At 37.9% G+C, this 144,179-nt stretch overlaps 4 protein-coding genes, 7 long non-coding RNA genes and 1 pseudogene across 22 annotated transcripts; 5 read left to right on the top strand and 7 right to left on the bottom strand.

The window, feature by feature from the left end:
- The first annotated feature begins 3,371 nt into the window (after positions 1–3,371).
- Positions 3,372–4,257, top strand: LOC131301339 (uncharacterized). The gene is made up of 2 exons (XR_009191264.1): positions 3,372–3,655; positions 4,068–4,257. It is a non-coding gene; the product is annotated as an uncharacterized LOC131301339 (long non-coding RNA).
- Positions 4,258–7,255: 2,998 nt separating this feature from the next.
- LOC131301441 (D-galacturonate reductase-like) lies at positions 7,256–15,684 on the top strand. The gene is made up of 4 exons (XM_058327743.1): positions 7,256–7,775; positions 11,145–11,388; positions 11,916–12,095; positions 15,253–15,684. The coding sequence occupies exons 1-4, from the start codon at positions 7,465–7,467 to the stop codon at positions 15,463–15,465; spliced, it is 948 nt and encodes a 315-aa protein (XP_058183726.1). The 5' UTR covers positions 7,256–7,464; the 3' UTR covers positions 15,466–15,684.
- Positions 15,685–48,867: 33,183 nt separating this feature from the next.
- LOC131301272 (uncharacterized) lies at positions 48,868–55,691 on the bottom strand. Its single transcript, XR_009191224.1, has 4 exons — positions 55,195–55,691; positions 54,663–54,799; positions 53,870–54,141; positions 48,868–49,435 (listed from the first exon to the last, which is right to left on the bottom strand). It is a non-coding gene; the product is annotated as an uncharacterized LOC131301272 (long non-coding RNA).
- On the top strand, positions 49,144–52,790 carry LOC131301271 (D-galacturonate reductase-like). Its single transcript, XM_058327458.1, has 4 exons — positions 49,144–49,457; positions 49,955–50,198; positions 50,319–50,498; positions 52,349–52,790. The coding sequence occupies exons 1-4, from the start codon at positions 49,144–49,146 to the stop codon at positions 52,577–52,579; spliced, it is 969 nt and encodes a 322-aa protein (XP_058183441.1). The 3' UTR covers positions 52,580–52,790.
- A 12,610-nt stretch (positions 55,692–68,301) lies between the features above and the next one.
- On the bottom strand, positions 68,302–70,609 carry LOC131301677 (uncharacterized). The gene is made up of 2 exons (XR_009191387.1): positions 70,206–70,609; positions 68,302–68,493 (listed from the first exon to the last, which is right to left on the bottom strand). It is a non-coding gene; the product is annotated as an uncharacterized LOC131301677 (long non-coding RNA).
- A 1,597-nt stretch (positions 70,610–72,206) lies between these two features.
- On the bottom strand, positions 72,207–79,641 carry LOC131301676 (uncharacterized). Of its 7 annotated transcripts, none has more exons than XR_009191384.1 (11): positions 78,456–79,641; positions 78,256–78,342; positions 77,892–78,007; positions 77,676–77,773; positions 76,748–76,921; positions 76,078–76,163; positions 75,575–75,654; positions 73,938–73,973; positions 73,673–73,793; positions 72,907–73,213; positions 72,207–72,522 (listed from the first exon to the last, which is right to left on the bottom strand). It is a non-coding gene; the product is annotated as an uncharacterized LOC131301676 (long non-coding RNA). The 7 variants fall into 7 exon arrangements; XR_009191385.1 differs by having other exon boundaries at positions 76,748–76,895; positions 78,456–79,640; XR_009191386.1 differs by lacking the exon at positions 76,748–76,921 and having other exon boundaries at positions 72,907–72,984; positions 73,112–73,213; positions 73,646–73,793; positions 78,456–79,637.
- Positions 79,642–84,688: 5,047 nt separating this feature from the next.
- Positions 84,689–85,356, bottom strand: LOC131301399 (uncharacterized). The gene is made up of 2 exons (XR_009191272.1): positions 85,062–85,356; positions 84,689–84,854 (listed from the first exon to the last, which is right to left on the bottom strand). It is a non-coding gene; the product is annotated as an uncharacterized LOC131301399 (long non-coding RNA).
- Positions 85,357–85,803: 447 nt separating this feature from the next.
- On the bottom strand, positions 85,804–92,345 carry LOC131301605 (uncharacterized). Of its 2 annotated transcripts, XR_009191351.1 has the most exons (6): positions 92,182–92,345; positions 90,173–91,586; positions 89,227–89,757; positions 87,040–89,117; positions 86,622–86,706; positions 85,804–86,042 (listed from the first exon to the last, which is right to left on the bottom strand). It is a non-coding gene; the product is annotated as an uncharacterized LOC131301605 (long non-coding RNA). The 2 variants fall into 2 exon arrangements; XR_009191350.1 differs by having other exon boundaries at positions 89,227–91,586.
- Positions 92,346–102,482: 10,137 nt separating this feature from the next.
- On the top strand, positions 102,483–103,156 carry LOC131299713 (uncharacterized). Its single transcript, XM_058325292.1, has 2 exons — positions 102,483–102,496; positions 102,532–103,156. Exons 1-2 carry the CDS (start codon positions 102,483–102,485, stop codon positions 103,154–103,156), a joined length of 639 nt encoding a protein of 212 aa, XP_058181275.1.
- Positions 103,157–104,307: 1,151 nt separating this feature from the next.
- On the top strand, positions 104,308–104,983 carry LOC131301678 (uncharacterized). Its single transcript, XR_009191388.1, has 2 exons — positions 104,308–104,402; positions 104,567–104,983. It is a non-coding gene; the product is annotated as an uncharacterized LOC131301678 (long non-coding RNA).
- Positions 104,984–116,484: 11,501 nt separating this feature from the next.
- Positions 116,485–122,608, bottom strand: LOC131301675 (transmembrane 9 superfamily member 3-like; annotated as a pseudogene).
- A 1,071-nt stretch (positions 122,609–123,679) lies between these two features.
- LOC131300891 (transmembrane 9 superfamily member 2-like) lies at positions 123,680–130,571 on the bottom strand. 5 transcript variants are annotated; one of them, XM_058326904.1, is made up of 9 exons: positions 130,430–130,543; positions 128,955–128,996; positions 128,593–128,751; positions 128,050–128,090; positions 127,361–127,946; positions 127,121–127,258; positions 126,853–127,009; positions 126,262–126,746; positions 123,680–124,386 (listed from the first exon to the last, which is right to left on the bottom strand). In XM_058326904.1, exons 3-9 carry the CDS (start codon positions 128,739–128,741, stop codon positions 124,167–124,169), a joined length of 1,776 nt encoding a protein of 591 aa, XP_058182887.1. In that variant the 5' UTR covers positions 128,742–128,751; positions 128,955–128,996; positions 130,430–130,543; the 3' UTR covers positions 123,680–124,166. The 5 variants fall into 5 exon arrangements, with proteins under 5 accessions (XP_058182887.1, XP_058182888.1, XP_058182891.1 ...); XM_058326905.1 differs by lacking the exon at positions 128,955–128,996 and having other exon boundaries at positions 130,430–130,571; XM_058326908.1 differs by lacking the exon at positions 128,050–128,090 and having other exon boundaries at positions 130,430–130,510.
- Between the last annotated feature and the right edge of the window lie 13,608 nt (positions 130,572–144,179).

Here is a 144,179-nt window from a genome sequence, read left to right as displayed (position 1 = left end):
AAAAAAAAGCTAAACATTTTAACCTTAAAAATTAATCAAGTTAACCAAAACAATCGGCATTGTGTACGACTCGGCAATAGTGGATTTCTCGTTTACTAGACTTTCAAATTTCCAAAGCTGACACTGTGCAGTAGTGGACTTCCAATCCGAAAAATTAAAAAATTATTTATCGTTTTGACGTTTTGTGTGGATTACCCAAATATATTTATTTTTTTATTTTTAGAAAATCATTTAGAATCGATGACTATTCATATTGTAATGCATCTTTTTATTTTTTTTAGTATACAATTCGCCACTGCTAAAATAAAATCCTGGCTCCGTCCCTGAATGGGAAGGAGAGAGCTAGAGAGAGAAGTTCCAGACCAATGTTTTGAAAATCGGACCGGTGAGCGAACCGGAAAAGGAGCCAAGCGAATGGGTCACCGCGGTTGAACCGGAATTGACCTGTGATGTCATAAATATGTTAAAAATATATTAAATATATTTAAAATATATTTAAAATGTAAACTAAACTAGAATGTACATGTTTTCCTCGTTATCCAGAAGTGAAAGCGGAAGAACTAGGCTTAACAAGGGAAATCTGTGTTTGCTTTAGTCCCACATCGGGGAGAAGAAGCTTCAGGCACACTTCAACAGCTATAAAAATGTAACAAGGGCCAACTTAAGTAGTGACGTAGACAACTGTCCTCACACAGTAAATAGTCCCAACCAACTAGCTTAGCTTTTGCAGTAAAAGAAAGCAGCGGGTCAATGAGTACATATGTTCATGTATATACATTATGTACAGTCTTTTGGGTCTCATATAAATGATCGAAATTGTTTTTGTTTAAAATACTTTACTAACGGTTCTTTAAAAAAATAAGCTTAATCTAGTAATGATCGAAATTGTTTTTGTTTAAAATACTTTACTAACGGTTCTTTAAAAAAATAAGTTTAATCTAGTATTGATAAGAACGTTTCCTAAACTTTTAATTTTGCTTTAGATTTCAAGCTTTAATTATAGGACAAAGTTTGATGTTTCGTACACATTCTAATTGATATCGGATTGAGCTTATTTTTTATAGGGTCCATAAAAAATATATTTTAAACAAAATGAGCGGCTCCGATCATTTTTTTGGGACCCGAAACGGGCCTAAAAGGGGTATGTACTCACTGGTACAGATTCCTCTCAAAAGAAAGCATTAACCCGTTCCAGAAACCTTATTAAAAAATAAGTAGCTTATTTCACATTTTCAAACTCAAAAATAAAGTAAATGAAAAATAATTTTTTAATTTTTTTTGTATCGTATAAAAGATCTCATCGAGATCTTCCAAACAAGATCCATATTGCATATTTTTAAATTTCAATAAACTCATAATTTTTGAGCTTGAAATTGTCTTCTTAAAAAATAAAGACTTATTTTTTGTTCCGGAACGTAATGGTCTAAAATTTTTGCCAACGGTTCGGACGACCCATGTTCAGGTTCACCGGTTTAACTGCTTTGGCCCAGTGGTTTTCACAAAGGAAGCCGGTTATTCTATCAGTTCGGACCGGTACATAGGCCGGTTGACGGTTCAACTGGTAGAACCGACCGGTCCAATCTGGTTTTAAAACACTGCTCCAGACTTTAACAAACCCTAAATGTATAGTGTGTACTTAGAGCATCAGCTGTGGAATAAGCAAATGTGAATAATCAAAATATGTCACATAAGATTTTGATTATTCATTTAGAAATTGCTAAAGTTAACAATGTCAAATCCCACATTGGTTATTTTTTGTCCATAATCAAAACTAATGGGCCCTCTAAACTGTTTTCCTTCATTTCACGCATATTTTATGAAAAAAGGTTTTTGAAGGGAAAAAAAAACTGTTTGTTAGAAACAGTTCAAAATAAAAGTTTTTCAAAACAAAAAATAATTTTTCAAAAAACACACTTTGTTCACTTAAAAACTATAAATACAATTTTAAGAAATTTTGAAAGAATTGTATTTACACAAATAATTTTGAAATTTTAAAAACTATAAATACAGTTTTTTAAAAACAAATTTTATGTAGAAAACAGTTTTCTATAAAAGAGTTTTGAAATTTCAAAAAACAGTTTTTTGAAAAACACATTTTATTTACTTATAGTTTTTTAAAAATTTTGAAAAAATTGTTTTTTGTAAAAAAAAAAGTTTCTGAAAAAAAAAACAGAAAAAAATCTGAAAGTTACAGTTTTTTAAAATTATTTTTTGAAAACATTGTTGAGAGAGAGAGAGAGAGAAAGAGAGAGAATGTTTTTGTGTAATGTTGGTGTACTTGATTGAGAGATAAAATTTGGTTATTAACAAAATATTGCTAGTTTTGATTATTAAAGAGCCAAAATTTGGTGAGTTATTAAGAGGTTGCTAGGTTTGGTTATTCCAATGTGAGCACTTTTTTTATTCAACATTGCTAACTTTAACAATTTTTTGTTTTGTTTATTCCACTGTGGATGCTCTTATGATGATACAAGCTCTTATGATGATACAAGTATGCATATTTAGTGTGTGTGTGTATATACACAGTCAGTCTCAAATTAGGTGGTCCGCATTTTAATTAAAATGCGGACCTTTTCATTTCTCCCATTTTCCGATCGAATTTCGATGATCCGAGCTGCTCAATGTATTTAGAACGTTATTTTAAGGGGTTTTGTGAGAAATCAGCAAAAAAAATGACCGGGAAGGGCTTCATCTGAACAATTTTTGTTTGAACCTTTCGATAAAAAATAAAAAAAATGCTCGGATGAAGCCATTTTCGGTCATTTTTTTTGCTGATTTCTCTTGGGTACCCTTAAAATCACGTTCTGAACACATTGAGTGGCTTGGATCATTGAAATTCAATCGAGAAAGGGAGGTCCGCATTTTATTAAAATGAGGTAATCCTTATGGGAGACGGACTGATATATCGGGGTGTGGGTGTGTAATGACCCGAATTTTCACGTCAATTTTTTTAAAACATTGTATTATAATTCTTTTACTAAAAATCATTTATCAAAGTGATTATATTATTATTTAACTCTAGGAGCTAGCCATTAAAAATTCTTTGACATCATAGAATTTTTTTCATATCTTGAACCTTGATATCCTTGTATCCAACTATTATGGAACCCTAACCTTAGGTTCAAGATCCAAAAAATCAAGGATAAGATTAGATTGAATTGGATAAGATTAGGATAAGATTTGAATGGATTTTATTAGATACTATATAGATTTTGTTGAGATATGATAAGATTATATAAGATTTTGTTGAGATATGATAAGATTATATAAGATTATGTTTAGATATGATAAGATTATAATCTAGTTTTGATATGACCTAGATTCTAAGTTCACTAGTATAAATAAGCCCCTCCTCTCCACCTACACCACACACCACACGCCACACACCACCAAGTAAAATAGAGAAAGAAAGGAGAGAATAGAAGGAGAGAGAGAAATTGCGCAGGTGTAGTAGATAGAAATTAAGAGAGGGTAAATGGATTTAGTTGTCTCAATTAGCTTTTCCTTTATAAATTGTATTTGGCATCACATACATAGAATGGGGTCAATAGTCATAGCACTCGGGCAAAAGAAAAACAGTGGCCTTTTGGCCAAGATATATGGATCTTGATAGCAAGAGGTGATCATGAAGTTCAACGGTGGCGATTTATTTGAGGTAATCCGGGGAGTATACGATATGCTTCCTACTTCCGGAATCCTTTCTTCACTCCCATCTTTGTACTCCTTTTGATTATCTCATGATATTTGTTCAATCCTGTGGATATTATTGAAAAGTGGAATAATTGGTATCGAATATGATATTGTTGGCTGAATACTATAGAATTGTTTAGTACAAGGATCGAGTGAACTCATATACCAATAGCCTATCCAATAGCCAGAATGGGTCGAGAATGACTCGGTGAGGAAGGTATTGGGGGAGTGTCACTGGTCATGTACTGAGGAGAACATGGTATGAGGTCCCTTGTTATTGTTGCTTCGACTTGGTGGTCAATTATCGTTTATTGATTCCACTTATGAGCTTTGTTATTCTGTTGTATCGTATACTTCCCGGATAATTTCTTTTTCAGGTGTGGAGCCGGATTAGTGGAAATTGAATCGGAGCATATAAGGATTAATTTGGAGAGGTCTTGGAAGAATTGATAATTTTGAAGTATCTAGAAGATTATTTAGAAGGCGGCTTAAGTTAATTATTTTGGTGATGTAATTTATTTATAGAGAAAATAGGGACCTAGAAGTGTTTGAAATAAAATGTATTTTAGAGTTCATTTTTAGAAAATAGCGGGGCGTTACAGGGTGTGTGTGTGTGTGTGTGTGTATAAGGTTATTTGGGTAATTATGATGTGGTTCGGTTCAATTTAGTTTTTGGTGCGGCTATCACATGAAACCAAAAAAGGAATCGAACCAACCAGTTTTTCGAAACCAAAAACCAAAGTCATGGTTAAAAAATCAGCTAAAAACTGCACCAATCGGTTCGATCGGTACAAGGTTTGGGTGAGATTTTCATCAATCCCTAATAGCCAACCGTGTCACAGATGAAAAACCCAGGCTGGGTTGGGCGCGCTTGGCGTGCTTATCCATGGGCAAGAAGAAACTCTTGCTTTTTATTTTAATTCATAACTCAATTGATGAATGACGCAGAGGTGATTATTCTTTATCTCTCCGAGCTTATGAACTTTATTTGGGTTTTTTTACTTAATTCATTGCATTGCGGAGCACTATTCCATAAACGGACAGAAATATTGTCGTTATGCATTTGGAAACAGTCGTCAGTCAGCCGCGCGCCAACATGTTGAGCGGTCTAGAATAGATGGTCTAAGATTTTAACTTGACTGAAGAAATTGTCAAGTTCCCACTCTCATTTTTCAAAGCTTTCATATTAATGCAGGCCATTTTCATTTCATCACCATCAAAGTCAACCGTCTAGATTTTTACATCCTCTGGCTTGTTGTGATTATCTACGTTCCCATATCAAAACCAAAAAAAAAGGATCCGGGCCATTGAAATTTGGTGGCAAAATTAAAAGAGTTTCGCTTAGACGTACTGTCCAAACCCGCTAACACAAAGCCCAAAAAAAATACTAGTACTTTTGTCACTAGTAATTAAAAGTTGCAAAAACGATTATATATAGAAAAATGCCAGACTCTTCCGATCCATTATTACATAAATCTTTACAGCTTTTCTTAATTACCAGTGATGTGTGAATGGATGTTCCATGTAGCACAATTTTTTTCAGAAAGTTTAGCAATGTTAAAAAAAAGTACAGCTACATGTCACTACCATACCTTCTGTAATTTGGGAAGTGCTTTTTTGACCCTTCCATACAAGAAAATTCTTCCAAGAAAGTTCTCTTTATTGGATCCCTTCAGATTGTTTGATTGGCAGGCTCTTTCTTGAAGATAATTTGATGTATATGTAACTAGCTAGTTTGACCTCACTCTTTTACCTCTATCAGCCTGCAATTAGCTTCTTGTTTAACATCACACACAAACAGGATTTTTGTGTATATATAAGTTTTACCAATTTGATTTGTTAAACAAAAAATGAATTGTAAATAGGCTACTTAATTCACTTATCCGTTATTTTAGTCAGCACCACATATATAGTTCTCTTGACCGAAGCTAATTACATAGTTCTCTTGACCAAAGCTAATTACGATCTCACTAGCTAACACTATGGCAGCTAATGGCAGCTAAAAAATAGGTTCCCATCAAGCGGATATATGGAGATTTGAACCCCAACTATATATTGAGGAATGAAATCAAGTACTTAGCCATGGAACCAACCCTTGTATGGTGTTAAAGAATTTGTATTCTACTGGTGATTTTACATCAATGAATGCCTCAAAATTTATTCATTATATTCTTAAACCTCATTAATGCATCGTCTCAATTATGTTTTTTCACAAGTAAAAATTATTATACTAGCTAATTCATTTTACCTTGTTGACTTTTACAGTCATGGCCGAGGTCCCCCCATGAGAAAAGTCTGATTGTGATATCTTACTTGTACGTATTTGAGGCTGGCATGCATTGCACGGCCGCCCTAGTTGTTGATTTTTCTTCTTCGTTCTCTAGTTGTCTATATCTGCATGTATAGAGTTAGGAGTTAGGAGAGAGAGGTGTGTGAGAAACAGAGCAAGAACAGGAGAGAGTGGGGAAGGTTTTTTCATGGCTAGCTTGTCCTCTATTTTGTTTGAATATGAATACAAATCGGAGTTTTTCTTCTCGATCATATATGTTGTGTGACTCCGATGGCCCAACAATTATAATGTCAACTGATTGTTGGCAAACAAAATTGTTTTGGAAAAAATGACCGTGTGTGTCACCTGTTCCATCCACATATAATTTGTGTGGACATCATATCTCATGACCCAATCAATGGATGACTTTCGACAACAACGTTAGACAGCTAAGTTTATATTAAAAATCGTTAGACAACATCAAGTCATAAATAGCTACTCCAGTTGTTATGTCAATTGCGAAACCTATTTTTAAGTACTTATTTTCTGTTTTACGAGACATGTCATTCTCTTACAATATGTCACCTTTAATTTAAAAATTAAGTACTTATTTTCTTTGGCAAAACGGATCAGCAAGCAAAATTTGGTCAATTAATGCATACCGGCCATACATTTACATGCATCTTCACTACATCAAACTTAATTACGTAGATTCAAAGGAGGAGAAACGATAAAATGACTATTAATATGCAGATTAAATGCATATTCATGGTTTGAAAAATTCAGTAGTACTCGTAAAATTCTAACACTGTTAATTACTCGAATTGTTTTTGCAAATTGGTACCCTTAATCGAAAATTTATTTGGTGATCTTGGAACACCACCACATGATGGCTTAACACACTTATCCACCATATGTAGAGACCCCACTAAATTATTATATACTCTCCCTAATCCCAGCTGAGCATCTTGACTTGGTTTTTGTCGGTGCATTTTTCTTTCACCTTTTAATTTGTTTTACTTTGATAACTCAGCATCAGGTCCGAACATTTGGGAGATCAATTTTATCATTCAATAATGGAGGCATAATTTTTTTTGAAAAGGGTAGTTGGTAGATGTGGAGTGATAACCGCCTGTACTCGGAGGGGGGCCCCTTTTCCAACAAAAATTAGTGAAAAACCTGCACATTTAGTGGTGGAGCCCACATCAATGCGTGGTTAAAACTGAAAACGCCTTTAGAACACCGTCATCACCCCGAAGCAATTAAAAACTTATCGTACGTATGTGAATGCATCTGCGCTAGAATTTTTTCCTCCTACAGCGACATGGTAAGATGCCTAGTGCCAACAATATAATAAGACCACCAAAGCTGACTACGTTCAATCTTAGGGCGGCTCCACTAGGATTTGATCAGGGACCAATCTCTCTCTATATATAACCCAGGACCTTAAGTTGTAACACAAACAAATCACATACTCCAGTTCCCAAGAAGTACTACAAAACAACATGGGGTATATGCCTGCGATAACCTTGGGGCAAACTTGTGTTATGCCACTTATCGGCATGGGAACTGCCGCATATCCTCCGTCAGATGTAGAAACTGCGAAAAACGCGATCGTTGAAGCCATCAGAGCTGGATATCGCCACTTCGACACCGCCTTTGCGTACCGCTCGGAGCAGCCACTTGGGGAGGCCATAGCCGAGGCTCTCCGTCTGGGACTCATCAAGTCTCGTGATGAACTCTTCATCACTACCAAGCTCTGGTGCAGCTTCGGTCACCGCGATCAAGTGGTTCCGGCCATCAAATTGAGCCTCCAGTAAGTTTCTCACATCGAAATGTGCATCACCAATTTTACTGTTCGTGTGCCACAAAATAGTAATTAATTTTGATATACATATAAAACGTTATATACGTATGTCACCGTGTCTGAGAAATTATTTAGACTACCGGGAACACGGCCACATACAAGGTTTTAAATAGTGGTAGTGCACTTCGAATCGGTAACAGTAGTAGAATATTACTAACGTGTATTGTGAATCAGGTGTCAGGTCCGTGAATTTTTATAAATCATTTTTGGAGTTATAGCACTTGAAGAGGTTGTAGTAGCGGGCTAAAGATTGAATACAAAGCAATACGTTACGTATTCAGAGTCGACCAACAGCCGATAGATGTAAATTTTGATAACACCGATGAAAAAGTAAAGGTCACTAAGGAAGCAAGGGCAGAACTACATGCAAGGGTGGGTGCCGGCACCCCACTTCGGCAATAAATATATACACACACTACTGTAGTAAGATTTAATTTCCGTTTGATAAAAAAAAAAAAAAAAAAGGTAGTAAGATTTCAGTTGGTTGAACTTTAAGTTTTGCCACCCCTTATAAAAATCCTGGTTATACCACTGCCACGAAGAGAAGAGCTCGAAATCCCTAAAAAAGAGGTCCCCGTATGGTCAGTGAACTTAATTAACTTAAACTTAACTTAAATATAAAAATTGTTCTTATTTGATTATTTTTTTTCGCATTTGTTAGGTTTGCGTCAAATTTTTGTGGGTTATTGATTCATCTCAAAGAAAGGAATCAGAAAAGTAAATTTTTTTAATTCTACCCAAGTATTTTGATAAATAACCATTTTTTTAGCAAAAAAAAAAATCATTTTTTGGCCTAAAAAGTGATTATTTCTCAAATTACTTGGACAGAAGTAAAAAAAATTTACTTTTCCGATTCCTCTCATCGAAACAAATTAATGACTCACAAAAACTTGACGCAAAACTAACAAATGCAAAAAAAAATCAAATGAGGACAAAATTTTAAATTTTAAATTAAGTTTAAATTAAGAAGGAGTTTTTTAACAATTTTTATTTATTTATTATTTATTATGATAGTATATCGACTGCTTCTTTCTCTATTATCAAAGGGTAAGGGTATCGATCTAATTAGTATCGGAAAACTGATACATGGCAACAAATACGTAATCTACAGTCAAAATGGCGTGCCCAACTAATCCTCTGTCCTCCCAACACCATAAACACATGGTTGACCGGTAATTCCGGAAATTCAAATACCAAGAAAGATTTGTAGGGAATCACGCAAGAAAAAAGACATTTGGGCCTATTCCGGATTCCACAAAAATTTAGAAAAATATTCATAAATTTTTGAATATTATTTTATGGGCCCCTGTAAAAATCAGCTCTAACGAACATCGGTAAGTATTACTTTTGAATTCGTAGGGCGAAACTGCTCAGTTCGCCCCTACGAATCCAAAAGTAATACTTACCAATGTCCGTTGGAGCTAATTTTTTACATGGCCCCATAAAATAATATTCAAAAATTTATGGATATTTTTCTAGATTTTTGTGGGACTCGAAATGAACCCAAACGCATTTTTCCTTGCGTAATTCTATGCAAATCTTCCTTGCAAATAGCTAGACTATTTTCCTGAAAGAACAAATATTTCTATTAGCTGTATTTTTAGGGAAAGAGTCACAAGTGCGCTGAACACGTTACTCATTGACTAGTAGGAGTAGTAGTATCTAGCAGCCACATTTACCGCTCGGCCAATCAATGTGCAGATCATCTTGCTAAATTGGGTGCTGAACAAACAGATGAACTTGTGTTTGTTATGGACATACCTGTCGCTATGAGAGAATTTGTCTTGAGAGATAGCCTGAACATCAGGCAAACGCTAGATTAGTTCCTAGGTCCCCTAGTTTCTATAAGACTAACTAATATGTGTGTAACCCTTATGTGGTACTCTGCTCCGTAATCGTTTTATGAACTTCCGTTTGACAAAAAAAAAGTTTGTAGCAGTTAATTGAGAAAATAAAAGGGCAAATTTCACTCAGACCCCTTGAGGTATCTGACAATGACAGAAGGTACCCCTCAGTTTTCAAAAATGATAGAGACCTCCCCTATTTCATAGTTTGGGTTTCATTCCGTTAGTTCCAGACGGAAAATGTATGAAAAATGAAATCTTCAATTTTATTTAGTTCTATGGCTATCTTAGGGCTCTTGTTGAAAGTCTTAGAGCAAAAAATTAATTATGATTCTTTAGAATAAAATGATCAGAAAAATAAGATCTTCGCATCGATTCAAACGGATTGAAAATTGAAGCACTTAAGTATCTTTTCTTCATTTGGTTCTATGACTCTCTCAGGGGCTTTCATTGAAAGCTTGGGATCAAAAATTAACTATGACCATTTAAGATAAAATGATAAAAAAAATAAAAATCTTAGCACTGCTTCAAACGAATTAAAAATTGGAGTACTTAAGTATCTGCTCTTTATTTGGTTCTACAGTTTTCTTAGGGCTCTCATTGAAAGCCCTAAATCAAAAATTAATTATGATCATTTAGGATAAAATAATCAAAAAAATAAGATCTTCGCACTGATTTAAACGGATTGAAAATTTGAGCACTTAAGTAACTCCTTTTCGTTTAGTTCTATGGCTACCTTAGAGCTCTCATTGAAAATCTTAGAACCAAAAAATAATTATGACACTTTAGGATAAAATAATCAGAAAAATAAGATCTTTGCACCGATTCAAATGGATTGAAAATTGGAGCACTTATGTATTTGCTCTTCATTGAAAGCCCTAAAACCAAATGAAGAGCAGAAATTTAAATGCTTCAATTTTTAATCTGTTTGAATCGGTGTGAATATTTTATTTTTTTAATCATTTTATCTTAAATGATCATAATTAATTTTTGGCTCTAGGACGTTCAATGAGAGCCCTAGGAGAGTCATAGAACCAAATAACAGATACTTTTAAGTACTCCAATTTTTAATTCATTTGAATCAGTGCGAAGATCTTACTTTTCTTATCATTTTATCATAAATAATCATAATTAATTTTTTGCTCTAGGACTTTCAATGAGAGCTTTAAGATAACTGTAAAACTAAATAAAATTGAAGATTTCATTTTCCGTGCATTTCCGTACATTTTCCATCCATCTCACTAGAGGAACTAATAGAATGAAACCCAAACTGTGAAATAGGGGAGGTCTCTGTCATTTTGAAAACTGAAGGGTACATTCTGTTATTGTCAGATACCTCAGGGGTCTGAGTGAAATTTGCACAAAATAAAAAGCATCTTTGTCTGTTTGGTGTTGACTGGCAACGACCGAATCAATTACTACTGGTAGTAAATTAAATAAAATTGTTTTTGTTGACTGATTGATTTTGGTGCAGGAATCTTCAACTGGAGTACGTGGATCTGTATCTGATACACTGGCCAATTAGACTGACCCAACATATTAACAGTACCCCAGTCCCAAAAGACCATATTGTTCCCATGGATATTAAGTCAGTGTGGGAAGGCATGGAGGAGTGCCAGAAACTTGGATTCACCAAAGCCATTGGCGTCAGTAATTTCTCTTGCAGAAAGCTTGATGAGCTCCTCTCCGTAGCCCAAATCCCTCCGGCTGTCAATCAAGTATATATACTCCTATATATAACTGATCCAGACTATAAATTCTACCATCTTTGTTTTCTCCTTTCCAAAAAAAGAAAAAGAAAAAGAAAAGACAGATCTTTGTTAATTTTCACTAAAACGTGTGCTTTTTTGTAGGATATGTTTTGCATTAGAGATCCCAACTTCAATCTCAGTGATTGGAGATGTACTATGCGTCAAATTTCTCCTAAATTTTTTTGCTTTAATTTATTTTCTCAACTGCTTCGTTTCCTTTTTATAATATCAATTGTTTCAAGTTTAATTTTCTAAGATTTTCATAAAACAAGCATCGGTGCACAATGTCTCTCGTTCAATTTTTGTTTTTTAATTCTACCAACTATTTGAGTACTCATGCTACAATTCCCTTCCCCACACCTCTTCATCCAATTTCTATTTTCAAGATTTTCCATATATAGCACAAACATGTCGTGTGCACAACTCTAGTTTAATGGACAAATGAGAAAATGTTTGATGGGTTTGATTTTTCTGTTGTTTGCTTATTGGTAAAGGTGGAGATGAACCCTCTTTGGAATCAAAAGCAACTGAGGGAGTTCTGTAAGGAAAAGGGCATTCACGTAACTGCATACTCTCCTTTGGGTGCCAATGGTACTAAATGGGGTGACAATAGAATTGTGGAGTGTGATGTCCTTGACGAGATAGCCAAGGCTAGAGGAAAAACCACTGCCCAGGTAATTACACTTAGTCGACTTTGTTTAATTGTTTATTACTATAAGCAAACGTCCGGACCAGCTTGCGAGCATTACGACTAATTTAGGGGCCCTAAAGCCAACGATCGGGCAAATCTTCTTATGGACCCAATTTAGAGTGTTTGGGCTCCATTGAATTCGAACATTCGACTCATGAAAAACAACCACTTATTTACTTTGTTCATGCTCATTAGCCCATGTTAGTCAACTTTGTTACATGATATTTCAATTACTAAAGGAACTTCGATCAAGGGACGAAAAAAAAATTTATTACTAAATTTTTTTATCACTCTAATTCAATGGCCCATGCGGCAAGAGTTAAAGAGATATTGGAAGTAAGTGAACCCCGAAAGCGAATTTTAATTCTTTGTTTGACTTTTAGGAACCTACTTAATTGGTCAAATGACTTATTTTGTTGACTAATCTCTTAGCGTGTTATGTACTTGTTGAGTTGGTAATTTTGAAAAGTCATGTTCCTCACTTTACAAACTTGAAGAGAGAAATCTAAACCGGAATAGTTCCTGGTTTGAACAAAGAAGATTTTGTTGACTAATCTCCTTTTTTTTTTTTGGTACGGCAAAAGAAGATTTCATTAATTTTTGAACAAAGTGTAACTAAAGAGAACAAAGAGACCGGCATCAAAATCAATGAGGAATATCCCAACTATTTTGGCACCTGAGCACCGGACTATCATATGCCTTCCAAGACCCAAGAGAAGACGGAGTTGGCGAGAAGCCAAGTCACAAAGAACAAAGAAACAAATAATATATTCCCTCCGTCCCAATTTGTTTGTCCAATCTTGAGTTTTTAACTTATTAAGGAAACCAAATCTGATCCATTGATTTGAATATTTACATCATCTTATCCATTGATTTTGAAATTAGACAGTCAATTTGAGATATGCACAAATCAAAAGAGGGACAAATAAATCGGGACGAAATTAAGAAGTACAAACAATAAAACTATGAGTACACTATTTAGCGTACACCAAATGTACACCACGCACGTGGTAAAACTAATAAGTAAACCATTACCATATCAATAGCAGCCTCACTAATAGCTATAAGCCGAAAGTTGGGTTTTTTGACTTTATCGTGGATATTTTTAAAAATATGAGGGTAAAAGTACAAAAAAAAAATCTATTTTTTTGATTCCTCTCGTCGAGACGAATTAATAATCCACAAAAGTTTGGTACAAAACTAATAGACATAATTTTTTTTTGAAATAAGGACAAAAGGCCCAAAAAAAAAAAAAAAAAACTAAGGAGAACAACTGAAAATTGTCCACGAGAGTTTCATTAAGAATTGTTTGAACTAAATTAATTGCCCCTAAAGACAGGAGGTAACTTTGCTACTTTTTATTTTTATTTTTTTTCCACGAAAGTTAGTATTGTTATTAGAATAATTAAATTAACACTTTAAAAGAGTTGAACTCTTGACCTTCTTACATCTAGCACCTTAGTGCACCCCTGATGTCGTTGGGCTAAAAGCCTCTTGGCAGGTATTTTTTTACTATTTACTATATTTTTTTAGGATCTCACCAAAAGAAATTGAATTAATTATTCGTTTTGATGAAAGAAGTCAGAGAAGTACAAAAGTAGACAATAGTTGAAAGAACTTTAGAAAAGACAAATGGAAGTTAGTTTTATTTTACCGTGAAACTAACAAAAAATCAAAAAAATTAAGTACAAAGAAAAAGACACATGGATATGAGTCATATGACCCACCTTTTACATATATACATACACACACTTAGAATCCAATGAGAGATCCCATACGGTCTTACTGTGCGGGACTCCCCTTTTCCGATCGAATTGCGACAATCAGAGCCGCTCAATGTGTTCAGAATGTAATTTTAAGGGTACCCGCTAGAAATCAGCAAAAACAATGATCGGAAAGGGCTTGATCCGAGCAGTTTTTTACTGATCAGCAAAAAAAAAATTATTTTCGGATCAAGCCCTTCCCGATCATTTTTTTTTGCTGATTTCTAGCGAGTACCCTTAAAATCACTTTCTGATCACTTTGAACGGCTCGGATCGTCGCAATTCGATCGGAAAAGGGGAATCCCGCGGTATCCCTCATTGGATCCGGACTCTATATATGTGTGTGTGTATATATATAGACTCTATATATGCATACACATATATAGAGTCCACTAATGCTAACTGCATAGACAATGGAATACATACTCCATGCACATTTTGGAACCCGTTTTAGGTTTCACAAGCATGATCGGAGCCGCTCATTTGGTTCAAAATATTTTGTTTAGGGCCTATGTAAAAAATCATTTCAACCGAATACTGGTAGGGGTCTTTACGAAACAACCAACTTTGTCCTAGAATTCAGGCCAAATTTTGGGACAAAATTGGATGTTTTGTAAAGGCTTTTACTGGTATCTGGTAAAACTTATTTTTTGCAGGGACCTTAAACCAAATATTTTAAGCAAAATGAGCGACTTCGATCATGCTTGTGGGACCCGAAACGGGTCCCAAAATGATCTGTGCATGGAGTATGTACTCCATTGTCTATGCAGCTAGCACAACTCTATAGAGTCTATATATACACACACACACACACACACACACACACACACACACACATATATATATATATATATATATATATATATAGAATCCGGATCCAATGAGGGATCCCGCGCAGCCTTACCGTGCGGGACTCCCCTTTCCCGTTCGAATTGCAACGATCCGAGCCGCTCAAAGTGATCAGAACGTGATTTTAAGGATACTCGCGAGAAATCAGCAAAAAAAATAATCGGGAAGGGCTTGATCCGAATAGTTTTCTATTGAACAGTTCAGTAAAAAACTGCTCAGATCAAGTCCTTCCAGATTATTTTTTTTGCTGATTTCTTGAGGGTACCTTTAAAATCACGTTTTGCACATTTTAAACGGCTCGGATCGTCGCAATTCGATCGGAAAATGAGAGTCCCGCACGGTAAGGCCGTGCGGCATCCCTCATTGGATCCCAAGTGTGTGTGTGTGTGTGTGTGTGTGTATATATATATATATATATATATATATATATATATATATAGAGAGAGAGAGAGAGAGAGAGAGAGAGAGAGAGAGAGAGAGAGAAATTCATTGAGAAACTAATTATCGATCCCTTGTGTTAATTTGCAGGTGTCTCTGAGATGGGTTTATGAACAAGGGGTGAGTATAGTAACAAAGAGCTTCAACAAGCAAAGGATGAGGGAAAACCTTGGGATATTTGATTGGTCACTAACAGAGGAAGAATCAAACAAGATCAATCAGCTTCCTCAGCGTAAAGGAGTCACCATGGCTTCTATTTTGGGACCCCACGATTTGGTGTTGGAGATTGATGCAGAGATCTGAAGTCTATATCTATATCTATATCTATATCTATATGTGTGTGTGTGTAAACATGGATAAAGTTTTGAGATGGTTTTTACACTTTTGTATCACAATTCTTGAGTTCTTGTTGGATACTAGGAATACATATATATTGCCTCTTGTTTTGTAATAAAGCGGAATAATTGTTTACAAATAGTGGGAATAATGTTTATTTATTATAATCAGGATCAATATTCAGTATGTATGATCTTTCACCTTTTTTCTTTTTTCGTTTTTTAAGTTATCAGTCTTTCTGCTAAGGTTTTTATTTTTCAAAAGCTTATTTTCTGTTTTACGAGACAAATTATTCTCTCACAATACATCACCTTTAATTCATAAAAAGAACTTATTTGAGTTATATAGCGAAACAGAGCCTGTGATATGGATTTGGGGTTCCTGTAATGCCTCAAAGCAATACACCTCATAGTGCCTCCGGTTGTGGGTCCTCTGTAATCTATATCGGTTATCTAAATCGTTCATTTTGTTGGAAATGTTGAATGGATCACTCATACAAAAAATCAAATTGATAGGATATTTGTGACAATAAGGTTGGATACCATTCTCTTTACAAAAATAGATGGACAATATGATTAGAGAATAAAATATAAGACAAATGTGTCTCAATCATATTTGTACCAATGACCAATCAATATGATTTTTTGCACACATGTTATGCTCAACATGCCTGAAAAAATGAACAGTCCCAATCAAAAATGTAGACGCCACAATCTGGAATCGAAATAAAGCAAAGGAAAGGTGGGATCTTCATCTCCCAAGAAGGTTATGCGAAGGAAGCTCTCAAGAAATAATTTTTTTTTTTTCGGATTCTCAAGAAATTCAAACATGGCTAATTGCAAACCAATTAGCATACCGGTGGAATGTGGAGTCAAGTTGTTAAGACTTGATCACGGAAAAAAGATGGATCCAACATATTTCAAGAGCTTGGTGGGAAGCTTGCACTACTTGACATGCACATGACCGGATATACTATTCGGAGTTGGAGTACTTTGTGAGTCGATTCATGGAGGAACCAACCATGACGTACTTAAAAATGGCTAAGAGGATTCTTCGCTACATCAAAGGTATACTTCATTTCGACCTATTTTATTCATCATCTAACAACTTTCAACTTGTTGGATTTAGTGACAGCGATTGGGCCGGAGACTTAGATGATCAAAAGAGTACAACCGGCTTCTTATTTTATAATATGGGTAACACAGCTTTCACTTGGAGTTCAAAGAAGCAACCGACAGTCACCCTTTCCACTTGTGAAGCCGAATATGTGGATGTCATGCTATCATAGCATTGCTATGTGCCTAAGGAACTTACTAAATGAGCTTAACTTTGCACAAGAAGAAGCAACGGACATATCGTAGACAATCAATCGGCGATAGCATTAGCCAAGAATCTGGTCTTCCATGATCGTAGCAAGCACATTGATACAAGATATCACTTCATAAGAAAATGCATGGCAAAGAAGGAGGTTCAATTGACATTCGCAAAGTCACAAGATCAAATTGTCAAAATTCTCACCAAGCTACTCAAGCATGAAGTTTTCTTCAAGCTAAGAACCCTCCTTGGAGTTAGTAAATCAAGTTTAAGGGAGGGTGTTTGATTTAGTTCTTGATCCAATATAATATTGTGGAAGCCCAAGTCAAGCCCAAGAGATAAATCCAAATATATATAGAAGATATTTTTGGAGGATTCTTAATATCGAGCTTCTAGAAGAATTCTCTATAAGAGCACATTGTCAAAATATATAGATTTTTTAGAGCACATGTATAAAGAATTCTCTATAAGAAATATCTTGTAAGGAATATCTTTAGCCTAGAATTATCCATAGAGTAGTATAAATAAGGGTGAGTTCTAGTCATTTTGTATCAAGCCAAAATATTTAAGTTGAATTGTAATACAAATAACCCTTCCTCCATCCTTGTCTTAAACACATCTTCCTCTATCAAATACTAAAAATCTCCTCATCTTCCAACAAAAATGAAGGCATATGCTTAATACATGATGCATTAATCTAAAAACACTCTAATTTCCAAGTGTGTTTTCGTTTGCCATCAACTTGGCATTTTTGTCAACTTTTAGAGCCATCATGATGATCCATTTAAAATGATGATTCTTTTTAACTTGAAGATTGTTGTTTTTAATTTTCTTCTTTAAAAACATACTCCTTTTTCTTTGCTTTTCTGACTAATCCAAGTTGGGTACGTGCCTCATTTGATATTGATGGTTGTAACAATCCGAAAATTTTATTATTAATACTATCATTTAATTAGTGTTATTAATAATAAAATTAATTATTTTTCTTGATAAGATAAATACAAAAAAAGAATTATCCAATTTTAATTATTTTCAATTACTTGCACGCATGCATACAATTCCTTCTATCTCTCCCTCTCCTACTCAGTCTCAACCTCCTCTCCCTGATCGTATCTCCACCATTATTTTCGTCCACCTCAAGCCAAGAGTTAGAATTCCATTAAAACTCAATTTTATCAACTTTTATAAAAAAATTCTCTTATATATACCCCATTAATCCGACCCTAGGGCATACCACAAAATTCTCCACGCACCACCAGTCCAGAGAGAGAGAAATCGGAGAAAAATCAAACTCCAATCCATGGAGTTCTAGAGAGAGAAAGAAAGAGAGAGAGAAGTGGGTTTGCATTCCAAAGCCAACCGAAACCCGAATTGATCATTCCAATCACTTCCCTCAACCCCAAGCACCCCCAAGCATCGTTCAATTCGAGCCCAAGGTCCCCCGATCGCCAAAACCGAAGTTGTCTTCTCCAAAAACTCAAGTTTCGTTTTAAAATCAATTCGGCCCGAACCAAGGTATTATAATCCATTCCAAACACTCCTCTAAGTATATTAAGTGTTTTTAAGCCTAACCCTATGCCCTAAATGGACCCATGCATCAAAACTGTGACGAAAAACCAAAAAAACGGAATCTGGACCGTACCTTGCGGCCGCAACCTGCGGACCGCAAGAACCAGTCGCGAGTTTGCGGCTAGGCTCCCCACAGCAAGGTCAAACCAGTCAAACCTTCCGGCAGGTTCTGTTTCGTTTTGAATCGATTTTTCGACCTTCCGAACATCGTTTTTGACCCCCAAACTATTTTTCCTAGACTTTTCACACCTCAAAGATCATAACTTGTAAAGATCATATTTTTTTATTTAATTATCTATTTATTAAATTATTTATTCGTTATCTATCAAAGTTTACAAACGAAAAATCTTTGCGACCTTCCAAACAACATTTTAACACCCAAACTAATTTTTCCTAGACTTCTTGCATCTCAAAGATAATATCTGGTTAAATTAATATTTTTTTATTTAATCTACTATTTATTTTTATTTCTATAGCGTTTCCAATCAAAAATTCTTTACGACCTTATAAACGTTATTATAAATGCCCGAATAATTTTATTTCGATTCTCTATATTCTGAAGATGAAATTTTGTTAACCATAACATATTTTAATTTGTAAATTATTTATTATCTATTTAATTCACTTTCGGCCACTTTAATTAACGTCTTTATTTAAAGTAATCCCGTGACCCTCCGAACTCAACTTTTGACACTCAACTGATTGCATAGGACCCCTAGAACCTTTATTAAGGTCGTGATAAATATTTTAATATTTTTTTATCTAATTAATGTATTTAATTGATTTTTAATTAATCTATTATCTTAGAATTAATTAATAAGAGCTCAGAAAATTTTCCTTTTTAATTCCTTTTAAAACTCTTACTTTATTATTAACATTGTGACCATACAAGATTAAGGGCAACGGCCCGTTCATAATAAGTTGCGTGATTGCATTGTTTATTAATTGTGTTGCGGGATTGCATTGTTTATTAATTGTTTTAATTATTATTATCGATTTGTTATATATTGCATCGATACTTGATTTGAATGCTAGATTGGACCCTAGAGACATGGGATGGTATTGCGAGTAGAACTCATCTAGACGATACTAGATAATATATAAATTGGAAAGTTTTATTTCTAGATTGCCTGCAGGCGTGATGTTGAGATTTGTGATGAGATTGAGACTGGCGAGTGTCCAGTGATGAATTGGTAAACTGGCGTATGTCCAGTGATGATGGTGAAGTGGTATATAAGATAGGCGAACCCTAGTTGTGATTCAGGCATGATAAGCTTTCCCCTTGTTGTAATATTGGGATGCATACTCGGTACATAACTTAGATGCATCTGCGACAACAAAGGAAAGTGATCTCATGGGACAGAGCATGGCTAGCGGTTGGGGAGGAAAGATCCCGCGGAGGAGATCTTAGATTTCACGTCAAGTTAATGGATAGTAATGAACTGATTTATGTGGAATAAACTCTGTATTATTTTTTCGCACTATTATTATCCTGCTGCATGTTAATTGTAAAGTAAGAAGGGTAGTTGGGTTGGATTATACTTCGGGGTGAACTCGTTCACTCAGGTACGGATTGCCTGGCTTCCGTGCCAGATTTTGTAGATAATCAAGAAGAGACATCAAATCCCGAAGGTGAACAGTTTTATGCAGAAGAGAACCCAGAGGTGGGAGCTGAGCCAGAATATGCTTGGGATCCGTATCAAACTTAGAAGATGACTCTGTTATTTTGTTTAGTTTATTACCATAAAGACTATTTTCAGTATTTCTACGATAATTTATAATAGAAGAAACTGTAGGGTGAATTATCCGGTTTGGATTTTGAATTTTAAATTCAATAAATTTTTAGAAATCAATATTTAAAACCTCCGATTTTATTTTCAAAAATCGGGGCGTTACAATGGTGCTTTGTGGTCTTTTTTAAAGGGCCCGACCAATATAATATACTCCCTCCGTCCCCTTTTTAAAGTCCAGTAATTCATTTTGGGCTGTCCCTTAATAAGTGTCCATTTTGTAAAATTAGTGGGTAAAAGTTGATATATTTTTCATGAGTGATGCTATATGTACCGACTGAGGGGGGAGCAAAATCGTACAGACTAGGGGTGTGCAAAAAACCCGACCCTCGGCGGACCCGACCCGACCCGACCCGAAGGGTTTCGGGCGGAGTCGAACATGTGGTTCGGACGGGTACGGGTTCATTTTTTTTAAAAAAAATCAGTTTTCAGTTCGGGGCTCGGGGTGCTGTTTTTCTTACCCGACCCGACCAAAAGACGACCAATTCGTATAGATTACTTTGGTTTTGGTCGGTTTTGGTCCGACCCGACCTGACCAAAAAAATCGGTTACGCGGACGGTTATTCCCCCTCCTTCGGTTCGGGTTCGAGGCCCAAAAATTCGATAACCGACCAGTTGGGTGGGGTTCGGGGCCGAACCCGACCCGTTCGACCCGTGCACACCCCTAGTACCGCCAGCCGCCGGCGGGCCTTCTCTGGCCACCGGACTGCCGATCCGATCCGTCCAAAAATTCTAAAAAAAAAAACCGATGGGGCTTACGCGAGAATCAACGACATCCGATGTGTGTAGGGTGCTTGATCCGAGCACTCCTTTTCGTGTATATACATGAAAAAGGAGTGCTCGGATCAAGCACCCTACACACCTCGGATGCCATTGATTCCCGCTTAGGCCCCATCGATTTTTTTTTTTGGAATTTTTGGACGGCTCGGATTGGCTGTCCGGTGGCCGGAGACAGCCGCCAGCGGCCGTCGGTACGATTTCCCTCCCCCCTCAGTCGGTACTTATATCTTTTTCCATTTTTCATTTTGTCCCTAAAAGTAGATTCCATTTTGAAAAGTTAGTATATAAAAGTGTAATGATGATGTCTCCATAGAGAATAAATTGAGAAAATTGAGGTAAAAGATGATGTAAAAAATGTACTAATGATATTTTTTTAATAAGTTGGAGTTACGAAGCGTAACATTTAAAAAGGGACGGAAAGAGTACAATACCATAAAAGATAAAACATGTAAAAAGGTGGAAAAAACTGCAATTTTAGTTACTTGCTTGCATTTTGTGTGTTGGCAAGCAAACTACACAGTCCCTCTAGAATTTATTAAACTTCTAGCTGTTTTTTATGAGTTTTGCCTAAACCTATTAATTTCAGCTAGACTTTTGCTCTAATGCCAAGGGAGTGAAAATGAAGCATCTTTCCACAGCAATAAAGTGGTAAAGAAACAATACGAGCTCGAGACGGTAAACCAATGGCGATGGCTCCTACACATGCTTATCAATATATGGTGAGGGTTTTAGAAATTAAGCCAATGGAGATGGCTCCTACACATGTTTACTAGGATATGGTGAGAATTAATGAAATTAAGTCTGGCTTTAATTTATTTCTGTTAATGGCTCTTGCTGAAAGTTTTGTATTTTACGTTGTGATCTTTATAGTACCTTGTAATTGTCATTGACGCACCATCTTCAAATAATTTGTAGCCGCACTTTTACTCAAGACTTGTTTTGAACAGATAAGCAACTATAGCTGCCCAAGAAATTGGGCGAAAGTTGATGGAACTTGTTTTAGCATAGATCATATGGTGTTCTCTTATGTGTCATTTCTCTTGCATAAGTTGATGAAATTCCATATGCATCAGCATTAGGGAGTTTGATGTATGCCCAGACTTGCACTAGACCGGATATTAGTTTTGCAGTAGGGATGCTGGGCAGATATCAAAGTAATCCAGGAATGGAACATTGGAAAGCAGTGAATAAGATTATGAGGAACCAAGGACTATATGCTTACTTATAGAAAATCGGATCATTTGACATGATGGGATACTCGGATTTAGATTTTGTTGGTTGTCTCGATAGCAGAAAGTAAATATTATCGTTTATTTTTCTTTCTGTTAGGTGCTGGAGCAATCTCATGAAATGTGTGAAGCATTCTATAGCTTATTGCTTCATAGAAAATGGAAACCGAGTTTGTGGCGTGCTTTGAGGCCACATATCATGTTTATAGTTGCGGAACTTCATCTTTGGTCTTGGTGTTATTGACTCAATTGTCAGACTGAATGAAGATTTATTGTGATAATTTCGTTACATTTTTTTTCTCTAAGAATGTCAAGTATTTAAGTGATTCCAAGCACATGGAAGTAAAGTACTTGGTTGTTAGAGAATGAGTCTAGAAATGACAAGTGTCAATTAAAAATTGACTGACTACTACTCTTATGATTGTTGATCTATTAACGAAGGATTGTCACCAAAGACTTATAACATGTTGTCAGGATGAGTCTTTGAACAACCTTTGATTGAGTGGTTATGTGCATGACACTATTTAGCGCAAATAAAAGTTTGTTTCTGATTTTTCTGTTTCCAATTATGCGTGCACATATTATTTTGGATTATATTCAACAGGAAATGTCTTGACAAGACAAATTACAGGGGCTTTAGGCATTACAGCCTAAATAATGATATTTTTCCTATTATGAACTTGGTTAGTGAAGGTTATCAATGGTGTGGTGCATAGAAGGGAATATGGCATGGTGCTATACAACCGCTATGACTCACATTGGTGGTCTGAATTAATCACAGTATTAAAGTTTCTAATTGGTTTGAACCTATTGGCTATTTTAAATCCGTGATCACGTGTCAAAATTTTTAGTGTGGAGCCCATTTGAGTCGTTTTAAACAAATGCATATTTTGAAGAAATACACTTTACATCACAATCGGCTTGATGGGCCAAGTGGGAGAATGTTAGTTTTTTTCCCATTAGTGTGGCCCACTAGCCTTCACGTTTTGTGCATGTGGGACTCCACTATCAGATAAGCCAATGAAGTGATATGGTTCATTACGATAACTAATTAGAATTATAGATGATGGAAAACTCTTGATAATAAAAGAGACCTTGATGGACTAGGTGTCTTTTAATAATTATCTCTAAGGTCCTCTTCTCTCCTCTATAAAAGGTAGAATACTCACCCCTTATTCCTACGGTTTTTCCATCAATTAAAGTACTGGGGTATTCTAGAAAAGTAGAGACAGAGAGAAGAAGGTGAGCCAAGAATTAAGGTGTTTCTAATTAAGGGGTTTGTTCTCTCTAATCACGATGGCCAACAAAGATACGCTATTTATTGTTCTTGAGATGTGTTGAATTCAAGATCCTGTTATATCTGTTTTCCGTATAATAGTTTTAATACAGATATAGATTTACATTTCGTTCTAACTTCTTCTTCGCCAACCCATCGAAATACACAAAATTCATGTGAATCCCAACTTTAATCCAGCTAAAATCATGAAAACCCCTCTTAGAAAATTAACTTCGAGGGGCTCGAATCCCCACTTTGCATCACCCAAATCATAATAGAGATTGAGAGAAAGAGACGTCAATCCTCCTAAAATACACAAAACCCACCCCAATCACAACTTATTCTAGACAAAATCACAGGAAAAAACGAAAAAAATTTACCTTGAGAGGCTTTGAATCCTCGATCCGAGGGTGGTCGCCGGTCAAGGCCTGTATTTAGTTAGCTGCTCGGGGGTCGAGAAGATTGTTCATTGAGAGAGAGAGAAAGAGAAGCGTACTAGGTTTTATCCCCGCTAATAGAAGCATATTGCCTTTTAGAAATGACGATCGCAGAGGTCAGCGAACTCGCCAGTCCGGCGGCGCCAGCCTTTCCTGGACGGGCCCGACACATCATTACAGTTGGAATTGAAGCAGACTTGGTCAACATCATCGAAGCTCTCACGGACGGGCCGGGGATAAAACCCTAGAGAGAGAAAGCAGGGACGGCGAGAGGGAGAAAGTAAGAACGAAGGAGTTTTTTTTAATGTGCTGAGTTTGTGGATGGATTGTGCCTTGCATTATTGCAAGAATAAAACAGCCGTTGGGCAAAGATAATTGATTGGTTGGAAATTTAGTTTAGTTTAGTTTTGGTAGTGGGTGGAGAGAGAAATAGAATAATGATTGAAGATATGGATAATGATTGGAGAAAGATAAAAAGAGATGAAAAAATAATAATTAGAAAAATAGGATAATGATTGGAAAAATAAATAGAGGAATAATTGAAGGGAAATGATTTTGTCACACCATTTTTTGATAATGTCACACCCTGCAAGTTTATTTTTGCACCAAAAAATACACTTACATGGTGTGGCATTATCAAAAAAGGGTGTGACAAAATCACTACCCTAATTGAAAACTAAACTAAAAATAAAATGTTAACCGAACAAAGCCAACGTTGCCTATCCATATAGGGGGGGAAATCTGGATGCGGGGGCCTTGAGTGACAGCATTTTAGGAGGAAGAAAAAATCATTTGTCATCCTATTTACAATGGGTAGAAATTTTATTATAAAAGTCCTAGAAATAAAATTTAAATATGTCTCTTTAGAATAATATGATCAAAATAATAAGATATTCGCATCGGTTCAAACGGATTCAAAATCGGAGCACTTAATTTTTTAATCATATTTTTTGGAGTAATATATAAACAATCTAAAAAAAATTAAGTGCTCAAATTTTCAATCCATTTTAACTGATGCAAAGATCTTATTATTCTGAAGAGTCATAATTAATTTTTATCCATAGGTCTCTCATAATTAAGTATATGCTCTTTATTTAAGATCCTGTGGAGCAGATACGTAATTATGAGAGCCTTAGAGACAATATTTAATTATGACCCTTTAAATAATATGATTAGAATAATAAGATTTTTGCACTTGTTCAAACGGATTGAAAATTGGAGCACTTAATTTTTTTAAACTTTTTATATATTAAAACATATGGTTAAAAAATTAAGTGTTTCAATTTTGAATCCGTTTGAACCTGTGCGAAGATTTTATTATTATGGTCATATTATTCAAAAGAGACATAATTAAATTTTGTCTCTAAGACTCTCATAATCACATGTTTGTGCCATAAGATTGCAAAATAAGGAGAGCAAGTGCTTTTCCCCCAAAACGTTGCCGTTTTGAGGGGTGGGTAGGGGCTGCTGCCTCCCATGGACAGCAGAGCCCCCGCATCCAAAAATCAAAGTATCCAAGAAACCCTGTTCGACAATGACAACACGTCCCTATCCAGCTGTCACTCTTCGTGTGAAACATTGAAATTGTCCCTGCACCAATGGGCACAAAGCGACAAAATACAATACAAAAAACTGTACATAGAGGGAATTCATCAAAAATCCGAAAACCATTTAAAGTAATCTTTAAAAACAAGCTACAGTTATGCAAATAGACCTAATTTACCCATGGAAAATTGCCATGTGTACAAAATTGAAGGGAGAAAATAGGAGAAAAAAAGAAGAAGCAAGCCATGCTCATAACCTCCAATTTCCTTTTCTATATAGGAAGGATTGGAGGCAAGAGGCCAAAATGATGATGTTGATTTGTGGTAATGAACAGTCTTTTCCTTTAAGAACAAATGATAGAGTTATTATAAGTAACCTCCGCTGACATTTTTCTAGTTGCATTATACTAACTTTGTAAGTGGCATGTTGCTGGAACATTGGTCTGATGCATGGGGGTATATGATGCCTACTAACTTGGTTTCCACCTCACTTGCATATCACAAGCCTTCAAAGGACCTAATTCCAATCCTAATTTTCTAGACTTTTGATTTTTTTTTTTCCATAAGAGGGAGAGGTGGGTTAAGTTGCCTATTTTCTCTTCCCAATTCCTTCTCTGTTTTTTACATTCCCTATAAATAAATTAAAAAATTGGTGGGAGGTCCACTATAGCATGTTTGTAACCTATTAAGTCCACTTCTAAATTTCATAACCCCTCTAATCCACTAATATAGTTATATAACCTAATAACTCCAATTTACTTAAAAAGAGATATTTTTAAAGACCAAAAAACCCTCCTATATAACTTATAGAGAGAAAAACTCTAGATCACAAAATAGATCCCCGCCCCCCCCCCCCCCCCCCCCCCCCCCCCCCCCCCGTTGAACCGTCTGCCTCCAAATTCTCCACATCGCCACAGCCCATAACGATGATCCCGAACTCGGCGACCATTACCCACAAAATCCCACTTCCAAATCTCTGAGGAATCTCTTGGAAATCCATCTCGGCAAGAAATCCTCCATCAATTTTTTTTCTTTCCAAAACCTTTTTTTTTTATGATCGGATGTTCGAGTCAGTTTACTTACCTTGAATAATCTCCGACTCAAGAATTATAGACAGGCAAACCTCCATCCCAGATATAGCGCATTTGGCTTTAGTGAGATTCTGCGACCGCTACCAGTAAAATCCCATTTCGAAATCATCTCGGTAAGAACTAAGAAACCCTCCATCTATATTTTTTCCTCTACAAATGTTCTGAAGTTTTTTGAATAAATATATAAAGTTATATTTGTGTTTTTCATCAATCACTTATTGATTTAGTCCGCGCAACGGCCTCTCCGACTTGCTTATGATATATTTGGAGTTTTTTGAATAAATATATAAGGTTACATGTGTTTTTCTTCTAGGGCTAGACATATAAGGTTGGAACATGTTGTGTTTTTTGAAAAAATATATGAGGTTATATGTGTGCTTTTCGTGTCAAAAAAAAATATTTTTGTGTGTTTTTGTTATTTAACGTCATTTTTTTAAAACATTCTCAGTTAGAGAGAGATATAATAATATATAACGTTATATTATTATATATAACATTCTAAATTAGAAATATTCTATGTTATTATAAAGGAACATATAACGTTATATATGACCTTTTGTATCGTGTAATGTTATATATGAGCTTCTGTCATATATAACGATAGATGCTCCGTTGTCGATCACTTATTGAATTGGTTCACGTACCGGCCTCTCCGACTTATACGTGAAAATATGTGATTTGAAGCTCGGTTAGCGATGTGATTTGGTTATAGATAATCTTCTCTATTAAGACATATATGTTATATTTGACAATTTGCCCTTGGTACCTATTTTTGTCCTGTAAAACTCCAAAAATAAATGAACTAATAACGTTATATGTTTTCTTATTGAATTGGTCCGCGCAACGGCTTCTCAAAAACATATATGGATATATCCATATATGATTATATATATGGTTATATGAGAATATTTGTGACCATATATACATATATATACGGTTATAACGTTATATATATATATGTTATATATATATATATATATATACAGTTCAGATCTTCTAAGGGATCCCGCACGGCCTTACCATGCGGGACTCCCCTTTTCCGATCGAATTGCGACTATCCGAGCCGCTCAAAGTGATCAGAACGTGATTTTAAGGGTACCCGCGAGAAATCAGCAAAAAAAGTGATCGGGAAGGGCTTGATCCGAACAGTTTTTTATTGAACGGTTCAGTAAAAAACTGCTCGGATCAAGCTCTTCCCGATCATTTTTTTTTGCTGATTTCTAACACGTACCCTTAAAATCACGTTCTGCACACTTTGAGCGGCTCGGATCGTCGCAATTTAATCGGAAAATGGGAGTCCCGCACGGTAAGGCCGTGCGGGATCCCTCATTGGATCCTAAGTATGTGTGTGTGTGTGTGTGTGTGTGTGTGTGTGTATATATATATATATATATATATATATATATATATATATATGAGCTTTTATTGACATAAAAAATATTTCAATTTGCATAGAGAACATATAACGTTATATATGAAATTTTATCCTGTAAAACTAAAAAAAAGAGAGGAACTAATAACGTTATATGTTCTCTTATTAAATAGGTCCACGCAGCGATCTCTCAAAAGCACATATGGATATATCCATATATTATCAGAAGCAAGTTAAAGAGGCTACTGCGCGGACTAATTCAATAAGTGATGGACAATGGAGCATATAACGTTAGCTGTGAATTTCTGTCATGTGTAATATGTATTTTTCGTAGGGTTAGACATATAATATTATATCTCATTTTTGAGATATATTAATGTTGTTTATGTTGTTTTGAATATGTATGTATGTAGATATAGAGGTTATGGGAATGCTATTCGGAGGCGGAAAATCACAAATTTTAAAGGATTCGATGAAGGTTTTGATGAAGAAACGGTGAAAAAATGAAGCTCAACCCCATGTGGTCTCATCAACATTCAACTTGGGATTTAAGTCGCGACTGGAAACAAGGATAATGGTGGCATGATATGTGAACATATAATGTTATTTTTTGAGATATATAATATTGTTGGAAAGATATGATGTTGTTTTGAGAACATATAATTTTATATATCATGTTTTGTGAGACTTATAGCTATATAAGCTCAGATATAATGTTATATATTCTATTTTTTTGTGAGATTTAGAACTACAGAAGCTCACATATAATGTTATATGTTCTGTTCTATTTTTTTGTGAGATTCAGAATTGCAGAAGCTCAAATATAATGTTATATGTTCTATTTTTTTTTTTTTTTGCGATATTTAGATATTCAAAAACTCACATATAATGTTATATGTTTTGTATGGACCAGCAGATAACGTTAAAGACTAAAAACAAGAAAAACCAAAAAAAAAATGTTACATGTTAGAAAATTTTTGCCACATATAATATTGTATGTTAGGAAATTTTTATCACTTATATAACGTTAAAAAATCAATACAAGAAAAATAGGAAAAAATAATAAAAAATTGGTTAAAAGAGAAATTTGTCACATATATAACATTAAGGACCTGTTTGGATGGGGTATTGTAAATGGGTGTTATGTTCTCCCCATTTTTAACACCTGGGACCCACCCTAATACCCCGTTTAGCCATGGATAGGGTTTGACCAGTTCTTGTGGAATCCCCCCAAATCTCCCTCTTTTTCGGACGATTCTACCCCTCCTAATCCCCTTTTCCCACCCCAAGGTACCCCATTTCTGTTGCATCTCTTCACCGCACTCATTGTTCGAAGAGACGAGAGGTTTGTAGCGATTTTGGGTGCTGTTCAATTTCAGTTCAATTCAGTGAGGTATGGGTCAATTTCTTTGTGCTTTTTGTGTTGCTTCTCTTCCCGCACTATCTCTGTTGCTGTTTCTATTCCATGGCAGTCTTTTAGGTTCGATTTTATGCCTAGGGTTTTGTTGGTTTCGACTGGTATGCATGGATTTTTTATTTTGTTTCTGATTATTCCATGGCAGTGTAGATTCGATTTTGTATGCTTGGGTTTTTTGGGTTTCGACTGGTATGCATGGGTTTCGATTTTGTTTCAGATTATTCCATGGCAGTGTAGATTCGATTCCATGGGTTTTGATTTTGTTTCAGATTTTTTTGGGTGAAGAATATGAAACCCAAACCCGATATCTTGATTTTTTGGTGTAGATAATAATTTAGCAGATATCAGGTAGAACCGACACCATGAGGATGGTGTTCAGCCTTTCATACATAAATTTCTGTTTACTTGTACACAGAAAAATAAAAACTACATTACCTCTACATTTACATGTTTCCTATTCTCCTAGAAAAAAACATGTTCAATCGAAATTAGTGGCTCGTACGTATTGTATTGAAAACTTCACATTTTGTTGGTTAAGCTCAATTTCTGACCACTATAGCTTAACCACTGCATAAAAATTTTTAAGGATCAACCTCCATTGTAGGGCTTCTTGACCATGGGAATTTTGAGGGACACTTGGGAGTCCATTCCAATCATTTCCCACATGGGTTCATTCATCGGCAGTTTTCACTCACTCAAAAGATAACTAAGAAAGAACAATTTTCTATCCTTTGCTAACAATTCGCTAGTTCAACATTTAAGAAGAATAACTGTCTTTGTCTTATTGTTTTAAGTTATTTTCCATTCAAAACTTTAAACTTCTCTTCTTAAGTTCTAAGTCATTATTAATTTTTAAACACAACAAAGAAATATACGAGGTTGAGACCAAGATTTGATCCAACAAAATATCATACAAACAGAATATCCACACATCTAACGGTTGCGGTCATAGTTGCTTCCTGAGTTGTTTGTTAAAGCTGTGTTCCTGGACTTTTGGAGGTGGGACTTTTCACCATTTGGACCTGCTTTTGAATTGTTGACATAAGTAAGCTTCTTTTTAAGTATGTGCTTGCGATAGAATCTGAATCTGGTGTGATGTTTTGTGCTTTTTCAGGGCTGGTTTGTGTTCTCATGTAGTGCTAAGTGGCATGTTTTTTGACTGCTAAGTGGCATGTTTTCATGTGTTAGCTAGGCAGTGTGTTGACTGCTTTGTGGGCTGTCTCCATGTGATTTCTGGGCTTTTTTTTTCAGGTTGTTAAGTTGTGGCAATGATGAAATTTTTCTGAGCCATAATGTCATAAATGAAGGCTGAGTTAGAATTGCAGTTTTCATGGATATTGGAGGCTATTTTACTGCATTGTTTTGTCGGTTATATGTAGGCCATGATGATAACGAGACAATTTTCTGCAGTTTTTGGTACCCCTACTAGGGCAATGATGAAACAATTACAATGTAAATAAAGGTAGTGCCTTGGCGGGGCAACTTTTGGTTGCACCCATGAGTACCCTCGTGCGTTTCGTAGTACTTTCTGAGCCCACTATGATGGTTGGAGAGGGATGGTGTGTGTGTGTGTGCCACATCCAATCGAGCCCTATCCTATGTCCAAGCTTTCTTGGCTGTTGTTACCCATTGGTTCTGTTGTGTGTGAGTTGGGTTTTGGTGCTGATTTTCTGTGTGTGTTAGAATTATGTTTGAATTTTATACCTCAGTTGCATCAGGTGGGGGGGGGGATGTGTGTGTGTTAGAATTATGTTCCAATTGTTTACCTCAATTGCAGCAGGTGTGTGTGTGCGCGGGTGGGGGGGGCATGGTCTCTGTTGTTCAGGTTCAGTGCAGGATTCGTGATGTTATTTGGTCTCTGTTATTGTTCTGCAGGTTCAAAATGCAGGTTTTGGTTTTCAAAATCTGAGGCACATTTGTGTCCAAAGTAGATACACCTGGTGGGGGTGTGAGCAAAAACTGGTGCAAAAAATGCAGGTTTTTGGAAATCTGTGATGTTTGCAGCTGTTTTGGTTGGTGTTGCTACTGCATTGTTTTGTGCAGCATTGCTGCGTTTTGTGCTTCTGGTTGTTTGCTTGGCTTCTTGACTGTTAATGCAAGTCATTTGCAATTCCAAAATCCGCGCAGTCCCATTTTTTTTTTTTTTGGCTATGATGATATGTACACACATTTCAAGGCTAGCACTAAACTTGGTAGGACACTTGGAGGGTCAACGGGTTAACGACTGTTCGACAACATAAGGTCCATCCATGTGGTGCATTGTGTGCCAATGGAACAAATATCTCTGCCACAAACAAGTTTTTAACTCCGCATGTGCAATTCTTAGTACACAGCCGGTCCCAAGCTCGGAGAAAAGGAGGAGGGTTGATTAGGTAGCTTCTACCATGCAAAAAAACTTGTTGATTTTCACCATATTTTATATTTTTCATTAGGCTTCATTGGGCAATTGAATCTAGAAATGTGTATATGAAACTATCTATTAAGAGATCTACTTCTCGGTCTTCACTTGGTTTTCTTATTTAATATGCAACATATCGGTCACGACGCATTTTGTCCTCTTGAACTAGAATACATTGATCATCATTCTTGTCACTTCTCCTCCTCCACTTTCTCTCATTCAGTTGTCTCAATTTTTTTGGTGCCACCTTTTCATGCCGCCTCTTTCCAGGTAATAATATTCCTTTGATGCATGCCTCTGTGCATCATAAACTATATCAATCATAATAGCTCCTTTCTTTTTTACTTGATTTTTTTGCCCATGAACCATGAAAACTTGTTGCAGCGAGTTGCAGTGTTACATCTGGAGGAAAGGTGTGAACGAGCGGTTGAATGGGCATTGAAGATTGAGCTCTCCATAAAATATTTGGTAATGTAAATGCAATTGTTGGCACTTGTATTTCATTCTGAATGAAGTTTGTACATTTATTTTCAAGATTTTGGAAATGAAGATTCATTACATTACATTACAATGGTACAAAGCAACTACTCATAAGATTTTCGAGCAACTCCTCCTTCTCGCACCAAGTCTGGCGTGCCATTCAACTGATCAAAAAAATAGGGAGAATATGAAAACACAAATTAGAATGATGATATGAACAAAAAATGAAACTTATTTATAGAAAAAATTTGCCAAACAAAGTTGTTCAACCTACTAACCATATGCTTCAACTACCACCATAATTAAATTACTTTCAAACTAATAAACCATATAACTCTGATTTAAAAAAAAAATTCATAACAAAAAATTAAAGTTTACAGAATCTAACAAAACTAATTTTATGAATTACGTTTTTTTTTTTTTAAATATTCAAAATTTTTAAGGCTTAAACATTTTTTAGCTTAAATGAATTCATTTTATCAAAAATTAGTGGTAAATACGTATTTATTTTAATAATAATGAAACTGACAAATTTTGTCAAAAAACACTGCATAAGGGCAAAAAAATCATTTAACAGCTTTTTACATCAATCCCCCTTCCTTATACCCCTACTAATCCTTCATCCAAACAAAGTCTTATTTAATCTATTTTCTCTAATACCTCATCCAAACACCCTATTATTTAATATTCCATCCATAAACATCACATCAATGTGGGTCATTCCTTATTAACCACCCCTTACTATCCAATTCCCCCTTCTTATATAACACCTCCAAACCTAATCCCGCATCCAAACGAGCCCTAAATGTAAGTATAGCGGGTTCAATCAAAAAAATCGAGAAAAATGAAAAAATACATTTTTTGTTACACATATAACGTTATATGTGGCGTGATAGTAGTGGCAAAAGTGGTGGCGGCGGCGGCGGCGGCGGCGGCGGCGGCTTGATTGCAACAAAAATCAAAAAAATTAGAAAATATATATTTTCGTGTTAGCCAAATAAGGCCCTTATTTCTTAGGTGGGGTATTTTTTTGAATGACGAAAAAGAAATTTTATTAACCTTTGAAATTGTTACAAAGATTAATAGGATAAGGAGAGAACAAATAGGCCAATCCGAGACCCAAACAATAAATAAATAAATAAGTGCATTAATTTTGTGGTGTTCATTTTCCATTTTTGACAAATTGGGTTTGTGTGATTTTCTTTATTTTTTTCATTTGTTCCTATTTATTTTTGGGTCGATACTACATTTCCACCATTGTTGTACGGGTTGTATTAAATATTATTAATGTCACTCTTTATTTTCTTTTTTTATATTATTATTAGTGTTGTATTCGTTCAAAGCATAGGAACAAAAAATACCAATGTGATTCTTTTATATATTGTCACGTGCATTGAACGAACACAATACTAATTAAAACTTATTAAAATGTGGGAGATTGAGAGACAAAGAGTGCACTAGTACTACAAGAATTAATACTATTTGCGTCGAAACTTTTGCGACGGGATTAAATACTGTCGCAAAATATGGGTATATGCAACGGGAAGAACTTGCTGACGCAAAAGTGTACATATGCGACGGTAAATAGCCAGTCGCAAAAACTGTTGTCACAAAAGGATACTCTTGCCACGGTACTGGATCCCGGCGAAAAATAAATAAATAAAACGACATCACTTTAATAACGCGCACAGGACATATTAAAAATATTTGATGTAATGGCGCCCAAACACTCTGTTTTAGGAATTAAAAAAACTCTAGAAATATTCCTAATGTTTCTATTTTACCCTTTCAATACGTAACAGCTCCCCGTCTCTCTCATGTACGCCTCTGATCACCACCGACCTCCATCCCCCATAGTCACAGACCTTCGCCAATTTCACCCTCCGATTACCTCACACGGTATGTTGCTCTCTCTTATGTTCTCTCTCTCTCTCTCTCTCTCTCTCTCTCTCTCTCTCTGTGGGTCTCACTCTCTCTCTCACTGTCTTCACTTTTGTTCTGCGAAATCGACATCGAAGTGCCGTTTTGATTTCTATTCTTCTTCTAATGATTGATTTGAGAATAAATACGAGAACCATGTTCGTTAGGTTAGTTCATTTCTTTCCCTGACCCATTTTCTTTTGGGGCCTGTTGGCTTTGCTTCATGGCTATAAGGTATTGAATGCTACAAAGATATTATTTACACCCCAATGCTTGCCCAATTTTCTTTTCAATGTTTACCGTAATCTTGTTTAATACCTCTACCTGATGGAATTCTTGAGAATTGCATATGCTTACACTAGCTATTACTGTGTGTAGTTTTTATGCATACAAGTTGTTCGAAAAAACTATAGCCCTGGGTTGAGGTTATGAAGATGCTGAATCAAATCGATTGCTGCATGTTTATGTTCTGCTGAATTTGAGCGTTGTAGATTGGATAAATAATTAGGGTTTATGTGTATAAATAATTAGGGTTTATGTGTATCTCTGTATTAGGGGAAAGAGTTAACATAGTATATAGGCGGCGGCCAAATTTACCTACCATTAACGAAAATTATGCTGCCATGTAACATAATTCTGTTAATTTATTGAAGTTTGCATTGTCTTCTATACTTGGTAGAATTTCTAAAATGTATCAGTTACTGTACAGTAAAAAGTTAACCTTTTTTTTTTTATCATCGCAATAAGTTGACTTGGTTACTTTTTGTGCTTGTTAAGTAATCAATATGTGAATTTCTACAAAAATAGTTGATGTCGAGTCTCGCTTGACCCAACGAATAGCTACAAAGGTTGATAAGATCAAAGTTCAGATGTTTGAGCACATGGATTCTCGAGGCTCAAACGCTTCTAGACAAGTTCATTAGATTATCATTTGTGCGATGTACATTATATTGATGGATATGTGGATATATTTAAGAGTTGATACTCTCACTTTGTAGGTTCATGATGCATCTAGTGGACATCAAGCTTGTAAAGACTCAGTTGATGATGGCTTCTCACCATTGGAGCCAAGCCATACTACAACACCACTACCTACTCAAAGACTAAATGAGCAGGTACGTTCTCTACAGGTCACTTGTGTTTAGTTTTAGTGCAATAGCTTGGAAGGGAGATTATAGAACTTGTAGTTGGATTTAATTGGAATTAATGGAGTTAATAGGAATCGTTGTTACTATAGTATACTTTAGTGCAGTAGTGCCTATTTTTATCGAAACTGTAGTTAGTTTAAGGTTACATTCGAGTGTCTGCATGCGTACAATTGTGTGTGAATGATTCAATTGGTTGCACCTCCATCGGCAGCACAATATCTACCTTTTTTTGGAACAAAACAATGTCCACTTTTTTTAATTTATTACCCAACTAAAGTTTCTCAGTTGTATTTTGTCACAAAACTACAAATTGCTTTGTTTGACCAGTGAATATTTCTTGTCTCATAATTGAAAAATATTTCTTTATATTTTGCTGTAGGTAATTGGTGTATACTTGCTAAGTTCTGGTATTCCAAAAGAGGACGTTGGTGAGGGGCTGCTTAATACCATGGACCCAATGTCAGAAATGAATGGGAAACCATTAGGTGAAGGCTATTGCAAAGTCTTTGCAGAAAAAGCAGAGAAGCCTAATGTTCGTCCAGAGAGACCTCGTCAAGGATTACGTACACTTGAAGATGTTGTTGGCCGACATGTTGCTCGGCATTATTCTGATGTAAATAGAAATTTATTTTAAGCCTTCAATGCAATTGTTGATCTATAAAATTTGTCTTCTAAATATTTGAATTGTTGTTTCAGGTGATTGAGAAAGAGATGGATGACTGAGCGGAGTTTATCGAGATGGAAACTCGTTCTCTTGGGAGATTTTATGTTCAAATTTTTTAGTTTATCGGATCTTTCTAGTATGTTATTTAGAGATTTACTTAGACCTATGACTTTGAGGATATGGTTCCTATTTGTTGGGATAATTTGTTTTTGTTAATGTTTGGATTTTTTTGCTAATGAATTTTTTTGGATGTTTAGTGAATAGAATACTGTAGTTTGATAAATATGTATTGTCCTTTTTTTTTGCTCGGCAAAGATAAAATTTTATTGACTCGAAATGGGTACATCGAGAGAGGAACTCACTAAGCACACACGCTTACCGAGTGAAGAAAACAAAGCGAGAAACAGAAAAAAAAAAAATCAATGGACCATCCAACAGAAAATTGGATCGCCCCCATCCTCACTGCAAGCTTCACTTGCTACACTTTCTCCTTTCTCATTCCATCAAGATAGCCCTTGAAATCTTCCACCGAGTGCACCTTAATATCGAACTTCACCTTAACTCACATTGCCACTCTAGTTTTGATTATTTCCCCAAGATTCTCCACTCGCCAAGACGCATTGTTGAAGACAACATCATTCCGAGCCAACCAGATGGACCAATTGTAGCATGAAATGTCGTTTCCCACAAATATTTCTCAAGATTTTTGAATCCATTACCTATCCACCATGTGAATAGATCAATCAAAGAGCCAGGGCACACCCAACAAACATGCCACCAGTCTATCAACAACGCCCAAACATCCCAAGAAAATTGACAATGAAGAAAAAGATGCTCCGGAGTTTCGAGATGCAAAGAACAGAAGGGGCAATAAATCGATTGTCCCTCCAGAATCAAGTCTCTGAGGAGGAGAACCGATCTTGTAGCCACTCTATTCTGAAGAGCTTGCCACGAAAAAATTTCCACCTTGAGTGGGCTAATACTAGTCCAAATCGAGCCCATCACCCGGTTGGTTGCGAAACTCAATTGTTCCCATCTATTATAAACAGATTTTACCGAAAAGCAACATCAGGCGCCCATTTCCACCTTAATGCATCGTTTTTGGACAAATCCAAAGTCACATGCTGTAACCTCCTAAGCAAATCTTCGAATTGGCAAACTTCCCAATCCCTTAAACCCCTTTAGAAAATCAGATTCCACCTACCCTCACTACTTGTATTAGTTAGATCTCCAACCACCATCTCTTTTTGAGTAGAGATAAGGTAGAGGCGAGGGAACTCCTCTTTAAGAGTTGTGTCCCCTAACCAAACCTGGTTCCAAAATGAAATTTTCTGCCCAGACTGAACCACTAACCTGAATCCTTCCCGAATAATTGACCCGATACTTGAGGAGGGTTCCCCTATCGAACATATGTCCTTCCAAATGTTAGAAGCCTTACTTGAGGATGGCAAGCGAGGAAACCAGCAGCTTTGCTCCAGATTGTATTTGCATTTGATCACCTTCACCCAAAGAGAGTCACTATCCTTCTGAAATCTCCACCACCATTTAGCTAGAAGGGCTAGATTTTGAATCATCAAATTCTTTACCCCCAACCACCATATTCTTTCTTTTTCGAGATCTCCTCCCATTTAACCAAGTGAAGCTTCCTCTTTTTCGCCGTATCGCCCCAAAAAAATTGTCTTTGAATCTTTGCTAACATCTTCGCAACTGACACCGGCATTTTGAACAAGGACATGAAGTAGATAGGCAGACTACTAAGGGATGAATTCATTAGAGTAAGTCTGCCCCCAGTCGTGTTGAATCTCCTACGCCACACACTAAGCCTCTTTTCCATTCGTTGAACCACCGGGTCCCATGTTTTCACTCTGTTCGGATTAGCCCCTAATGGTAGCCCCAGGTACTTGATTGGCAACTGATCAATTTTACACCCCATAATCGAAGCAAGGGAGGAAACAATTTGGTGACTCACTTTTACCCCGCATAAAGAACTTTTGGAGAAATTAATCTTCAATCCAGACATGAGTTGAAAACAGCGCAGAATTCTTTTTAGGTTAGCAAACTCCTTTCTATCTTTATTACAAAAAATAATAGTGTCGTCGGCAAACTGAAGGTGGGATACCGAAACTCCATTTGATCCACGCGGACCAATCCTTGCTCCTTTGATGATGTTCTGCTCCTTCGCTCTTTCTAGCAGAAGATTAAGCCCTTCAACCACTATATTGAAAAGAAAATGAGAAAACGGATCCCCCTGTCTAAGTCCCTTATGAATTTGGAATTCCTTTGTTGCAGAACCGTTTATCAAGACGGACATGAACACCGAGGATAAACACTCCTTAACCCAGGCACACCATCTCTCCCCGAAGCCCAATTTTGCTTTTAAGTCTAATATGAATCCCCAATTAACGCAATCGTAGGCTCTTTCAAAGTCAATTTTCAATATCAAGCCCCCACGAGAACTATTCTTCCAGCAATGAATCACCTCGTTTGCTATAAGGACACCATCCAATATTTGTTTACCCTCAATAAAGGCTGCCTGAGATTCACCAATCAAAGAAGGTAGTTGATTTTTCAGTCTATTGGCTAGGACTTTAGCCAACACCTTATAACCCAACCCACCATGCTAATAGGCCGAAAATCTTTGAAACACCTGGGGCAATCTACCTTCGGAATTAATGTTACAAAAGTTGAGTTGATACCTCTTGAGAGCTTGCAATTAGCATGGAATTCTGAAAAAAATTGCAGTAGCATAGCCTTCATAAAGTCCCAACCTTTTTTAACAAACGAAAAGTTAAAACCATCCGGGCCCGGAGCCTTACTACTGTTGCAATCCTTCAATGCCGCAAGAATCTCCCGTTCCTCAAAAGGTCTCTCTAGCTGGACCGATGTGGTTAGAGAAAGAACCCTAGGAAAATCTCCCCCCAACACTGGCCTCTGATTGCTCTCATCTTTAAAATTGTTGGTAAAATGATCAACAGTAGCGGCCTTAATTTCCAAGGGGTCTTCTAGCACTCTGTCATTCACCTTAATTGATCCAACCATATTCTTCCGATACTTATTATTAGCAATAGCTTGGAAGTACCTTGTGTTCTTGTCCCCCAATTTCATCCAGTTCAATCTCAACTTTTGTCTCCACATTGTTTCATTCAAACGAAAGAGTCTCCAAAATTCAGTTCTAGCCTTGCATCTCAACGCTATCTTCTCCGAATTGAGAGTTCTCTCTTCCACTAATAGGTCGAATTGATGAAGTTCCACTTCCTTATCTTGCAACGCAATGTTGATGTCACCAAATTCCTCCTTGTTCCACACCTTCAGTTTTTCTTTGATGGCTCTCAATTTTTGCAGAATAATATACCCAGCCCATCCGTTCACCTGCGTATTCTCCCAAGTTTCCTTGGCAATAATCATACACTTTGGGTTTGAGAGCCAGATATCCATGAATTTAAAAGATTTGGGTCCCCAATCTCTGCTGTCATCAGTCAGCAAGATGGGACAATGATCTGAAATAGGCCGGTGAAGCCCCCATTGAAGAAGTTTGAAACTATCCAGCCACTGTTGAGAGATCAAAAATCAGTCCAGTCGACTAAGAGGCATGATCTTGGTAGTTTGTCCACGTGAATTTCCTTCCAATCATCGGAATGTCAAGAAGCTCCATGGAGTTGTAAAATTCTAAAAACTCCTTCATTCCTCTTTCCAAACGTTGGCACCCTTTCCTTTCACTGATAGACGAAATTTCGTTAAAGTCTCCCCCTATACACCACGAAACAGAGGAATTCCCCTTCAAACCAAGTAGATCATCCCACAGGACTCTCCTATTTCCCACCTCATTCAGGGCATATACATTAGCCAAACAAAGGAAAAGAATTATTGATTACACCATGCATAACAATGAAAGACCTATGGGAGATGATATTGTCAGCTTTGAAAAAATTTCTATTCCAAATGGACAGCAAACCACCAGAAGATCCGATGGCATTAAACACAGCAAAATCGAAATCTCCATTACCCCATAATTTCTGGACAATAAATCTGTCCATGCACTCCATTTTCGACTCCTGAATGAATATCATATCTGGCTTCCTTTTTTTTATAAGCTTTGAAACAAAACGCTTTTTGACAACACTTCCCAGACCCCTAATGTTCCAAGATAAAATCTGCATTAAAAAAACAATCCAAACGCCAAGCACCGAGGGATAGAACGGCTACCCTCTAGCGTCCTTCTCCAGCAGGGCCGAGTAATCCTGCACCTCAATTTCTATCATTTTACCAAGAATCACATCATCATTAGGTCGAAAGATAATACCTAATTGACTGCCAATCGCCATAGTAGCTCTAATTTCCTGAAGAACGGCTGAATTGCTTTGAGCGGGTTCGTCCGGGGAGAAAGAGGAAATTGTGTCCTCCTGATCTGGATTCGCATCCGCCTCCTCGTTAATACTCATCAGACTTGAGAGTTGTCTGCGTCTCCTTCTTCTACACCCAGCATCGTTGAGGTCCACCATCAAATTAATAGTAGGAAGCTGAGATAATCTAACCTTCTCGGAGGAGCCTTCAAATTCACAATCCTCCATCTTACCCACAGATTCAGTTAGCATTGACAACTGCGGACGTGGCCCTATTTGGTTATCCCTCCCAGCTTTGTTACCCTTTACTTGATCAGAGCTCCTAGCTTGAGGCCCAAATTCAATACCCCTCGGTTGACTAAAGCTCCTAGCTAGAGTTTCCTCACAGCCAGCCCTGGGGGTAGGGCTATCGGATAAGATAGGCCCCAAACTTGACTCGGGAAAAAAGGGAATAATGGGCCATTTATCTTTTACAAGGTCCACTACCCTTTCTTGGGCCAAGTCGGTCTCTTTAGAGAAAAGAGGGCTAAGGGCCACACAATCCACCTCAATCCCTCCATTTTCCAAAATTTCGAATGAGTCCTCCATTCTAGATTCAAATATCTCTGAGCTGTCCTGGTTACAAGCAGACACAGGCATTAAATGCACACCTGCCTCACAGTGCTTCGAGCCCCCGCCTCCTCCAACTGCTTTCCCAGAGGACAAGACCCCACCTTCACCAACCACACTATTTCTATTGGATACAATTTTCAACGCCACGTCATCACCTTCTTCCTTCTCGCTACTGAACCAGTCCTCTCTGGGTTTCAACTCCATAGTTTTACCTCCACCACCATTTTCCATAGCTTGGGAGTATAATGTTTCAACTTCATCAGGATTAACAAAAGTTGAAGACTCTTGAATCTTGACATCATAGTTAACTCCTTGAACCTCCACTTGAATCCATTTTTGAATGGTAGCAGTCTCCTCCGTAGCTATCAAAACCTTTCCTTCTGCAAACGAGAATTCTTTGAGAGTTGACTCATTTAACATAATAAAAGATCCCCACATCTCGGCTATCCCTTTAAAAGTTGTTGCATTCCAGACATTTAAAGGTATCCCTCTGCAACTCAGCCAAGCAAATCTCTCTAAGCTACCTGGTTCCCCCTTCCATGGTTTCACACTAGAGAACCATATCTTCATCCATTGTCTCTGCAATAGCTCGTCCCTAACCTCTTGATTCTGGAAAGTAATCAGAACAACCCTTCCTCCTAAAGACCGAAACTGAGCCACCCTATCAGTTTCTATACTGAAGCTCACACTCAATGTTTTCATGGATACGACTCTTTGCATTACTGCAACGGCACTCCTATGGAGCCCTCCAATGCCACACGGTTTGAACTTGAGTTTAGTCATCTGATCAGCCCCTGTTTTTTAGGACTCACCTTTTAGAGCTTGGGCAAAGGACCTGTTAATCCCAGCAGTGCGACCATGGAGCTCAATCTTACTATTCCCCAGACCCAACTCTTTACCACTTCTCTTGATCGGAATTGCCCCTTGAGTGAAACCTTTCTTTTCCAGAGGTGGAATCGTGAATTTCTTGGTTTCTTCAGTGATCCCAAAACTGGCTTCTTTTACAAAAAGCCTCTCGTTTTCCACTCAAACTCCATTCATACGAGAGATGGCCATGGTTGTTGCCGCATAGCAGTTGTACCGGACAAAATCGAATTTATTGCCTGTACGCTTGCTTCTTTTCCGCAGTATAAACGCATCCTTAACTTCCCCAAACTTGTTAAAAGTTCTCTTTAACCAAGTCTGGTCATTGAGCTCAGGAATATTGTCAACATACAAAGTGAATATTTCCTGACTCCTCTCCTTGTTCACCTTTGTTCCCCTGTGGTTTCTGATAACAGGGATCCACCCTCCATCTTCACACTGGCCATTGTTTTGCACTTGCTCTTTCTCTCCCTTTCTTTCTCTCACTCGCTCTCTCTCTCTCATTCTTTTTCCTGCGAGTTGTTCAAACTTGAATTGTAAAAACAGATTTTAGATTGTAAAACTAATATGTATTGTCCTTGGGAATTTTTCTGATGAATGTCAATTTGTTTGGGAAGGCAAATTATGTAAAAATTATTATTATTTTAAAAAAAAAGACAAAATAGTTATTTGCGACGGGAGATACTGTCGCAATTGAGTTCCAATTTTTCGTTAACATTTGCCACAGTAGGAATTTCATTTGCAACGGGTTCAACAGTCGCAAACCTAAAGTTGCAAAATTCAAGATTTTTTTTACATCGGTAACTTATCGTCGCTAATAGCAACCTTCCTTTGCGACGGTAACACCCCAACGCAAATGAGTTTTTGCTACTGTAGTTGTTGCCACGCCATCAATCCTGTTGCAAGCCCATCGCAAAAAGTATTTGCGACGATAAGAAGACTTTTTGTGATGGTATGGTCCAGTCGCAAAATGAATTTTCTCTTGTAGTAGTGAGAGAGTGTGAAACCCCTTTGGGTTCTCTCTCTTTCGTCTCTCACTGCTCTCACATTCCCGCACCCTTATCATATACGAACACATTCATATTTGTAGTCAAACGCTACATCTATAACCACGGCTCATCAACATCTCTGGTTTTTTTGTGGGTCCGGTTATGGTACAAACCCTTTATTTTGGACATACTATATGCACCTTTTTTATTACCGTTGGCTAATGATCATTCAATCTCAACCCTTAAATAAATAAAATAATTAAGAAGTTAAAATTGGGTTACCTGAGTAACCAGTCGCTCCTAAAACCTCTCTCTTCGTTCTGGCGTGTGATCTCTTGTTCCTGAAGCCTATCCCCATCCTCTGTTCCCAACCCTTTTCGTTTGACATGTGTCCAAAAGTAATCCCAACCGTTAGTGGATCTCTCCATTTCTCACTCGCCTCTCCAGCGCATCTCTACATTCTCCTCTTTGCTAGCGGTGGACATCCAAATAATAGTCTCTCTCTCTCTCTCTCTCTCTCTCTCTCTGATACACAAACCCATCTCCATACAAATCCTCATATAAAAGTTACGAATTTTATCTTCATTTTCAGAATGCATCACTGTAAATGGTGATGACGAGGGTCGTCAATCTAACCATTTGTGCGAATCACATTCGATAATTCGACACTATACTGGTCAGAGTTCAAATTCAATTTTTTTTTTTTTTTTTCAGTTTTCGGTTTGATTTCTGAATCCCATGGATTGCGTTTTCCAATCTAAGTTTTTTAATTGTTTTAGTTTCGAACTGATTTCTGGGATTTTCATGGAGTACAAATCCAACATTCTACTCGATAACTAGAAGTCTAGAACTTGTGCATGGCTCTGTGTAAGTTTTCTGGTACAAGAGAGGGTTTGTACACAGAGAGAAGGAAAGGAAGCGTGGGTGGGAAAAAAATCACTAAGGCCGGGTCAGACTGTTTGAATTATTTTGGTTACGGAGTAACTTATGATTTACTGGTTATGAGAATTTGTGGTATGCTGTCTTTTTCCTATGGGATAGTTGTGCATTTCTTATGATCTTTTATGGCCTTATTATGAGTTTGTTATGACTTATTTAATTTAGTTATGAATAATTTGTATGAATTTTGTGGTCTAGTTATGAATGTTAGTGGCTAAAAAAATTACTTGTTGGATGAATTTTGTGGTCTAGTTATGCATGTTAGTGGCTAAAAAAATTACTTGTTGGATGAATTTTGTGGTCTAGTTATGCATGTTAGTGGCTAAACAATTAAAGAGTAAGCTAAGAGTCCCACAAAAATGCTTGTGCAAAAATCCAATGTTCCTATATTTTCGTTACTATTTAGTTTTTAATCTTTTGAAAGCCATTAACATCCTTCCCAATTACTCGATCCCTTTTAAATTTGTTATGTATCAAAATGACAATTAACTTCAAATGTGAGGATTAAAGAGTTTCAATTAAAAGTGAAGTTGGAAAGTGACACCCATTGTTCGTAGAGGTACAATACATCTTTTACCTTTGATCGTAATACCAAAACCTTTTGTCAATCCATATGCATCTCCTTGTACATTAGAAAAACGGAGATTGTGCAACACCCGAAACAAATTTACGTGTATCTATATAACACCCATATCAACAAGCTTTTGAAAACTCACAAGTTATGAAGGAAGAAAATGGAACCGGAAAAATGGAAAGGACCAAATAATCCGCATAAATTTCTTATATTAATTGTAGAGTATTTTTTTCTAAGTACTTTAACCTTTTATTACATTTTCAGTTCCTCGACGTATCTTGTTATGGAAAAGGTTCTACAAAAAAGCAAATAAGAGTGCTACTAAAAGAGCCCTTAATACCAAAAAAACTCGTCAATCCATTTTCTTCTGTTTTAAATCTTTTAAATGTTAAATTAATATAGCCACCCACCCCATTGCTTCAAAGCTTTTCTTTCAAAGGAGGGGACAAAACCCCTTTTATCTTTTTTCTGAAACCGAATCGCCACCGCACCATCCACGTCCGCCACTCATCCCGACATTCAGTCTGTCAGCCCACACTGCCCAGTTCATTGCTCATCTTGTATTACATCTCGTCGCCATCCGTTGCTCAACCCGTCCCATTTCGTCCATCCATCACCGTCGCTCATCACAACCACCGTCCTCCATCGTCAAGAGATAGGTATCACAAACGCCCTAGACGGATATAGACGAAGTTGTTACGTGGCTATACCCTGTCACCATCCGTCGCTCAACCCGTCCCATTTCGTCTCTCCATCACCATTGCTCATCACAGCCATTGTCCTTCATTGTAAGGAGACAGTTAACGCAAAAGCCCTAGACGGATACAGACGAAGTTGTTACATGGGTATACCCTATTCTATTTTTTCTTCCTGATTCGGTTTGTTTGCATGTTTTTATAGTTCATACTGTAATTTTTAGATCCCTGATAATTACACTCTTCTTTGATTTGCTTCAAATGTGCTGAAACCTACCAATTCTATTTCAATTTTTCTCAAAAGAAGGGGACGAAACCCCTCCCTCTTTCATCGACCTTCAACCGAAAACCCATGTCTCTTTTGTCGATCTTCAATCACGATCCGTTGTCTCCCCTCTCTATCAAAGTCAACCTTCGGTGGACCCTCAAAAAACTCTCTGGACATCATAATCCATCACCAGAGCCCCCCCAAAAAATCATGTCAGAGCTTTAGAGCCACTCGTCAGACATTAAGTGTGGATTCATGGTGTGTTTTGAATAGTGTGATCCCCATACATCAGATGCAAATTCATGTGTTCATGGTATATTTCGAATGATGTAGTTTTTGTATTCATGTGCTTATGGTGTGTTGTATGATCGTGGTGCATTTTCCAACTTAAATTTGTATTATATGATCATGGTGTATTTCGAAAATACGATTCATGTATTCATGGTGTATTTTATGATCATGATGTATTTTATGTATTCATGATGTATTTCGAATAGTGTGATTTAAGTATTCATAGCGTATTTTAAGATCATTGTGTATCTTCCAACTCATATTTGTCTTGTCAAATATAGGGTTACCAAATCAATCACGCTTGGGTTAACAAATCAATCATGATTGTTTTGGTTTGATTCAATTTGAAATATAAAAGTGATTAATCATATTCAAATTTATCATAAAGTTTGTGAAAATACCATAATTGCTGGTAAGGTACATCCATTTTTTGGAAGCCTATCTCTTTTTGGAAGTATATATCTTTTTTTTTCTTCCCCAACCATCCATTTTTTTAATTCCCTAATATTGTACATTCCTTCTATTTTGAAATCACCTATTAAATATCATTAAAAATTAAATCTCACCAAGATAGGAAACAAATATATAACTATGCCTACATATATTCATCCCAATCCCCTTTAAATATTAGAAATCAATAAATGCGTATAGATATCATCATAAAAGGATAATCAAGGTAATTCACACATTGAAATGATGAAAACATAACCACAAAAAGTAGGTAGATGAATACTTATGTGGTATGGCTAATTAGGATGAATATTTAATTCATCAGTGAAAAATTGTCCAACCGCATGGCATGGTATGTATAGTGGTCATCATGAATCTAGTCCCCGGTGAGGCATTTCCGAGAGAGAGAGAGAGAGAGAGAGAGAGAGAGAGAGAGAGAGAGAGAGAGAGAGAGAGAGAGAGAGAGAGAGAGAGAGAGAGATTCTACCTAGAATTTCTGGCATCAAAAGAGCTAAGTTGGAAGGAATCAATGTACGTAGCGAGGGAGAGCTTACTTGCCACCAGTAGCCAGCCAAAGTGAGGGAAGGCAAAATGACTAGGATATTACACTTGTTGGAATAATGAAATGTGCTCCTGGCTAGCTATAATAGCCAATGTGGAGAGCCTCTTGGAGATGCTCTTAGGTAGCCAAATGGAAATATCACGTTACAACCTTTAACCTTGTATCTATGTAAAGTCCCCCATCTCTCTTCCCTTAGGCGATTTTCCCATCTAGGGTTTCTCTTCTACCGCCAACGCCTGGGGGGGAGGAGCCCCTCCTCCCCTTGGGCTCCTCTCTTCCTCCTTCATCTCCTCCTCTTCCATCTCTCACCTTTCCTCTACCTTTCTGATCGTTGTTTTCTCTCATCCCTCTGTTTTTTCTCTGTCAGCTATTCATTTCACCACCCTCCCCTATGTAGGAGGGTGTGGCGATAGAGCTATTGCTCGTTTTGGCCTCCAGTCGAAGGTTCCTTGGTCCCTCTGGGAGCCTAGCAATGTTGGGTGGAGCGAGGAGTTTCGGAGGTGCAAGGGTGTGGTTGTTGGCGGAAATCTGGCGGGTGGTGTGTCTGTGGCAGTGGGTGGTGGTGCGGTACGTGGTGCGGTACGTGGTGATGAGTGGTGTTCTGTAGGTTGTTTTTTTTCTTTCTAACTTTTGTTTTGCAGGTTTCTCTAAACTCCAAAAATGATCGGTAAAGTTGCGGTTTCGATCGGTGATGTTTCCTTCCGGTGGTGGTGGGGTGGATGTGATTTTCATGGCTGGGTTGCTCAGGTCGCTTTGTGTGTCGAAGTCCGATCGGTGGCCACTCCGAGTTTCTCAGTTGGGCGAGGGGTCAACATTTTTGTCGCTCCAGGTTTTTGCTGTTGCTGATTGAGATCAGGTGCTATGGGGGATTTGCTAGGGCCAGATGTTGAGGGTGGTGTGCTCTTCTTTGCCCTGTCTGTCTTCGGCGTTCATTTCCATAGGCCAGTCTCCGCCGCCGGTCTCTACATCTGGGAGAGGCCGGCTTGGCTTAACGGCGAGGTTGGGCTCCGGTATTTTTTGCGGCAGTGGATGTTGAAGGTGGTTAGGGTTTGAGGGTTGGTTTGGGTGGGCCGGTCCAAGGGTTGGGCCAGATTTGGGTGTTTTGAGCTTTCATTGTTTATTTTGGGTATAGGGTTGGGCTTTTTCGCTTATTTGTTTTGGACCCTTATAGACATTTGGGTGTTCCGGGCTTTGCCTTTAAGATGTATCATCCAACTCTTTGTTGGATCCCCTTCTCATTTTTCCCTTTTTTAATAAAATTTAATTTTGCCGATAAAAAAAAAAATCCAAACCTTGTATCTATGTATCCATACAGGCTACGTCGATGGAGTTTAAGATTAAAGACACAACAGTTGGGGCTGGAAACCAGGTGAATAAATCAAATAAATCACTGTAGTACAAAATGTGAAATTGTTTACTTTTGTATGGATAAATACCAGATTAAATTATGATATATATGGTGATCAAATTAACTTTGAAAAAAAAAAGAAAGACGAGAAAAAAAATATTGAAGTAATTATAGTCAATATTTGATGAAAGAAAAAAACAAACAGGAGTAACTATTTTCACACTTTCATTGGTAAGCCCAATGAGATCATTGCATTTGAAAACAAGTGCATGTAAGGCCAATATAGTCAATGGTAAATATTTCGTGCAATCTAGATGGTCTAAAATTCCTGCTGGTGAAAAGATTGCTCCACTTGAATAACGTGATTGTGCGTGCCACCTTAATTAGTCTCTAGGGCATGTTTGATGGCAAGATTAGAGGGATAGAATTAACGCGGAGAAAATCTTTTTAACACTAGAGCCGTGAATAGTTATTTACAAAGCCAATGTTTTGAACGGTCCGGGTGTTAATGAAACTTTTTCAAAGAAGAGTTAAACTTTTTCCCGAATAAGTTTCATTAAAATAGTGTCCTTAGCGGATATTAATTATCAAAACACGTTATTGGCCATCATTTTCCAAAATCTCAACCGCCCCATACAAATTTGGACGGTCGCGATTGGTTGCTATTGTAAAAAACTTATTCACGGCTAAAATTTTATAGAGCAAAAAAGTTAATAGTAAAGCTAAAACATCATCTTAAAGCCAAGTTTTGCCAAGCTTTTTGGGTTTTTTTTTTAGAGTTTTGTCCTTATTCAAAAATAATCTCATTCATTAGTGGGCTTTTGTGGCTTTATCTTAGATATTTCCAAAAATATTAGGGTAAAAGTAAGAAAATTTCGTTTTTTTAATTTCTCTCGTCGAGACAAATCAATAATCCACAAAAATTTGGCGCAAAACTAACGCACGCAAAATTTAATAAGGACAAAACTCTCAAGCCCAAAAAACTTAGCGGAATTTTAAGTCTTCGGATTTGAATGTAACAAAATAAGGCCACCACAAGTGACCGACAAAAGTTGGTCCTGTCCCTCTTTTGAACAAGAAAATTCGCACGAATCCGATGAAAAAAATAAGGCCACCCAAATTGACCAACATCACAGCTCTCATGATCCAAACGAGAAGCCAGTCAATGCACATGATTTTCTGCCACTTTATACTAGTACAAATATATACACACTTACCGTTAAATTTGCGTACATCGAGGACTTTTTCACAGAGAAATTACAACTCAAAGTGTTGAGCAAGAAAATGGGCGTCGTACCTGAGGTACCTTTGGGCTGCTCCGGCAAGACAATACCGGCCATCGGCCTGGGAACCGTGGCAGACCCAAGGGTTGATTCAGAGACCACAAAAGCAGCAGTCCTTGAAGCCATCAAAGCAGGCTACCACCACTTCGACACCGCCTTTGCCTACGGCTCCGAGCAGCCTCTTGGGGAAGCCATAGCCGAAGCTCTGAGTCTCGGCCTCGTCAAATCACGTGATGAGTTCTTCATCACCACCAAGCTATGGTGCACCTTCGCTGAGCGTGACCAAATCGTTTCTGCCATTAAAATGAGCCTCAAGTAAGTTGTGTGTCCACGCACGTACAAATAAAAACACCAGTACTTTGATGTTTGAACCCAAGGATCAAATTTCCATTACGATCTGGTCGTCTAGGAAATAAAAAGGTTTCTAAAACATTTCAGTCGGAAACTTGAGAGATGTCCAATGAATTTAGACATGAATGATTATTAGTCATTGTTGAATGTTTCTAGTAGGTGCTGAAGCAACTCATTCTTTCGACCTGTTTCAACGTGTACTTTTTGGTAGTAACATTCAAATTTCGCATCCCAATAATGTTTCATTTCGGTTGCTAAGCAAACAGAACGAATTTCTGTTTCTTTTTTTAACCTGGTTACATTTCAGTTGATTCCTAGCGTTTCGAAGTGTGTCTGTGCAATTTCGTGGAAATATTAGAATTTCAGATTCCACTACTAATGTTTCATTTCAGTTGAAAACGGAACAAATTTTTTTTCCTTGATTTGAACCTGTTAACTAAACAGTTTGTGTTTTTCAACAGGAATCTTCAGTTGGACTATATTGATATGTATCTGATACATTTACCGCTCCGGTTGACCCAACAAATGACCAAAACCCCAGTTCCAAAAGAGGCCATAAAGCCTTTAGATATCGAGTCAGTGTGGGAAGCAATGGAGGAATGCCAAAATCTCTGTCTCACCAAGGGCATTGGTGTCAGTAATTTCTCCTGCAAGATGCTTGCACATCTCCTCTCCTTCGCCAAAATTCCTCCTGCCGTCAACCAAGTAAGCCTGCAGTCTTAACCAAAATTTTGAAATATTTGCTTCTACGCATATTTAGTATCTAACTATATATGCATGACAAGCAATTTGAGGGGTAAGATGGTTTTTTATTGTTGCGAAAAGGTGGAGCTGAACCCATTTTGGAGACAAAAGAAGTTGAGGGAGTTCTGCAAGGAAAAAGGTATTCATATCACTGCTTACTCTCCTTTGGGTGCTAATGGGACTAGATGGGGAGACAACAGAATTGTAGGGTGTGATGTGCTGAACGAAATAGCCAAGGCTAAAGGAAAAACCACAGCCCAGGTATTTCCACTAAAGTGTCTCTTGTATGCTATATATGTTTGCTCAAACACTATATCACTCGATTGTTTAGTTCAAAATAGTGTTGCTCTCATATCTGGCATTGACCCTAATCACTGGCAAAACTGATTTTCAAGTAACGAAATACAGAAAATTAAGTGAGTGGAGAGGACAGAAAAGACAGAAAGGAAACAAGAAATAGAGAACTCAAAAGCTAAGGGATTTTCCGTTAGGTCAGCTAACTTTCTTAGTGATCATGCTTGTCAGCGATTTCATAATGAAATCAACATCAGGATTTGAAACGTACCTTCGTTCAAGGTGAAAAGTGACAAGGAGAAATCAAAAAGCAGCAAGTGATCATATAAAGTCAGCTAATGAAACCAACCTAGGTGATAGTTCCTCATAAGCTCCTGGGAGAGTTCCTCAACCTAACAGTAACAAAAGCGGGAGACAAGTGACAGCGAACCACGACCTCTCAGAAATAAGCTATCCCTTTTGTAGTTCCTATCCATCTATCTAGGTGTGACTCTCTCTCAGTGTAGCTATTAGTAGTCAATATGGCAGCTAATCCGCATGTATGGTTGAAGCTGTATTTTCTGCATGGCTTTTGGAAGCGCCGGTAGTCCAGTACCCCCTCGTGTGGTCTCTTTTTCTTTGCCGCTGACTTCATTATAAACTTTAAATTGATGCTACTCCTTCTTACTATCTTTGAGAACTCTTACCTGCTGCTAAAGCCAGCAACTAGGAATATTGATCAGAAACTTCAGGCTAATCATATTTTAATACTAACTGAAGTATAACCTAGTATTCTGATTTGCATTTAAGAATTTTATTGGTATATTTGTTTAATTTCTTTCCCAACGAATTGAATGAACTAATGGAGTTGTACTTCAATAAATCTGAAAGCAACCGAAAGAACTTAACTTCCAACAGGACCATGTAACTCAATAATTTTGCATACTTCGATCTTCACACCAGGTTTTTGGTGTCTGAAAATCCGTGCTTTACAGAGTACCCAGAACCAATTAGTTAACCACAACTTGGCAGCCTATTACAATTATCTAAGTCCTTTAGTTTATTGTCGTGTTTGTTGTTTTCCAGGGTTCAAATTATTTACAAGCACTTTCTCCCATTCTCTCTTCATCTCTGCCGCTCTTATATGAGCATGCTTAAACACGTGAGCACATGAGCATGCTTGAACTTTTTATGAACTCGGTCAGTGTTTGTATGTTACTAATAGCTGCTATTCTTCTCGTCAATCTTTCAACCACAATTACTTTGTTTCCTAACCGGTCCAAAAATAGAATTGTAGCTTTTAGTCCCATCACGCACAGGAAACTAAGCTCTTTGAGCTATCCTTCTTATGATTCTAGAACTCTGACACACAAATCAAACTAACAGTTCCGTCATTTCCTACTTTACGCGATATTCATAAAAAAATTTGGTTGTTGCCAAGGAGACAATCGACTGTCTTCATTCAACGGGAAACGAAGCATGAAATTCTAGGAGCAATTCTACATTTCTTCATTTCAGCTTCCATATCATTCTCTTTGGTTTCGTTACTGCCAAGCTCTGGCTACTAAATGAAAGTCACAGAGAGAGAGAGAGGGGGGGGGGGGGGGGGGGGGGGGGGGGGGGGTGGGGGGTGGTGCCGAGCAACCACCTCTCCGATATCCTGGTGTAAGATAGTCTTGTGAAATAAGTATGACCCCTTTTATGTATATTCTGTATCCTCAAATGCAAAGAAGCAACTATGAATCGGGGTTTCTGCAATAGTGCCAAAAGGATTTCTCTCATTACTCGTTAACAATACCAAACATTCAAAGCATCGGATTGAAAAATGGTTCTTGCAGGTCTCTCTGAGATGGGTGTATGAGCAAGGGGCAAGTATGATACCAAAGAGCTTCAACAAGGAAAGGATGAGGCAAAACCTTGATATATTTGATTGGTGCTTGACAGAGGAAGAATCACACAAGATCAATCAGCTACCTCAGCGCAAAGGATCAACCTTGACTTCTATTTTTGGACCTCACGATTTTTTGTTGGAGATAGAGGCAGAGTTGGAGCAAGATTCAGAGGCTTAAAGTTTCTTCTTTAACTTTCCCTGGTGCTCAAAGAAGGACGATAAATAAAAGACACTCAGTACGTTCATGCTTGTATGAGAAGATTTTGAACTTTTGTTTCACTCTTTATACAATATTTAGAGCTATAGTTTGCCTTCATATGTACCACAAATAAAATATTTCTATCTACACTGAGATGGACATGATGTATTAAGGCATGATTTTCTGCTCCCACAGTGTCAGCTTAAGTGAAAAGGGCATGGTAAGCTTTGCACTCCTATCATTCTGGAATTCGACCTAATATGACAGGCATATTATGCTACGAGGGCATTGATGAGGGAGAGAGATAGCACAGCCTGAACCCCTCAGAGGCTCGAAGCTAATACCAAAAGAATTTGAAAGCAATAAAAAGGCGAAAAGAGAAAACGCAGAAGCAAATATTTTGGAAAACAAAATCAAATATGATTGACTGCACGGTCTGCACCAGCTTACATCCAACGAACAAAAGCCCTTTAAAGGGCTCTAGTTTAATTACTCCTTTGCAAACTCGTATTAGAGGAATGTGATATATATAGATTGTTATGAGAATGCATTCAAAAGAAATATCGAATATAAATAGCATCTCAACGTTATGAAGATCCATAAAACCAGAAAATGGGAAAGAAAAATATCTTGTCACTAACAGATATGGGTAAACAAACCCCAAGGGTTTGGCCAAGTGGGTATGAAAAAGCAACTAAAGGACTTGCCCCTCGAGAGATCGTAAGTTAGATCCCAAGAAGGCCAAAACATTCCAAACCTTGGGGCCCATTGGAGGGTTTGCCTGAGAGCTAACTTCAAGGCCCCATAATTAGTTAAAGTGCGCACAAACTAGCCCGGACATCCGGTTATAAAAACAAATATGGGTAAACTGTAAACATATTCGATAGTAGCTTAGTCACATAATCCTTTAAAATTTCCTTCGCTACCGCACTCAATCTTCGCTCTGCGTTCATGCTTTTAATCCTCACACTCACGAATTCTAGTTGTTTGATGGAGTTTTGAAAGAGGCTTTCACGCTCCTGCATCCGCGCACGCATTATGTGACTTAGGATAGTAGAACCAAGTGTTCTCAGATGGGAATACAAGTGATCATTATATCCTCGAATTATAATCAATTTTGAAGAGGGGGAAAAAAAAGGCACGAGGAATATCGCCTTTTGAACACCAAATCAGAATTCTTTCAGCAACGAAAACTAGAAGAAGAAAAATAACATTGGAATTGAAAGATTACTCATATTTGAAATAAAGATGATAGAATAACTGATTTACCGAGTTCGTGGAGCAATATTTGAGCGCTCAATTTCATAGGCCTTCTTCCTCTCTTCTCTGCAGCGCTCAATATTGTTGTCTTCTACTGCTCTTCCATCGTTGCCTTTATTTGGTTTAGCTACATCCTTCTAGGTCGTCGGCCGGAGAAAGAAGACATTAGTCGCTGCTGGACCCAGCTATTTAATTTATCGACAGCAGCGTATGAAAAAGCAAAACAATTTGAAGAAAGTCTAACGCCTTGGCTAGATAATCCAAAATGAGTAAACAACAATCTGCAACGTGTAAATTGAGAATCACTATTCATTTTCTTTCCAACTACACCGGAAGGGGAAGCTGCAACTGCTAGAGACAAGGGTCGAAACCAAGCATCACGCTCGGAGAGACTACCCTTGTTTTGTTATGAAAGTAGCTGAAGTGCATGATGTTGGAAGTAATGGTTTTGACAATAACACCAATAACTTGTATGATAACATGTCAGAAATATTTTATCTCGTTTGTGTAATGACAAGAACATCGAGCGAAAATAGTTACAAGATAAAATGGGAGAGGTTGAATGTGTAAGACCAAAGTGAACTCAAAACAAGCACCCAAGCACTTGAGCTAGTTGAAGTACCAAAGTTTTCATTTTACCTACAACTACTTGCTCGATTGTCCAAAACATTCTGACATATACGTGATTTCTAAAGGCACCCAAGGTCCAGAATGTCAAGTCATTTTTAGAAGGTGGGAATTCATATCAAAAAAAGGCACCACATGTATTGCCGATGGACACTTATGTGACAAGAAAGTTTACCATGTTGGAAATTGAGCCTCGGTTTCCAACTTGCTAATCTGATATGGCATCATCAAAAACTCAAATCAGCAGGTTCTCAAACTTATATGCAAGGCCAACTTCCCTCACATGAGGAATTGGTCTTACAAGCTACATTCCTGCAAAAAAGCAATATTTGAAAAATCAATATAAATATCTTTGTTCAAATTCAACAGTTGTATCTTTAAAGTTAAAATCTTTAAAAGAAGGGAAAAAAAAGTACAAGTTGACTCTTCATAAGAATCAATGCTTTAATAGACACAGTGGTATATATAAAGGAAGAAAAAACCCTCTCAAGTTCTTTGTGGTATCTTTAAAAGTTAAGAGAGGAAATTCAGGAAAACAACTGTTAAGAACTGCAAAAGGATAACATATAGGAATGCCGATCAGGGAAAAAAGAATAACTTATTTTCATAGATGTAGTACGTCTCATCTTCAATAAAAGGAAATCCATATTTGCAAGAAAGAACTGTGACTACATTTGAAATAGGATGATACAACATCAGTACATCACCTGTATGGATTTCTCAAGCCTGTGCTTATTACCTTGAATTGTATAACAGGTGACGATAATTTGAAAGTAGCAGGTCTGTGATTATAAAATGGAATTCGGGTCAAGAGGTTCCCTGGCACTTAACCGGGGGAACTAAATGCGTAATGTGACTGGAATTTTAGTTGGTTGGATCAAGACATATTATACTTAAACACTAAACAAATTGATAAAAATCTACATTAGAGAGAGAGATGCTAGTAGGGTGTATATTACTCGGGGTTCCACGGCAACCAAAGAGCCAAATTCTATGACTTTGCGAATGCTTGGGATGTAACGTTGATGGGGGTGACAATAAATAAGTAAGAATATCAATCTTCTAAGCGACTTGAAGAATGAGATTCGAGGCAAGGAGCACAAATGTTAGAATAACGAAGGCATTGATATGTGTTTTACCTTTGCTGCCTAAAATATAAGAATTAAACCAATAAAACTACATGAGGAAAAAAACATTTATTTTATTTTATATATATATATATATATATATTTGTTTTTTTTTTTTTTTGGGGGGGGGGTTGTTTGCAAAAAAAGTTTAACTTCCTCCATGCAATATTAGACACATTTTCAGTTAACAAGATCTTGTAATATTCAACACATCAAAGTGTACAAGATCAATAAAGAAGTATGAAAACTTGACTTTAAAAGTTCTGCAGTGACCACAAATCACTTCACTGCACTACTTCTAATAGGGCTTTCCATTGACACCCGGATTAACGCCAAACTACACACTTCCTTGTTAAATCGAAATCTAAAAGGAGTTGAACCATATCAGTTTCAGAAGAGAACTCAAAGCCATATAAGTTTTCGCACATTGTGTACATAAGCTACCAAAAATGATACGTATATAAACCTAGAGATTGAAAGAGACATAGCACTGTCCTTTTTTTCAAGAGATGAGGGAGCGGGAGCAAAAGATATATAGGAGATTTAAAGGAATGTGGGTATTCGTCTTTGTGTCTGCATCTTTGCAATGAAGAAAGTCATTAGAATTTGATTTTGTGGCTATAAAATGGCGGCCTTTGTGGTTGGGAATGTCACAACCCAAGATACCAACCTTCACAAACTGCAGACCAGATTAAAGTAGGACGCGAATAAGAACTTAGTACTCAATGGGAAGGTTTGGAAAGAACAAAGGACTTCAGGAGGAAGCTAATGGGGGTCAAAATTGGCATGTCTGTTTAGGGCTTTTTGTTGATTGGGCACAAATGCATGTAGGGGATAATGAAATGGTAAATCAGCAAAGCATAATTGTTCACAAGTAGAGCATTTAAAAGCAGTTCTCGTAAATTATATTCCATGTAGGGTGAGGAGAACGGTGATTCATCAAACTAAGGGACATTATACACTGAAGCACTCATTCTCATTTAACACTTTGTTGCGTGGGTGTGTGATGGGTTTTTTTTTTTTTTTTTTTACTGTCATTGGATCATTGTATCAAACAATTGGTAGGCAAATCACATGAAAGGACCATGCTCATTATGACGGACATGCTGCCTCATCAGAAAACAGTCGAACAACGTATAAGCAATGGTGAAGTTGAAGTAAGACCCACACCTTTGTTGTCATTGGATCGTTGTATCAAACGGTTAGAAGGCAAATCACGTGAAAGGACTCCTATAATTTTGGATGAGGTACATGTCGCCTTCGTCAGGAAACAACTAGAAAACATAATAATTACTATAAAGTAATAGGGCTATGAAATTGCTTTGTTGATTTTATTGATCTTTTGCTAGAGTATATAAAGAGGTTACAAGATAAGGCTTACAATGAATACAAAATATTTAAACAACATTTGGATGTACTCTATCCTAACTAACAAGCTTGATGCAGGGACTTTGCTATGGTGAAGGATTTTGATCCTTATCCTTTACACGCCCCCGCAAGATGGTGCTCCCATCGAAGACACCAATCTTGGACCGTAGAAGAGATAGACGTTGACGAGACAACGGTTTGGTGAGTGCATCAGCAAGCTGGTCCACTGTGGCCACATGAGAGACTGTGAGAAGGCCTTTTGAAACCAAATCACGGACAAAATGGAAGTCAATTGCAATGTGTTTCATGCGGGAGTGGAACACAGGATTGGCACACACATAAGTGGCTCCTACATTGTCACAGTAGATCACCGGTGATTTGGTGATAGAGACCCCGAGTTCGCCAAGTAAGGATTGTAGCCAAAGTAGCTCAGCGGTGGTAGTCGCCACGGCTCGATATTCTGCCTCTGTGGAAGACCGAGAAACAGAACGTTGTTTGCGAGAACTCCATGATATTGCATTCCCACCGAGATAAATAATGCAAGCTGTGGTGGAGGTGCGATCATCATGGTTGCCGGCCCAATCAGCATCCGAGTATGCATGCAAGAATGGAGTAGCATGACGTTTGAGAAAAAGACCGTGGTGGATGGTTCCCTTTAAATACCGAAGTAGTCTTTTGGCAGCTGTCCAATGGATTTCGGATGGTTTGTGCATAAATTGAGACAATTTATTGACTGCAAAAGCAATGTCGGGACGTGTAATAGCAAGGTATTGAAGGGCCCCAATAACACTACGATAATCAGTCGCATCGGTAGAGGAAGAACCATCATGCAAAGTAAGAGACCCACTTGTGGGTAGCGGCGTACTCACTTCTTTTGCTCCAGCCATGTTTGTCCGATTGATAAGGTCGCGGATATATTTGTGTTGGGAAAGAAACAGCCCGGTTGGAGTTGAGATAACCTCAACGCCAAGGAAAAAATGAAGATCCCCCAAGTCCTTGACAGAGAAACGATGAGAGATGGCACCAATAAACCGCGAAATAAAACTTGTATCACTTCCAGTAATAATGAGATCATCAACATAAACAAGAAAGTAGACAAGAATTCCATCATGTTGATAAATGAATAATGAGGCGTCTGACTTGGAATTGTGAAAACCATACGAGATCAAAAAGGAACTTAGCTCATTGTACCATGCCCGCGGAGCTTGCTTGAGGCCGTATAGAGATTTCCACAGTTTGCAAACATGTGATGGAAAAAGTGGATCAATAAACCCCGGTGGTTGAGACATATAAACTTCTTCGGACAAAGATCCATGGAGAAAGGCATTATTGACGTCAAGTTGGCGAAGTGGCCATCCTTGAGTAATAGCAAGACAAAGAACAACTCGGATTGTTGTAGGTTTGATAACGGGGCTGAATGTTTCAGTGTAATCAATGCCGGGCCGTTGATGAAACCCCTTTGCAACCAGTCGAGCTTTGTAGCGGTCAATGCTCCCATTTGGTTTGCGCTTAATTCGAAAAACCCATTTGCACCCAACTAAATTCTGAGAAGGCAAGCGTGCAACAAGCTCCCATGTGCCGTTGCGGATCAAAGCATTAAACTCTTCCGACATAGCATGACGCCAGTGTGGTTCCCTAATGGCCTGAGAGACACAGGTGGGTTCAATGGGTTCAGGAAGCTTGTGTCTAGTAGTAACATTTATGTATTTGGGTTTGAAAATATTATTTTGTGATCTAGTTGTCATGCTATGGGTGCGAGTAGGGTCGGTGGGGAGGGGATTTGGATGTACTGGTGAAGGTGGAGAGTGACGTGAGGAAGGGATAGAGATTGGGGTGTTTGAATTTGGTGGGGATAATGTTGAATTGCCGTGGATTGGATTCAAGGAATTTGGAGTGGATAGAGTTGGATTTTGAATGGGACTCTTGGGTGAGTTTTGTTGGGACTCTGATGGAGTAGAGTTAGGAGGTTGGTTTTGGCCACGAGGGGCAGGCGCAACATGGGTAGATGGAGTGGAGGACCGGGTACAAGGGAGGAGAGGCATAGGCGATGTGCATGGGATTAAAGACTGTGCATCTTTAGCAGGCCGCGGAGCGCATTGGGACAAGTCTTGCATGATAGGCACGTCAAACAGGACTGGAGAGGTAACTGGTACAGTGGGTGACCAAGAGCTAAATGTGGTGGAGTTGACACGGGATAAGGAGGACTGACATGATGCAAAAGGAAAAATTGATTCATCAAAAGTCACATGACGAGAGATGAAAACACGGTTAGAGCTAGGGTCAAAACATTTATATGCACTTTGAGTGAGCGAGTAACCGAGAAAAATACATGGACGAGATCGCGGTTCAAGTTTATTTTTCGCGTAAGGACGAAGCCAAGGATAACACAAGCAACCAAAAATTCGTAGTTTAGAGTAATTGGGGGAGTCACCAAAGAGGGCGTCAAATGGAGACATGTTGTTGGAAAGAATTGGTGTTGAAAGCCGATTTATGAGATAAACAACAGTTTGAAATGCATGAGACCAAAAAGATAGCGGCATCGACGCTTGGTGCATGAGGGTCAAACCAGTTTCAACAATATGTCGGTGACGCCGCTCGGCCGAGCCATTATGTTGTGGCTTATATGGTGGGGTGGTTAAGTGGGAAATACCAAGCGAGGCAAAAAAGTGACGAAGTTTTTCATACTCACCGCCACCGTCGGAATAAACAGACACAATTGATGTTTGAAAATAATTTTCAACAAGAGCTTTGAATTTGGGAAACAAAGTAAACATCTCAGATTTATATTGGAGAGGATAAAACCATGTATACTTTGTGAAATGATCAACAAAAATGACATAAAACTTAAAACCGTCAATAGATTCAATTGGAGACGGACCCCAAACATCTGTGTAAATGAGATCAAGAGGACCGCGACTCTTGAGAGATGAAACATTGAACGGTAGCCGGTGGCTTTTATTACATTGACACGAGTTACATGAACTAAAGTTACTTGAACCGGATGACAATGGCAGAGAAAAGGTCTTGATAAGATGTTGAAGAGTTCGAGTGGAGGGATGTCCCAAACGTTTGTGCCAATCATGCAAGGCAGCCTTAACACCAATCATGGCCAACGGTTTTATTGGTGAGAAATGCACAGACTTTGGCCACTCATACACATCGTCTTTATTCGGGCCGCGGATAAGAGTCTCCCTTGTGCGCAAATCCTTCACAGAAAAATGAGATGGAAAAAATTCAACAGAAGTTTGATTAGTTTTGCAAAATTGAGAAACAGAAATCAAATTTTTTTTCATGGAAGGAACGCACAGGACATTGGATAAAGAAAAAGGATGGGATGATGTGGGGAGCTTAGTGGAACCCGTGTGGGTGATATTCAAACCTGAACCATCACCAATGATAATATCATCAGGGCCATCATATTCGGAATGGATAGACAAATTGCCGAGATCCGCAGTCACATGGTGGGAGGCAGCGGAGTCAATAAGCCAATTTTGGGGTGAGGAGCGGTTGGTAGTAGTGCAGTTTGCAATGGGATCCTGAGAGGAGAGCGATCGCGCACGGGGGCACCGTTTCGCGGTGTGACCTTGGTGATCACAAAGTTGACAAAACCCTTTGTAGCCTTGGCCTGGTGATTGGCCAGGGCGACGACTGTGATTGGGATTGGACCCGTGATAATTACGGGCCGGAACATGTTGCTGGCGAGGTTGGTAACCATTGCGGTTGTTGGTAGGATTGCGATTGTTGGTAGGACCACGAGACTGGGAAAAATTATTGGTGTGGTGGGTGGAGTGAGCAGTGATCACCGAAGAGGCACTCGGGATTGCCTTTTGTTGAAGGAAAGTTTCATAGTCCACAAGTTTGTCGTGGAGTTCCTCAAAGGAAATGTCGGTGTCACGAGTACGAAGGGGCCCTGCAATGTCCTTGAATTCCTCGCCAATGCCATTGAGAATGCAAAGGACAAGGTCATCAGCAAGAACAGGTGCGTCGATGAGAGCTAACTCATCGGAAATCGTTTTGATAGTCTGCAAGTACTCACTTACTGGCTTTGAGTCACGAGGTTTGTGAAGACGATCCTTGAGACTCATTACGCGAGAGCGAGAGCGATTGGCATAAAGTTTGGAGAGTTTAGTCCAAGCTTCATGCGAGGTTGTGGCAGAAGCAAGCAAAGGAGTCACTTGTTCCGAAACAGAGGCAAGAATGGCGTGCAACAAGAGTTGATCTTGGCGCCGCCAAAAAGTATAGGCAGGGTTGTGGGCTTCAAGTACTTTTTGTGGTGGGCATGAATGAGAGCCATCAACGTAGCCCATAAGGTCGTACCCGATGAGAAGGGCATTGAACTGCGCACGCCAAGAGAGGTAGTTCGTCGGGGAGAGTTTAAGAGGAAGTTGGGCAGTGGCATTAATGGAGATCAAAACGGAATTGGAAGCTGTGGATGGAACGGAAACAACTGAGGTTACCGGAGGGATATTTGAAGCGTCGCTAGTCATGGTAAAAAGGGGGGAAAGAAAGATCTTGGAACTCGTTAGAGTAGAAGGTGCTCTGATACCATATAAAGTAATAGGGCTATGAAATTGCTTTGTTGATTTTATTGATCTTTTGCTAGAGTATATAAAGAGGTTACAAGATAAGGCTTACAATGAATACAAAATATTTAAACAACATTTGGATGTACTCTATCCTAACTAACAAGCTTGATGCAGGGACTTTGCTATGGTGAAGGATTTTGATCCTTATCCTTTACACGACATGGTGAAATTGAAACAAGACTCACCTCTACTCTTTGCCAAGAGCGAGAGAGAGACCAACAGAGATTTGTTGCAATGAGTTTGCACTTTGATGGTCGTGTCTGTTGTGCCGCTTTGTTATTGTTGTTTTGGAGGCAGTGTTTCCGTGAAAGAACGGTGAAACCGAAGCAATACCACTCCACACCTATGCCGCGTGAGAGAGAGGTGTTCGTTGTGCCGTTTCGGAGGACGCGGGGGGGCTGCTGCCCCAAGGGGGCAGCAGCGTGCTGCTATCCCGGGTTTCCCGGCCCACTCCGGTCTTGCTCCGATAATCTGAAACGTTCACTTTGTAGAGCTCGTCGAGTAGAATAACTATGAAAAAAATCAGCTTAATTGGATATCATTAATTGCCTGATCGGAGCCCATATAACTCTCGGTCCATTGGTTAAAGTGGATTTGATCCAGTGTTTCGGATCCATTCTTTTTAAGATAAAAAGCTATCGATCAAGCACTTAATAATATCCAATTAAGCTGATTTTTTGCATAATTATTCTACTCGACAAGCTCTACAAAATAAACGTTTCAGATCATCAGAGCGAGACCGGAGTGGGCCGAAAAACTCGGGGCAGCAGCCCCCCGCCTCCCGTTTGGGAGGAGGCAGCATTCCCGTGGGTATAGAAAATGTCCAAGGGCAGTTTCGGTCTACAAAAAGTCGACAAACTGGTCAGACTTTTAAAAAATATATAGATATAAATAGATAGATATAGATGAATAGGTAGATAGATTAGTGACAAGAGTAATCGAAAAGGTAAAACATTATACTCAACACTAATCAGGGTATCGGAGTTTGTATGACGCCACACGAAACTCCTCAGATATCCCAGCAACCAGGGTATCGGAGTTTGTATGACGCCACACGAAACTCCTCAGATATCTCAGCTGTTCCCCCGAATTTACATAAAGGATTTAACGTTTGGAAAACCATTTGGCATTTGGATCTTCCTGAACGACTCAAAGTGTTCATCTGGAAATGCGTCAAGGGAATCCTGGCTGTCAAAAAAGGGTTATCTTCTAGAATGCACCACCTCTCCCCCATCTGTCCATTGTGTGCAGGAGATGAGGAATCCTTAACCCACCTTTTTTTGCAATGCCCGCTCACGGTTCCGGTTTGGGCAGGATCCCCATTCTTAACCACCCCGGTGGACCAAACGGAAAAAAATTTCTTTTAAGAATTGGCTTCTGGATTGGATTTTATAACTCACACCCTCTGCCACTGACTTAGACGCTTTCCGTCACTTCATTGCAATTCTGTGGGCGATATGGAAAATAAGAAATGAGCAAGTCTTTTCCGCTAGGCCTTTTGCTTGCAGTTCTGCCTTAGCCGTGGCTCACGACAGCTCTCTCTGGTTTAAGCGAGCATCTCTATGGAACACTCGAAATGTTCTTACGAACCGAAACCACATTTCCTCTCCCGCACAGCCACCACCAACCTTTGTTCTCAAACCCTATCCTCCTTACATTATGTTTGAACAACGAGTGGTTAACTTGCATATTGATGGGGCTTGGAAAGCCAGCAACCCACGGAGTGGTCTAGGCTTCTATGCCACCCATAATGATGGGACTATCTTCCAACAGTGTTCTGTAGCATGCCACAGTGCCTCGCCCTTACAAACTGAACTTATGGCCATTCTTTTGGGCGTCGCATGGTCTGTACTTCACAATTTCAATGTTGTTTTCATTTATTTTGATTGTTTAAATGTTGTCATGCAGTTAGCAAGGCGCTCTGAGCCGCACTTCGCCAACACCTTTTTGTTGCGCAACCTTGGCTTGGAAATTTTGAAGTTAGCTTTTTGTAGGATTACCAAGGTTGACCGCCAAGACGTTCGTCTCGCCCACGGCCTGGCCAAGCAGGCAACACTAGCGTCTTCTTCCTCAGCAGCTGCCAGGGGCACACCGTTTTAGACTGGCGCTACTGCGAATCTGCATGCTTTATGTTTATGTCCGTAGCTTTGTTGGTTGTTGTATTTTGTTTCAGTTGTGAACTCTATATCTGTACTTCTTCATATCATCAATGCATTTCTTGCTCTTTCACTAAAAAAAAAAAAACACTAACCAGTCCAATGTATAAAGCATACTCAAGTATACCATTCAAATTAGCTTAACCTTATCTAACAAAACAAAATATAAGTTATTCGAGTTTAGATGAATTTTTGAAATAAATGTATACAGAATAAACAATAAATAAAAAATTTCGAAAGAAGTTTGAAAAAGAAAAATGAAGATTTAATTATTTGCGTCAAAATTATTTTTTTTTTTACAGAAAAAGTGGGATGTCACACCATGTACACCATCACAAAATCCAATTGCTTACCACCCCATCAATAACATTAGTTTGGCCACCACCCTCATAAACAAAAGATCCATGATTGGACACTACTTCACACCCAAAAGAGCTACGTCTTAGTAAAACTTGGAGATGGAAGTTTTCTTTCATTTCTTGACGATGAACTAAGACCAAGCTCATGAGTTGAAGCACATGGATCTTAGACAAAAAGATATATGAGAAGATTTAAAAAAAAAAATTCAAAGTGACAGTATGTGAAAGCTACGCATATCTTTTTTTTTTGGGTACGTCGGAATTTCATGAAAGCTATATCTGACATATGTGTCCGTGTTTGTTATAGTATATCAGTCTTACAAGAAAAGAAACAGAGTACATACTTGTACACGTGGCATGTCCTCCGCTGCCGTGTCCGTATTTTCATTTTTAAAATTCTCGTGTCCCGTATCAGTGTATGTACGTATTCATGTCCATATCATTTCTCGTTTGGACATTTAATTTACTCTGTTGACGGCTCCAGAAAATTCTCTTATGATGGACGCATTGTTCTAGCGATTGTGGATAAAAGTTTTTTGCCAGCGATAAAGAGAACCAGTCGTTGATTTCTCATGCTTGATTGGGATTTTCTTCATTAGGTTTTTCTTTGTTTTTTTGTATTTTGTGTTTTTTACTCTCAAATTCGTTTTCTTTAGATTTTGCAGTAGCTTTTGACCTTACAGTGGGGAATACTCTCTATAGGAAGCGAGAAGAGCATTTAATTACCTTTAAAAGCGGAGCCAATAGAAGCCAACTTGGCTACTTTCTTGTTAAAGGTGCAGACCGCTTGGCTTGTAAGGATTGTAAGGTTATTCCTGGAGAGTGTCTAGTAGCATAGCATAGACTTTTGGTTTTAGATATTTGTCTCAAGGAGAATATTAGAAGGAGAAAGGAAACAAAATGCCCACGGACTAAATGGTGGGGCCTAAGAGGGGAGAAACTAGAGGTATTCAAGGAAAGAATGTCTTAAGAAGTATGGTAGGGAGTGGAATGAGATAGTGACAATATGTGGAATACCATAGCTGACGATATTAGAAAAATATCGACAGAAGTTCTTAGGGAGTCAAAGGGAAAAGATCCAATTTCTAAGGAGACATGGTGGTGGAATGACGAGATTCAAACCAAGATAAAAGTAAAGAAGGAGTGCTGTAAAAAGTGGCAAAAGGACCGGAATGAGAAAAAATTTCAGGGTTATAAGCAAGTTAGTAAGGAAGCTAAGAAAGCCGTTAGGGATACTAAATTGAAAGCCTATGAGAATTTCTACGCTAGACTCGATAGTAAAGATGAAAAAAAGATTATTTATAAACTTGTTAAGTTGCAAGAAATGAGAGCTAAAGACGTTTCTCAAGTTAAGTGTATAAAAGATATTGATTCGGTGGTGTTGGTAAAAGACGATATGATCAGGGATAGATGGAAGTCGTATTTCGAGAAGTTGTTAAATGAGAAATATGAAGGAGGCTTTGGTGGGGAGGAAGAATATGTACCTGGAGAGAACATAGAATATGAATTTTATCGGCGAATATAGAAGTTTAAAGTGGTTAAAGCTTTGAAAATGATGAAACCGGGTAAGGCCTTAGGACCAGATGGTATCTCTATTGAAGTGTGGAAAAGTCTAGGTGACCTGGGGGTGATTTGGTTGATGAAGTTGTTTAACAAGATTATTATGACTAGGAAGATGCCCAACGAATGGAGAAGGAGCACTCTAGTACCTATCTATAAGAAAAAAGGGATATTCAAAGTTGCAACAACTATAGAGGTATTAAATTGATGAGTCATACGATGAAGTTGGGGAAAAGAGTTATTGAGCATCGCTTGAGGATGGTGACTACAGTGTCAGAGAAACAGTTTGGGTTCATGCCTGGAAGATCAACCATGGAAGCTATCTATCTATTAAAAAGAATGGTGGAAAAACACAGAGCAAAGAAGAATGATCTCCATATGGTTTTTATAGACTTAGAAAAGGCTTATGATAGGGTACCTAGAGACATCATGTGTTGGGTTCTGGAGAGAAAATGAGTGACCAAAGGGTATATCGAGGTAATTAGAGACATGTATAAAGGTGCCGTCACTACCATTCGATCACCTGTAGAGGAAACGAGTGAATTCTCAATCATTGTAGGATTGCATCAAGGGTCAACCTTGAGCCCGTACCTTTTTGCCTTTAGTTATGGATAAATTAACTAGACAATTTCAGGAGAATATCCCATGGTTTATGATGTTTGCAAATGACATTGTCCTCGTAGATGAAACCGCTAGAAGTGTTAATACGAAACTAGAAATTTGGAGGGAAGCATTAAAGTCAAAGGGTTTTCGAATAAGTAGGAGTGAAACTAAGTATATGGTGTGCAAATTTAGTAGTACCAGCAGTGCACACGTTGAAAGGGTGATGATCCAAGACCAGAAGATACCCAAGAGTGATCATTTTAGGTACTCAGGCTCAATCATTAGTAGAGATGGAGAGATTGTCGATGATGTGACCCATAGGATCCAAATGGGGTGACTCAAGTGGAGGAGTGCTACTGGTGTATAGTGTGACAAGAGGGTACCCATAAAATTGAAGGAAAATTCTATGGAACTACCATCAAACCATCAATGTTTTACGGGACAGAATGTTAGCCTATTAAGAAATAACAGGTGAACAAGATGAGTATAGCGGAAATGAGAATGTTGAGGTGGATGTGTGGTAAAACTAGAAGAGATAGGATTAGAAATGAAACGGTTTGTGACATGGTAGGTGTAGCGCCCATAGAAGAGAAGTTGAGGGAAAATAGGCTAAGGTTATTTGGGTATGTCTACCTTAGACCAGGAAATGCAGTAGTTAAGATAGCGGATAGGATCGCTTTGGGTAGCAGTGCTACGAGGAGAGGTAGACCAAAATTTACATTAGATGCAATTGTGCGCAACGATACGAGTATAGTAGGTTTGTGGGAATAAGTGGCCCTTGACAGAGCTCAATGGAGGAAAATGATTCATATAGCCGACTCAAAGTGATTAGAACTTAAGGCTCAGTTTGGTTTGATTTTTATGTTTCAATAATGTATTTTAGGAAAGAAGAGATCGAATTGTTATGGTTTTTATTCGCAGCTTTTCCACTACTACTAATAAGAGATTTTTAAATATCAATCCTCAAACCTCTCATCTCATGTAAGTATCCATCCAGGTCATTTTGAACAATTATGTTTCCATTCCCACTTTTAAATAATCCAAGGATTGCCTTTTACTATATATGTATTGGGGCGGTTCCAAGGACCTCTAAAAAAACTCTAAAATAACCCCTAAATCTTAATCTCATAGTTCCTAATCAAATTTTGATGATCCGAACCGCTCAATGTGTTCAGTACATGATTTTAAGGGTGCCTCTAACGCCCCGAATTTCAAAAACGTTAAGTAAATAGTAAAAGACCAATTTCTCAAAAGATAAATCCGATTTACTACGTCAGATGTTCCAAAAGCACATGTCATAATATTACAACCATATCGAATTTAGTTTAAAGTTTTCAAACGAGTCAAGTTATTACACTTTCCAAATTTAAACGTTTAAGTTTTCAAAATAAGATGACCAAATAACTGTCAGAGCATCTAAGTGTAGGCAACCAAGGTTCCTCGCCTCCGTTTGTAGCCTCCGTTCCGTCTTCAGTACCTGACGTTCGAGTTACCAAGGCAACATAGTACCGTAAGGGATGACACTTAGCAGCCAATACCCACCCGAACCCATAACTTACAAGCAATAAGATATATCAATGAAATGCATTAAGAATAACATAAAAAGAGAACAATTAACTTTTCTTTCGTTACTATCCTTCAACCTATGTGAGATCTCGGATCTTATCCACAGATCCGTTCCTACGCTTAACTTCTAACACAAGCCACTGGTGTGGTCCGACTCCCCTTTTTCAGATTCGGATGAAAGATACCTAAGTTATGTACTCGGGTATCCCATCCGCGACCATAAATTCAGATAAAACTTCACCGGCAACGCTCAAGCGCCGTCTAGCCCGGGTTGTGACGCAAGCACAATACCACCCTTATGTCCCGTCCCAGCATTTGAGAGCCGACCACCACCATGCCGTACCCAGGGTTTCGTAAACCAATAATTCACAAATTCACCACCAATCAATCTCCAATCAATACATCACTACGAGTTCCAAACTGTCACGCCCTCGATTTTTAACATAACTAATAATACCATTTTTTAAATACAAATCCTCGCAATAGTACATACGATACTCCAAATTACAATACAATTCCCGAATCTCACAAATCTGTCAAACATATACAGTATTCCAAATTAGAGAAAATAGTACAATGCAGTTCGATTTACGAAGAAAGACAAGTACTTTAGAAAATAACTTTGGCCTATGATGTCTGCATGCACTCCATACTCTCCATGACTGTGCTCCTGTGGTGTACCTGAAAATGATATGTTGAACTACACTAGCCCAGTAGAGAAATCTATACTTACGTTATGTGAAAATGCAAAAGAACATGCACCAAAAGTGAGTGAAGTTCAATAAGCGAACACAAGGAAACAAGGTTTACCACAACAAACAAGCGAACTATGACCATAGGGTTCTAGACGTCTTATAAGTATTCCTAACTGTTCACACATCAAACTAACAACATTAATAAACTCACATCTGTATACCTCAACCAATAATCAATCCTCAATCATCTCATCGTTTCACGTATGATACCACAATCTTTCTCGCTTCCACCTCATTCATCATCAAACCCTTTCGCCATGAAACTTTCCCTTCTGATTTCAAAAAAAAAAAAGTAAAGTATTACAAAATCAGATCAAGCTCCGTTGATTCAAGCTTGAATACCGGAGTCCGTTGATTTGTGCCCAAATATCGAAAATCATTGATTTGCTCAAGAATATCAAAGGATTTTGTTATCAAAATCCTTTTCCTTTCAAAAAATGATTAAAAAAGCTAATCTTTCATCATTTTTTCAATAATCAGACATTATTCCACATTTCATCATTTACAGTCTTCGCATGTATCGCTCGTAGTCCGGTCATATTACCAAATAGTGATACCCGTTCATTTGCATGGTCTGGTCATATCACCGATTGGTCATGGTGATATCCGTTCATTTGTATTGTCCACAATATCAAACAATCATTCATTGTCCCATTTTCATTACAAACAAAGTGTCATATCGTACATCGACAAATACACACGTCCACACCATACCTCTGGATATGTTCTCGCATCCTACATAACATATTAACCACAAATAGTCTCTACTAAACCCAGTCTACTGGTTCCTACGCTTAAATCCCATAGAACGAATACTCAAGAAATTTAGAGAAACCAATGAGACGAATCGCGAGGATACAAAACGACAAGCCGAAAATGAAACAATCATCTAGTTCACCATCACATTCAAAGTGTCCCGTGTTTCATAGTTAATAAGCTTTTGTTCCAAGTGCACATTCCGGATATTTGGGACCCGTTCATCCCCTGCCGGTCATCGCACCAATAGGTGGACCCGTTCCTTCCCTGCCGGTCATCGCACAAATAGGTGGACCCGTTCATTCCGGGTATTTGGGACCCCGTTCATCTCCTGCCGGTCACCACGCCAATTGACGGGCCCGTTCAAGTTTCCTTAAACCGTTTCATTACTAATGTCATCGATTCTTATTACATCACCAAGTCACAAAATTCATAACTTGCATTCGGTGTTCGTGTGCTCCATTTCAATCATATTCCTCACATAAAGTGTCTTAAGTTCTCGTTTAACATTCAGCAATCATATACGTCAAGCTATCATCATACTTCTCGTTAAATATAAATTACTGTCATTGAACTCATAAAGATACATATCACTACTCATGGGAACGAACCACGACATTTGAATATGAGAACAAGAGTTCGTACAAAATTTGCAGTGGCTACAGGTAGGATCGAAAATGGACTACGGGTAGTGGGACAAATGTTCAATTTCTGATCAGTGGCTACGAGTAGGACCAAAAATGGACTACAGGTAGCGCCTGAAAATTTCAGCGCGATACACAGATTTCAAGGGCCAACAATACACTTCAAAACAACAATCAAACACGAGATTTAGGTACAAATTCAACTCATCAACGCATAGAACAAGTAAGAAATCCCTACCTCAAGGGTTTTGAGCAAAACCCGACCTTTTGACCAAGTCAACTGAGCTCCCACGAGGTCCGATCATGAATTTTCTTAGATATTCGGAAAGCCCGTGCTTCGTATAGCAACTTTTATTCTCGGACCTTGTCCGGAATCACACCCTAGGTAGATGAAATCGAAGAGAGAAAAGAGGAGGGAGTTTTTCGGAGGAGAGGAGAAGAGAGAGAGCCGAGAGTGAGAAAGAGAGAGAATGGGAATATTTCTCCTCCTGGAGAAATAATAAAGGTGGGGGAGTAATCCCCTACTTCTCACACCACACACTCACACGTGCACCTTTCGCACAATCACCCTTATATCCTTCCACGAATACGCCACACCAAATATCTGTACCGTCTATCTCGACGTGTCGTACGTTTACAAAAGAAAAATACAACCTAAAAAATACGGGTCTCTACACAAACCCAGAATCCAAATCTTAGCCTCACTTTTATTATCTTTTCCATTAATCCTACTTTCACGTCTAACAAGTTAAATCTGCACCTCACAACCAACCCGAGAACCTATTTGTCCAATCTATCAGTATAATAAAATATCACACAATTCCATATTTTTATGAAACATACTAACAGGCTAGCAACAATTAATCGTGCGATAAAACAATCATGCAATAAAACTAATCGTGCAATAAAATTAATTATTCGGTACAACTAATCAGGTGATAAAACTTAGAACCGGGACTAATTAGTTTCGGGGCATAAAATATCATTTTAGCATTCTTAAGTTGAACTTATAACATGATCAAACTCTAGGGGCCAACTGTAATTATTCCCACAATATTCCAAGCAAAATGCAGTGGCTATTATTTCCGAAATAAAACAGTGGGTCTCAGACCAAACTCGACCAGAGACGTTGGGTTCAAATACAATCATGCCGAAACGCGAAACAATCAATACGGAATATAATATATATTTAGGGAGGTGAGTTCCGAACTACCTCTCATTTGGCAAAAAGATTTTCGGAGAGGTTCCGTGGCGGTTCAGAGTGACGGCGGCGGGCTCAGTCGGAAGTTGGTAGTGCTACAGCTGTGGTGACCCGGCTGGCGCAGTGGAAAGAGGAGAATAAGGTGGCTACGGTGGTGATGGTGATGACCGGAGGTGGAGGAATTCGGTGGGGGTGGTGAACGGAGGAGATGGCAATGGGTTGGTGTAGTTCGGTTGGAGCTCGGCAATGGCGATAAGGAGGTGGTGGTGGGATGCTTCGGTGGTAATGGTGAGAGAAGGTGGTGACAATGGCAGAAATGGAATGGTATTAAATGGGTTTTGGGTAAAAACCTAAGGGGTATTATCATGTGGTTAATTTTGTGGTGTCGAATGGTGAGGGAATTGGGGAGTAAAGGGTGGGATTTTGTTCCTTCTCTCAGCAGAACCAATTTTAAAAAAATGGGTAGGGTTTGGTTCGGATCAACACACGCACAAGGAAAATACTTGCCGGGTACGCACGCGCACGATCGATTACTGGAATAAAATTGGTGTGACAACATAAATAATTTTTTTTCGAACAAAATAATTATTATTTTTTGATAATTATTATTATTTATTTAAAAAAAATATCGGGTCTTTACAGTGCCTATGACAAAATTGGCCAAAAAAATAACCGGAAAGGGCTTGATTTTAACAGTTATTTATTGAACCGTTCAATAAAGTTCAATAAAAAATTATTCGGATGAAACCCTTTCCGGTCATTTTTTTTGTTCATTTCTCGTGGATATCTTTAAAATCACATTCTGATTACATTGAGCAGTTCAGATCATCAAAATTTGATCGGAAACTTTGGGGGGAGGGGGGGTTTAGAGGTTATTTTAGGGTCCCCAGAACTGCCCCGTGTATGTATTATAGGCAGAGATTTTTTACAGTAAAAAATAATTTTGGGGTTCCTCTAGCCTAATTGAAGGATAATCACCCCTAACTAATCCCAAAAATTCGGCAAAATCATTAATTCCAAAACTTCGGCAAAACCATGTAAAGAAAATAAATACTATTCAGCAATTGTGGGCTATGTAGCACAGACACGAATACAGACATGGAACACGACAATTCTACAAAAAAATAGGGATATGAACATGGTAGAAGACAACAGACTACAATGAACATTATGCCACAAATCATGAAGCAATATTTACTAGGATCTTAAACATCAAAACATTCGATGCTTTGAGAAGTTGGCCGCCATCCATGTGGGGCACCCTTTCATCTAAAAGCCAAAGCAAAAGCACAGTGTCAAGACTATTAAGGGTACTCTCCTTCACTGCATCTACAAGACGATTATTTTGAAATGTCTGCAACAAGTGCATAAGAGAACAGGAGTCATGAACTCGGGAAAATATAGCACCCATGACAACTCTCTAATCCAAATTTCTCTCCATCTCATCCGCAGTCAAATGTAACACTCCCTCCATCCGGATTTAATAGTCCCTCGTTCAATTCTAACCAGATAAAAAATGAGTTATATCTTTAAATTGATAATGAATTTTATATCCAATATGGATCTTATTTGATAGATCTCAATTAGTTCTATAAGACAATGTTTTAAATATTACAGAAAACATTATAAATTAAAAGATATAATCGATTGAAAAATGGCACGAACTCCAAAAAAAGGACTATTAAATCCGGACAGGGGGGAGTAAATAGCAGAATATACAGATATAAGGATAAATTACCTGCATAAATGTGTTCAGAACATATTTACAAGACCTTGAAGTGGCTCCTGCAATACTAAAGTCAAATATCTTGACAACCTGCAGCAGATATCATGCAGTTTAATGCGATTTTGACTTTGAGAGATGCAACATAAAGAAGCCAACCGAGTTGATATCAAATAAGAAACTGACACAACTAGGAACATTTATTAGCTAAGCATGAAACCAGTCTATTAGCATCTTTCACAATGTCATCCATCGCACAATCTTCAGGCTTGTTGGTTGCTTGAACCAGCACATTGCAGATGAATTTCATACCTTCAATAGACTGCATAATAAACTCAAAACATAAAAATTCGGGGTTGAGAGATAACAAGAAACAAAACTTAAAAGTGAAAAAACATGCTTCAAAAAACAAGCCACAATGAAATCCAAGTCACCCAAACAACTGCGAAAAACGCAAAATCTGATCAAGGATACAGTCAATGCATGATTGACAACATAAACGATAAGGAGACCCTCCAAGAATTTGTCAAAGAGTTTTGCATAATGGTATGTGTTTAGACCAAAGAATACCATACTTAAAGGGATAGAAAAAGAAATTGCTCGGGGAATGGAAAACCAAAGCTTAGTAAAGACATCCAATTAAGCAAAAACACCACCCTCTTAAGATCCAAATGTTCCCAAGAAAAGGAATCAGAAGAAACATCAATGACGTGAAAAGTGGAGCTCAATGAAGTCATCCAACAAAGCAACATACATGTGAGGGGTGAGCCAAACAACAAACCTGCTCAGGGGAGCCATGCTAAATGATATCAAGAGCTTTATTCCAGTCCATGGGGCCATCTGTCATCGCAATTGCTCAGGGAATGGAAGGCCTCCCCATCAGAAGCTCAGAATTATGGTCCCTACAGTAGAGAGACATACATATTAGCATCCAAAATGGGACAATAGATCAAGATGAATAACAGCTGTGGAAATAACCAAAACAAAGAGCACATAAATTGAAAAACCAAAATGCAGGAAGCCCGCAGTACCAAGTAAAAACTTACCGTGAGACATCGCCACTTTGTTCTGCTACCTCGGACCTAGAAAAGATGCAAAAGATATGTTCAAACGTCAACACTATAATTGATTATGAGTAAACAACAAGACATAACTTTGTAGATCAAAATCCAAGAAAGCACATCAATGTTTGAATGTAACTAACTTAAAGACAATTTAACCTAAAATATATGTAGCATGAGAAGAAAGTAAGAAAGCAATAATAAGAGAGAGACACATACAAGAATGAGGTTAAAAGCAAGCCACACTTCACTTTTCAAACAAGGCAACAAAGATTCCCAGATTATTACTCGAAAAAGATAAGAGGAACAAGAAGCAGTTTTACTATGGGACACGAATAGAAACTGATTGGAAGACGTTAAGATATAGACACAAAAAAACAAATAGCTACATAAATAAATAAAACAACTGATGAAATAGAGGAAAAAAGATCAAAAAAGAGAAGAAGAAAAGAGAGAGTACCAATCATAACCAGAAAGAGATAATGACAGCACCAAAAAGAAACTAAAACTCAAAGAATTGTACTACTTTTATGAATCTTTCTTTTTTTGATAAGTGCAATGATTTGCTTCTCATTCGCCATTAGCCTACTACCACGAGTCATGCAATGCCTGAAAGTCAAAGTTATTATTGCTAGTTCAATTCATTAAAACCTCACACAACTCATGACACCGAATGGCGAGTTTTAAGAAATGATGTATACAACTGACAGAGAAGAAAAAGCATGACGCAGGAGCATACATAGCACATCTGCAGGAGTAATTCCATTGTCAAAACTCAAAAGCAACAGTTCGATTAGAAAAAAACAAAAAGAAGGTGCTCCACTTTTAGAAGTAGAAATAAAATACTTGTTAGTTTTTTCAAGAGAAAATACAGTGATAGCATTGGGCCCGCCTAATGAAACCTGAAATAAATAACCTAATTATTTTGTGTATTCACAACTAAAAACAACTTTCTTGCTCAAATACATAATTTGTTTTGACCCCAAGAAAAGTTGTCTACAGGTTTCACATGTAATGTTGAGATAAGTAATGGTCAAGATTATGAGCGCTTAAAGCTTTAATATCACAATAAACGGTCTAGTTTTTCATCTCTCAGCTAGGTAATGTTCAAGTATATCAAATTAGCCAAACATTTCATACCATACTCTCCAAGTTTGACACCTATTATACACATTTCTTTCGCAATTATGTTTTGAGACCTAAGATCTCCAAAATTCCACAATAGAAGAAGAGATTAACCAGAGTGAGTATTTAATTGGTTTCATTTTATCATCGGTCTCAAGGCTTTTCCAAATATGTAATGTGGTGCATGTCTAAGTGATAGGAGTCACACTTGTCCCAAAGTGTCAAGAGTATCCATGTGTGACATGTGTCTAACATGAAGACACCAATTTCTTTTGTGCTTCTCATGTCCTAAAATAGGCCATCCACAATGCATAGCCAAAGAGTTTTTGCAGCAAAAATTTCTTGTATTTCTCTATATCCCCTCCATCAGGAAAATCAAACAATGCACTAAAAACATGAAGTGTCAAAGCACAATAAATAAGGCTACACAAGAAAGCATCAATTGATTGAGACACAATGGGAAAAATAAGTTGCCCAGAAGAAAAGCAGAGAAACACCCATTTTCCCAATCAGAACGCCTCAAAACAGCCCTTGCTTCTCCATGCTTTCCCTCCTTTCTTTTGTCCATCTCTCAGGCCTGGCAAGATACAATATGATGAATGGAAAAATTAAAAACAAAACGAATACCATAAAAACTTTCACGAATACAATATAAAGAATGAAGAAAATAGAAACATGTACTGACCTTCCACTTAAATCTACTAGCGTTTACCCGTGCCTTTAGGTACGGGTCGATGAATTTGTTAATATGATTGCGAGTGCCCTTAGTTAGGTGTGAGCTTAGCTAACGGAATGCCCATGCCTGAAGGCCCTTGTGAACAAAATTTAACTTCACTAATACTGATCACATCCCAAAAATCCAAATGTCTTCACAAAATCCACATTATAAGTTTGAATTAGGAAAACATATATTTTATCTATACAACAAAGCAATATCGAAATGAAAAAAAAAAAAAAAAACTTCAAAATAAAAAAAGATTTGAGGTGGTTTCACTTCTACCTAATCAACTCGATATGAAAGAAGTTTGAGGTGGTTTCACTTCTATCTCAACAAGCTTTCGACGTTGCAAGGTTGGCCACTGCAACCTGTAAAAAGCAACTATTGTTTTAGCTCACACATACCATTTCAAGCATCAAGTATTTTAGGGCTTTTCAGGCACGGTTCGAAGAATTAGTTATTCAATATGATTTCAAATGACCTTAGCTAGGTATGAGCAAACAGATCATGCCTAAAAGCACACACCAACATAATTTTATCACAACAAAAAACCAATTACTCTTTATACTAACATCGACATAAACTAACTCATCTTTTATTTGCTTGGGACACGAAAATTGGATAGCTATTTCTCATCAAAGAGGGAATGAATACAGAATTTAATTACCCAGCCATTTCTCCAGATTTTCGAACTCTAAGATCAAAACATCGCATACATGCGTATTGACTAATTGAAAAGGCAAACTATTCGGAAAATAGTTTTTCAACTCCAGTTCCCTTGAAAGAAGAGTATCAACAGGCGTAACCTGATACACCTTAATTGTATCAGACCAAAATTGGAATTGAATAATCTATTAATGTGAATGTTAGATGATTTCAAGTAAGAAAAAAAACAGAGAGCCATCGGTTAGTATCAACCTTCAAATGCGTCAATGAATACAAAAATAGTTACAAATTGGTGGTCTTTTGGGCGTGCAACACATGGCCCATAAGTGGTGGGTCCATACAAAGAATATTAAGCCCTGATCTTTTAATTTAAGTTCTGGAGATGGGACTTTTCATATTCGCATTCCAACATGTTCTAACACATACCATATAACCTATGCAGACATCTTGACATCAAAGACTGCAATACTAATATAAAACCATCATCTATGTTTTAACCATGGAAAACAAATATGCACTAACTTGATCGATACATAACAGTCAAATAATGTGTACTAACAGCCTTTAGTTTCGAAAGTAGTAAGATTTACTTTCATTTCAGAGGACTGAAATCCATAAAGCAACTGAAACTTAAGACTCCATGCAAAGCAATCCAAACAGCCGTATTCACGACAGTTAATTGAGTTAAAAAAGATAATGAAAAGTCAGCAATACCTGGTATGCAACATCAAAAAAAGATACTCTTTCTTTTTAATCAGCAAGGATATGATAACCTCAAAACCAACAGCGGGAGGAGATAGAGAGCAATTCAGAACTCTCAAAGAAACACCAAACCTATGTGCTGGTGTTGGCCTAACAACTCACCCTCTGTTTATATAGAAAAGGGAAAAAGAAAATGAGAGAAAGACGATTGATGAATTCAAAATATTCGGAAGCAAAAATCACATACATTTGCACCAACGCATACCTACTTCATCCAAAGAGCATAATTGGGGGATGCCATTGGTCAAAATGACATCCTTTGGTTGCAGTCTTTTGTGACTAAGATTGGAAACAAAGAACCACCTTTCCTCTAACTAAAGTTTCATTTAGGGATCCAACATCACAACTTCGATTCAAAAGATAGCGGACTCTTAATATGGGATTTTATTTACCAAACGAAAAGAGAGAGATCATATAGATTTCAGTTTACGTAAGTCAAAAAGGGTTTTCACCTTGCACTATCTTCGTCTAAATCAGCAGATGTCATGTCTTCCCCATACACAATTGGGTAGAACTTGTTTATGCCGTTCCCCGTATACAAAGCTTGACCCTGTGCAATAGAAAAAAACTAAATTTGAAAGTAGAATAGTCATAGAGAACTGGTTGGTGACTCACTTATCAAAGAAAAAAGAACACTCAGAATCAACTAAGTCAAAAAGGTTTTTCACCTTGCACTATCTTCCTCTGAATCAGCAGATGCTACATCTTCCCCAAACAAAATGGGGTAGAACTTGTTCATGTCGTTCCCCATATACAAAGCTTGACCCTGTGCAATAGAAACAAACTAAAATGCAAGAAAAGACATATCAGATTGGGTTGGTTAGACTTCTTAATGCCACACTGCAAAGAGCAAACTAAGGCCAATTCTTTTTATTATCACTCCTTATCATATCCTCCCAATTATGAATTAACTCAGGCAGTTAAATTAGATTCAAGTCTTCATGGCAAAGTCACTTACAGGCTTACAACTATAAAATCAAAGAAAAAGACCCCTGACCGATCGGCCACATACAGGGAGATGGACGAACATACCTGACAGATCGGCCACAGTTGATGGTGCTCGAAAAGAGAAGAAATCCCTTGGAGAGAGAGAAACCCTAACCTGAGAAGTACTCGTACCTACGACAACATGAATCAAGTTTGTAATCGGTGTCTAACGGTCTATGCCATGGGAATGAACAAAACCTAGACTCGTAGTTTTTTAGTGAAAGATGCACACTGAGATTTCAAACCTTTTGGGGTGAAGAACTACATGCCATCGATTCGAACCCTGATTTATCAAAGGTGGGCGTGGTGAGAGCCTCGAATGGTGGTGGTTCCAGTGGTCACTCGTCGCGCCGATCAGCAGCAGATCAAGAAGAATACTCACTTATAGATGTTAGACTTCAAAGTAGTGGAAACCAATGAAATAAAGCAAAGATAGTACAAACAAAACAAACAACTCAAAGACTCCCTCACCATTTCAAGGATCATTTACATTCAAACTCTTAAAGAGAAGCCAAACAAAGAAATAGGAGTATATCATGTCATCATGTCCAATCAAGTTTTAGTGATCAACTAAAAACAAACTTTTGCAACTGAAGAGTTTCATTATACCTTATAGTAACGCCAGCAGTTTCTGAAAACCCCACAAAAAACACGTACAAAAAATTAATGAAGTATCTAAAAAAGTGTGCAGAAGTTAAATAAATCCTGAATGAAAAAAAAAAAAAAAAAAAACCTCGTCAAAAGTATGTCATATCCTCATCACCAACCTCAAGAATTTAAGTTCCCTGTAATATAACGAAGATGTAAGTAACGAAACAAATAACACACGGCCCACTTTGCTAGTCATGGTAATGTTAGAACTTGAACAACATGAAAGGAGGAACCAGAACTAAAGATCGATCAGACCCAACCAATTACGATTAGGAATATAGAAAGCATGAAATAGAAAATTAAGATTAGGAATAATTGACACAAATAAATCACTAAAATCTAAACAAACAACCAATTTAGATGCTCAAACCAAGGGATTTCACCCATTTACCACATGAATTGATTCATTTAAATAGTGCGTCCATGCTTGTGAGTGTGAGAAAGAGAGTGTGACCTTCAGAATCTCATAACTGTTCAAGAATTATCTGTACAAAGCAATTTCGGAAGGAATACGGAAATAAGCTGCGGGATCTTCCACCATTTTTTCATAATCATTCATCTTTTTTGAACTCAAGCAACTCTGTCTTTCAACCTATTTTAATCAGACATGTCTTTCCACCTATTTTACCACATTGATATGGCCCCTTCCTTGGTAGGATAAAAGTGAACCTTAGAAATTAAACAATTTGAGCCATTACAAAAAGGAGAAAGAAAGGTCAGTCAAAAGGGAAAAAAGAAAACAGAGCACAGAAAAAAAAAATATAAGGAAGAAATTACAGGTTTGCATTCAAAAAATTAAAAAACTAAGTCACAGATTTTTTCCCCCCTTCCCTTTTTCTTCTTTAATCGAGAAAGGAAAAGAACTTGCGATGACCTATCACTCATCAAAAACTGGTTCTATGGCCGATCAATGTCCGAGCCTATTGGTCAGATGACAACTACTTCACTATTGGTCAGCCTCTAGTTTAGGGAACACAAAATGCAGATTTGGAACGGAGAAAGACAACACATAGTCACAGGATCATTCCTTGAAAATCAATCTAAGAGACCCACCCATATGCAACATAAGTACTTAACCAAACAATAGATAAGCACGAACAATGCCACCGGTTAATTTCAAACCCTCCTAACTCGTCTAGTTTGAAAATTACCTTTGCGTGAAGGGGGATAAAAATAGTGTTCTCTTTCCACTATTAACATCATTTGATTTTCAGAGAGAGGGGAGGGGAGGAGAGGAGAGGGAGGGAGGAGGCAAAGGTAGTATTCTCTTTCCCAATATTTTTTTCCCCCACTAAGCTTGGAGACAGTCCACCAAATTTCAATTATATTTTCCCAGTGTGCATTAATAAAATTCAGTTTTGTATTCTGAGTTTGATTTTCTCTAAATACCGAAAGAGAAGAAAACACCATCATCTAAAACCAAATATGACAGAGACACCTATTACCAAACAACATAGCACGATTTCAGAACATATAGCTTACATGTTCAATGACTGAAACAATGGCCACAATCAAATGTCCTTGATTAAGGGGAAAAAACTAAAATAAAGGGTGAGATTGGTGAATGCCTTACGTGCATGAAAGATCAAGAACCTAGAATCCCAGTGATTTCAAATCTACAAGCAAAGACAGGATTTGATCATTTAACACAAAAACCCCATTCCCCATTTGACTGAAGCACTAAAATCGAAAAAAAATAGGACTACATACATGCAAAGACAGGATTAGAGGCAAGTGAATAAAGCCTATTTAGAAGACAGGATTGAATAGATTCGAAGTTAAAAATTCTGATTACCTGCAGATTTAGTGGCAACTTTGGTTGGTAGTGTCCCCTTTGATTCGTGGTGTCCCAATCGACTTCACTGGGTAAGAAATCGAATCAAATCCCAAAAAAAAATATAGAAAACTGATATCTAGCTCAGAAATCGTATAGCAAGAACAACGATCAGAAGATGGGAGAGAGAGGGAGACCGTGTGTGTGTGTGTGTGTGAGAGAGATAGAGAGAGAGAGAGACGTGCCTTCAGTTTTGTGTGTTAAAACACCTTAGAGTCGCCGGAGGCGACAGACGGTATGAGCTTGGAATCGCCGGAGGCGGCGGACGGTATGAGCTCAGACGCGATCTTGGCCCGATACTCCTTGATGGCGGCGACATGGTCGGCATTGCCGCTGGACTCATCCTTCTACTCCATGTAGACGTTAAGGGAGTGGGGGCTGCCTGCTATTGGGAGGGAGGAGGGTTGGGGGAGATCTGATATGAGAGAGAGAGAGACCATATTTTGAAAACTGAAAAATTCTTCATGAGAGAGACTTTCTGTAAGTGCTCTGTTTTACCAGCATTCATTACAAAAAATTCATGGCATTCAACGGCAATCCTTACCAAAACTGCATTTAGAATTCATTAAATCATTATCAAAATTGGAAAAAACTGAAAAAATAATGCCTGGTACCATTTACGTGCCGTTCCGATTTCTCCAAAAAGGAACTTTTAGAAAAGAAAGGTAATTTCAAGCTCAAAAATCATGTATTTACGCAAATAATTTTCCTACCAATATGGATCTTGTTTGATAGATCTCATTGAGATCTTTTAAACTGTGCAAAAAAAATTAAAAAATTATTTTTCATTTTCATTATATTTGAGCTTGAAATTACCTTCTTTTTGAAAAAGAATGTTTAAAAAGAAAGCAAAATGGAGCCTAGGTGGTGTTCCACTTTCTTAGAAAATGAAGTTTTAGAAAAGGAAGGTAATTACAATCTCAAAAATCATGTATTTACGTAAATAATTTTTCTACCAATATGGATCTTGTTTGATAGATCTCATTGAGATCTTTTAAACAGTGCAAAAAAAATCAAAAAATTATTTTTCATTTTCGTTATATTTGAGTTTGAAATTACTTTTTTTCTGAAAAGGAAGGTTTAGAAAGAAAGCCGAACGGGGCCTCATTCCAGAAAATGCAAAGTATTTACCAAAATGCCAATGGTTGAATAAAGGGCAGAGTTTTATGCAAAAAAATGTGTATTAAATCCAACGGCTAAGATTTATGGAGGGATTTTATGTGGGGCCCCACACCGTCGCGATTTGTGTTATAGATCATCTAACATTATCAGCTTCCCAAAATATCTCCATATGTCATCACTTGCTAAAAAAGAATAAAACCACCCCCGGTTAGACTTGTCAATGGATATCTTGTACAAAATGGCAGGTCTTGCCAAAATTAGTATGAACTTTTTTTTCTTACTAAGGGAACCATAACAAAAATATAAACAAACATAAAAGGAAATACAAAATAATCCCTAGCATGCAGCCAAGTTTGATTTGAATTTAAAAGCTTCCAGTTCTATGTATCCAAGATAACCAAACACCAAATCAATCTACCGTAGAAAGCTATAACTCACCAAGAATCATATGACCAATAGCCAAAGTATTTAAAGAAGCTTTCCGAATTTCATCATCTTGTTCTGGAGTTAAGCTTGCAACAACCTACAAGGATTTCAACTTTCCACTAACCTGCAAAAAAAAAAATTATTTAAAACAAAGTACGTTTCAATGAAAAACAAAAGATCAGATAGCATAACATATTTACCTCTGCTCCATGGCTATCAATCAAGAATCCAACAAGATCAACACTCTCAATCCAGGTTCGGTTGTTTCTATAACGTAAACCCTCCAAGACATAAGGCGATTCTTGCTGTAGATGAATGGGTGACAGGTGATTCGAGCTGGTATATATATATATATATACAGTCAGGTTCCGGTGAGGGATCCCTTACTTTTTTAAAATGCGGGACTTTCCTTCCCGATTGAATTTCGATGATCCGAGCCGCTCAAAGTGATCAGAACGTGATTTTAAGGGTCCCCGCGAGAAATCAGCAAAAAAAAAGACCGGGAAGGGCTTCATCCGAGCAGTTTTCATTGAACGGTTCAAAAAAAACTGCTCGGATGAAGCCCTTCCCGGTCATTTTTTTTGCTGATTTCTCGCGGGGACCCTTAAAATCACGTTCTGCACACATTGAACGGTTCGGATTTTCAAAATTTGATCGGGAAATGAAAGTCCCTCATTTTAAAAAAATGAGGGATCCCTCACTTGATAATTTGTGTATATATATATATATATATATATATATATATATACTAGTGAATGCCCGTGCCTAAAAGCATGGCTCGAACGATCAGTACAAAACAAATAAATAATGGACTCGCGTGCAATATATGAACCCCTGCCCAACGAAACTAACTATGCAGAAAATAATAATTCAAGCATATTCATTGACTTGTTCAATTTGAAGCAGCAAATAAAGACGGTCATGGATCATGCTAAAGCCAATTCTAAACCTTATCATCTAGCATGGCAATAAAAAGGTAAAAATCATATCCTCAAGCGTGGCAACTCCACAGACCACGGGAACAACACCCCGTCTTGCTTCCATAGATGCCAGTTGTCCTCATTCTCATTCGCATCTCTAAATAAAATACTGTTCCAAAAAATGATAAGAGATGATCCATTTAGTTTATAACCCAACTCAAAAATCCAGCTACGGAAGAATGAAATTCAAAACCAATACAGTAATTTCTCATGAAAATTAAAGATAGCATCCAAAAAAAAAAAAGAATTAAACCTATCATTCCAGTAACTTGCATATAGAAAATAATAAAAAATATCTTCCAAAGTATGTCCATACAACATTATGCACAGAAGATAGAAAATACATTAGGCATAGTATATCAACCAAATGACCATAGAGAAATCTATACAAAATATTAAACACAATTAAAACTTTGTGGTAATACCCAAACTTGGAAATGCATATTTCCTGATAAATTTGCATTACTAAGTATGTGTGCTATGTGAATGTCCAACGATATATGTTGAACACTGATCTCATACCCCTGAATGGAGTGTCAGACTTTGCATTACCAAGTATGTGTGCTATGTGAATGTCCAACGATATATGTTGAACACCGATCTCATACCCCTAAACGGAGTGTCGAACATAGGTACTTGGATATCATACGGATACATCCAACATTGCAATCAACAAATCAACACTTAACACCAACATCAAATCTAAATGGAAATGCTTGTTAAAACCAACGGCTTGAATACTACTATTCACACTTCAAAAACTACAACATAATTCCCCTATCTAAACAAAAACCAAATACATAAAGTTCATCTAACCATTCTAGACTAACAAAGAAAGTCAAGTTGGAGACATTGAGATGGAGTGACGGACAACACCATAGCTTTAAAATATTTCCATTGAGTCTCCTATGGTCTTCCCAATCAAATGTAATGGGATTGCATGATGTACAAATCATAAGGATGTGATATTATACAAAATGATCAAATGTCTTTGTTACTAACCCGTCCCAGTATTAGTCTCACCTCATCAATCTTGGCCCTATAACACGTTTTTTCTCTTCCTACCCCGTCCCGGTATTAGTCTCGTTCTAATTCCCATTAACCCCGTCCCGGTATCAATCTTGACCATATAACTTCTCATTGCTCTTTTATATATATGTGGGTATGAAAATCCCCTTTCAATTTTGCAAGCACCTCTCCCGTCAAATATCTTATCTTAACTACATAAAAGAAAATAGGCTAAAAGAAAATGCGATCTTGAAAAGTTAGTTCACTTTAATTTCCTTATGATCTCAGCAAGTAAATCATAGTAATCAGACAAACAGCCACCAATAACCCTCGAGAACAGAAAGCACGACATCGATAAATTCCTTCTATTTCCTTGTAATTTCAGCAAGCAAGCATATATACCAATCAAACAAATATCAAAACCTAACCATTAAGCACAAGGAATATTGGAGCAGAAATTGCTTAGCACCAGAGGAAAATTTTCGAGCTGTGGGGAAATTTTCTCTGCACGAGAATGAAAAGTACCAAATCAATCTGCAAAATCAAAACAATGAACCCTAAGTCGACCACCCACCTTCACCCAGCCCTACCAGCCCCAGCTTCACCACACCATGGCACCATCCCTGGAAAACCCCAACGCGGTTGACGAAACTTTCAAACACAGATGTACAAAACTGAGAGAGAGACTAGATGAGGATGGAAAACATAAATCAAGCCCAAATTAAGCCGAATGAATCCCTAATTTCTAGTTTTATAACTCGAATGAAGCCCTATTCTTTGCAAATAGGTAAAAATGTACACAAAAGTGCAAGAAAGAGAAGGTTTCATACCTGAAGAGTTTGATTCAGTGTTCTCTCTTCTTTTTGGAGGAGAGCTTGCGGTTTGTAGTGAGGACGAGGAAGAGTGAGAAACGTAATGAAAAGAGAATACCAAATCTGAAAAAAAAAAAAAAAAAACTAGGGCTTTACTCATGGCTCTCCTTCGCGTTTACTCGATATCTGAGCAAAAGAAACTAGGGCTTGGTCATACACGTAATCCAGAGCGCGCACAAAGAGAGAGAGGGAGAAGAGGAGAACGGCTAGAGCACTGGGTTTTTTCCTGGCTTTGAGCGGAAATTAGAGAGAGGGAGGGAGGGAGGGAGGGAGGGGGTCGAAGTTTTAACTTTTCACTCCGCGTGGCCCGGACTGAAATTTTACTTTTACTGGGATTTTTCTCAAACGCCAGGAAGAAAATGCCGAGAAAAGCCCTTTTTGTTGTAGTGACAAACACGTGATTCCGGCCTTGGCCACCGTCTTCAGCGGCGGGAAAACACGCATAGGGTTTTTTTCAATTTGTTTTTTAGGGAGGCTGATGTGTTGCTCTGTTCGTCCTCTAGTAGGTGAGCTTCACGTGCCAGCACGAGGTGTCTTGTGCCTGGTATTGGTTGGAGGTGTCCCATGCGTGTTTGGAGTATTGGCATTGTAGCTGTAGATGTTTGTGCCTGTGATGTTATAGTAGTAGATTTTTATTTAGAGTGGAGTAATTTGCACGAGAGGTAGGACTAAAAAGCTTGAGAGCTAATTACACAAGGAATTGAAATTATAGAGAGGAAAAGATTTACTTATTGAAAGTAAGTCTAGGCAATTGTACTTTAGAGTTCAGAGTAAATTAGGCAGAGTTCAGAGTAAATTAGGCACAGACCAAGTACAACACAATTTATTGACACAAAATAAGAACATTGATCCTCGATATACAAATACATTATCCAGTCCAAGCGTTACTAAACTTCAAGCTCCGTCCAAAATAACATCGAGACCATTTGGAGAGAACATCTGCAAAGCACAAGATTCAACATCTCAAGCTTCATTGTGAACATGTAATTTAAACCTATTTTCAAAGGGAATGAAATGTGAAGATTTGACAAAAATGCTCCACCAAAGATGATGTGTAAAACCAGCAAGGCAATCAACAACATGAGTTGGTAGTAAAGGCCAAATGGGGCACAAAATGAGAGCCCATTACGCTGAGAACAAACAAGTTCATCTTTTGAACTAAGAGCGTCAAAAACTATCAAAAAAATGCACATGAGGGTAACTATGGTCCTTAACTTGCAAAAACGTTACCATTCAACTGAACAATATAAGCAGTCATGAATAAATGCATATGTTTCTCTGCATCAAGAGATGAACTTGTTTCCTAATCAGGAGAAAACAAGAAGACATCGATTGTTTGTATTGCAAATAGCACAAAAGAAAAAGCCTAATCAAGTCGCTTAGTTTTGTACTGAACATCCTAAGAGATCCATATGTCATGATAAACACCAACACAATAGCTGCATAAGTTTATCAAAATAGCAGCCTACCTAATAAATATAGACAGAAGGTTACGTAAAAGTTTGAAACAACTCTCACCACGATTGACACTCATACCAGGCTTATGACCATAAGTGTAGCTGAAAGAAACATCCTTGGGTCACCAATTCCGTTGATGATGTTTCTGTAGAAGCAAAAGAGCATTCAGTTAACATTAAAAGACCTGTGGAATTTACTGAAGTATAGAACAAACCACCAAACATTGCAATGGGGAAAACCAACTTGTCAATTAACTCAATTTAAAAAATAAAAATAAAGCCAAACTTAAATTATGTCTCTGTCGCAAGATAAGAAAACCCAAGTGACAAAGAAGAATTCATTTGTTTTGTTTCCCTTATTTTTTCCTCTATAAATTTGTGCACAAATCCATGATTCAAACATAGCCTAAACATGGAAGTGAAAGACCATTTGTTCCCAGTAAAGAAAGAAAATAGGCTGCACTGATTCAAATCAATACCTTCCAAGTTCCAATGACAGTTAGATCACTAACTCCTTAGGTCTGATGGTTTTGGGCGCTGATTTCTGTGAATTTGTGGCTTCAATGAGCTTCTTCACTTATCTTTTCATCACTCATTCACCTTCTCAAACCTGTAAAAGTAAAAACATAACAAGCTACAGCTAAGGAAGTGGCATAGGCCATCGAAAACGGGTAATCACCTAAGATTATGATGATGCTTTTGGGAAAAGTTCTTTTAATGATCACTATTATATTAACCACAAGCTTCAAACCTTTTCACTCAGAATAAGATATAACTTCTGCAATGCAGAATAGAAAGAAGAAAAAGATTCAAGATCAAACTCAAAACAGCATTAAATAACCATTACACAAAAGAATTTTATTTCCCCAAATGGATTCAGGTCTTAAATAGCGTTAGTCATAGTCAAACTGGTTCGCCTATTTTTAATTGATTTGTAGTTAATAGTGATGTGTATGTTGTATGCTAAGCCACGTGACTTGCATAAGGTAAGTCTTTAACACTGTAACCCCCCAAGGCGAACCTTTTTAAAGGTACTTGGGTATTTTCCTGAAACTTGAACACGGTTAATTAAAAAGGGGGCACAAATGAAAGCCAAACTTGTGTACTCCTAAACTTGCTCAACCCTCCCACTCCAGATGTATACCTTAACATTAGGTTAATAATGAACGTATTCACCATCTTTTCTAAATTAAAAAAAAAAATCCATCTAACCTGTAACTTAACTACCAAAATATCCAGCCACAATCAATTCATAAGCCTACTTTACCAAACAATAGAACATACGATTGTCATGAAAAAGTCAGCTTACACACAGGAAATAAACTTATTGCACTTTTTTTTCTTTCTTGGAGAACAAGGGAAATTAATAAATAAAAAAACTTTTTACCTGAAGCCAATTTGACCTACGACTTAAGCATTAGGTCAATGAATAGAACATGGAAAAAAACCTTTTAATGAGAATATGGTCGCATTCTTGTCTTGATAAATATTGCAGTATTTTGTGGGATTATGGTAAAAATGTAAGTATTTGTCAACTTTAGAGGGATTATGGTAAAAATAAATGGGATTTTAAAAGGGCTCAAGTAAGATAATACTGTTTTTGAAGGGGGGCACTCCTGCCAGCATCGTCTTATTCATTAAAATGTTAATTGTAATTTGGTTGGACAATTACTTTGGATTCATGTATCCTGTCGCATTTGATTGGAATGCTATTTTAAAGCCAAAGAGTGATTTATTTGAAAACATGCATTTGCAAAAAGAAAAAAAAGGCATTAGCAGTAGCAACAACCACAAAAACACAAGAAGGCATAATAGTTCCAACAAATGTCTCTATTAACAAAACAAGGTCATTCCTTAGGTTCAGCCATAATAGTACCACAAGCTAAACAATGCATCAATAGCCATCACAAAAGCAGAACAAGCATCAATAGCCATGCCAAACAAGGCACCAAAAGCCAGGGCAATACAAACCACCATAACAGTAGATAAAATTTGGTCTTAAACTTAGATAAAGACATTTAAAGATAGAAACTTAACGGACACCTCCCCTTTTAGCTACACTTAACCTTTTAGTTGGCGCCTTCGGAGCTCTTGTGATTGTGGGTGTGGGTTGTGATGGCTGACTGAATGTTGGTTGTGTGATTACCAGACTGCATTGCTTTTCTTTGGTTGCATCTTCACATTGCTTTTCTTTGGTTTCACCTCCCTTTTTACCAGATGGGCACGTCCTCACATTGTGCCCTTTTTTCCCACATCTTCTACAGCTCAATTTCTTAAGATAATCTCCTCAATTTCTTGGTTCCATCTTCACTTTGAGCAAGTGGCTCATCTGCTTCCCTCCTCCTGCATTTCTTAGGCCTCCCAGACTTTCTAGTGGAATGTGGTGGCTGAATTGGTGGTTTATCTATCTTCTCCCACATGTCCATTCCATTAATGGACTATATCACATGCTTGTGGGTTTTGACGTATGTTTGCTTCTGGTAGTAGTCATGCACAATGCCTTGAACTTTCTATTTTGTTTCCCTAAAGACAGCAAGTGTGTGTGCACAAGGGATGCCTGTCAAATATGTAATGAGTTTGATTAGAAGAGCATGAATAAATGTAAATTAAAATGAATAAATGTAACTTGAAATGAATAAATGTAACTTAGAATGGAAAAAGAATACCTGTCAACTCCCGTCTTCTACAAGAGTATGTTTGGGCATTCATGTCAATGCAGAACTGTTCCAGGAAAACCCCCAACTTCAAATTGGTAGTCCCCAGTTAAGACAACAATGTACTCTTTGGACCTATCTGACCATGCCATTTCTCAACAGAAGCCCCCCTCCTCACTAAATGCCTTGTCAAATAAATCCTAATCCTCTCTAGCATGGTCAGAATTGGTTTGTCCCTAGCATCTAGTATGGCAGCATTAAAAGACTCACATAGGTTATACAGGAGAATGTCACATTTGGGAGCCTCACTGAAATGAGACCTAGACCAGTGGTGGGCATCATGCTTAGCAAGCCACTTGAATGCTACCCCATCCTCTTTCTTGAACTCTTTCATTAGGCTTTTAAACCTCCCCATATAGGTAGCTCTAGCAAGACTCCACAACCTTTCTTTAACGGCTTGACCTGTATATTGCTGTGTAGATGCCTAACACAATGTCTGTGTTCCAAACAAGGCAACAAGTTACTGATTGCATTTATCAGCCCCTGCAAGGAACGGTAAAAGATCCATTTACAGCAGTAGAAAACATTTATTTACAGCAGCAGTTTACAGCAGTAGAAAACATCCATTTACAGCAGCATACCTTGTGCACTCAACAAACAAAGTTTGGGCATTCAACAGCAGTTTACAGCAGCAAGAAAGACAAACCAAAGCAAAAAAATAACAGTTTAGAGTGGCAGTAAACAGCAGAAAATAAGTTTGGATTTCATATTTGGTTACAAGTTTAAGCATAGAATAAGTTTGGGCAATCATGAATAAGTTTCATCACAGCACCAGCAGCATACCTTGTGCATTCAACAAACAAAATATATAAGTTTTTGAGAGCAAAGCAATAAGGGAATAGAAAGATTGAATACCAATGGAAATTAGAGTAACAGCAATATTGGAACTGAAATTTACATTTTGTTTATCTGAAATGATTGTGAATGTTGGTTCATTTGGTATCTCAAGATCATTCTTCAAATGCTCCAAGAACCAACTCCAACTTGCTTCATCTTCAACCTCAACCATTGCATAAGCCACTGGATATATCTGGTTATTCCCATCTATAGTAAACAATTGCCCTCCATGGGAGCCTTTCAAATGATAACCATCTACTCCAATGATGGGCCTACAACCCTCAATGAACCCTTTCTTTAATGCAGCCCAGCAAATGTACATCCTTTCAAACTTATCAATGGTTATTCCATCCATGAGGGCTTGATCTTGAACTCCTTAAAATAAGTGTTTACCAGCCAAATTGAATTCAGTAGGTTGTTAGTCCACATCCAGCCACAATCATGATTGAGGTTATATGTCTTAACCTACAGGGTTATCCTATCAGTTGTGATGCTTGAGGCTAATATGAAAAATAACTGCACAAACCTTGGCATCATGCACAAACCACTAAAACTGGAGCAAATAGCTGACACTTACTTTCTGAATTTCCTATTCCTGTTTTTATTCTGCTTTAGATACGAAAGAGTCCCAAATAAATTAATATGAGTGTATCAACGAATGGGCCCTATAACATTCCTTGTATATGATTATGTGAAGATAAAAGTTGGAAGGAATCGCTATCCTCCCAAAAAAATTGAGAGAAAGGGAAAAATAAAACAACTGTGTAATAGCTCAAAATGGGAAACCAGTACACTCTTTACTTCTCTTTAACGAAACCAAATCGACTATTTCATCACTGATCTGTCAGCTCTCAGTTAGGGTTTTGGAATAGGTGTTTCTCTCTCTAAGTTTCGCAAATGGAAAAAGAAATACAAAAGTAAGATGCACAAGTACGCACAAATTAAGATGCACAAGTAAACATTAGCAAAAGACGAAAATATCCAATAGCAGGTTAACTAAAAGAATCAATACCACACCAGAATAAGAAACAAGGACATGAGTGAAAGGTGGATAGCAGGCTAATAAAGTGTCCTCAATCAAAACTAACCACCAAGGAAGCTAGTAAATATTTTTCTATAACAGAATATGGAATCTATCATGAAACAACCAGGGAGACTTTAAATTCTAACGTTGCATGATGAAGTCAAAAGGTTTATGCATATAATGAATTTATTTACAAAAAAACCATGTTGAGGATTTTTTTCCCGTGGAAATTGAGAAGGAAAAGTAGAACACGTTCTGAAGAAATATTGAGGTTTCAGGTCCAATCCTGTCCCATAGCAGCACCAAAAGGAATTGAACTTCGTTCCTCATCCATGGCAACTTATGGCTTTGGAAACGCCACGGCCTAGTGAGAGCATGTAGATCATCACTCCGGGCTCTCTACCCCTTTGGATGCCCAGTATACCATCTGTGAGGGCTCTTTCATAGTACTCTACCACATCAAAAAATACAAAGTTGTCCTCATTAGGCATCAAGCACAAACTGCAGACACTCGAGCAAATATCTAACAGTTACTTTCTGAATTCCCTATTCATATTTTTATATTCCTTTGTCTCTCTTTCTCTCGACATAAAATAATTACAGAAACACAATCGATACCCAAAGATAACATTACTACAATTCATAACATGCATGAGCACCATCTGCTCACCAATGTAAGTGAAACCATCTACAATATATCAGGCAGAATATAAAAAATCTAACAACCATAAATAGAACCTCTCCATGAACTATGACTTTATCTTTTCTGATTGCTTTGTCCAACGGACTCTATATCAGTACCACATGTGTATTATTAAGAGATAAATCATTTTATTTTAGGGCACAAAATTGAAAGCTAAGACTACCAACCACAAACCCAGGGAAAACCCTAAATCCAACCCAGAGTGTTTGGAATTGAACCAGTATAGAAACAAAACTAGAAACCCATAAAAAAACACCCTCCACTTAAATCAGTGCACTAAACAAGACGCAATAAACACCAACAAAAAAAAACGGTATAAAACTTCAAGAAACAAAAATCGTACCTCACGCGATGAGCCACAGCGGCCGACGAAGCCGAGAGAGGAGAGCACGAACATGCAACAGGCGATCGAAATTTCCACCGGCAAGAAACCCCCATTTCCCCGATGTCTCTTCTGATCGTCTAGAACCATCTACTCAGTAAGAACAAAAGAGAAAAGAAAAGAACTATATATATATATATATATATATATACATACACACACGGGGCAGTTCCGGAAATACCAAAAAAACACCTTAAAAAACACCTCATAGTTCCCGAGCAAATTTTAATGATCCGAGCCGCTCAATGTGATCAGAACGTGATTTTAAGGGCACTTGTGAGAAATCAGCAAAAAAAATGACCGGCGAGGACTTGATCCGAACAGTTTCAAACAGTTTTTTATTGAACGGTTCAAATAAAAACTGCTCAAATCAAGTCTTTTCTGGTCATTTTTTTTGCTAATTACTCGCGGGCAATCTAAAAATCACATTCTGCACACATTGAATAGTTCGGATCATAAAAATTTGATCGGGAACTATGAGATTTAGATTTGGGGTGTTTTTTTGGGTGTTCCTTAAACCGTCCCGATATATATATTCAATTGAAAAATGGAAGAAATGGGGAGGTCCTTATTTTAGTTAAAATAAGGACCTCCTTATTTGAAAATAACTATATATGAGTCCCCTTCTCCTAAGGATCACTTTATTTTAATAAAATAAGGACCTCCATTTCCCGATCAAATTTTGATGATCCGAGCCGCTCAATGTATTCAGAACGTGATTTTAAGGGTACTCGCGAGAAATCAGCAAAAAAAAAATGGGAAGGGCTTCATCCGAGCAGTTTTTGTTACGTTTTTATCAAACGGTTCAAATAAAAACTACTCAAATCAAGCCCTTCCCGGTCACTTTTTTTGCCGATTTCTCGCGGGTACCCTTAAAATTACTTTCTGAACACATTAAGCGGATCGGATCATCGAAATTCAATTGAAAAATGGAAGAAATGGGAAGGTCCTTATTTTAGTTAAAATAAGGACCTCCTTATTTGAAAATAACTATATATATATATATATATATATATATATATAAACGCATAACAGAAGCATGACGTCAGCACCCAAAACCTGGAAAGACGAAATTACCCTAAGGGCATAATCAAAGGCTCTCCAATTGCGGGGCACAATTGCCATGCGGTGCAATTGGCTTTAACTTTTATTATTATATTATATATATATTATATATTATATAGTTTTATTTTTATATATAAAGCTTTAGATTAGATATGATATATTAGATATGATAGAGAAAGAGAGACGTTGGGGTGTGACATTGAGGGGCAATTAATGATGATCTTTATTTCTTAAACGAGTCCATCATGCATTTAATTTTGAATGGTTGGAAACACTCTCCTATAATTATATTCTGTAGTATGTATTACATCGTTGTGTAAGTTTTCACTTCTACCAACATCTCTTTAAAAATGTTTTTTATTATTGTTAACCGATAGAGTCGTGAACAAGCAATCTAGGGAGATCACTTTTTTAGTTAATAAAAAAAATTTCTTCGAGATCCACATTTTTAGTTTTTTAGTGTCGTCTTACCTAAATTATTTTTAACTTTGATCCACATTTTTACTCTTTCCTAATTTTTCTTGTTGAGACGAATAATTAGTCCTAAAATTTACGATGAAAAGCTAAAAAAGTTACAAGAAGTAAATGATACCAGAAATTATCAAAAAATAGGAAGAATGAGTTGTCTTTGACATGAAGAAAAAATGAGTCAAAAAATATTATTTACACAACAATACCACAATAAAGTTAGGGAGAACAAGGCCATAAAATTTTGGCATAAATAAAAATAATTTTGACGTTATCATTTAGAAAAAAAAAATTGTAGATATTGGTTCATTTTATCCCTCATAACTAAAGCACAAACCTTGACTTTAATTTTTAAGAACAAACTACATCAGCATTAGCAATAAAGAACAAAAACCTACTGCATTTCTTACCATTTGAAAATAAATATTTAAAATACTTTCAATTAGCAAGGGCAAATGTGACACTGTAAAAATCTAGTACTATTACAATTAATACAAGTGGGTGAGAACTCTACATTGGAGAACTCTACGTTTATACCAATGGTGTTTTGCAAACTTCTTAACTTATTTAATGCTTTTAAACTTGTGCCCCAGTGGCATCAATTAGCATTTGCCATTTGAAAATACTGAGGATGTGGTATTGGAGGAGATAGCCCGCGTTATGAACATGGTGGTACTACTCCGGGGTTTTTTTTTTAATCAAAGAAAGAGAGAAGGGAAAGTGGGTGAGAGAAGGGGAACGAGTAATAATGTCTCTATAGTTAAAATAAGTGAGCATGTGACTTGCATGTATCCCTTTCCATCCAAATCGTAACAGAATGCTAACATAAATGAGCTGGGAATAGATTTTCAATAGTTAGAGGGGGTTAAGTGTTCAATTTTGTAATTATAGGAGATTAAGTGTTTCAGGGTGTTAGTTAGAGGGGGTTAGCTGTAATTTATCATAACAATAAAAAGATTAAATATAAGCATTTGAAGAATTCCATACAAGTGCATGGTCTAGTATAGTGGTAAAGTGTCTCCTATTCGTTAGGGTTTGATATCCACCTTCATTGCACATCTAGGTGAGGGAGAGGATTTATGGTAGGCTCTCATCAACTCTGAGTGATAAAAATGTTGTCTGCTATTCTCCTCCATTCGAATACATAATTTTTTTTATAGAATAATGTATTAATGTGGCTTGACTAAGTATTTACGGGTAGGCAATAAAAACTAATACTTTGTACAAATGCTATAAAAAATGCAAATTAGAGAATGGTAAGCAACCAAGAAAAGTTACTATCGTAATGTCTTGTATTTGCATACCTTAAAAGAGGTGCAACAAACCTTTATTTCTTTGTCAATAAAAAAAGTCCACAACAAAATCTAGGATTTCTATTGGATGGTGCTACTCCCGCATCTAAATCTTGGCTCTGCCACTGCTATCCACACAGATTTCCTCTACACATATCAGGATGTGGGACCCACGTCGGGTCCCACACAAAGTCACTAATGATCTGAATCATTCATTAAATTTAAAACATTCTTTCAAGTGCCCTCGCAAAAAATTAGCTCAATTCAATCATCTAATTTTCATTCAAATTTTAGATCCCGACAATCTGAATAAAAAAGTTAGAAGATTGGATTGAGTGTTAACAGATATCGGATTGAGCTAATTTTAGGGACATTTCAAAAAATATTTTAAATTTTATGATTGACTTGGATCGTTTGTTATTTGTGCGGGACTTGGCGTAAGCCCCAAATCGTGATCTATGCATAATTTGTGAACAAATGTTAAATGTTTTAAATTTGTATTAAATTCAATTTAATGAGTATTCTTGGATTCATGTTAAATGTTTTAAATTTGTCATTCGTGCGAAATGATGGATCTAAAATGTAAAAGCTATGACAAAAATAATCAAAGATGAAAAATTAACAAGCACTGACCGGCGATATATATGTACTAGGAATTGTCCGTACCTAAAGATACGGTGCAACTTAATAGCGAGTTTGCAACTATCCAAAATTATTTTCCACCAATTTCACATTTGCCAAAAAGCTATCACGTAATAAACATGAATTTTTCACTATGAAAATGACCTTTATCAAACACCATGTGCAAGCGTGGAGCGATAGTAACATTGAGCTAGTATATATAATAACAAATACAAATGGAAGGTGAGTTCTCAATATAGCTCCATTTAACTCAATGTGGAAGCATTCGAATTTCAGATCGAATTCCAAGCTCTTATGGAATCCCACATGTCACGTCTCAAATCTGTGAGCATGATCGGCCGTGAACTATGTAACAATCATGGAATACGAAGCCTCATTAAAAATATTTTTAGCGACTTCAAACAAATAAAGTAAAATTTGAATATTTTATTAAAGCAAATGTGCAAACCCTTAACCAATATTTTTGTCAAACTAGATGGGCACAATATCCGATATTCTCCAACTCCAAATTTCACAATGAATTGCCAATAAATAAAAGTGTGGAAGCTATTTGACATGAGAAAAGAAATAAAAATGCAAACGCTCTAGAGATCCCAACAATACCACAGAGCCCACTACAATGCTCCAAACTTGAAAAAAAATGTGGCATAAATCCGTCAGCTGAAAGCTCAATGAGTAGTTAAGCATGCTAAGGGTACAAAGTGGCATATGTATAAACGAACGGTAACGATGGCTCCAAAAAAAATAGTTTCAAATTAATAAGGGAGGTCGATGGTTCAACGAATACTATAAACAAACCATACATTGAACAAAGAGATCAACAACTCAACCAATAGTATCCACAAGATGAATAACGGATTAATGAATAACAACAACAATAATTGAATCACATTATTAATCCTTTTCACCAAACAGTGTGCCCAATAATATCATAAAGATGAGCAACAATAATATGAGAATCCAAACCAAATTGAGAACCATAATTACCATTACCAATTATAAATGGCCAAATATTTTCTCAGGGCTTCGCCCGTTGGATCTAACATCGTACTTAGAGTCACCACGGTTTTACCAAGGTCTTTTTCCTTAGTCGATCCGGAAGAGAGTCACCATGGCTTTACCCAGGTCTTTTCCCTAATCCGTTGAGCATTAGAGTCATCACAGCTTTACCCGGGTCTTTTTCCTAATGGCCATAGTCACCCCAACTTTACCCAAGTCCTTTCCCTTTTCCCTGGACTTTCACAAATATAAACATGGTCCTAAGCACAAAAGAACGACGACAAACCGGAGTCACCTGCACTAAGAATATTCTCCGTGCCGCTGCATAATCTCAACAATATTATAGAGTCAACAGATCGACAACAATAAAATTAAGCGCAATCAATCAATTGGAAATTTTATCAATGAATCTTGTATGCCAAAGGGTACGTCAACATCATTTAACATGAGGCCAACAAATAACAATAATATTTATCGGATCACAACAAATAACATGTCAAGGATAAATAGGCTCAAGAGAATTTTAAAAGAACGGATTAAATTTTTAACCACTCACCTCAATCGAAATGATAGATCGCAAAATGCAATGCTCGAGTGTTGTCTAGTCTGAATAAAAAGAATGAAAGTACTGAAATCAGTTTCTTGAAAAACTACTAATGTGAACTCTCCTATAATTAATTAGACTCCATTAACCTGATCATTTCCACACTACAATACCACCAGGCACCAGGCTCCAGCTTCTCTCAAAATCACACACAGCCACTACACTTGCACATCCCTCTCTCTCTCTCCGCACCACCAACCGAAACCCTAGTTGAGATTAAATGTATAGAAAACTTATAGGGATACTCTCTGCCACGTGAGATTAAAAAGCTCACATTGGAGATGCTCCCTTTAGCCTAATTTTTTTTTTTACAACTCCTTGACACTGTTTTTTTTTTAAATTTCTATTAGACTAGAATATAATATTACATCTTCTGGAGATTCATTATGTTGAAATGACTAGATCGTCAAACAAGAATTGAAAAAATATAAAATTATGAATAAGTCTAGAGCCCTGGAAATGAACCCATGCCCCAACCCATGATAGCTGATATGGACTGGGACCCAAGTCAGTTTTAAGTTTAAAAAAAAACTAAAATCAAAATCAAAAAAGACGCGTTCATCTATAGAGAAAGAGAGAGAGGGAGAAGGACGCCGACGACCAGACCAGCACACCACCGCGTCCGCCATCGGCGACCACTATCACGACCGCCACCACCACCGGCGACCTTCCCTCCACTGAACGGCACCACCACCTGTGGCGATTTTTGCCTTTGCGACTTCCGACGCAACCACGCACAGCCAAGGTCTCTCTCTCTCTGTTCGTTGCTTTGTTCATCTTTCTCTGTTATTTTTTGTTTGTTGATTTCTTTACTGGTTTCTGATGCAGTGGCCATAGAAGAGTGCTACTTTAAGCATTTTAAACCTAGAGTGGCAAAACTAATGAATATTCACTAATTGGCAAAATAAGTGAATATTCACTGATTTCCCTCTCAAAAGGAATCTAGTGAATATTCACTGATACTTGGTCTTTTTTTTTGTTATTATTCAGAATTTTTCTATTTTTGGTAATTTTTACCTTTAATTGATTCGGCTTCCGTTTTGGACGAATCAATTAGGTTTTTTTTTTTCCATTTTTGGTAATTTTTACTTTTGATTGATTCGGCTTCTGTTTTGGACGAATCAACTAGGATTAGGATTTTTTTTCCGCACTATTTAATAAGTTGTAACCCTTCAGGGCACGGCAGTTGTTGATTATTATCGAATAAAATCAGAGTCAGAGAACGTTTTCTCTAACTTATATTGTTTGTGTAAATCTTTGTTGCACGTTCTTTTCTGTGGTTCATACACGCGCTGCATCAGTTGGTATAAAAGCCCAAGTTTCGATCTCGACTATGGCTGCGAGACATGCTGGAAGTCGAGGGGGACGGAGCAATCGTACGGCTTTTGTGGAGGACGTTTATGAAAGAGATGACGTCGCGCAGGAAGCATGAACAGAGGCACGATTTCAACAGCTTGAGCAGCGGATGGCGGACGCGATTGGCGCCCTAGCCGACCAAATCACTGCCTTGTCTATTGGGGGGAAATCCACCTCGCCATCACCCGTATGATCGGCAGCCTCAGGAAGAGGACAAGAATTCGGATGGTGAAGAGGCTGACAACCTTTTCGCCATAGGGGCAACTAGTGTCGGGAAAACTGGCGGTGGGGGCTACTATCAACCAAGGGGAAGAAGCCTGGGTTACAGGGAGTGCATGGTTGACCACCGTGATAACCGACAATGGGAAGCCGGCTTGAAGATCGATCTACTTGAGTTTCAAGGGGGTTCGACGCCGGAGGAATTCCTTGATTGGGTCACTGCCATTGAAGAGATTTTGGAGTTTAAACAGGCTCCGGATGACAGGCGGGTGTCGCTAGTCGCTACTAGATTCAGGGGTAGGGCAGCGGCATGGTGGCAGCAACTCAAACTATCTCGGATGAGGCAGGGTAAAGACAAGATTAGTTCGTGGGAGAAATTAAAGAAAAAGATGCGGGTGGCATTTCTTCCTCACAACTATTCCCGTCTAATGTATCAAAGGTTGCAGAACCTCCATCAGAATATGCGTTCTGTGGATGACTATACCACGGAGTTCCATCAGTTGGTTGCTCGGAATGACCTGGCTGAAACAGAGGAGCTATTGGTTGCGAGGTATGTGGGAGGATTACGTGAGCAATTTCAGTTTACTTTGAATATGTTTGACTTGTGCTCTATTTTAGATGCCCATCAGAGGGCATTACAGTTGGAGCGGCAGGCTAACCGCAGGCCCGCGGCGGTTCCTTGGGGTGTTGTTACTCGACCCATGGCCAGCCCTGCCCCGGTGAAACCCACTGGTACCCTACCACCACCAGTCCCACCAGCAAATAAAGTGAGCGTTTCGAGGACAAAGTGCTTTAAGTGTGGAGAGTCTGGTCATCGAGCCTTTGAGTGTAGGAAGGGCGATCGACCAGGCAAAGCTTTGTTTGTGGACACTGACGAAATTGTCAGTGTCAGTGACCACTGTGAATCATATGAGCAAGATGCAGTGTTTGACGAACCACATCACTCAGTCCACCCAGACGTCGATGTGGAGGAGGTTGTGGGGGATACTGGGCCTTTACTAGTGGTTCGGAGGTTATGTTATGCACCTCGTGACGCTAGGGGTGATTCATGGCTCCGCAGTAATGTGTTCCAATCCACTTGCACCATCGGAGGCAAGGTGTGTCGATTCGTGATCGACTCAAGGAGTTGTGAGAATGTGGTGGCAGAAGAGGCGGTCTAGAAGTTGGGATTAAAGACAGAGGCTCATCCTAACCCCTATAAGCTGTCATGGTTGAAGAAAGGTAACGAAGTTAAAGTTTCTAAGAGATGTTTAGTAGCCTTTTCAGTTGGTACAAAATATAGGGATGAGATTTGGTGTGATGTGTTGGCAATGGATGCATGTCACCTACTGTTGGGGTGACCCTGGCAGTTTGACCGCAAGGTTAAGCATGATGGTGGTTCCAACACGTACTCTCTATCATTCAGTGGTATGAAGATTGTATTGTTGCCTTCCAAGGAGGTTGTACCCAAATCACACAATGGGGAGGGTACCACTCTTCTGACAAAAGCAAAATTCGAAGAGGAGTTTACAACCAGCAAAGTGATGTTTGTGTTGATTGCCAAAGAGGGTTCACAAGTCCAGACAGATCAGGAAGTTCCAGCAGTCATTGAGCCTCTTCTGGAGGAATTTCGAGATGTGTTCCCGGCTGAGCTACCTGATGATCTGCCACCGTTGCAGGATATTCAGCACCAGATTGACCTGGTGCCTAGTTGCAGCTTACCAAATCGGCCTCATTATCGGATGAGTCCGAAAGAGCATGAAGAGTTAAGGCATCAAGTGGAGGAATTACTGGCTAAGGGCTTTATTCGAGAAAGCCTTAGTCCTCGTGATGTCCCTGCGTTGTTAACCCCAAAAAAAGATGGCACTTGGAGGATGTGCGTTGATAGTAGAGCCATCAACAAGATTACAGTGAAGTACCGCTTTTCGATACCAAGGCTAGATGACCTACTGGATCAGCTGGGGGAGCACAGATTTTTACTAAGCTAGATCTGAAGAGCGGTTACCATCAGCTTAGGATCAGGCCAGGGGATGAGTGGAAGACAGCCTTCAAAACTAGAGAGGGATTGTACGAATGGTTGGTGATGCCATTCGGCCTGTCCAATGCACCAAGCATTTTCATGCGAGTCATGAACCAAGCCCTTCGTCCATTCATTGGTAAATTTGTTGTAGTTTATTTTGATGATATCTTGGTATATAATGCCACTCCTGACTTGCACTTGCAGCATCTACGGGAAGTTCTCGTCGTATTAAGAGCGGAGAAGTTATTTGGGGCTATCAAGAAGTGCATTTTCATGACAGATTCCGTACTTTTCCTTGGATATGTTGTATCTAGGGATGAAATTTCTGTGGACGAGTCCAAGGTTGAGGCAATTCGGCTGTGGCCCCAACCACGGACCTTGTTTGATATTCGGAGTTTCCATGGCCTGGCGGCTTTCTATCACCATTTCATACCTAATTTCAGTACTATCATGGCTCCTATAACAGATTGTATGAAAGGTGGCAGGTTTACATGGAGTGATGAAGCCTCTTGGTCATTCCAACGAATCAAGCAAAAGTTGACTACCACTCCGGTTTTGGTCTTACCGGACTTTTCGCATCCCTTTGAGTTACATTGTGATGCGTCGAAGGTAGGGATTGGGGCTGTCCTCAGTCAGAATTCCAAGCCAGTGGCCTATTTCAGTGAGAAGTTGAATGGGGCAAAACTAAATTACAGCACCTATGACGTGGAGTTCTATGCATTGGTCCAAGCCCTGAAGCACTCGTATCACTATCTCATTCATTGTGATTTTGTCTTGTACTCTGATCACGAGGCATTGAAGTACCTTAATTCACAAGATAAGTTGTCCAGTAAGCATGCCAAGCGGGCTGCGTACATCCAGCAGTTCTCATTCTCCATCAAGCACAAGTCGGGGGCTTTGAATAGGGTCGCTGACGCCCTCAGTCGCCGTGCCAACTTCCTTACTCTTATGCGGGCCAAGGTAATCGATTTTGATGCGTTTCGAGAATTGTTAGCAGCTGATCAGTATTTCTCTATTGTGCTTGAGGAGATCGCAGGTGGCGGTCAATCTGAGTTTCATGTGCAGAAGGGGTTTCTGTTCAAAGGAAACTTGTTGTGTGTTTCGAACTCTAGCCTCCGTTTGAAAATTATTCAGGAATTGCACAATGAGGGGCATGTGGGCTGTGATAAGACACTTGCACTGGTGTCTGGGTCCTATTTCTGGCCGACTCTGCGGCGGGATGTTTACAGATTTGTAAAGAGGTGTCACATTTGTCAAGTGTCCAAGGGATCAGCCACTAATTCGGGTTTGTACATGCCATTGCCCATTCCTTCTCAGCCTTGGGCCTACATCACTATGGATTTTATGGTGGGGTTACCACGTACGCAACATGGTAATGATGCTATTTTCGTCGTAGTCGACCGGTTCTCCAAGATGGCCCATTTTATTGCTTGCAAGACGACTACAGGTTCTGTCAAAGTAGCCCAGTTATACTTCACAGAGGTTTATCGCTTACACAAGCTGCCTTCTTCAATCGTTTCTGATCGTGACACTCGGTTCCTAAGTCACTTTTAGAGGACTTTGTAGAGGTTGGCCTGCACCGCTCTCAATTTCAGTACGACTTACCACACTCAAACCGATGGCGAGACTGAGGTGGTGAACCATTCCTTGGGCAATCTACTTTGCAGCTTGGTGGAAGACCATCTCAAGAGTTGGGACCAGAAGTTGTGTCAAGCTGAGTTTGCTTTTAACCACTCCGTTAACCGTAGCACTGGACTTTCCCCTTTCCTGGTTGTCGATGGCTTTAACCCGCGAACTCCGCTTGACCTAGCTCCTATTCCTGACCCAAAGCGAGTGCATGGGAAGGCTGAAGAGTTCATCACACGTCTGCAACAGGTTCATAAGGATACTGAGCAGCGCCTGCAATGGGTCACTGCAAAGTATAAGGAGGTCGCGGATACGACGCGGCGCCTGGTGGAGTTCGAGGTTGGGGACTTTGTGTATGCCATCCTCACTAAAGATCAATATACTGCCCATGAGTACAACAAGCTTACTGCCCGGAAGGTTGGACCTGTAGAGATCATCGAAAAAATCAGTCCAAATGCGTACCGTCTGAAGCTTCCTAGTCGTGTTCACACTGCTGATGTGTTTAATGTCAAGCACTTGATCCCATTCCGAGGGGATAGTTCTGATGATGAAGCAAATTCGATGGTGAATTTCTTTTTAGAGGGGGAGGATGATGTAGTGGCCATAGAAGAGTGCTGCTTTAAGCATTTTAAGCCTAGAGTGGCAAAACTAGTGAATATTCACTAATTGGCAAAATCAGTGAATATTCACTGATTTCCCTCTCAAAAGGAATCTAGTGAATATTCACTGATACTTGGTCTTTTTTTTTGTTATTATTCGGAATTTTTCTATTTTTTGTAATTTTTACCTTTAATTGATTTGGCTTCCGTTTTGAACGAATCAATTAGGTATTTTTTTCCATTTTTGGTAATTTTTACTTTTGATTGATTCTGCTTCTGTTTTGGACGAATCAACTAGGATTAGGGTTTTTTTTCCGCACTATTTAATAAGTTGTAACCCTTCAGGGCACGACAGTTGTTGATTATTATTGAATAAAATCAAAGTCAGAGAACGTTTTCTCTAACTTATATCGTTTGTGTAAATCTTTGTTGCACGTTCTTTTCTGTGGTTCATACACGCGCTGCATCAGTTTCCCGGGATTGTGCCCAGGTCGAGCCTAGTTTTAATTGAAAGTTAGGGTTTTAGTTCCTTTGCTTTTCCTTATTTCGTTTATGCTTGGAATTGAAACATAAGATTTTTGATATGTTCAATTTTTGCGTGAATCTATTGACTATATGGTAAATATGTGAAACCAAAAGCTTAATCTGTTAGAGTTTTGCAAGATTCCATTTTAGTGTAGATTGTGTAATTTTCAATGTCAATCGTGAAAGTTAAAATTCATAGGACTTGTAGGCCAGGTTGAATTGCTTGGAGTCATATAATGAGGAGATATGTGTCTCACTAGACTAATAGTGAGTGGATTGGCAATACTTCATTCCCAAGGTGTTGTTTTCTTCATATTTGCGGGACTGGTTGCAAAACAGATATGTGATTTCTCCACCAGTTGTTGCATTCAGACGTTAGAAATGCAGTGGCTTGTAGTCCTACCTATGCTTAATCGATCGAACTGGCCCCTATGACATTAAAGTTGGCCTTTCATGTTGCATTAGACAAATTCCATTCAAAGTGCATTTTGACTAATATTGCTGGTGAAGCCAGAAGAACGATTACAGGTGCACATCCACATAAAAGAATGATTACGGAAACAAACTACACTTGTTATCGGTCCATACTTCCAATTCACTGTATGTTTTCATGTTAGTTATTAGAATTGTATTTTCCTTTTGGAGACATGTTTATATACTATTTACAGAGTGCATTTTGACTAATATTGCTGATGAAGCCAGAAGAACGATTACAGGTGCACATCCACATAAAAGAATGATTACGGAAACAAACTACACTTGTTATCGGTCCATACTTCCAGTTCACTGTATGTTTTCATGTTAGTTATTAGAATTGTATTTTCCTTTTGGAGACATGTTTATATACTATTTAGGGTGAACCATCTTAGAGACGTTAGAAGCCTTAAATTGAAGACACATTTGGCTTACCTGTATAAATAGAAGGTGGCCTAACTGATGTTTGTTTTAACAGGTGCTGGAATTGGCCGAAAACGTAGCGAGGGACAATAAGAAGACCTGTATCATGCCGCAACACATTCATGTTGTAGCTATTTTGGTGTGATGGTGATGAGATGTTTTTTGATCATGGCCTAAAATGATCTGCTACTGTGAAGATCCTAATGATGCTTCAAACATCTTCTAGTGTCGATGCCGACGATGACGAGGATGAGGACAGAGAGGAGATCGGTAGCGAGTAGGAGGATGATGAAGAAGACGAGGAGAATGAGGAGGATGATAGTGAGGGTGGTAGTAGTAGTTCTTTTTCTTTTCTTTTTTTTGTTTACAGCTTAAGGGAGAGGATAAATGTAACGCCCGTATAATGGTTTTTGTATTCGGAAGACTATGTATTACACTCATCATTCTAGTGAATGCCATAGTTTGCTCTATTTATTTTTTTGTTGCTTTCGTGATTTTCTGAAGACAGTGCTTGGTTTTCTTTGTTGTTTCAAAACTTTAAACTTTAATGTGCTTGATGATTTTATGACTTTGGCTTTGTAAATGGTAATTAGGATGATAAATGCCCGGTGTGAGCTTGTGCATAACATGTTGTTCTTGTTGTACTGAACGAGACGCGAGACGTCAGATTAGGACTAAAAATAGGGGAGGTGCTGCCCAAATTTTACTAGAAACTACCTTGTGTCCACAAGTGTCCCATTTTGCCAGCTCTAGGCATTATCATGAACTTGGCATTGGCACCAACTTTATGTCAATCAGTAAACAACTTAGTCTCATAGAAACTACAGGATCAACATGAAATTTGCAGAGGACAAAAAAACTTGTGTTGCATTTGCTAGAAAATGCATAGAAATGTTTACACTATTTTGTGGCTACGGTAATGAGCAACTTTTGCTGAAAATGTAACAACAAGCCAAACTGCTTTGACCTATACTTTTTTGCATATGCTAATTATATTTAGACACTTGTGTTGGTGTGTATGTTGTCGAAAAAGAGGGCCAAGAGGTAACAAAAATACTTAAGTGAGTTTGAAATCCTAACTTTTTGATGACGAGGAGAAAAAGGAGCCGTGTCTGACACGTGTCCGATACGGAAACGGACACGACACAAGGACATTCCAGAAACTCAATTTCCAACACTCCAGAAACTAAAAGTGAAACTCAATTTTCAGCACCTAATCATGAAGTGTACCAACATTGAAACTCAAAATTGAAATGATAGAAAATGGAGCAAACGGCAAGTCATACTTGTTTACCAAGTACGTTGTGTCAAATGTCACAACATCGCCAAACTCCTTACATGCTGCCCTACTCCTTGCATCGGCCCAAAATACATTCCTTAGTCGTCATTCATCATCCAAATCCATGGCAAAAAATAAGTCAAAATTGTTGGCTTTCATCTTCATGAAATAACTATGCATCTCCTCAACATCTCCTTCAACAAGTAATTTATGTCGCTCAGTATCCACAAAAAATTTCAGCAATCCTTCTGATTATATTGAAGGTTATCATGTCCCCCCACTTGAATCTGAAGTGAGTCATAAGTCTTATGCAACAGAATCTCGTCTTTATCATTCAATATGGGCTTTCTTTTCACTTGTTCATCAAGAACCCTATTGCTTTTGTAAAACTTGGAGTTTCCCGGGCTATGTTCATGATTGTGCTCCAAGGCAACCCGATTTAACATCCACTTTCCATTCGGGTATAGATCAAAATTAAGGCGAGCTAGACAATCAGCTTTTGTTTGTAGCCTTGGTTTGACCGGATTGGCTATTCTCACCCTTGCCTTTCCACCGTGACTACATTCAAAAGTTACATGCCTCAAGGTTTCATCTCTTCCCTTTTTGTGACATTTTTTTGCCACACCAAACCCATTTTCTTTAGCATATCTTGAGTGATATAGATAGCTTCATTTGGTGTGTCGAACATCATTCTCACCTTTGGTTGCTCAACTGTAACTTCAAAATTTTCTGTTAACTCATTTCCGTTCACATTGGTACCTATCTCATCACTCTTTTTTTCTAAAGAACCACTCGATACCTCTTCGTCATCTTCATTGTGTACACTCCATACCTCCTCCTCATTAGTATCTATCTCATCTTGATTCGACGATCGAGGAGGCATTGTCGACGGAACAGACTCCGGTAACATCAAAGATGCTGGAAATGGCAACAGAAACCTGCATGTTCAAGAAAAAAAAATATTATGACATGAGCTTATCTCGGCAAACCGCAATATCATTGCATGCCAAATATCAAGTGTAAAAGCCACTATCCCAAAATTATGACATGAGCTTATCTTGGCAAACCACAATATCAATCCAGTGGGGTATACGCATATGAACAATCAATTCATGTTAGTGTAGCTCCAAATGTCAATCAAAAAATGAGTAGAACAAATGCCAAGATATTATCATATATATACTTTCAATACCTAATTCATGGTCAGGATCTCATAGTTACAACAATAATTGTTAATTAAGTTGAATTGTTTATCTTGTACAGCCCGCTTAGGAGTATAATTGAAGGAGTGTCTCCCATAATTTGCAGATAAAAATTTAACTCATTCTAAAATTCGGTCTAGAAAAGTTTCTAATTTATTTGGAATAACTTGTTTCCAGTTGATTTCGGCAAAGGCAATGTAGTTACGATGAAAATGGGAGGACCAAAATGCCTGCTGAGTAAATTTGTACATGTGGTTCAATTTGGATTCAAAACCCTGACTTTCAATTGAAATCTCATCTTTCAATTCCAAGCAGAAACGAAATCAGGAAAAGCAAAGAAACCAAAACCCTAACTTTCAATTGAGAGAGAGACGAACAAAATAACGAACAGAGAGAGACCTTGGCAGTGTGTAGTCGCGAAGGCAAAATTCGTCCGAAGTCGCTGGTGCGCCAGTTTTCGCAACAGGTCAGTCACCGGTGGTGCTCATGGTCGCCGGAGTGGAGGTGACGCTGGTGGCCACCGGTGGTGGTGGTGAGGCTAGTGGTCGACAATGGTGGAGGTGTGGTTGGTGGTCGGGCTCCGTCTTCTCTTCTATCTCACTGTTTTGTTTTCGCACAAGACAATTTTTTTAAGGGCCGATTCAAAATTTCACTACTTTTATTTTATTTTTTTAAACTTGAGCTGACGTCAGCTATTCTGGGTTGGGGCAAGGGTGGGTTTCTTGGTACCTAGACTTATTGTAAAATTATAGACTGAAGATGACAAAAGTTGAGATAAGATGATGAAGAAGAAGAAATAAATAGTTTTTTAGGTGACAAGACTGTCTTTTGGGGTCTATTTTGTCGTCTTGTATAAATTTTTCCCAACTTTGATCTATTTTTTTTATACTTTTTCAATTTCTTTCATCGATACAAACAATATGATATATAAATTTGACCCAAATTTAGTAAAAATTACAATGAAATAAATAAAAAGACCATGACAAAAATTCCCAAAAAAAATTAGTTCTTAGAAAAACTGAACACCACTCTAGAGTCCAGAAACAAGTCGTTCCACGTCTAGGTCTATCGGCTTTGGACACAATTGTTTATTGCATTCTAACAACATTTTTGCCTTTACTCTCTATCAATTGACCATTTTTTAACCATCACGAAAATGCTAAAAATAGTTCAATGGGCTGTCATCAAGGTTTAAAAGTGCATTGAAATGTGTGAAAAGTGTGTGAAAGTGTGTGAAAGTGTATTAAAAAGTGCAAAAGGTGCATTAAAGTCTCTTTTTTCTACGTATCTTTTTCTTAGCTTATTGACAACCGTTAGATCTATGCCACTAATAAAGCTATTACTAAAACTATACCATTAATGAAGCTATTACTAAAATTTGTGTTTCGATTTTGGTTTGTCCATTAGAGCGATTCATAACAAATGAAGCATTTACTCATTCAAACCAAAATTTGAATAGAATGTTGAGTAAAGGCCGGAGATGATCATTCAGAAGAAAAACACAAGTACATCTCTAATAGTTTGAGGCTATTTTATGCAATTTCTTTTTACATGTTCATAAAATTTATTAAATTTTGACAAAATTGTTATAATGGTGTCCAAACCATTTTTTTTACCGTAATGTATTGCCACCATTAAATCACTTGAATTATTTCATAGATACTCGAATATAAAATAAAAAAAACACCACACAAATGTTATCTAACAATATATGACATTATGACTTTACCATTTCTTGACTTGCTAAATGGTCGATCACAGGATGATAAATCTTAATATTGTCGATGAATAAAAGTTTGACTTGTGAGTTGTGATGTGATTTGTCTTCGTTTGTCTGTTTGGACATAAAATATTTTTCGGTAAAATATTTTACCTATTTTCCGGTATTTAGTTGTGTAAAAAATGAGGAAAACATTTTACATGTAAAATATTTTTTATCAATTGGATGAAAATGACTTACCCTTAAATCTTCCGTAAGTTATTTTCCGAAACCGCTGTCTTCCTGCTTAGTTCCCACCCCCCCCCCCCCCCCCCCCAACCCCCAATACACTATTTTATTGATTTTTGAAAATATTTTCAAGTGTCAACTAAATACCGAAAAATAAAAGTTTGAAGTTTGTTTTCTGAAAAAATATTTTACATAGAAAATATTTTTCATTGTAAAACATTTTACATCGAAACAAACGGAGCCGTTATTAAGAATGTTGTAAAAGAATTGTGTTCCTAACTTTGCACAAAGAAGAAAAAAGAAGCAATGGAGGAAGATGTGCTGTTGAAATTCACTTTATACTTTACAGCCCTTTGTGCTTGTGAGAGAGCAATGGGGGAAAAATAAATCCCATTTAGTACTTTTCTGAATAGCAAAAACAGCACAGGACAGGATGGAATCTATCTATCTATCTATCTATTAATATATTATAGAAATTTGTTAGTGCCATTCTTCAAACTTCAAATACTAATTTTCTAGATTTTTTTATTTTTACTTGTATAAAAATAGAGAAAGAGAAACGTGTGGAGGAGAGAGAGAGACGTGGGGAGGTGAGAGAGAAACGTGGGGAAGGGGTGAGTGAATATGGGAGAGAGATTTTAGGAAAATAGGTAGTTGAGTTTTCATAAACAAAAAAAATAAAAATAAAAATATATTTTTAATTTTTTTTTGTTGTTTAATTCATAACAGTAGATATAAGTGTTCCAGTGCAATGAGTGCATACATTGAACAAGCGAGATATCAACTAGCGTTGTTCCCGTTCAATACACAGAGTCGAAAAAAATACAAATGTGATCATTTTTTATCTCGTGCATCGAACGGATACAACACTAATTTCATTAATGAGAATGGATGTGAAAATACTCAATCCGTCATGTATCTTCCTTTCTCACCATTATAAAGAAATTGATTTACTGATATAGAGATACACAAAGATATGTATATAATCCAAAAAATGGTAGTGTAATGCCCCGATTTTCGAAAACATCTAGTAAATCTTTTTCAAATGATTTAATAATATTAAAAATGAAAATAACTTTTAAAGACAGAGTTTATCAGTTGAAGTCTTAAAAATTCAGATAAAGATAACAACATTTAAGTCTTACAAAAGAATTAAAATTAGTCACACAACATTAGTCGCTTAAGATTACAATACTTGAAAGTTTGAGTGCAATACTTCAAATTAAAATCAGGCTTTCTACTAGTAATTAACCCAAGGCTTGACAAACTCCTCTTTCTGGATCGGGAAGTCTTCAGTGGGGGGTATGAGTCCTCTAGTGGAAAAAAGTTTCAGTGCCGAGCGAGTACCACGTGATGCCCGCTCGCGCATCCGAGCTGTCCATTGAGTGTTTGAATGGCTCAGATTTGGAGAGAGAAAGTGTTGTGTGAGAGGAGAGAGAGGATTTCAATCCAAGCCATCCAAAAATGTATCGGACAGCTCGGATGCGCCGAGCGGGTACCACGTAGGATCTCGGCACTGAAAAATCACTCCCTCTAGTTGGGCGTATTGCTCTTCAATATCTCCTTCAAGACCTAGCGTGGAAACACCGTGAGTCGACACTCCGTAGATAAATCTTACCCTACCAACCCCTTACTTTATAACTAGCAGGGATGCTATAGCAACTAAAATAAAAGAAGTGCAGTAATATAATACGTCATCCTTTTCTTACTATCCTTTAACCTTACGTGTAATCTAAGATTTTTTCTACCAGATCTATCCTCTCCAACCACTAGTGATGATCGTCCCATGGGTTCACTCCCTCTTATTTGTCCTGCACCGGGGTCCTAAGTGAATGAACCCAAGTTTACGTACCTAGCTTGGAATCACCTATGACCATGACAGGTAGTTTACCATGCCATTCCACGACTAGGGCTCACGTAACAATGCTACTATTCTCACTTCCGCAGGGTATTGTACTGTATCCGAGGTCCTTTACCGTTCCCCAGATACTGTACCTGGGGTCCTTTACCGTCCCCAAACTCTTCAATCTACTTTACCATTTCATCATTTACTTATTATCGTCTATGTGATCACTACTTGCAATTATCCCATGTACCTAAGTCCAAACTAGCATGTTCAATTGTAGCAAAAATTCACATAATTCCTTAGTTCAAGATCATATCATAACATAATTAACAGAATAACATCATAGCATTTAATGTGTGCAATAAAGTGCATGTGATGAAATTATATTCAATAAGTCTTACTGTAAGCGAATAACTCTACATTTGTAATTTTTTTTTATCTTATTTAATAGTGTTTGGAATTATTCTTATATTAAATTTAGTTTTAGTAAACTCATTCACTTTTTGTTAAAAAAAATTTAATGAACGATTTTCTTATCATCGAAACACAATAAAATAATATAATAATTGTTATGCTGTTAAGAACATTTGTAGCATCTACTCAACATATTATAAGGTGTTTACTGTGCTGTAATCAGACTAGATTTTTTTTTTTTTTTTATCAAAATACGTTTCTACTTTACAACATTTTATTGTTATTAGCAGTAGGAGAAGTAACCAAAACATAGTAACTTGGGTCAAAATCATACGGCGGGTTTGACTGTAAAAGGAACACCACTAATAATTACGTAGTACTTTACTGGCCGAAGTATAACCTTTTAAAAGGCAAAGGAGAAATCTGTAATTTAGCTACCAATCTTTTAAAAACAAACGGCTATGAACAGTATAAATGCAGAGAAAATGAGTTTCGGCCATTTTTGGAAAATTTGATCCACGGGCTCGATTCCTTTCACCTCCAAACGTAAAAATTAACACATTAACACCCTAATATTCTTAGGGACAGGTAGGATAGAGATTAATCTACCTTGAACTCGGTCAGAAATTACGGTGAACGGTTTCGGTGGATTTTCGGCGCGATCGGAGAAGACAACCGGGACGGAAGGCTTGGGATGATTGGAAATAGGTTCCGAGATGCTTGAGAGTATGTTAGCAGATGGGTAGCTCGAATTTGTGTTCAAATTAGTGTAGGGCCGAAACCCACTTTTACTTTCTCTCTCTAAACCTCCATTAATGGAGTGAAGTTTTCTCTCTTTCTTTCTTGTTTCTGGGGGCAGCAGAGGGTCTACGTGTATGCTGTGATTTTCGGATGGAGAGAGAGAGAGAGGTATTTATAGAGGAAGTGGAGGGAGAGAGGTGGTGATGATGGAAGGAGCCGGCTATGGAGGGGAGGTGGCGGCAGTGGCGGAGGCATATGAGGCCCAGTGGGGGCACAGGCCCCCACTGGATGGATTTGTCTTCTTTTTTTTTTTTTTTTTTTTTTTGCATTTGTAAAAAAAAACCTTAGAAGTTTTAGTATATCACGTTCGAAAAAAGAAAAATCATTGAGGGCATCACCAGATGGTATCTCAATATGTTCTTTTTCAACACATATTCGTGTGAGACTCAAAAATAAATACTATGAATCCAATATAAATATGTGATGGAGAAGGGTGTTGGGGCACAATCTAGTAAGGTCCTTTAATCACTAAATAACTAAATTACTCATAAGGAAGCCTCCATTCACTAAACATTCACCTCCAAACCGGACGCGGGGGCTCTGCTGCCCAGGGGTGGGCAGCAGCCCCTGCCCACACTCACACACACTCACACACGGCACCGTTTCGTTAAAGAAAAAAAAAAATTCTTCCGCTTGCAATCCTAAGGAGCAGAAACATGATTATGAGAGCCTTAGAGTTAAAATTTAATTATGTCTCTTTAGAATAATATGATCAGAATAATAAGATCTTCACGTCAATTCAAACGGATTGAAAATTGGAGCACTTAATTTTTTAATCATATTTTTTAATATATAAACGGTCTATAAAAAATTAAGTGCGTCACTTTTTAATTCGTTTGAACAAGTACGAATATCTTATTATTCTAATCATATTATTTTAAAGAGATATAATTAACTTTTGTCTATAGGACTCTCATAATCACGTTTCTGATCTACAGGATCCTAAATAAAGAGCAGATACTTAATTATGAGAGTCCTAAAGACAAAAATTAATTATATCTCTTTAAAATAATATGATTAGAATAATAAGATATTCGTACTTGTTGAAACGAATTAAAAAGTGGCACACTTAATTTTTTAAACCGTTTATATATTAAAAAATATAATTAAAAAATTAAGTGCTCCAATTTTCAATCCGTTTGAATTGACGTGAAGATCTTATTATTCTGATCATATTATTCTAAAGAGACATAATTAAATTTTAACTATAAGGCTCTCATAATCACGTTTCTGCTACTTAGGATTGCAAACGGAAGAGTTTTTTTTTTTTTTTTTAACGAAACGGTGCCGTGTGTGAGTGTGTGTGAGTGTGGGCAGGGGCTGCTACCGTACGAGTACATCCATACGGTACCAAACCACAGCAAAACGGTACAATACCTTACGAGTCCTTCGTTACGCTACCAAACCACAATAAAACGGTGCAATACCGTACGTGTACATCCATACGGTACCAAACCACACCAAAACGGTACAATACCTTACGAGTCCTTCGTTACGGTACCAAACCACACCAAAATGGTGCAATACCGTACGAGTACATCCATAATGTACCAAACCACACCAAAACGGCGCAATACCGTACGAGTACATCCATACGGGACCAAACCACACCAAAACGGTACAATACCTTACGAGTCCTTCGTTACGGTACCAAACCACACCAAAACGGTGCAATACCGTACGAGTACATCCATACGGTACCAAACCACACCAAAACGGTACAATACCTTACGAGTCCTTCGTTACGGTACCAAACCACACCAAAACGGTGCAATAACGTACGAGTACATCCATACGGTTTGGAGTGTTTAGCTATTAGATAATATTAAAATAACAAGGAAAAAAAATAAAAATATCATATCTTGCAGATAAATTTATAAGTTAATCATCTTCAAATACAAAAGAGAGAGGTCTTATTAAAAGATTTAAGAAGAAAAATAAAGAACTAAGGGAAAGGGCGAAAAGGAGCGTTGCTTGATTTGCATTTTCTGATAAGACAATAATCCATACTTATAATTTCTTGAACACGTGGTGGTTTGGAGGGACGCGGGGGTGGGCAGCAGAGCCCCCGCGTCCCTCCAAACCACCACGTGTTCAAGAAATTATAAGTATGGATTATTGTCTTATCAGAAAATGCAAATCAAGCAACGCTCCTTTTCGCCCTTTCCCTTAGTTCTTTATTTTTCTTCTTAAATCTTTTAATAAGACCTCTCTCTTTTGTATTTGAAGATGATTAACTTATAAATTTATCTGCAAGATATGATATTTTTATTTTTTTTCCTTGTTATTTTAATATTATCTAATAGCTAAACACTTTTTAAATAGAAATAAGTCTTGAATAAATAGTGCAAAAGAAAAATCAAGGCATGTTAAGTCGTAAAAAGGAGATAGATAATTTTCTGTTTTTCATAATAAAGTCGCATGTATGAATTGTGCCCCATTGGTGCGATTTTCTGGCTATGCCGCTAGCTAGGTGGTGGCAGTAGCAGCTGGATTCGGGGAGAAAAATGGGAACCATTGGGTATTAAGGTGTTGTCAAGTGCAGAGGAAAATAGAGAGATGGCAGGAGGTGGTTCGGCTGTCATGGGGGAGGGAGGAGTAGGGTGGTAATTAGTGGTGGTAGGGTGATGTTCGGCGGGAATCCGGGAGAGAAAGAGAGAGAATCGGCTGGAAATGGGAGAAACATATCCCTTAATTCCAGGGAAATCACATGTTGTACATGAGAGGTGGTATGGTGAAAGAGACTCCACCTGTATGTGAGAGGGGTGTTGCTGAGGTATGTCACACTCAATGTGCCTCTAGCATTTTTGGTTGTACACACACATATATGTACGTATGAAATTCAATAATAAAATTTACCTAATACAATACATAACAGGACTAGTTAGTTAATAAAATTTACCTAATACAATACATAACAGGACTAGTTAGTTAACTTTATTAAAGAAACAATGTTTATTTTTATTTTTTTTAGTTAAAATTATAGTAAATTTTAATTCATTAAAATTTTCAGGTCATTACAGTTTAAGTATGTTAGAAAATACATTTGGCTTTTCAATAGTTCCAATTTGAATTGGGGGAGCAATCGCATATTGGTAGGTTATTTTATTTGGGCGTAAAGACATGATATTAGTAAAATATCGTAAGCGTTATTTGGACGTAAAGACATGACATTTGGCTTTTCAATAGTTCCAAGTATATTTATTTTTCACGGTTATTCCCTCTACGAATTTCGCCTACGACTAGACCCTTTCATTAAAGTTTATTTTTCTCTTAAACCCCTTCCATTAGTCTTCGTTTAGATCCATTAATTTTTTCACCTAAGTTTTATAAAAAGTGGTGCAATCTTCCAATATTCCCCCACACCTTATCACTACCGTTTTCCCACCATTTTCCCTCAGTCCCACCATTGATTACATCTCCGGCGAAACTCCCAATTCCACATATATGAAGTTTTTTCAAGTAAATGCAAACCACAAAAAAACTAGCAAATTCTCCAACTTTTTCTCATACCCACCGTTAAAAAGATGATTTGTTAATAACACGAAATTCTTAATTAGGTTCTTGATTCTTCTTACTGATATACTTAATCCAAAACCCACGTTTTGTTATCCGTTTTCGATGCTCTTTCGAAGGCTCTGCACCTCTCTTACTCAATTCAACCTAAACCCATCTCTTTTCCACTCTAAACCCGCAAACCCATTTCGTGTTTTCCTCTCAAACCCCAAATATCTCAACCCAAACACCTTCAAAACCCTATTTCAGGCCTTAAATAGATCCAATTGCAAAATGGGAGGCGGTGTCAATTCATGACCGTAGCCGGCCGAACGGGCCAAACTGTACCGAGCACTTAAAGCTTCAGTTGGGTCAACACCAAACCCAAACCTTTGATCATAGTGATTAGAGGGCCAAGTGGGGTGGGTAAAGATGTAGTGATCAAGAGGTTGAGGGAGTTAGAGAGGAGATTCATTTTGTGGTAACGGGTACAAGCCGAGCGAAGACGAAGAGGAGCGTCGGCGGTGGGAGTAGATCTCTGTTTGCTGAGTATATATACAAAAGGGTAAAATGGTCTTTTTGTTCATTCCGTCAACGGAGTTTGCAAAAAGTAAACTTTAATGAAGGGATTTGGCCGTAGGCGAAATTCGCAGAGAGGATAACCGTGAAAAACAAGTATACTTTGAGGGGTGTCTAGGTAAATAACTCATATCGTAATTGTCATTTGTATCATAATTGTATGTTATCATAACTTAATTCTAAAAATTACTTATTAAAAAAAAAAAAAGTAACTCTAAAAATCTGTTTTCCGAAAAAAAATAGAGGTTATCTTTCGAGAATTGTCATTTCAAATTCTTTCACACATGATTCTTGTTTTTCTTTTTCCTTTTGGCAATTAGTATGAAATTCTGACGAGATAATCGAACATAAGTACAGTTAGATTCATCAAACTAGTCTAGGTGCACGCAAGCTAGACCATACATCCGGCTATAAAAAAATAAAAATAAAAATCATCACACAAAGGTTTAACAAGTATTCTCAACTCATTCCTGGACAAGCCGTATATATTACATAAGGGTTAATCTTTTAAAGCTCGTACAATTGTACAAACAAACAAGTAAATATTCCTGGAACTTAGGAATAATGTAAGAATAGGAGTTTCATTCATCATATCCATGCAAGACTAGACAGATATCCTCTAGCATTAGAATGAACTGCATATACAGAGCAAAAACTGCCATCCATGGAAGCATCTCAAAGCTAGAGGGACATTCTGAACTACCTTCTACAAAACAAAACTCTCCACTATGAACAAAATGAGAAGAGAAACGAGGAAGAGTGTACCTGAGAGACCACACCCTATTCGCACTTGATAGACCTGTATATGTGGCGAACAAAGAGCAAAGCAGCACGGAAACCAACAGCCCCCAGCATGAGGAAGAAACCATAGCAAATGCAAGCCATGTATCCAAAGAAAAATGAAATTTGCATGAAACCGGACATGTCGGATCTTGCATGGTAGTAATACAGGCAGTAGCCATAAATAAATATGCCAGTTGATCCACCACAAAGAAAAGACCTGTGGCAAATCGAACACGCAAATTAGTCTCACTTCAGACATAATATCTCGCGTAAAGTGTATTCAAGTTTTTCCGAACTTAAATCACCGAAAGCAAAGGATACTGTGCTTCTAGTTGATTAAAGCCATCTGAACTTAAGCACGTGTAAAACAAGAAAGAGGGCAGTCAACAAGAAAGTTAGATCCTGACTCGCAGACTGAATAGCATGAACTAAAAATAATTTCTTTTTCACATTTCCAAATTTCCATGGAAAAGAAGTTACACAAACTAGAAATACAATAGGAGCCAAATAGTACGACCCATTCTCATGAGAAAAACATTCTCTTACTTGTAAACCAAAATAAAGAATCAAATAATAATGATCTATATATGCTCCATGTAGGGGTTCGATTTGACGGGACCTTGACCTGAATAAGTATTCCTCTTCCGCTGCTCCGTTCTCCGGTCTCTGAACTTGCAACAAGTCACTAGGGCTAGGACAGCCCAGTGACCCTCTGATGATCAAATCAGATTTCAGGGGAGGATATAGATCTAGGGTTAGGGAAAGATAGCATACCTCTTTAGGTTAGAGTCCCTTTGTATTTATAGACCTAGGTTTGCTTGGCCTCCAAGCTAGTGCGTGAAGGATACACTCGGGTAACTGCCTCGGATGAAGTCACAGATGACGCACCGGATAAGGCGGTTACGAAGCACATGGCCAGACCTGGCCTAGATGATGCCACCTGCCACGCATCACTCTTGGTCCCCTCTTATTATGCTACATTCTTTCAAGAGACCTCAACGGAATGCTTGCTTCGGTAGTAAACCGAAGCATTAACAGGAGACTCGATACCAAGCGAGTAAATAGAAAGATATACACCGTGGCCCGTCTGTACAGTCCTGCAGACCGTACCAATATGAGACCTCGGTCGACGATGCTCTGGCCAGGTTACCGAGGCCATAACCGAAGCCTCCACACTCCAGAACCTCTCCTCTTTAGTGGTGTCAAACGGTTGGGTTTGAAATGTTTGATGATCAAGAGGACTAAAAAAATAATTGCTGGGTGCAAAACTAAACATTACTAAAAGTCTAAAACATTTTGGTTTTGATGGACGGATGGATGGATGAATGTTTGATGTTTTCATTTTGGATGTTATTTGATGTTTTGTTCTACTTATGTTGTTCCTCGCACTCAAACTTCAGGAGGGGGCAATATTTAAAACAAAACCCGACTAATCTCTAGGCGCCGACTAATCGGCCTAGGCTCTAGCACCTCTCCACCGCCTGACTAGCACCTAGTGCCTTTTACAGCCATGATTTATGTTGAGTCAGACTGGGTTAGGACCCATTATGACCCTTCTCATAAGTGGGATGGGTTAGAGTGAATTTAGACTGGATGGGTTTAAGTGGATTCATGAAATGGATCAAATATTGCCACCCGTACTCCTCTTTCATCCTAAGTTCCTAACCAAACTCCTTAAAATATTATAACTATTGTTCTCTTTCCTTCAGTTTTAAGCACTCTCCAGCCAAACCAAAGGAGGCCATAAGGGATTTTATTTTCTCTAGCCAGGCAAAGTCACCTCATGGACTGAAGAGTGAAGACAGGTATATGAACATACAAGCTAAAATTTTGAAACCTAGTATTCCCCCACTCATGAAAACCTGGTACCCCAGGTCATCTCAATATGTTTGGAGAAGACTAGGGGTACACACAGATTTATCATGACAGAAGCCATATGTCATGGATTTTAAACTGACATAACATTGTTCTTCAGTCTGTTATCAGAAAATCAATTCGTAATAAACTCAAGGAGCACAAAACAAAACGGTTCTATATGCCCTGTGCAAATATAATTTTCCTATCAACAACAGCTGACAGAAAAGCACAAGAGACCGTCAACAGACTCAACTCAATGTAAACACCTGATCAGTTGAGAAAGGACTAGCAAGTTAAGACTAGCAGAAAAAGTATAGAATCTAGATTTCCTGCAGGATATCCAATTAGTTGGAGGAAAATAGAATGTACTCCAACAAACAAAAGAGTGCGCACCATTGACCAGCTTCTACAACCAACTATGCAAGTACTAGCTTTAAAATGAGTCATCCATAAATGCAAGGACTAAGGAACATCAGCAGGGCAAAAGCATAATAATATAGCAGGAATGGCCGTGTTATGTGAGAAATCAACAAGAATAAGGTGAAGCATACTCCATGAGCGTATAAGAACCCTAGTTTACCTCCACCACCATCCATGATCTTCGGCAGCAAGCTGAAAGTACGTCAATGCAACAGTAATGAAAGCAGTCACGATCAGAAGGATAATGAAGACAATAAACAGGATGCTGTATATCGTGTAAATCCTGTGACCCCACACGCTAGCAAATATGTAGTACAGTTCAATGTATATGGCACTGAAAGGCAAAAACCCTGCCATTGCCATTTGAGGTATGGTACTCCTGTACCAAGGCAATTGTGGAATCTCTCTAGGATACTTTGTGGTGCGGCATGGAGCTTGGAACTCAGCTTTGCTATTTTTCCCAGCAATCCCACCCAACACAAGCAAGGGCGACGTGACTAATGCCCATATGAGGACTATAACGACAATCGTCCCAAATGGAAGTGCTGCAGTAGAACTATAGGAAATTGCAACAGTATTAAGGAAGCAGAATGTGAGAAACAAAGGTCCGCAGAAAAGGCATCCCGTTAGCAATAAATTCCTCACCTGTCAAAGAAGATATTTAAAATTTTAAACCTAATCAGTCCACCACTTTTCACTTTACAAAATTATCAAATTTAATCCAAAATGCTTCAGATGAGAGCCATCAGCACTTACCCAGTTGGTCCCTTCAAGCTGAAAATAGTAAGAGGTTGCTGTATATCCTGCAATACCTGAAGTGCATGCATATATGACCACCAATGCAGTAAATACAGCACCTCGGTTGTAAGGGTAAAATACACCCACCAGTGCAAGCAAGAAAATAAATATCGTCCTGAAGATGAAGGTAAAGACAACATTAAATAAGTCAAATAAAAAGTTTGTATGTAGGATATAATTGGCTTGCGATTTATGGAAATACTTACAAAGTAAACAGCTGGGTGCCAGATCCTAGGACTGCAGAAAACAATGACTTGTGTTTCGGGAACCGAAACACATCACCGTGAATGTACTTCCATCCAGTCTCCTCTTGGTCATCATCTGTTTCCTCGTCATGTGCATACCTTTGAAGGAAATAAAAGAACACTGGATAAATGAAATTCATCATTTAAATTCAACAATGATTACATAACCTCAAATGCATAACTATTACTCACTTCATAAAATCATTCTTAAGGACCCGCATGAGAATTGTTGCAAGGAAACCAGTTAAGAGGAGCACCGTGACACAAGAGTTTATGATTGAAAACCAATGGATCTCCAAATGATGTGGTAAAGAAGAAGTCTGTGAGAATTTATCCATCCTATTCTCAAACGGGGTATCTGTTTCCCTCCATTTGACTGTATACGTGAACTCTGCATCAACTTCCTTGTCCTCCGTCAGGTCAACAACAGAATGAGGATCCACTCGAGCATTGACCTCAATCACACGGTCCACATTGTACAGTATATCAAAATGGATATGCTTGAAAAGGAAGTATTTGTAGTCACTTGGGTCAGATTTGCCTTCCCTATCAACCTTGCCTACGAAACCCCAAATGGGTAAGTCATCGTAGTACATTTGGAAGTAATGATCTTTCCTTATTGCAGTTCGGAACTGAGCTACTTCTTCTGTCGTCAGCTTCTTTTTGCAAACAACTTCAGAGTCTTTATCAGCTAAGAAGTCAAGTGTATAAGGTGCACTGACAAGACGATCCCCATTCAACACCTCACCCAGGGCTTCCTTCTTCTCTTTCACATGAGCTGCCATTGCAATCACTCAAAGCTTAATAAACGTAAGAAATTAAAGGTCCATTCTTGCTATGTCACATTGTTTCTGAAATTTCATAGTAACTAATTTAGTTATGCTCAAATTACGTCGACAGAAAATATTTCCAGCTTAATGATAAAACTTGATAGACTCCATACTGTTTTACCACAAGCCACTTGATGAGGCATGTAAACTCTCAAAAGGGAAATAAGATCCATCAAACTTTTCATGAGACAAATCGAACTTGCATCAGAAACTGACTTATTTATTTTGACTCATTTGTAAACTTCATCACTCGTCTCCATTTGCTTTGCATAATAAATGCAATTACATTCACAAAATTTCACATGCCTTTACCATTCCACAAGTACTCAGTTATTATTCTTTTTCGAGATAGATTGAAAAGAAAATTTCATAACTGTTTAAGCGGGTGCATGCAGAAACCCGAGAGTAGTTTGGGTTATGGACAAACCGAGTAGCTAGGGCAGTCAGCAGCACGAGGACTACATCCAGCAGCCTCTGGCCATTGGTCGTGCCATGAATTCAATTCTCAATAACCCTCCACAACTTGTACATAGTGCAATATTGAAGAATAAAAACACTGAGGAAATATTGTAAGTGAAGAGAAGAACCTGGTAAACAGAAGGGAAGGTCGAAATATCAGTACGTTTCGCTGTAACCAAAAAACATATACAACAAAATTAGCAAAAATGTAAGATGTGACCGAAATCAGATACGTATAAAACAGCAACCAAAGCTGTTGACTACGAAAACAGACACATTGACAAGATTTCACAAATATCTCACAGTGCACGTAGCCCCATGTCAAGCATTCACATACATCTACAACGACAATAATCTCTACAAAGAGTAAAATGTTATCTTAATTACTCCCATGTCCCATATTCTTTACAAAAAAACGTGTAATCTTCGGCTCAAAAAATAAAGTGCTTTCATGCACAAATTTTTAAATTTATCGACACCAAATTAAAGAACTAAATGAACTAATTGCGGACTTTAATTTGGTGTCAAAAAATTTTAAAAAATTATTCAAGAAAGTACTTTTATGTTTTTATCCAAAAATTACACGTCTTCTCATAGAGACCCAACAAACAATATAGGACGGAAGGAACAATGCATTTGCGTATCATGATCTACAGATCCATCACTGATCAAAAAAGGCACCACAACATACGCACAAACAATAACCGAAGATATAAAAATTGATTGAATCATATAATGAGTGAGAGACGGAGCGAGACGGGGTGATATTGATCAAAAGATGAAGGAAAAAAGAAGCATGTACGTGTAAATACATTATGCATTATATTTAGAGAGAGAGAGAGAGTACCTGGGGTTGTGGAAGGGACCGACCTTGTTGGCGTAGAGAGGGACAGGGTCGCCGCGGTTGTACCGATGATCGGAGGCGTCTGATCTCACTTGGCTCCCTAGACACGTCGCAATAATGGCGATGACGAGGAACTCCAGAGCCAGAGGTTTCTTCATTGTCCCCTGCTTTACCAGAGAGAGAGAGAGAGAGAGAGAGAGTTCTAATGCTCAGAAGTCAGAACGCATGGGGCAATGAAGAATAGATGGCAAGGGAGCAGAGAACAAACAGAAATATTTCTAATTTCGCATCACAGTTTTTTCCCTTTCTGGGTTCACGAGACGAGACCAAGCTCAGGTCACGTGACAAGCCACACCCCATTTAAAAGCCTTTTATATATATATATATATATATATATATATATATATATATATATATATATATATATATATATATATATATTTACCTACACCTCTTTTTTTTATTTAATCTATAAAAAAACCTGGAAAGCTAGAACTTGTCATTTTGTAATCAAAAAATACTTTTGAGCATAATTTTTTAACTTTTTCCAAAAGAAAAATGAATTTTAAATTAGAGCGAAAATATTTCAAAATTTATGTGATAAAACTGGTTTACTTCTTATCAAGAAATAACATAAGTATCGTAATGGACTATCATTTGAGAACAAAATGAGTAATACATATATGCACATATTGGTATGATTGTAAAGTATAATTAAAAATCTAACCAAACCAAATTGAGCCAACTAAAAGTTTGGTTTTTTCCGTAAGAGCTTGATTTTTTTGGTTATTTAAGTCAATTTCAATAAAGTTTTCAAAAAATTCACAGTGGCTTGGCTCGGCTAATAACGCCACTCATTCGTAATTACAGTTTCAGGCCTTGTTTGATTCTATTTATGTTTGCATTCAGTTACCACAAACAGCAACGCTAGAGTCCTCGAAAAGTTTCTCCAAAAATATTCTCGAGAGAAAAATCAATGGTTTAGAAAAATAAATAAAGTTTTCAAAAAATGCTCCGAAAATGTTTGGGTTCTATACATCAAAGCAGGGCTATAAACGAGTTGAGCCGGGATTTGTCGAGCTCGAACTCGGCTAAAACTTGAGCTCAAGCTCGACTTAAAGCTTTAATGAGCCGAGCTTAATCGTTAACTAAACGAGCCTCTTTAATCGAACCAAGCCTCTTTTAATTGAGCCGAGCTTTTGTCGAACAAGCCAAGCCAAGCGTTAACGAGCCGAGCTCGAGGTCGGCTCAGTTCATTTACAACCCTAAATCAAAGTGAAGCTCAATCATTAATTTCACTTTCGGGACAATTTTTGGAGAACTTTTCGGGGACCATAGAATTATTGTCACCAGAAAATGTTCGGAAAATGAAATAGAAGAAGTGCTTTTATTAATCTCCATATTAGTAGCAGTTCACTTTACGCTATGAAATAATTGCAAAAAAAGAAAAATGGAGTACTACTTTCTCCCAAATACATCAGGAAAAATCACCGGAATGGGTCACTTTAGGCCTAATTTGCTTAAGTAGCAAGTGCGATGGAAGTTGCCTTTTATGGACTAAAGACTCCAGAAATTCGGACCATGGACCCACGAATTCCGAAAACTGAAATTGAGTCAATTTTGGTAGGACTATAGGAGTACTTATGGTTGTGCGTATCTGGATCTCTTTTCACAAGAAAATTCTCTCCATCTCAAAACTAACAGAACACATTCAAGGCAACGCAAATCACTAATCTCAAAAGAACCCAGTTGCAGAAGCCCTGTAGAATCAGAATTCTTACAGTCTCTCTACCTGTTATATGACTAAAATTATGGTGCAAAACGAGGACGGAACGCCGCTCAAAGAAGTGGTCCGCTACTCGCACTTGATAGAGCCATATATATGACGAACAAAGAGCAAGGAAGCACGGAAACCAATTGTCCCAAGCATTAGGAAAATGCCATAGCAGATGCAACCCATGTAACCGAAGAAGAATGAAGTTTGGAGGAAACCAGACATATCCGACCTTCGATAGTAATAGTACAAGCAATAGCCATAGATAAACAAGCCAGTTGAGCCACCACAAAAGAATGACCTGTGGAATGAGGTGGCACAGTGGCAAGAATCACAGTTAAGGCGGCTAGAGTAAACAGCATCTCACACAAAGTGATACTACAGTAAAAATATAGGATGACTAGCATAATACAGATATAAAAAATAAAAAAATAAAAACAAGCACTAGCATAATATAATATAAAAAAACAGAACCCCTGATTCAGCTAGAAACTAGTTATGGAAGAGTTTCATGATGGTAAATGGAAATAGCAACAGATTTAATCACTGTAGGGAGATTCAGTACGAGTTATAAACAACAAAAAGACTATCCAAGAGTACACAATTTTTGGCACTGATAATGGAACCTTATAAGAATGCTATATGAAGCAACTACAACAGCTATGAGCCCTTTAACCTGGAATGGAAGATAGGCAAAATTCCTTTAACCTTGAAAACCTCACTAAACACTCCATTGTATCCTCCATCAGTTCGAAAAATGGCAAGCTCGGGGATGGTCCACATTGCAACTTGATCGCTGATGTAGGGATTGACCATTACAAGTGAAAAAAGAAAAGACCATGTGGGATATGAATGGCTGGAAAGTAATTCGCAGTTACTCTACCATACGATTCTGCTACTAAAAAACAAAAAATGGCATCGCTATATGCGTATCATCCAAAGACCCATTCGCTACAATTTGTGCTTTCGCAAACTAGGGCGTATTAAATTTGATGGAAGGAGCATTTTCTAAGACAAACAAGCTCTTGAGATTTCAGAGAGAGAAATGATGATTGAGCATGTCATATAACTCTAAAGAAGCCTGGCTGTTAAGGCAATTTCCAGAGAGAAGAAAGAGAGTGCTTAGTTGTTTGCAACTCCCAAGGCATGGCCAAGTGACAGGTATAGCATGTTTAGGACTGTTTAGTGGACCATGCGACAGACAACATCACAACACATCTCCTTCTCACTAAGACCAGCTTTAGCATATGACTCATAAGGGGGAAAGTGCCTAGACTCATGAGAGGAAAAGAGGCTCGCCAATACGAACCAAGCCATGATGACAAAGGCCTTGTGAATGGCTAAAATGGGGATAAAACTCTGAATAGAAGGATCATTAGACCAAGCACCAATGTTCATCAGGCTCTAACATTTGTCGGCCACCCCAGAATATGAGAGTGCGACATAGGGGATGGAGGCATGTCATTGATTTTGGAGATACATACCAAGTCTTTAGCCTCACATTTGGATGGAAAGGGCCTAACCTAGAGAACTACTAAATTGGGGGTACACGCTGTAATAATAAACCCATGTATCCATGTACTTGCCAACAAGTGGGTTCTCGGACAATGTCAATTATTCATGCTGCCATAGAGTGATATGCCCATAAGAAGCAAACACTACATTGCAGTTTTTGGGCTTAACATTACAACAAATTTTTGTTCCTAGGGGTTGTTCAATGACACCAAGGAATCCACAAAGAGGTAAGACAAGAACCATGAAAAAAGCTTTTTACCCACACTACTAGAAAAGAATCAACAAATATCACCTTAGCAAAGCTATGAATTGTACTCAAGCGCTACCCCAATTCTATAATAGTATTTCAAGATGCTCCGAGTAGAATCCAACATCATGGATACCCACGTAACTCCTACTGTCAAAGTTGGTTTGTCAATTACGTGAATTAATCAGCTTCTTCAAATAACCAGTATCATCTAGCTACCTTACAATACATGGACTAATTATAACAATTCATGCAGCTAAAGAGAAACAGATATGCAGAAGAAAACTATGCTGCACCCCTACACTTAAAAGCAAGACTTTGAACTCAAGAAAGTTGGAGTATAATATAGACGTTGACCAAACTTTAAAAAAACCAACATAATGAAGGCAAAAAACGCATTCGAGAAGACTATACCTCCACCACCATTCATGATCTTCAGCAGCAAGCTGAAAGTACGTCAAGGCCACAGTCACGAAAACAGTTATGATGACGAGAATTATGAAGACAATGAGCAAAATACCATATATGGTGTAAATCCGGTGACCCCATATGCTAGCCAACAAATAGTAAGTCTCGACGTAGATAACACCAAAGGGCAATATCCCCGCCACTGCCATCTGGGGTAAAGTACCCCTGTACCAGCGAAGAGTTGGAATCTCTCTGGGACACTTGGTGGTTCTGCACGGAGCTTGTAAATCGGACCCACTATTTCTCCCAGCAATTCCACCAAACAAAAGCAACGGTGATGCTCCAAACAGCCATATAGACAACAATAACAGAATCGTCCCTAGTGGAAGGGCTGCATTCACTCTGTACGTGATAGCAACAAAATTTAGGAAGCAGAATGCAAGGAGGAGTGGCCCTCCAAAAACACATCCTGTCAGCAGTATGTTCCTTACCTGTCACAGCGAAAGGTTGAATTTTTCTAATGAGTCCACATGGCTTACTTTCAATAAGCATAATCAAATTCAAAGTAAAAAACACAAAGAACTCCCTAAAACACACCCAGTTGGTCCCTTCAAGCTGGTAATATAAAGAAACTGCTGTATAGCCTGCAATAACAGACGTAATTGCATAGACAAACACCAGCGCAGTGAATAGTGTTCCTCGGCTATATGGTTGAAATACTCCAACTACTCCTAGCATTATAATGAATATCGAACTGCATGGAGCAATAGAAATTGCATACAAAATATCAGATAATTTGCAACGTGCCAAATTGAACTCCATGTTCACGGAAAAAACAAAAAAACAGTTGCAAAGAGAAACTTACAGAACGAATAATTGGGTGCCAGAACCAATGGCTGCAGCAAACAAAGACTTGTGCTTTGGATACCGAAAAACATCACCATGGATGCTTTTCCATCCTCTTTCTTCTTGATTATCAAACAACTCCTCATCACTCGCATACCTTCCAAAAAGTGAATAGATTTACATAACATTCAAAGTAAACAGAACATACTACAAAAAAATACAATGGACGAGTGGCATTCATTTTTATATTAACGCTTACTTATTAATATCCTTCTCGAGGACTCGCACATAAAACGTCAGCAGACAACCAAGTACGATGAGAACTGTCAAACACGAGTTCATAACTGCAAACCAGTGGACTCTCCGGTAATGCGGCAGTGTAGAAGACCAAAGGTATTTATCTATCCTCTTCTCAAACAGGTTGTCTGTTTCCTTCCATCTCACTGTGTATGTGAACTCCACGTCAACTTCCTCGTCTTCCGTTAGGTCCACCACAGAATTTGGGTCTGTTCTAAGAGTGATCTCAATCACATGTCCCTTATTGTAGAGGATCTCAAATTCAAGATGAGTATAAAGGTGGTATTGTTCGACTATACCACCATCATAATGCTTGTCTTCAACCTTTCCAATGAAAGCCCAAATTGGCAAGTTATCGTAGTACATTTGAAAGTAATAGTCACGCACAACTGCAGCTCGGAACTGAGAAACTTCTTCTTTTGTCAGTTTCTTTTTACATGCAACTTCAGACTCCTTCTCAACTAGAAAATCAAGTTTATATGCAGTAGAAACAAGACGATAACCATTCAATACCTCACCTAAAGATTCTTTCTTCTGTTCCACCTGATCTGGCAATGAGGTGGCCACATAAAAAGAAAAATAAGATATGGTTAATAATGACACCTAAAGAGCAGCAACTAAAGCTTTCATGTAAAAAACGAAGATGAAAACCTGGTGAACAGTAGGGAAGATCATTATAAGCATATGTTTCACTGAAAACAAAGAAAGGCAAAAACAAGAATAGTATTAGAAACCTGATATAAAGGATTCAATCTAAGGAAACAAGAAAATATGTATTAGGCTAGGATCTTGTGCTATCAACCAGACTTTCCCAAATGAAGCAATAAGCAAAGCTATTCCCACATTAAAACTTTGCTACATATCTCATAAGTCGTAATGTGATGTGGTAATATTCAGTGTAGTCGCATACATTGAGAAATACAGGAAGTACACAATCAAACATTAGTACAGCCGCGTTGACATAAAGCATGCACTATCAAGAAAATAGCAATGGCATAGGATGAGAAGTAGATCACTTTGAGAGGATTCATGATCAAACATGATAATTATTAGGAGTTGGCTAAACAACTCTGGTAATAAGATCAACAATAGTACTTACACAAGGAAGCAAATAAAAGGTTGAAGCAACATACCGAACGGTCCATACCCCATAAACTTCATATGTATGGAAGGATCAAGGAGTGAAGCATTTACCTAGGATTATGAAATGGACCTGCCTTGTTTGCATAAAGAGGGATTGTGTCTCCGGCTTTGTACTGATGGTTTGACCCAGCTGATCTCACTTGACTTGCACAAAACATTATGAGAAAAGCAACAAGACAAATTGCTGAGCATTCAGCCATTCTCCTAGCCCTTTAACAGAAGAACATAATCAAATTCCATGAAACAGCCTATCGAAAAAGGTAACATGACTACATCAAATTGATGGTAGAGTATAGAGAGACAAAAGTCAAGAAATATTGACTTCATGCCTCTGACAGAGTCTGCAAGGTTGTGTGCACGAACTTTCAAGGATCATTCCACAATGGTAAGGACATTTTTTATTAGATCATTACCTCTTTGTATCTTCGTTTGGGAATCTCGAACAATGCTTTCCGCTGTTTCCAATAGGCCAAGATAAGTAAATGGCCTTGTACAAGAAGCAAAAAAGAAAAAGACGGTGGACTTTTTGACATAGATAGTGCTTGCAAGAATATTACAGGTGGAGATATTGGTGAAATGAGATGGAAGTACAGGGTGGTAGCAGCATCATAATGGGGTGTTCAAAGAATGACATTGTCACTGTGCAGAGAATTGGATTGGAGGTGATCAGTGGCGGACGCAGATTTGTGCATAGTAGAGGCCCAAATCACATGTATTTCAATATAGATCATAAAAATATATATTTCATACATATATATTGCTACTTGCGACATCCAAGGAAGAGACGAGATTATGTGTATGTGCATAGCCACCATTCAATTTTTTAAAGCAACCCAAAAATGATTGATAACTTGATATTTAAGGACTTTTTTCCACAAACACATACGAACTTTAAGAAATTTTCACTCAAGAGACTTGTAGGAGCCAATCCCGTAGAATTAATTTAAATTAACGTAAGAACTAGTATAGTACATTGTAATATTTGGAGTTGAGGAGTACGTTGTAACATTTGGAGTTGAGGAGGAGCTGGGCACCCCCAGGCACCCACTTATGTCCACCACTGGTGGTGATAACACACTGAGAATCTTGATTGCTTAAGTAAACCAAACTTTGAACAAATCATAGCTAAATGTAAGCCTTTTGCAAGGATAATAGAATTTACAGGAAATAGAAATTCAATGATAACAGTGATAGTATTTTTGGTGAAGATCCACAAGTTGTGTGATGATAAATGAGGTGGGAAGAACGAAAAGTGGGCAACAAGTCCAAATCCACGTTCAAACAGCAACAATAAAGAGCTACTGATATCCAAGACCATGATGGCTACCATCAGTAAATTAGTCAATCTATTCAGTCATTAATCGCAAATGCTAGGTTACACAGGGGTGGACCAAGGGGGGCAATCTGGGGCCCGGGTCCCCTCACACCTCCCAACTATCCCATTTTTCTACTACATTTTGGGTTTTGTATGTAAAAATTGTGAAGGAAGATCCTCTTAAAATTGTGTTATTATTATATATAAGGATAATATTTTATTGTTAATAATATATGTATACATTTCCTTCATTTATGCCATTTGCATTTGGTCCCTCGCAATAAGAAGAATCCTTGGTCCACCACTGGCTAGTTAATTCAAGGAATTCACACAACATAAGCCGATAAATTGTTCTAACATCACATCTAAGAATGAAAATTCGGGTTCAGTGCACACAAACTACTTGTACAACTCTCACTCTTTGTACTGATTTACTAATCAACACACAAAAACAAGCATTAAGAAGTCAATAAATTGCAGGAAAGAAAGACGAACCAGTTTGGTACTATATGTTTATATACACACACACACACACAGGAGGAGGAGGAGGAGGAGGAGGAGGAGGAAGAAGACCTGTTGACTTGTCGTTTCGGCAATCGGATTGCCTAGTTCCTGGGTACCTTGTTGGTAGAGAGAGTGAGAGTAGTGATAGTAGTAGTAGTCTAGTCAATGATCTGCGTTCTATATAATACGTCGGATTCATACTAGGAGAAGTTTGAATAGGTCTCTGTTTTTTGTCGGTTTTTTTCATTTTTTTTTTAATCGAAAGACCACCCCAGTTCATTAATGTAGCCACGCAGCATCAATAAATAATTCAATTACGGAGCAAGCCATACAATAGCATCTGTTCTGTAATTAAATACTTTAATATGGAGCTATTACATGAGCAAGAGCCACTATCTGTTTCACACTGAAAAATACAATGATTGACAAACGTGGAACGCATATCCAGACGTCTTAAGATGACGGAGTTCCATACCAAAAACAGTAGAAAAAACGGGTGGAAATCAGTCGAACATGGGCCAAGCCTTGTCCGAGGCAAGAAGACGACTAGAACCACAACGACAGAGCCACCGAGAGCCACCCCTGGAAGCCGCCATCACCAAACTCCAGCCATACCTCCAACCACCACCTAAAAAAAACAGACAAAAAAAAAAAAAATAGAACCGTTGCACACCACTAACCACACGCCACCTCCACCACTTAACAAATCCAGACCAACCTAGCAAAACCCTACCAAAAAAACGTAGATCTACTGGATTCCAGATCGTCGGCACACACGAGGACAAACACCTAGTCGTTAGGCACAAAATCGAAGACCCCCAGAAGTGGTTCCTGGCGGCGATAGGCCTCGCATCCCGCCACCATCACCCACCGTCACGCCTAGCCGTTAAGCACAAAACTGAAACCCCTCAAATGTGAATCCGACAGCCGAACAGTGGTGGTGGAGGGCAGAGACGGGAGGAGATGCGCGGACAAGGGTGCACGAGGAAAGGGAGGAAGGAGAGGGACAAGGAGGCGCAGAGGGAGGAGGCATCTCTCCCTAGGCGGAAGAAGCTGTTGCGTAGCCCTAACTGGTAAAAAGTTTAGAGTCTAGAGAGAGATCGTTTTTTCCAAGTATTAATTGCAATTCTTTTGACCTTCAAGTTTGGTTTTCATACCAAGTTGGTCCAATCGATAATGTCTGTCAACCAAACTCGATGGAAAAAAATCAAATTGAGGGCAGACATCATCAATTGGACCAACTTGGTACAAACTGCAACATCCAAACTACTATCAATCTGATTTTTTTCGTCTAATTTGGCTGACAGAAGTTATCAATTGGACCAATTTAGTACGAAAACCAAACTTAAAAGTCAAAATAATTGTAATTGATACTTGAAGGACGAAAAAGAGACTCGGATGAAATTACGATGATCCTTAATTTCTGCTTCTTTCTTTCTTTTTTTAAAGAATGAGGTGTCTCATAATTACAGAAAGTCTCCCTGGTAGTTTCTTAAACTATACTTTCTTCCCCTAGTTTTTAGGACAATTAAGATGAGTCTAGACAAACTTTTAACTGATTTTAAAAAAATGATTTAAGACTTTAAGCTAAATCTTATAGAGAAATAACCAAAAGGACTGCAAAAAATAAAAAAATGCAAAGACCAAATTCACCCTTATTAGATGTTAAGTACGTGCAGCCCTGCCAATTGGCAAATGCCAACAATATTACCCATTAGATATTACCGAAGATGTATGCAATGTTATTGGTGATTTACGGGCCAGTATAGTTTAGGAGGAGGTCCAATTCCCTTGGAGTACAGGCCCTAGTAGAAAAAGTACGCGTAAGGATTTTTAATTTTTTGTTCTAAAATTGCCTCTCCTCCCTGAATCTGAAACACATCTCTATCTCCGTCTGTATCTCTTTCCCCACCTTCTCCACTCCTTCAACGCAGCCGACGTTGACGATGACTTCAACGCGCTCGATTCACCTCCGGAGGACTTCTCGCTCTTCTTTGACCCATTCCTTCGGTGCCGGTGACTCTTCTCCATGAGATCTCGCAAAATAGATCGCCGATGATAAACCAACGGCAATAGCTCCAAACTCTAATTGTTCACGACAGCGACAACAATGTAGAGAAGTTGAGAACGCGTGGAACTGGTTAGAGGGACACCAAACCTGGACTGCAGTGAACGTCGACTCTACTGCTGATGAGGAAACGAACGGTGCCGATGAAGGGTCATTGAAGCAATCGACGACGTAAATCTCAAAGGAGATGGAACAGGTGAATTGGTTTTGTTTGTCTGTTTCCACTTAGAGCCCGTTCCAGAACTAAAAAAAGGTCCTTATTTTTTAAGAATGTAATTTCAAGCTCAAAAATTATGGGTTTATTAAAATCTAAAAATATGTAATATGGATCTTGTTTGAAAGATCTTGATAATATCTTTTATACGATGCAAAAAAAAATTAAAAAATTAATTTTCATTTAAATATTTTTGAATTTAAAAATATGAAATAAGTTGCTTATTTTTTAAGAAGGTGTTTACACCCGGTTTTGGCACCCAATCCTGAGCTAGCGCTGGAAGACCATTTAATTATCTTTTAATTAAATTTGGCCAAAAAATAGAAATGTATTGGGTTAAAATTAATGGGCCAAGACAATATTTATTGGGCCCGATTAATTTTAATTTAATTCGGCCATGGGCTTAGTGTTTCTGAGCCTATTTGCAAGAAAGAATTAGTTGGCCCATGACCCATGGAAGTTAATTAGGTGTTTTTGTGGGTTAAACACATAATATGCCATTTAATTTAATTAAAATAGCTCATTACCCGTGAATCCCATGAAAAGTGGAAAGTGGGTAAGTATTTATTATCTTGCAAAGAGCCATTTGACTAGGTCAAATGGCTAATGGCTTATGTCATCCCATGAAAAGAGGAAATGGAGGAGGCCCATGATCTTCCTTTTACTTCCTGTAACTTCCCATGGTAAAAGAAAACATGTGGGTTTTCTTTTAAACCTCCAATAACCACCCATGATCCCACTAAATATGTTAATGGGTAGTTATTTAGGACACTTGGCAACATCTGAGGCCTACTCGGGACACATGTCAGCTCGTGGTGAAGGCGGGAAACTTGGCCCAGATCTGGACCAGTGCACTATTTGCCCATGATCTTTTGTAACTTCCAATAACTACCCATTATCCCATGATCTCATGAAGGGGAAGTTACAAATGACACATGGCGTCACGAGGAGAAGCCAACAAATCCGTTTGCATGCAAAATCGAAGACCCTTGGCTTATAAATACTAGAAGTCAAGAAGAAAAAAGGGTTCCCACACCAATCAAGCTCAACGCTTAAAACCAAAGCCTTCCCAGCGAAGCAACTATCTCTATTTTCTCACCCTCACTCAATTACTTCACCAAGTAATTCGGGTTTCTATCTCTCTTGCACCCCAACTTTATTATTACGAAACATAATAAAGTTATTTATATCTCTCTTCATCCCTTACTTTATTATTACGATATAGTAAAGTAATTCTACGTTGTTACTTTCTTTCCTACACGGTTAGGAAATTATTAAGTTCTCGCACGAAGAGGCAAAACCACGGACCTTCACTGCAATCCAGCCCTTAGGTTGCAGCACTATCGCTCTCTCAGATCTAGAAGTCAGAACAGGGACGCTCAGCCCTTTACGTTAGACACGACAAGTCTTGGCACGCCCGCTCAGTCCTTGAGCCATTTCGGAGCCGAACAGAAGGTTTCTGGAACGGGGCCTTAGTAACGCACATGAAGTATTCGATGAAATGTTTTGAGTGGAACTTTAGGTGTTCAAAGCTAGTGAATTTCATTAATTGTCTAGTTGTATGGTTATTTCTAAAAAAGTTGTTTTATTGTGTTTTGAAACTCAGTAAAAAAGCTGTTTTAGTTGTCTAGTAAAATTCATGAATTCAAAATTCCAGAATTAGTGAAATTCGCGAGTTCAAAAGCTAGTGAAATTCACAAGCTCCAAGTTAGTTAAATTCACGATCTCAAAGTTAGTGAAATTTATGATATTGAAAGCTAGTGAAATTCACGAGGTTCAAATTAGTGAAATTCATGAGGTTAGAACTCGTGAAATTCAAAGTTCAAAAGGTAGATTCATGAGCAACTCCAAGTTAGTAAATTCACGAGATTGGTTCTCGTAAAATTCAAAAGCTCCAAGTCGCCAGTTAGTTAATTCATTAGTTTTGAATTAATAAAATATTTTTGCCGATAAAAAAATTAATGAAATTTAGTGAAATTTGAGAAGTAGTGAATTATTGAAATTAGTAAAATTTAGTGAAATTTGAGAAGTAATGAATTTCACTAATTTTTCAAAGTAGTGAAATTTTGCCTGAAAAAGTCACCGGCCGGAGTGGTCGCCGGTCGAAAGTGGTTGTGGGGTGGAGGTGGGAGGGGGTGATGAAAACTTCTAAAACATGATAGTGTGAAATTATATTTATTTGAAGGTAAAAGAGTAATCTTCATACGAGGTTGTGTAAATAAAAATTGAGTTCATCCTTAATGGGAATTAAGTACTAGTTTTCTAGACCCGTAGGTAATTTGCTGTTCATATTTTTATCCACAGAAGATTTTTTTTTTTATATCATGAGAATAAAAGTGTGTAATATTTATTGTTGCTTGCATCCACAGGCGGCTTTGCCTTCTTTTTTTTTGATAATCAAAAGGGTGGGAGGGGGCGACCAGCGTAGTAACTCCCCCTTGGGCATGACCATAAGGGTACCCTACCCGCCAATGGAATGTCCGGTTTGAACCATAGCTACAGTCCGTGAGAACAGGCCGTCATCACGGCACCACCTGGTGCACAACTGTGAGAAATCCCCTTCTTCGATCCATAAATGGGTTCGAAATAATGCCTATTAATGGCACTACCGGGTACTAGCACAAATGTGCCTCCTAGGGCTCAAACCGGCACAGGTGTTAAAGAGAGGTGGTGACTCCCACCAACTGGACTACCACCTAGATGGTAGGCGGCTTTGCCTTTTGACAAACAAAGTATGGGGCTGTTTTTGTTTTTTTTTTATCCACAGTATGGGGTTGTTGGGGTTGTTTGTTGGGAGATTATTTGGTTGGATAAGCAATATTTTTGAATGAGTAATCTTCACCCCACCTAATTTGGGTTTATTTTATTTTATTTCGCACGAGAATACAAGGGAATTGAAGAACTAATTTTTTTAGTCCCCCAAGGTATTGGTAATCCCCCTAATGAGGGTATTCCCATGCCTATGGGACTAAAGCCTTGTTTGATAAGTGAGTTGGAGGGTGGGATAGGATTACTAATCCAATGGGTCCCCTAATTCTATGTTGTTGTTATTATTATTATTTTTTTGATCCGCCCCTAATTCTATGTTTGATTACACAAAATGGGAAGGGATTAGTAATCTCATGGGATGGGCAATCCCCTCACTAGGGAGGATTAGCAATACCTTGGGGGACTAGGTATTAACAATCCTATCCCATGAAATTAAATTATATTGACCCAATTACCCTTGGTCATTTGGATAAATTATGCAATTACCCTTGGAATCTCACCTGACTAAAAAACCACCGGAAATTACCATTGATGTAATGGGTATGATATTGGCTGTGTAAAAATTAGATTATCAATGCATCAGTCCTTTTTTGAAGAGTGAGTTAAAAACATCCATTATTTTCCTACTTTTTTGCGCAACAGTGATTTTTTTTTCATGTTTTCTAATTTTTTTGTTTTGTTCCACTTCCTTTTTTCTTCGTGATATTTTTGGAACTTGTAAAACCCAAAAAGACAAACGGAAATGAAAAAAAAAAGGCATAATAAATTTAATTAGTAACTTGAATTATTTGTGTGGAACTCAACAGTGGATTCCACAAACCCAGTTGTGCACCGTCAGTGCATGGTGTTGGGTAGCCATAATTGTGTTGGACCTGAATGTAGTACAAAATTGTACATTAGTTGTATTTTCAATCCATGTTAATTGTATTTTCACAAAATGTTGACTATAGTTAGAGAGAGAGAGAGAGAGAGAGAGAGAGAGAGAGAGAGAGAGAGAGAGAGAGAGAGAGAGAGAGAGAGAGAGAGAGAGAGAGAGAGAGAGAGAGAGAGAGAGAGAGAGAGAGACTAAAAAAATAGGATATTTTAATTATATTTTATCTTTTACTTCATTGAGGGCAAAAATTAAAGAAAATTATTGTTTTAATCCAATCTAATCGTGTCCTAACAAACATGGTATTAACAATTTCATCATTCTATGTTTTTTTTGGGTAAGTATTCCATTGTTTATTGCCTAAAAAATAAATTAGGTAAAATTTTGGAAATTACGCATGAACAAGGGTAATGTTGGAACATCAATCTTCCAATCCTATCCTACGCATGGGAAACAAATGTAATATTACTAATCTCATCTCCTTACGAATCCCACTTCATAATCCCATCTCCTTACGAATCTCATCACAATCTCATCTCCTTACTAATCCTATATAATCCAACACATTTATCAACACAAGGCCTAAATAGTCCACCCCTTTACTGTGAAAACAAAGAATTAATAATCCATTGGGATTATTAATCCAACCCCAAGGCCGAAAGAAGTTAGCAAACGGGACTTAATCAATTTCTTAAATTCATCAAAACAAAAGGATTAAATTTGTACTCAATGAAGCTGATATATATATATATATTATATATATATATATATATATATATATATATATATATTGCCAATATTGTATACATCAGCGGAAGTTAACGAAGTATTAGTATGTTAGTTAACAGGAGGTCCAAAGGCTGTCATCCCAAATTCGCCTCCCGTAGGGCTTGAACCTCCGGCTCCACAGTATGGAAGCAGGGTAAGACAACCAACTTCACTAGGAAGGGTTTCTCACCCACCCACTGAGTAGGATCAGAGTTTCGGATCAACGTTTGAATTTTAGACCTACCCGAACCCGAGAGCCATTATTGTTATTGCAACCCATTCGAAGCAGGCCCTTAAAATTGTATGCTTATGCGATATCAGCTCTAGGTAGGCCCAAATTTTTGTCACCCTTTTTTTTCTGTAATTTCTAGGGGTTCTTACTAATGGGCCCAATTTTGTCACATCCTACCTGTCCAAGCCAATTATGGATCAAGCTCATTCCACATAAGCCCCGTTTTAAATAAACTATCAAAATTACCCCCGTATACAGGGTTTAGACTGAAATGGTTTAGCTTTTAGTATAAGAGCATCTCCAAGAGGCTCGCTTAGAGCTCCGGCAAGATCTAACTGGCGAGAAAGGCCTCATTTTCCCGTGCCTAGCAGCCTCGGTTGGGTCTCGCCAGTTGAGCCCCTCGCTCGACCACCTCGCCCAACCCAGCGAGTACGGAAGGCTCGCTTCAGCCCCTCTCCCTGAAAACAAATTGGCGACAGCCTCCGACGAGTCAGATCTGCTTGCTTCGGCGAAGGTAAAAAAAAAAAACCTCTCATCTCACAGTCGCCCTCCTCTCTCTCTCTCTCTCTCTCTCTCTCTCTCTCTCTCTCTCTCTCTCTCTCTCTCTCTCTCTCTCTCTCTCTCTCTCATGGATATGGCTGTCATTTTGGTCGTCGCCATCATTGGCCGTCATCGCCGTCATCGGCTATGGCCAGATCCGAGCAAAACCCTTGCCTTTCTTGGCCGCCGTTTATATATATGTGTGTGTGTGTGTGTGTGTGTGTGTGGATCTCATTTTTTGACTTTCGAGCAAAACCCTTGCCCTTATCTCTGGGTTTGTTGATTTCTGAGCAATGAAAGAGAGAGAGGGGTGGGTATGGCAGGCTGTGGTTGCTATGGAGGTGCCAGAGATGGTGGTGGCAGTGAAGTAGACGCCGTCGTCCGTCGTCCGTCACCTGTTTCCTTTTTGTTTTGTATTAATTTTTTTTTTAATATTTGCAGCTCAAATGCCTTGGCTGCTGGAAACCTCAACCATTTGGAGGCTAGCTAAACCAGTTTTTGAGGTAATTCCTTGCTTAATTGGCTAGAATCAGTTTAAGTTTGTTGGAGATGCTCTAAGAAATACGCTGCTTATCAAAAAAACAAAAAAGAAACACGCTGATCTCATCGTCTTCTCACAACCCCCGTAACGCCCCAATTTTTGAACACGTTAATTAAATCATTTTCAACTAATTTAATAATTCATAAAATTGATATATAAGAAATGAAATTTTATTAAACAGAGTTTAGCAGCGGAAACATCAAATACCAAATTCAAACATACTTAATTATCTTACAAACCAACAAAATGAAATAGAGTTTGACAAATGTGATAACACTTATGAAAACTTAAATAAAAGTACGTCAAATTAATAGAGCTTCTAAGGGTATGGCCTCTAAGGCTCAACAAACTCCCTTTCCTCAACTAGGAGGTCTTCACCCTAGTACGGATCGTCTTGCAGCGGATTCTATTCTTTGGTCTCATGATTACCTGGCATGAAATGCCAGCCCAACGGCACTATAATGAGTTTTGAAACTCAGTAAATAATCTCAACCTTACTAACCCCTTACCTCAACAATATAATAATTCATAATACACAGAAGGTACAGATTAACAACACATCGTCATTTTCTTTACTATCCATCGACTTACATGAAATCTAAGGATCTTCTCCACAAGGTCCTTTCCTCCCACATCCACCCACTTTGACCGTCCCATGGAATAACTCTCCATGACAACTCAGCATTAGGGGTTGCACTATCTTATTATCAGGATCCTTTACGGTCTCCTAACTCTACACGCTAGGTACTATACCATACCCCTACTCTACACACTGGGTACTATACCTAGGGCTGCTCAAAAAATCCGGTGAACCGTGAAACCGGTCCGGACCGAACCAATCTGTACCTTTTGGATTTTGTCCGTGGATTAATGGTACAAACGCGAATTGAAAAATTAGAAAATCGTGATTCGCGGTTCGGTCTACGGATTTTCATTATGAAACCGCGGATTAACCGAACCGGACCGTGAGATATTTATTTTATATAAATAATATATATATATATATATATGTGTGTGTACTTATATAATAAATTATTAGTAATGTTAACACTTTTTCCACCAATTTTAGTATTTTATCTTAATAATGAGATAGAATGTAGATGTACATAAAATATAACGAGTAAATCGTAGTTTTTTCGTATAAATTACGGGTAACCTTAGTTGAGTTTCAGTAGTTTGTTTCTTTTCCGATTCTTTTATGTTATGTAATGTACTATAATGATACAATCCTACTAGTGTTTTAGATTCTTTTGAATTTGATTTCTAAAGTAAGCCTTTGGTAGTTTATGTAACACGTACTTTCTGGTGGTGTTAAACTTAATTCTGAATGTAACCTTCTTCCCTCTTATTGTGAGATATATGTTTGAGCTTTATTTTTGCTAAAATTCATGGACAAAACCGTAACCGATCCGCGAGTCACGGATTGGATTGAAACCGGACCATAGGACTTTTGGTCCGGACACAGATTTCATTTTGTAAAAACCGTGACTAGCGGTTCGGTCCTCGGATTCCTAGAAATCCGAACCGAACTGGATCGCGAGCAGCTCTAACTATACCGTATTCAAGGATCCTTTACCATTTCCCAAAATACTGTACCTGAAGTCCTTTACCGTCATTCATACACACACTAGGTACTGTACCGCATTTAGGATCTTTTATCGTATCCCAAATCCTGTACCCAGAGTCCTTTACCATCCTCCACACACACATTGGGTACTGTACCGCATTTAGGATTCTTTACCGTATCCCAAATCCTGTACTCGGAGTCCTTTACCGTACTCGGGGTCCTTTACCGGCACCTAACATCCTCATTCAACTTTACCATTTTATTCATTACTTAACCACATCTATGTGTTCACTACTCGAAACCACCCCATTAATCGAAATCCATTCTAGCACGTACAACATGATACAATCAACAACAACTCAAACATGATACATTTCAATGAGACAATAATAAAACAATTGATAGGTGCAATTAATTAAACACAAAAGGAATTTGGATTGGGCTGATGCCTTTTCGAATATTTGAATTTTATGCCTTTTCGAATATTTGAATTTTATTGAACAAGAATATAATTTTATTAACTTTGAGGATTTCTGTTAGCATTTTTGTAACCCTTAGGTTTAATCGATATATAGTACATCTAAAGGCTTCAATGTACGAATTAATGAACTTAGAATTCAAAATGTATTATCCTACTTCCTTGGCGTCAAACTGTGAATTAGTACGTTCCAAAACTCATTTTAACAACTTAGTAATCTGAAGACTTTTGAATAATGTTTTTATTTATATTATTAATTTGCTAATTTAATAACCTAGTTACTTACTGTACTTCTACTTATGCATACAAAAATATACTTAATGGTTAAGCAATAAAAATATCTATCCTTTACTTCATTCATAACTAGTTAGGTTTAATATTATTTATTATAAAATTATCTTATATCCATTTAACATAACAAACAACAGTAATGGATCATAAAATATTTTGAGTATTTCCGGATATCAATATATTACATAAAGTGTATTAACCTTTAGAACGAACATCTTCTTAGAATTGTACCGTAAACTTGACAAACCTAGAGGCACTCACTATATTTTTTTATTGACATGCTATTAATATAATCGGTCAAAATCACATACTTCAGTAATCTGGTGGCTGCCTGTAATGAGGGTGCAACTTGTATTTGTTGTTGTGGCTGAAATATAATATTGAATAACCCCAGGGGGTAAACTGTGATTTAGGAATCTTCATCTTTTAAAACTCGACGGCGACACAGTAGCCTCCAGAATAAAAAAATAAAAAAAAAAGGGTTTCATCCCGCTCAACGCCGAATTCGTAATTCCAAGTCTTAAACTAACACATGAGAAAGGTTTAGGTGTGATTTTGTTTAACAACTAGTTTAGAAACCACCTCGTGTCATTTACTGTTCTTTGCCAAGATAACCGGAGGTAGCACCGGTTTCGACCACGCGACACCGGAATCAATTTCTTTTCGTTCTAAAATAATAAAATCAATACGTATACACATAATATACTTAGGAGAGAGTAGGGAAGCGATTATTCTACCTTTCCTCCGGTCGAGAAGCAAGTAAACGGAATTGACAGAAGAGAAAAAGAAAAATGGAAGTTGGAGAAGACGAAGAGTGGAGTGGCTTCTGGACTGCCTTGGGTTTTTATTTTAGAAACCTCAGGATGTGGGTTTGTATACGGAAGTGAGAGATGTGGGTTTGTATACGGAAGTGAGAGAGAGATAGAGTGCAATTGTAGAAGTAGTAGGAGTGTGAAATAATAAGAGTGAATGTGATGGAGTGTGAGAGGGAAGTGAGGAAGAGAGGAATTTAGGAGAGATAAGGGAGAGGGGCTGCCGAGAGTGGTGAGAGGAAATCCCATAAATTATAGGATGGAAAAAATGTTTGGGTGTGGGTGAGTTAGTTAGGAGAGAATACAAGATAAGTATGAATGCATACATATATATGTAAGGTTTAGTAATTATCTTGTATAAATACTTATGGCTAATTTTAATTATTGTAACAATCCTAATTTAAATAAATAAATAAGTAGTATATAAAAAAAAATTTGAAATGTTAAATTCAAATTCAATGATCAATTAAATTAATTAGTTAAAATATGATTATGTTAATACGGGATAATATACACTTTACTATACATACATTCATAATTGTCTTTATCTTTTCTAACTAAATCCTAATTAAAATTTTGTCCAAATAAACCTTCTAATTCCCTTCTATACTCAACCACCCACTCTGCCATTCCTGCTGAAAATCAGGATTCATTCCTCACTTCTTTTGCAAATTTTGTAACCTCCCACTTCCCCTTTACATCCTAATCCACGTCCACAACCCACCTCCTCACACATTCACCCTATATACACTCTAGCCTCTAAAAATCAGTCCACAATTAGTCCTTTCCATTTTGCTACTCAGTCCAGAGAAAGAAAAAGAGAGAAAGAGAGATAAATTGAGTTCTCATCCATGGAGCTTTAGGAGAGAGAGAGAAAAATGGGTTTCTACATAACGCTACTCCACACATCAAATTCAAGTTTCCAATCAACCACTACATCACCAAGCATCCACAGCCTACCTTCCATTCATTCCGAGGCAGCCCCGAAGTCCTCCGATTCCGTCATCTTCTCAAATCGCTAAAAATCGACCGAACCCATTAATCGTTTTTTCGGTCGGATTCGAGGTAGGATAATCGCTCTCCTATTTTTCCCCTAAGTATATTTAGTCCATGTATGGTGATTTAGGCTCCGTTCCGGAAACCTTCTTAAAAAATAAGTACTTATTTTGCCACTTCTCATTAAAAATAAGAAGGGTCATTCCACAAAATTCAAATAAAAAGTTTCTTTCACATTTTCAAACTCAAAAATAATGCAAATGAAAAAAAAAAGTTCAATTTTTTTTGCACCGTATTAAAGATCTCAATGAGATCTATCAAACAAGATCCATAGTGGTAGGAAAATTATTTGCGTAAACACATAATTTTTGAGTTTGAAGTTGCCTTATACAAAAAATAAGACTGTTGCTATGATAATAGGTGCCGATGGAGGGAAATCGTACCGGCGGCCACGCCGGGCCGTATCCGGCCACCGGACGGCCGATCCGAGCCGTCCAAAAATTCTAAAAAAAAAAACGAGGGGGCTCTCGCGGGAATCAACGGCATCCGAGGTGTGTAGGGTGCTTGATCCGAGCATCCCTTTTCCGTGTATATATGATCAAGCACCCTATACGGAAAAGGGGTGCTCGGATCAAGCACCCTATACACCTTGGATGCCGTTGATTCTTGCGTAAGCCCCCTCGTTTTTTTTTTTTAGAATTTTTGGACTGCTCGGATCGGCCGTCCGGTGGCCGGAGACGGCCCGGCGCGGCTGCCGGTACGATTTCCCTCCCTTGCCGGTCGGTACCTATATAAATTCTTCCAAAATAAGTAGCAGCCTTCTTATTTTCAGGAACAAGCCTTCTTATTACACAAAAAATAAGTTCTTATTTTGTTTCTGGAACGGGCTCTTAAACGAGTTTAATAGTAGGAATCGAAATCACGGACCGAAACTGAGAAACCAGTTACGACTCTATTTTCTTTTGAAAGTCACTGTTGCATGAACGAAATGTTTTTAACATGCTAGATCAGTATTACACTTGGACCCTTGTAGGTCTTTAGTTTTCGGATTTGACCCTAGACTATGTTTTGACTTGATTTATTCTCTTTCACTGTTGTGACATGATACTGTTTAGAATAATTGTATGTTAATTGATCTTGCTTAATGTAAGTTTTGATATGTGTAAGTAACCATTCACTAAACTTTATTGTGGTAAAATAAAGATTTTTTTTTGGAATGATGCCAAATAGGTTGTATTTTTATGATAAAACAAGGTACAAAATAAGTTACGGAAATAGTATTATTATTATTGTTATTATTATTATTATTATTATTATTTTAAAATAATTACAGTGGCAAATTACCCTAATGGATCGATAGTAAAAACATTAGGTTTGATCTTTGGTACTAGAAAAGTAGTAGTTACGAAGAACAAATAAAATAACTCTAAGAACTTAAACTAACACAAGTTCTCCTTTGAACGAACCAATGAACTAATTAAATTAATGGAGCAATTGGTAACAATATATAGGTAAACTGTATAGTTAAAATCTCGTTAAGTAAAGTACTGATAAAGGCCTGGGATAATTAAAATGTTAAGGGTTACATAAGAAACTTACAAACTGATGCCTACAATAATAATTATTTATTATTATAATTTTTTTAATCTTAAAAATACGTTGAACGCTAAGA

The sequence above is a fragment of the Rhododendron vialii genome, chromosome 9a, assembly GCF_030253575.1.
Source record: "Rhododendron vialii isolate Sample 1 chromosome 9a, ASM3025357v1".
NCBI classification, from domain to species: Eukaryota; Viridiplantae; Streptophyta; class Magnoliopsida; order Ericales; family Ericaceae; genus Rhododendron; species Rhododendron vialii.
This window is presented reverse-complemented; position numbering and strand designations above follow the sequence as displayed.

Excerpts from the sequence above, each read along its gene's own strand:
- LOC131301441 (XM_058327743.1), top strand. The coding sequence starts at position 7,465 with ATGGGGTATATGCCTGCGATAACCTTGGGGCAAACTTGTGTTATGCCA. Across the intron at positions 7,776-11,144 it reads GCCATCAAATTGAGCCTCCA|GAATCTTCAACTGGAGTACG; the intron begins GTAAGTTTCTCA and ends ATTTTGGTGCAG. Across the intron at positions 11,389-11,915 it reads TCCCTCCGGCTGTCAATCAA|GTGGAGATGAACCCTCTTTG; the intron begins GTATATATACTC and ends TTATTGGTAAAG.
- LOC131301271 (XM_058327458.1), top strand. The coding sequence starts at position 49,144 with ATGGGCGTCGTACCTGAGGTACCTTTGGGCTGCTCCGGCAAGACAATA. Across the intron at positions 50,199-50,318 it reads TTCCTCCTGCCGTCAACCAA|GTGGAGCTGAACCCATTTTG; the intron begins GTAAGCCTGCAG and ends TGTTGCGAAAAG. Across the intron at positions 50,499-52,348 it reads AAGGAAAAACCACAGCCCAG|GTCTCTCTGAGATGGGTGTA; the intron begins GTATTTCCACTA and ends TGGTTCTTGCAG.
- LOC131300891 (XM_058326905.1), bottom strand. The coding sequence starts at position 128,741 with ATGGCTGAATGCTCAGCAATTTGTCTTGTTGCTTTTCTCATAATGTTT. Across the intron at positions 128,091-128,592 it reads GGTCCATTTCATAATCCTAG|TGAAACATATGCTTATAATG; the intron begins GTAAATGCTTCA and ends CTTTGTTTTCAG. Across the intron at positions 127,947-128,049 it reads TCTTCCCTACTGTTCACCAG|ATCAGGTGGAACAGAAGAAA; the intron begins GTTTTCATCTTC and ends CCTCATTGCCAG.